Source organism: Nyctereutes procyonoides, unplaced genomic scaffold (assembly GCF_905146905.1).
Source record: "Nyctereutes procyonoides isolate TBG_1078 unplaced genomic scaffold, NYPRO_anot_genome, whole genome shotgun sequence".
Taxonomy (NCBI): Eukaryota; Metazoa; Chordata; class Mammalia; order Carnivora; family Canidae; genus Nyctereutes; species Nyctereutes procyonoides.
In genome coordinates this window covers 15,398,912-15,540,896 of record NW_026575155.1, presented here as the reverse complement: position 1 = coordinate 15,540,896, position 141,985 = coordinate 15,398,912, and the positions used below count along the sequence as shown (strand labels likewise).

The 141,985-nt window shown below is 54.2% G+C and overlaps 1 protein-coding gene across 7 annotated transcripts; it reads right to left on the bottom strand.

Moving 5' to 3' along the window:
* Positions 1-39,553: 39,553 nt before the first annotated feature.
* Positions 39,554-126,909, bottom strand: PDE9A (phosphodiesterase 9A). 7 transcript variants are annotated; one of them, XM_055313762.1, is made up of 19 exons: positions 126,777-126,909; positions 104,212-104,282; positions 103,141-103,218; positions 98,685-98,728; positions 70,539-70,593; positions 69,374-69,444; positions 62,827-62,911; positions 57,295-57,376; positions 56,148-56,222; positions 52,646-52,732; positions 51,784-51,888; positions 51,424-51,506; positions 50,062-50,218; positions 47,134-47,247; positions 44,014-44,118; positions 43,248-43,376; positions 42,184-42,279; positions 40,743-40,854; positions 39,554-40,142 (listed from the first exon to the last, which is right to left on the bottom strand). In XM_055313762.1, the coding sequence occupies exons 1-18, from the start codon at positions 126,843-126,845 to the stop codon at positions 40,759-40,761; spliced, it is 1,602 nt and encodes a 533-aa protein (XP_055169737.1). In that variant the 5' UTR covers positions 126,846-126,909; the 3' UTR covers positions 39,554-40,142; positions 40,743-40,758. The 7 variants fall into 7 exon arrangements, with proteins under 7 accessions (XP_055169737.1, XP_055169735.1, XP_055169738.1 ...); XM_055313760.1 differs by having other exon boundaries at positions 39,554-40,075; XM_055313763.1 differs by having other exon boundaries at positions 39,554-40,070.
* Between the last annotated feature and the right edge of the window lie 15,076 nt (positions 126,910-141,985).

The window sequence follows — 141,985 nt, the reverse complement described above, 5'->3', positions numbered from 1 at the left end:
CAGGGGGAACAGCAGGCAGAGGGAGAGGGAGAAGCAGACTCCCCGCCGAACAGCGAGCCTGACGTGGGGCTCGATCCCAGGACCCTGAGATCATGACCGGAGCAAAGGCAGATGCTTCGCTGATTGAGCCACCCAGATGCCCCTGCTTCCCATTTTTTGATCATTATCTATAAAGCTGCTGTGACTATTTGTGTATGGGAGTGTGTGTGTGTAAATGTGTTTTCATGTCACTGGGATGAAGCCCCAAAGTACACCTGAGGCGTTGTATAAAGCACATGTGTAGCTTTGTCAGAAAGTGCCCCACTGTTTCCCCGAGTGGCTGCACCATTTTATGTCCTTACCGCCAATGTGTGGCTGACCCAGTTTCTCTGCATCTTCACCAGCATTTGGTGTGTCCCTGTTTTTAATTTTAGCCGTCTGACAGGTGTGTAGTGTTACCTCCTTGTGGTTCTAATTTTTGTTTCCCTCTTGGCGCTGGTGTCGACCATCTGTGGACAAGCTCGGGTGCCCTGTGTGTGGCCAACTCAGTGAGATGTCTGTTCGCATCTCATGTCATTTTCTTTCTTTTTTTAATTTAAGTTCAATTGAGTGAACATGGAGCTTGTTATTGATTGATCAGCTGCATCTAGCACACAGTGCTCATTCTGGCGACTGTCCTGCTTCATGCCCTCAGCTGTCATATTCTGATGAACTGTGTTTTATTTCTCTGCTGTGAGAGTCCTTTAGTCAAGTTCCTTGCTTGGTGCATGGTTTGCAGACCTCTCTGCTGTGTGATGTGTCTTTTCGTCCTCTTCACGTAGGGTCTTCAGTGGAGCAAACATGTTTAACTTTGCCGGGATCTGGTTTCTCTTTTTTTCCTCTGAATGGGATGATGTTTGTGGTGTCAAGTCTAAGAACTCTGCTGAGACTTGGATTCTAGAAGTTTTCTTCTATGAGTTTTCTAAAAGTTTCATAATTTTACGTTTTATGTTTAAGTCCCTGACCCACTATGAGTTCCTTTTTATGGACATCCATCTGCCCAGTGCCATGTATTGGGAGGGTTATTGACTGCTTTTATGCCCTTCACCGTGACAGATACTTTTACTGGATATGGTTCAGGGGGATAGTTTATTATTTATTTATTTGAGATTTTTAATTTATTCATTCATGACAGATACAGAGAGAGGCAGAGTCATAGATAGAGGGAGAAGCAGGCTTCCTGCAGGGAACCCGATTTGGGACTCAATCTCAGGACCCCAGCATCATGACCTGAGCTGAAGGCAGACGCTCAACCACTGAGCACCCAGGTGCCCCAAGGGAATTAGTTTTAAAAAAAACTTCCAAAAAAAAAATGCTTTCATTGCATTAGCAGCATTCCTGCCTCCTGTCTCCTGGCCTGCGGTGTGTTTCCGTCTGTGCTAGTTGCTGCGGCATTGCCTCTCAGGGCCCATGTGTCCTCCTATGCCTGGCTTTGTGACCCTGCTGCTGGACTCTGTACATTCCTTTGTCGAGTCTTGGCACGATGGCGAGCTTGGTCAGTAGAGAGAGCTGGGAGCTCACTGCAGGAGGATGGGCTGCTGCTCTGGGGTTAAGTGCTTTATTCCAGGCTCCGGCTCTGTGTGACACTCCATGACATCAGGCACTGGGCGGCTTCCCGGTGGGTCTGCGTGGCAGGTATCCTGACACCTGCAGCTGCTGGTTAGCCCATCTCGCTGGTGTCCCAGCGGGCATCTTCCCAGCCAGTGTTGGGGTACCCTGGCAGGAGGCTTTCTGCTTGCCCACCCTGGCCTCCGATGCATCGTAGCTGCGCCTTCAAACCAGGTTCAAATCTCAGCCCTGCTGGGATGCTACTCCCAGACCTCACATTCCTCTCTCCTCTGCAGTCCGCTTACACTTCCCTGGATAGCCCTGTGACTATTCAAGAAGTCTTTATATTAGATTTTCCTTTCTTCAGATTATTTGTGTGGTTTCTACCTCTTGACTGAAAATATTCTTCATTTTCCAACATAAATGAAAATGCATCTTTTTTTTTTTTTTTTCCTGGCTGCTTTTAAGATTTTTCTCTTCACTGGTTTTCTGTCATTTGATCATGATTAGCTTTGGGGGGTGCATGTGTTTATCCCGTTTACAGCTTGTTGACTTTCTTAGGCCTGTGGATTTGCAGTTTTTACTGAATTTGGAAATTCTAGGTATTGTTCATCAAATAGCATGCCATCTGCAGTTTCAGGTTCTTGTATTTCAGACTGTTTTGTGTGGACACCCCAGTTGGCAAGCCTCAGCTCCTCTGCTTCAGGCTGTTTTCTGTTTATGCCTCATCTCAGGTATATTCTCTTTCTACACCTTCAGGTTTCCTGATCTTTTCTGCTGTGGCATCTCGGCTGCTGTTAGTCCAAGGCCAAGTATTTTCCCTATCAGATAATATAATTTTTACAGGCGCACAGCTGGCTCAGCCAGTAGAGCATGTGACTCTTGATCTCGCGGTTGTAAGTTTGAGCCCACGTTGGGTGTAGAAATTACTTAAAAATAAAATCCTTAAAAAAAAGAAAAAAGGGGCACCTGGGTGGCTCAGTGGTTGAGCATCTGCCTTCAGCTCAGGACGTGATCCTGGGGTCCTGGGATCGAGTCCCGCATCAGGCTCCCTGCAGGTAGCCTACTTCTCCCTCTGCCTGTGTCTCTGCCTCTCTTTTTGTGTCTCTTATGAATAAATAAATAAAGTCCTTAAAAAAATACTATAATGTTCATCTTTGTAAGTTTGCTTTTTATTTAATTTTTGTTTTTGCTTTTTATTTTATTTTTTTTTAAATACTATGAATTTTGCACTCAATTCTTTTTAATTCAAAGTAAGCTAAGCTTTTTTTTTTTTTTTAATTTTTATTTATTTATGATAGTCACATAGAGAGAGAGAGGCAGAGACATAGGCAGAGGGAGAAGCAGGCTCCATGCACCGGGAGCCCGACGTGGGATTCGATCCGGGGTCTCCAGGATCACGCCCTGGGCCAAAGGCAGGCGCCAAACTGCTGCGCCACCCAGGGATCCCTGTTTTTGCTTTTTAAAAAATGTTTTTCCACTTCTCTTATACTCATTAAAAAAATATCCTTGATTGTTTGGAGCTTGTTTAGAATAACTGTTTCCCCTTTCTGCTATTTCCAGCATGTTCATCACTTGGGGGTCTGCTTCTGTTGACTATTTATCTTCTGCTTATTGGACACATGCTTCAGTGACTGAGAACATCCAGAAAGTTTCTGGTTGACTGAGTGCTGAGATTTTGTTATGTTCCTTTAGAGAATGGTTCACTTGTTCTGGCAGCGGGCGAGCTGTGATGAAGCCAGGGGTTTGAGCTCATTAGGGTGGGTCTGGACTAGTCCCTGCTGGACACCCTGTGAGTTCATGGAGTCTACGCGCTGTGATTCCTTGGTCTGGGGATTGTTCATCAAGACTCGCTTTCTGTGGCCTCGTGGGGTGCAGCCACGTGCGAGGACCCCTTTCTCAGAACTTCCCCTGGACTCTGGCCCAGATTCGATATGCCTTGTCTGAGTTCCAGTCTCCACCTTGACTTGGGAAGTCATCGTTCTTCAGTGTTGTAGTCAGGGTGTTACTTCTAGGTGCAGGTGCAAGTCAAGGATGTGGCCTGTTTTAGGGACCACTGACCTATGCTCTTCCACGTGGTTGTGACAGGAGGGTGATTCAGAGCCACCATGTTCCCTGTGCTCAGAGGCAGAAGTCTGCATTGCAGTGTTAATTTACACATATCTTGTGGTACATGAGAAAGAGCATCTGTCTTTGAACTGTCTGTGAATGATGTTGCTGGGTTGTTCTTTGGTGTATTTTGGGGAGAGTGGGGGACTGATTTGAAAGTGATCTTTCTAGCCTGTTATATAAATTGCAAAATTATACCAATTTTCCTTTTGGCTTTTTATTTTATTTCTTAAAATATTTTACTTATTTACTCACAAGAGACACAGAAGCAGAGGCAGAGGGAGAAGCAGGCTCCTGTGGGGAGCCTGATGGGGACTTGATTCCTGGATCCTGGGATCAAGCCCTGCGCTGAAGGCAAATGCTTACCCACTGAGTCACCCAGGTACCCCTCCTTTTGGCTTTTTAAATGTTTTTTAGTACAGACTATTTTTTGGTAGCCAAATTTATCTTTTTATTTATGACTTCTGGGTGTCATGCTGTATTCAGAAAGGTTTTCTCCACTCTGTGTAGCTTTGAAGGAGTCTGTTCAGGAAGGGGGGGACAGAAGTGTGGGGTTGAGGGCAGAACCAGCACCCGTGCCACAGGTGCCCCACGGGAGGCAGACGTGGGCAGAAACAGATTCTATGTCAGAGGCTGTTCAGTTTTTTTTTTTTCCCCCCAAGCCTGGCTTTTTACTGTGAAATGAAAGCAGAGTGGCACTTTCTAGGATTCTCAGTGGGGTTTGCCAGTTTTTGAAGCAGAAAATTGCAAGCCCTACATTTGGTGTTCTGCTTTGCTGGTTCCAATTTCGTGACAAAGAAATGAAAAAAACTAGAATAATAAAGCTGTTTTCATGGCTCCTCTGTTTTTTGTTTTTGTTTTTTTTTTGCTGGCATGCTGGGAGAGGGAAGATGTCTGGAGGGGAAAGAGCCTGCTCAGGGTCCTGGCGTGTCTGTAGGGACCGGGACCTGCGTCCATGTGTCCTGCCGGGTGGCTCACGTGGGGCGGCATGCGCAGGGACAGTGACGACAGAGAAAACGCTCTCGTGAGCCTGCACTTCCAGGGCCAGAGGAGATGGTATACAGACCATCAGCTGGAGAAGCCAACAGACTGAAACCTGCCTCACAAGCAGCTCGGCACAGAGCCTCTGCTCCTTGTGTGAAATACTCTAATGAAAGAAAAGGAAGTGGTTTTTAGGTCCAGTGCGAATTGCTACCTTATCCTTTCAGCATATGGGGCTTGTTTTGCAAAGCAAACAAGGAAGCACTATCCTTCACTTAAGATCCTGTGATTATTTGCCTCCATTCCCCAGTTTTTTTAATCTGACCCCAAGAGCAGAAATAGCACCATATACACGTGCTGGACCCGTGCCCAGTTAAACTTGCCAGATCGAGTCTGGCTTATAACACAGCGTGCCCTTGGTCCCTGTAACGCAGCGTGCTCATGGTCCGTATGGCGCAGCGAGCCCAGTCTTCTGTAACGCAGCACTGTCCTCACAGTCCTGAGGGCTGCACGCCCAGGGTCCCTGTATTTTGGCAGTTGATTCCTGGTGTGAAGTTGCTTTGAACCTAACAGTGAAATATCCAGAGGTCCGTAAAGCTGATACCACAGATGTAAGCAGGTGCTTGTTGTAAAGCAGGTCACTGCACGCAATGTGAATAGCATGATTTTAAAAATAAGTATACAGACTAATAGAGGTATTAAGAAACTATCCCTGAAAAACCACAGGCCCTGGGGATCCCTGGGTGGCTCAGCGGTTCAGTGCCTGCCTTTGGCCCAGGGCGTGATCCTGGAGTCCCGGGATCGAGTTCCACGTCGGGCACCTGGCATGGAGCCTGCTTCTCCTTCTGCCTGAGTCTCTGCCTCTCATGAGTAAATAAAATCTTTAAAAAAAACCAAAACAAAACAAGAAAAACACCATAGGCCCAGATAATTGCAAGGTAATTTTACCAAACTTCAAGGACCAGATAGTCCTAGTGTGTCAGAGTATTTCAGGATTGAAAAGGAAGGAACACTTCCTAATTCTTTTTTTTTTTTTTTTGTAAAGATTTTATTTATTCATTCATGGTAGACAGGGAGAGAGAGAATGGCAGAGACACAGGCAGAGGGAGAAGCAGGCTCCATGCCGGGAGCCTGATGTGGGACTCGATCCCGGGACTCCAGAATTGCACCCTGAACCAAAGGCAGGCACCAAACGCTGAGCCACCCAGGGATCCCCTACTTCCTAATTCTTTTTGGGAAGCAAGTATACTTGGATACTTAAACCAGGTAAAGACAGCATGAAGGAAAAAAATAATGTACTGGTATCAGTGATGAGTAGCAATGCAAACATAGTAAATCTCAGCAGTCGGCATCTAGCACCACTTAAAAATAATACCCCATGGCTGAGAAGGATTTATCCTCAAAATGTAAGGTTTGTTCAAAATTAGGAGATCTATTCCTATAATATATTAACACATCTGAGGAAAAAATTCACACGCTTATCTCCATAGATACCAGTCTTTTACAAAACTCAATATTCTTGATGAAAAATACTCAAGAAAATGGGAATTGAGGGATATTTTACAGATCGTGGTGAAGACACATGTAATCTGGCATTTTAGCCGTGTTCAAGTGTGCAGGTGAGTGGCAGTAAGCACATTCACATATGTTGTCAACCTTCTGAAGGATACATCTTTGGCCTGGTAACATTATATACCTTCATCCCAAAGCCTACATCTTACTGTGTGAAGAGACCGGAGGCATTTCCGCTAAGATCAGGACCAAGGCGAGAGTGCCTGCCCCTCTCCAGCATGGCGCTCGGGGTGTTCGTGCAGCTGCACGAGAGGAATCCATCGATCGGAGGCATCACAACTGGTGAAGAAGTCCCACCATCTCTACTTGCAGATGACATGGTGTATCTGGAAATCCCCAGAGTCAGTGATCTAACCAAAATGCGGTGAAGTCGCTGGATACAAAACTAACAGAAAATAGTCTCCATATACCATATACACAATAAACAGAAGACATAATAAAAATTCCATTTAAAATAGCAACAAAGAAGGGTTTGCTTAGAAATGAGATTAAGAAATGTGCAGACTCCTGTAATGAACACTTTTTTTTTTTTTTTAAACGATTTTATTTTGAGAGAAAGAGCACAGGAGAAGGGAGAAGCAGGCTCCGTGCTGAGCAGGGAGCCCGATGTGGACTCAATCCCAGGACCCTGTGATCACGACCTGAGCTGAAGGCAGATGCCCAACTGACTGAGCCACCAGGGGGCCCCTATAATGAAAATTTTAAGTCTTTGAAGACCCTAAAGAAGACTTGAACAAATGAAAAGGCCTCTCTGCTCTTGGGTTGGACAACTAAACTTTGCCCTACTTTATTAAATTTAAAGTAATCCCCATAAAAATATTAGCTATTTTATGGAGTTGGCAAGTAGAGTTCATGTGGAAAATCACACATACAGAAACAGCCAGGGAAGCAAGAGAACCGAGGGGGACCGACTGTCCTAGCCTTCGCATGCGAGTGGGTCTCTAACTGCACCTGTGGTGCAGGCATGTGTGTGGACAGACCAGTGGAGTGGCTTCGAAGAACATGCAGAGTGGTCTCCGTGTATGTGGACGTTGAGCGTATGACAAGGTGGTGTCTCCAATCACTGGGTAAGGAGGAAATTTTTTTTTTTTTAATTGTGCAGGGACAGGTGGATTGTTATTTGGAAAAATCAAAGATTCAGTCTTACTCGATACACAAGAATGAAATCCAAATGATTAGGAAGTAAATAAATGAAACCATACAGTAGATTTCTTGTAACTGATGTAGGGAAAGTCTGACAAGGACTCAGAATCCAGAGGCAATAAGGAAAGGGTCTGATAGGTTTGGCTACATACAAATAAAAATGTTTTACATGGCAGTACAGACTGGAAACAAAGTACAAAGTTGGAAAAATAGGGCAGCCCCGGTGGCTCAGTGGTTTAACACCACCTTCAGCCCAGGGCGTGATCCTGGAGACCCGGGATCGAGTCCCACATCGGGCTCCCTGCACGGAGCCTGCTTCTCCTGCCTGTGTCTCTGCCTCTCCCTCTCTCTGTGTCTCGTGAATAAATAACATCTTTAAAAAAAAAAGTGGGAAAACTATTTGGGACACATGCCATAAAGAGTTGCCTCTGTCCCTTTGTGGTATCTGTGACCTAGAAAGTGGTTAAAAGAAATGAGAGATAGGACCCAAAACCAGGTGAAGTGGGAGGACGACACGAAATAATCACGAAAAAGATCCAGTAAAGACTTTCAAACACGGAGAAGAATCTGGACAGGCTCCTACCTAGAGAAAGGCCAGGTGAAGGGGCAGTGGAGCACTTTCTCACCGGATGCCCGGGGCGTGCGTACAGGGAGGCCCTCCCCGTGTCGCTGATGGGGACGCACATCGACGCGTCCCCACTGTTTTAATTTTTTATTAAAAATTTTTTTCTAGGGATCCCTGGGTGGCGCAGCAGTTTGGCGCCTGCCTTTGGCCCAGGGCGCGATCCATTAGCCCTGGGATCGAACCGTCCCACGTCTGGGCTCTCCCGGTGGCATGGAAGCCTGCTTCTCCCCTCTGCCTGTGTCTCTGCCTCTCTCTCTCTCCCTCTGGCACTGGAGACCGGGATCGAATCCCACGTCGGGCTCCGGTGCATGGAGCCTGCTTCTCCCTCTGCCTGTGTCTCTGCTCTCTCTCTCTCCCTCTGGGACTATCATAAATAAATAAAAATTAAAAAAAAAAAAGAAACTTTTCTTTAAAAAAAAAAAAAATTTTTTTTTCTAAAGATTTTTAAAGTAATCTGTACACGTGGGGCTCAAACTCATGACCCCAAGATCAAGACTTGCCCAGTTCCACCAACTGAGCTGGCCACACCCCAAGGGCAAATGCTATTTATATTTATTTAAATCAATTAATTAATTTGCAGATGCTCTTTTAAATGTGGGACACGCTTGGCCTATTTGTGGGAAGGAATAGGCAGAGGGAGCAGTTGATGAGGTAGGGAGGAGGATTGAGGGGAGGAGTCCAGGCAGGGTGAGAGGCTGCCCTTCCTGCCTCCATGGGATCGGCTGCATTTTGGGGTGGGGGTTACGTGATGCGCAGCAGGGTGGAGAGCTCTAAACTGCTGGCAGCTGAGGACAGAGAGCGCTTCTGTCCCCCCAGCAGCTTTCCTGGGGTCCTCCTGATGCCTCCCCCACCTCACACTTGGGCCCCGGTGTGAGAGGGACCCCGGGCCTTGGGGCAAGTCGACAGGTTTAGCGAACAAAAAGACGGCAGCCCGCCTCGGGGGTCCCACACGTTGGGTCGTCTTCCTTGGAACTTGCTTGACAAGGGCTGCTCTCTGTCGTCTTCTTTCAAGGCCCACCGGCCCTCTGTCCCCCCACCTCCCGGGATCAACCAGGCTGTCTGGCTCTCCGCTGCAGGGACGTGTGTGTGCACGCACGTGCACATGTGTGCGAGTGTGTGTGCCTCGCTGCTGCCCGCCCTTCTGTGTCCTGATGCTGCCCCACCTCCCCTGGAAAGCACCCAGAGGTGATGGGGCGGCGGCAGCTGGCCTTTGCCCCAGGTGCCCCTGTGCCCCCCGGGGTGCTCCCGTGGCTGTCTCCAGGACAGTTGCCTTCCTGGGAGTGGCCGCGCCCTTGCTGCCTGCACCGACGACCTTTGTCCTTTCTGGCCTCTGCTCAAGGTGGTGATGTCACACTCACCCTGTGGGGAAGGAGACAGACCTCCTTGTTCCACACCCACCCTCTGCTGTCCCCGCTCCTGTCCCCCAACCGGCAGTGTGGAAGGCCGGGCCTGGAGAGGCCTGGGATTGCAGTGATCGCCCGAGGAGTCCAGGAGCGGACGTGGCTGGAGGACACCATCATCCGGAGAATTCTCAGCAGTAAATCCAACCCAGCCAGGAGACGAATGATCATTCACACCTGCCTTTGTGGTCACCGTCCACTGGGCGTGTGAGAGCCCCTGGAAGCCAGTATTCAGGGTGGCGTGGTGGATGGCGCAGCATCGGAGTCCTGGTGGGCCAGCGGGCGACGGGGCGTAGGGAGCTCAGAGGCGGGAAGACCCAGCATGTCCCGGGGAGCCACTGCACTGGGGGTGACAGCTCCCCTTGTAGCGGGAGACGGGAGATTAGCAGGGACCGCACATCTGCAGGTAACGGGCAGGGAGAGAGGCTGCTCTCGAGGGACAGTGACCCTCTCTGCCCTGTGTTCCAGGTCTTTCCTACTATGAGCCACAATGTAATATCTTTTTATTTTTTATTTTTTTAAAGATTTACTTATTTATGATAGACATAGAGAAGAGAGAGAAGAGAGAGAGAGAGGGGCAGAGACACAGGAGGAGGGAGAAGCAGGCTCCATGCCGGGAGCCCGACGCAGAACTCGATCCCAGGACTCCGGGATCGCGCCCTGGGCCAAAGGCAGGCACCAAACCGCTGAGCCACCCAGGGATCCCTGTAATATTTTTTAAACCAAATTCTAGGGCAGCCCAGGTGGCTCAGCGGTTTAGCGCCGCCTTTGGCCCAGGCCGTGATCCTGGAGTCCCGGGATCGAGTCCCGCGTCGGGCTCCCTGCATGGAGCCTGCTTCTCCCTCTGCCTGTGTCTCTGCCTCTCTCTCTCTCTCTGGGTCTCTCATGAATAAATACATAAAATCTTAAAAGAACAAATTCTATATACAGTCAGGATCCCCTGCAAAAAAAGAGAGGAAATACACATATACCTACATATGTGTATGTATTTAAGAATTCATATGTACATGCCTGAGGCCCTGCACACCCCCATCGGCAACTCTTGTGGGTATTTCCATCACCACGGGTTAGTGTGCTGCTTCTAGAACTTCATGTAAGCGGAATCAGGCAATATGGGGTCTTGGTCTGGCTTCTTTGGCTCTGCATGGTGTTTTAAGCCTCATTTGTTATTGTGTGTGTTAGCACCTTGTTCATTTTAATTGTGTGTCTCCCTCCGGATGAATGCGCCACCATTTGATTTTTCACGGACTTGGTGGTTAGTTTTCGGTTTTTGGCCATTGTGAATAAAACTGCTGCGAGCACTTCTGCACAAGCCTTTTTGCGGACATATGTGTGTGTTTGGGTTGGGTGTCTTGGGATAGGATTGCTGGGTCCTTGGTGCCTCTGTAACTATTAAGAACAGTCAGTTTTCCAAAAACGGTTATATCATTTTACGCCCCTGCAGGTGGTGCGTGATGGTTTCATCCACTCCACACCCTTGCCAATGTGGTATTGCTCTGTTTCTGCTTTTTTGTTTGTTTGTTTGTTTCTGCTTTTTTAAACCATCATTTTAAAGCATGGTTTGATTAGAGATGTATGTTCATAGTGGGAGAATGAGAAAATACAGACCTGTTGGAAGATACTAGTCTGTTTAGTCTCCTCTAACAGAATCCCACAGACCGGCTAGTTCATCAACAACACACATGTATTTCCCACACTGCTGGAGGCCAGGAGTCCAAGACCAAGATGCTGGCAGATTTGGTGTCGGGGAGGCCCCTTCCTGCTTCACAGCTGGCGGCTTCTTGCTGGGTCCTCAGGTCGGGGAAGGGAGAGGGCACTCTTGGGGTCTCTTTCATAAGGGCACCGGTCCCAGCATGGGGCTTCCATCTCATGACCTAATCACCTCCAAAGGCCCCGCCTCCTCATGCCATCACCTTGGGGGTTAGGTTTCAATATATGAATTTTGGGGGTGGGGTTGCAAACGTTCAGTGTATAACAGAAGGCTCGGACAAGATAGTTGACTGTGATCGTGGGAAGTCATGTAGTTTGCTCTCCTGCAGTCTCATCTGCACAGCGGGGGTAATAAGAATGCTCACTCCCGGGGGTTGAAGAGGAATCCACATGTATTCATCTGTGTCTTGCTTGGAGCACATGTGTGGCACATGATAAGCCCTTACTAAATGTTAGCTCGTTAGATACAGAGTGAGAAATACGTATGTTGTATATATTGCCGTATTTAGAATTGTAAGCTGTAGGACACTGTATTAAATCATTGAAGAAATAATTATTGAGCTCTGACTATGTGTCAGCCTCTGGGGATACAAAGCTGACCAGGAATATAAACTTTTAAGAATTACTATTTTAAAAGATTTTATTTATTTATTCATGAGACAGAGAGGCAGAGACACAGGCAGAGGGAGAAGCAGGCTCTCTGCGGGGAGCCCGATGCAGGACTCGATCCCAGGACCCCGGGGTCACGCCCTGAGTCAAAGGCAGATGCTCAACCACTGAGCCCCCCAGGCATCCCTAAGAATTACTATTGTTGCAGTTCTTCTATGCCAGCTCTTAATCTACATATATTGAGGGAAGGGAAGTTTAGATGCAGTAGACAATCCAGAGGTGCCGGAATACGCAACAAGTGGACCCCATTTGGACAGACTGTTCATCCTTGCTCTGCTGTTTCCTCTGACCTTTTATAGACCACGCAGGCTGGGGAGCTCTGGGTGGAGGGACGCCCAGGTAACTGCAGGTAGGCTGCAAAGGAGTGGGGGAGGCTGGTGATGAGAGCTCAGGAGGTCATCTTATTTTATGTAGACCGTGCAGCAGAATGGATGGGATCGCTCGCCCAAGGCCGGGTTGCTCTGTGTCTGTTCTAAAGCTTACCACGCCTGTGCCATTCGTATCCAGATCAGCCACCTGAGCCCTTGGTACTTTCCACATCCCATGCACCATCTGGCTGTCCACCTCTAATTGCAGAGGCAGCCGGCATCCAAGGACACCCCCTCCTGGACCCACCGAGGCCGTGGGCAGCGAGGCTCGCCCTCCACACCTCGGTGGGCGTTCATCAGGATATGCCGAGCTAGGATTCAGGCACGGCGTGCAGGCAAAATGCTCTTGGCTTCTGGTTCAGAACAGCTTGTGCCGATCAAACCCTGCTCACCAACATTTTCTATTTTTATTTTCTAACCTGAACATGTTAGTTTACCAGCCTGTTGGGGAGACTGTCAGCCAGCGTGCACAGATTGTAAGTGCACAGCACATGCCTTTGTGTGTGGACACCACAGCTGGGTTTCTTCCTGTCCTGACTGCTTGCGCCTGCTGCTCTCCAGTCAGGGGACAGAGCAGCAGCAGCCTGTGGAAGCCCCTTCCTCTGGAGCCTTCTTGTGCTCCCTGGTAGCCATACTCTGATTGCTATCACTGCATATCGGTTTTGCCTGTGTTTGATTTTTTTTTTTTTAGTTCAGAGATTTTATTTATTTATTTAGAGTGAGCGTAAGTGGAAGGGAGGAGCAGAGGGAAAGGGCAGAGAGAGAATCACAAGCAGACGCCCCACTGGGCACAGAGCCTGTTGCAGGGCTCAGTCTCACTACCCTGAGATCATGACCTGAGCTGAAATCAAGAGTCAGACACTTAACTGACTGAGCCACCCAGGCGCCCCTGGTTTTGCCTGTGTTTGAACTTGATATTGGTAGAATCACTATGTTCCTTTCTGTGTCTGGTTTTTCTGTTTAACATCGATGTGTGAGAGTCACCCTCATTGTCGGGAGTAGGCCTTGCCTTACAGTTTCCCTCGTTCCCTTGTGCTGCCCTGACTGACCTCCTGTGCATCACGATTGCCAGTGCATGTCTCCGAGTGAGGGGCCCCACAGAGGAGTTGGGGGAGGCCAGGCTGTTGCTGCTCAGGAGTGCATACAGCCGCAGGTGCCAGAGCCAGGGGCTGAACTGGTTTGACCACCTCCAAAATCCAGCCTTGCCTATGTGATGAGTCATGGTCCCCTTGAAATAAGACACTCTTTTCTTTGTCTTTATACACCTGAGCCTCATGCAGCTCTCCCCAACACATAAGAGGCACTCAGAATTACATGGGAGGATCCTGGGAAGATGGTGGAGCAGGAAGCACCAGGAATCAGTCTCCCCATCTGGACAACTATTGCCCTGGCACAATCTGATGTGACCATTTTGGAACTCTGGAGTCACTGAAGACTTGCACCTTCTAGGAGAGGGCTTGGATTGTAAACTGTGGTTAATTTTGATGACTTTCAGCTCTTAGCCCTTTTTTTTCCCTTCATTTTTCACTTTGTTTTGCCCCTTTCAGAAGCCAGAAATTAAGGACTCGGACTTTTTTTTTTTAGTATTTTATTTATTCATTCATGAGAGACGAGAGAGAGCGAGAGAGAGGCAGAGACGGCAGAGACACAGGCAGAGGGAGAAGCAGGCTCCATGCAGGGAGCCCGACGTGGGACTCAATCCCGGGTCTCCAGGATCACGCCCTAGGGCAGAGGCAGAGGCTCAACTGCTGAGCCACCCGGGCGTCCAGGATTCTGACATTCAAAAATAACTGCACATGTGGGGGAAATTAGAAAGTGACTGTGTATGTCAAGGTAAGGGTCAGAAAAGAACTGAGGTTTTAAGTTTATACCTCAGGTTGATCCTTGGCACAGAGACAGCCTACATCAATCAGAAAAATAAAACCGATAGACAATAATGAAACCCTAACAAAATCAATAGAGCAAACCTTGGGGAAGGGGGGATAATCTGATTTTCACAGTTAACCGTGTGATTAGATTCAGACATCCAGTTTTCAACAAAAAAATCACAAACAATAAAGTGTGGTCTATTCAAAGGGAAGAAATAAATCAATAGAAACTCTCCCTGAAGAAAAACTCTCCCTGAAGAAACTTGATGGCAGACTTATTAGAGGAAGACTTTAAACCAAGGGTCTTAAACATGCTTAAAAAATTGAAAGGAGATGGAGAGAGAGTCAAGAAAATGAATTGCGAACAAAACAGAAATACCAACAAAGAGAACTAGAAACAAAAAGAAATTCTGGGACTTCACATTAAAAACTGAAGTGAAAAATGCACCAAGTGGAATCGGAGGCAGATTTGGGGCAGAAGAAAGAATCAGCACACTTATAGATAAGACCATTGAAATGATCCAGTCTGAGGAACAGAAAGAAAGAAGATTGAAGAAAAGTGAACGGAGCCTGTGGGACGTGGGCCACGGAAGGTATCAAATACAGTTTTGTGACATCTGGGCAGTGACAGAGCCATTTTTGTATGTGACTGGAAGTTAACCTGTTATGCATTCAGATTAGAGGGCTATAACTTTAGGATGAGGAGTGTGATCTCCATGGTAACCACAAAGAAAATAGCTATAGAATACACCAAAAGAAAATGAGTGAGGAATTTAAACATGTCATGATAAAAAAAAAGTCAAACACAAGAGAAGAAAGTATTGCAGGAAATGAGCAAAAAGCTGTAAGGCATATGGAAAATAGTAGCAGAAAGACAGAAGTCCCTCCTTATCAGTAAATGCTTTAAATGTAAATGGATTAAACTCTCCAAAAGACAGAGATTGGCAGAACAGATAAAAACACTTGACCGAGGGGCGCCTGGGTGGCTTAGTCAGTGAAGCGTTGGCTCTCCACTCTGCTCAGATCACGATCTTGGGGTCCTGGGGTCGAGCCTCGAGCCTCATGTTGGGCTCCCTGCTCAGCGGGGAGTCTGCTTCTCCCTCTCCCTTGCTCCCCCCCATTCTCTTGCTCTCTCTCAAATAAATAAATAAATAAATATAAATAAATAAAATCTTTAAAACAAAGAAAAAACACATGACCCAACAACATGCTGTCCATAAGAGACTTACCTCCACAGACACACAGAGACACAGAGACTTACCTCCAAGATATTTTTTTGATTCTATAGTATTCAAAAGAGAGTAGGAGTGGCTGCTAATTATCAGACAAAATAAACTTAAAAGGCTATAAGACATGAGAAGGATGTTATATATTAATGAAAAGTTCAGTACAGCAAAAAGATGTAAGCAATTGTAAACATTTACCCACCAAACGATAAAGAATCAAAATACATAAAGCAAAAACAGAGAACTGAAGGAGGTAGGAGACTCAGTACGTGCTTGCAGTGATGGATACGACCCCGGGCAGAAGGACTCATGAGACACAATAAAGTGACTATTCCAGCCAACGTGTGCAGGACGCTCCACCCTGCAGCCACGCACATGAGCTTCTCCAGTGGACCTGGACCTTCTCCAAGATGAACCACCTGTCAGGACACAAGTCTCAGTAGATGTAAAAAGATAGATGTGATGCCAGGGCTGTTCTCTGCAGTGGGATGAAGATAGAAGTTCCTAACACAAGAGCTGGAAGACTCACAGAACAACACTCCCAATCAACCAGTGGATCAAAGAAGAAATGACAAGGGAAATTAGAAAATAATTAGGGACAGATGAAAATGAAAACATACCAAAGCTCACAGGATGCAGCAAGAGTGGCGCTAAAGGGAGAGTTTATATCTATCAATGCCTACGTTAAAAACCAAAGATCTCAACTCAACAATCTAAGTTTCTGGAAGAAGAACAAGTGAGATGCAAAGCTAGCAGAGAGAAGAAAGTAATAAAGATTAGAGCAGTGGTAAGTGAAATAGGGAATAGAAAAACAGTAGACAAAAGATCAAGAAAATGGATAAACTCGTAGCTGAGCAGACTAAGGAAAAAAAAAGACTCAAATTGTCAAAATCAGAAATGGAAGTGGGGGCTTTATTTTATTTTTATAATAAATTTATTTTTTATTGGTGTTCAATTTACCAACATACAGAATAACACCCAGTGCTCATCCCGTCAAGTGCCCCCCTCAGTGCCCGTCACCCATTCACCCCCACCCCCCGCCCTCCTCCCCTTGCACCACCCCTAGTTCATTTCCCAGAGTTAGGAGTCTCTATGTTCTGTCTCCCTTTCTGATATTTCTCACACATTTCTTCTCCCTTCCCTTATATTCCCTTTCACGGAAGTGGGGGCTTTATTGAGTCTATGGAAATAAGAGGGATTATAAGAGAGTGCCGTGAACAGTTTGTACAGCAACACACTGGGTCACTTAGAAGGGATGGACAACTTTCTAGAGACACAAAACCTCCTAAGACAAAATCACGAAGAAATAGAAAATCTGTACAGACCTGTTACTCATAAGGATATTAAAGCAGTAATAATAATAAAAAATCTTCCAACACAGAAAAACCTGGACCTGAAGTCTTTACTGGTGAGTTCTGTAAGAATTTAGAGAAGAACCAGTGTTAATCCTGCTGAGACTTCTTCAAAAAATTGAAGAGAGAACACGTCTTAACGCAATTCTGTGAGGCCAGTATTCCCGATACCAGCGTCAGACACTATAAGAAAAAAACTACAGACCAATATCCCTTGTGAACAAAGATGCAAAAATCTTCAACAAAACACTGGCAAACCAAATTCAGCAGCAGAGTAAAAGGATGAATACACCATGACCAAGTGTGATTTATTCCTGGGATGCAAGATGCTCTAACATGAAAATTGATCAATGTCATAAACCATTGAATGAAGGGAAAAAAAACCCACATGATTAACTAAGTGTGGAAAAAGCATGTGACAAAATTCAACACTCTTTTGTAATAAAACACTTGACAAACTAGGTATAGAAGGGCCCTCCCTCAACGCAGTAAAGGCCATCTGTGAAAAACCCACACTGAACATTATAGACTTAAAGCTTTCCCTCTAAGACCAAGAACAGGTAAGAAGACTCGTTTTTGCCACTTTTATTCAACTAGTACTGGAAGTTCTAGCTGGAGCAGTTAGGCAAGAGAAATAAGCATTGGAATAAGAATTGGAAAAGAAGTAAAATTATTGCAGTTCACAGATATATGGTCTTATATGTAGAAAACCCTTAAGTTTCCATTTTAAAAAAGCCCCAAGGGATCCCTGGGTGGCTCAGCGGTTTGGTGCCTGCCTTTGGCCCAGGGCGCGGTCCTGGAGTCCCAGGATTGAGTCCCGTCATTGGGCTCCCTGTGATGGAGCCTGCTTCTCCCTCTGCCTGTGTCTCTGCCTCTCTCTCTCTCTCTCTCTCTGTGTGACTATCATAAATAAATAAAAATTAAAAAAATAAAAATAAAAAAGCCCCCCAGAAACAACTGTTGGGACTAAAAAAATGAATTCAGCAAAGGAGCAAGATGTAAAGTCAACACACAAAAATCAGTTGCATTTCTATATACTAGCAATGAGCAATCTGGAAAGGAAATCACAGGGGCACCTGGGTGGCTCAGCCGGTGAAGCATCTGCCTTTGGCTCAGGTCATGATCCTGGAATCCCGGGATCGAGCCCTGGGTCAGGTGGTGCTTCCTGTTCAGTGGGGAGTCCACTTCTCCCTCTCCCTTTACTCCTATCCCTGCTTGTGCTCTCTCTTCCTCACTCTCGTTCACTCTCTCTCTCAAATAAATAAATAAAATCTTAAAGAAGAAATCACAGAAGCAATTCCATTTACATTAGCTTAAAAAGCAAAAAAACAAAACAAACAAAACAACTTAGTAGTTAACCCAGAAAGAGAGACACTTGTACAATGAAGCATTTTTGAAAAGAACATTTTCACGATTTGACCATTTTATTTTATTTTTTTTTTATTTGACCATTTTTTTAGATATTTATTTATTTATGATAGCCACATAGAGAGAGAGAGAGGCAGAGACACAGGCAGAAGGAGAAGCAGGCTCCATGCACCGAGAGCCCGATGTGGGACTCGATCCTGCGTCTCCAGGACCGCACCCTGGGCCAAAGGCAGGCGCCAAACCGCTGCGCCACCCAGGGATCCTGTGATTTGACCATTTTTGAAAAAAATTAAAGAAGACACAAATGGGGATCCCTGGGTGCCTCAGTGGTTTAGTGCCTGCCTTCCGCCCAGGGTGTGATCCTGGAGACCCGGGATCGAGTCCCACGTCCGGCCCTGCATGGAGCCTGCTTCTCTCTCTGCCTGTGTCTCTGCCTCTCTCTCTCTGTGTCTCTCACAAATAAATAAAATCTTAAAAAAAAAAAGATACAAATGGGAATACTTTCCATGCTCATGGGTTGGAACATAAACATCGTTAACATGTCAGTACTACCCAGAGCCATCTACAGATTCAGTGCCATAAGTATCAAAATCCCAAGGACATTTTTTACAGAAGTGGAAAAACTGTAAAGTTCAAATGGAATCTCAGGGGACCCTTTATAGCCAAAAGGCTCTTGAGAAAGAACAGAGCCAGAGGACTCACACTCCCCGATTTCAAAACTTACTATAAAGCTACAGTAATCAAAACACTGTGGTATTGGCATAAAGACAGACACACAGACCAATGGAATAGAATGAAGAGCCCAGAAATTACCTTGGCCAGAAATGACCTTTGCATTTATGGTCAGATGATTTCTGATGAGGGTGTCGAGACCATCTGATGGGGGTAAAGGACAGTCTTTTTATCAAATGGTGCTGGAAAACTGGACATCCACACGCAACAGAATGAAGTTGGACCCCTGTCTCACACTGTGTCCAAAAATTCATTCAAAATGAATCAAAGACCAGGATGTTAGACTTAAAACAATAATGCTCTTAGAAGAGAACATTAGGAGTAAGATTTCACGACCTTGGACTTGGCAGTGGTTTCTTGGATATGCCGCCAAAGGCATAGACAACAAAAGGAAAAACAGGCAGATTGCAGCTCACGAACATTTTTGAAAATTGCATGTCAAAAGACACCATCAAAAGAGTAAAAAGGCAACTGCTAGGATGGGAGAAAATATTTGCAAATCATATATCTGATAAGGGATTAATACAAAACAACCCAATTAAAAATTGGACAAAGGACTTGAATAGCTATTTCTCCAAAGAAGACATACATGTGGCCATAAGCATGTGAAAAAATGCTCCCTATCACTCATCATTAGGGGAATGCAAATCAAACCCACAAAAAGCTATCATCTCCCGCCCCTTAGGAAGGCTGCAGGGGGGGCGATCAGCCTGGCTCTCTACTGATTCACTTCTTTTGACATGTCCCATTGCGCCGAGTGCTCTCGTAGTTTCTAAACAAGGAGATTTCAGGTTCATCTGGTACCTTCCCTGCCCAAGCCCTAGCTAGGGTCAGCATCTCTCCAGGGAGGCTGGTTCTATAGGTTGGGGATGGGCATTTGGAAACCAGGGCCTGGGTGCTGGTTGCACTTGTGGCTGTTGCGGCCTGAGCCCCTCCCAGGGGACAGCAGGAGCCCACGCGCCTGAGCACATGGCTTCCACGTGGATGCATTTCTATGTCCACCTGCAGGCACTGGAGACCAGGAGCACCCACGGAGCCCTCCAGTGCAACGCCAGAGTTCATTCTGTTTTCTCCTTTTCCACATTCGCAATTCCCCTTTCCAACGGCAAGAACCGGATCAGTCCCCTGGCCCCGACCAATCCCATGGATGGCACCACTGCTAGTGTGGAGGCCCTGCCCATTCGCTCTGGCTGTGATGCCCGGTGGCCACCACCCTGGCTGCTCCTTCTCCCCACTAGTGAGCCCTCCCCACCCTGTGGGGCCTGGAACTCTGCACCGGGCCGCGCTGGGGCCAGAACCTGTGGCTGCCCCCTCGTCTTCTGAGCTTCGCCAGGCAGTGGACACAGTGGGCTCACCGGCACAGACCCCTGCTCTCCCTGGGCCCAGCCCTGCATCCCGCGAGGGGTCTGCTGCCTTTGCACCCCTGCCACCTGTCCTCCGAGATCCACGGTCTTGCAGCAGCACCCCTGAGCTAAGCCACAGCCCTGCCCAGCTACCGGCTTCCGGATGCGCTGTTACAGGAAGGGAAGGAAATAAGGCCAGGGTCTGTTAATTCCTTCTTGTGGTTTGGTTTTACATATTTTTTTGAAAGTGTTATTTAGCGGTTCATAGGCTCAAACTTTGTCTCCCGGTTCCTAGGGAACTGTTCCTTTTGTTACCGACCAAGGGACATTCATATTATCCCTGGCCATGCTCTTGGCCTCAAAGGCAGCTTGACTTGGTGTCAAGATTGCAGCATCACCCTCTCGTGTGCTTGCCCCACCCCCTTCCCGACTCCTTTTTGCTTCTTTACATTTTAGGAATATTTATACTTCCTGTAAATAGCAGGTGGCTGGATTTTTTTCTTCTCTAAGAAATCTGTCTTGTGGGGGCGTCTGGGTGACTCTGTCGGTGAAGCGTCTGCCTTCGGCTTGGGTGGTGATCTCCAGGTCCTGGGATGGAGTCGTGCTCAGCGGGGCGTCCGTGTCTCCCTCTGCCCCCACCCCCAGCTCATGTGCTCTCCATCTTTAATAAAATAAATAAATAAAATCTTAAAAAAAAATTTTAAAAATCAGTCTTTGATTTATTTATTTATTTTTTAATAAATTTATTTTTTATTGGTGTTCAATTTACCAACATACAGAATAACACCCAGTGCTCATCCCGTCAAGTGCCCCCCTCAGTGCCCGTCACCCATTCACCCCCACCCCCTACCTTTCTCCCCTGTTTTATTTATTCATATATTAGGAACCATATTCAGCCGAATATGGTTCTATGAGCTGTAATTACTGATACATCAGCCCCAAGTTGACCCATCCTGTGTTTTCAGTTTACCGCACCCCGTGCCTCCGGGGCCTCCTCCCACCCCCTTCTCTCCGGTGGACGGTACTCCCCCACCCCCGTGCTCTGCTCATACATTCGGCTTCTCTTCTCAGGGCCATAATCTGATCAAACGAAGGACATTTGTCATAGACAGTCACGGGATAACGACCTCGTCCTGGCAGTGAGTGATCATTAGTCACCCCGGGCCTGGGCTTGCACTTGATAAGGAGGGACAACAGCCACCCGGAAGCTCTGGGAAGACGGGACGGCACGTGTGGCCAGGCTCAGCCTCAACAAGCCTCTCCCACCAGGCACGCGCCCTCCATCACATGGTCTGTCCCCTACCACCTTCTGTCTTCATCTTGTCCGCTGCAGCTCACCTCCAGATGTGAAATTTAAGTTCATTGATACTTAGGTTCATCTTACATTTCTCCTCTTGCCTGATCTCTGCCTGAAGCTCCTCTTTGCCGCTTGCCCACTTCTTCCATTTACCGGTTGAGAGACAAAAATAAAACCTCAAAGGCACGCAGAGAAAAAAGCTAAATGTTCTCTGTGGCAGCTATGGGCTAACAGCTGACATCTCAATAGCAGCGAAGACAGCTGGAACGTAGTGGAATAATCAGGCTGCACACTGAGGACTGGTAAACGTGGCTAAGTTATTGTTCATAAGTGAAATACAGACATTTTTGAACAAGCAATGGCAAAGGGGGCTTACCCAAGACAGGAGATGTAAAGCCAGAGCGAGAAAGCTGTGATGCCAAGGGGAAGGTTTACAGAGCGGGAAATGTGGGTGAATAGGAGCGTGTTGGCTGTAAAGTGAAAATAAAGGTGAGGGAGACTCATGTGAGTTGTTAGAACAGCAAGGGTAGACCCTGCAACCCAGGCCACAGTGAGGCAAACAGCAAGGGCAGTCGGGGGAAGGACCCAAGCGGTGTGCATGCTGTAGGACGGCAGAGCTGGAACCTTCAGATGGGCTCGATCTAGGCAGACAGTTAAAAATGCGAGTGGCCCCACTGGGAAACTGAAAGGAGCATAAGTGTATGACTCTCAAACAGTAGAGCAATGGAAGAGACAAATTTTAATCCAGAAAATGAGGAAAGAACAGAAATCCCCCTGCCAGCAGGTGGTGGGAAGGGGTTTGAGGGTCCATGGGTGCTGGACCAGTGGATGTTCTGTGCTCATCTTGGGACTAGTGATGGGGGTCCTTGGGCTCCGGGCCAGCTGATGCTCTGTTCTCTTGCAGACTTAAGACTAGTGACAGGGATCTATGGGCACTGGGGCCAGTGGATGCTCTGTTTTCCTGCAGACTTAGAACTAGTGACGGGGGTCCATGGGCAGCAGGTCCAGTGGATTCTCTGTCCTCCTCCAGACTTAACATTAGTGACATGGGTCCGTGGGCACCAGGTTCAGTGGATTCTCTGTTCTCCTGCAGACTTAGGACTACTGACAGAAGTCCGTGGCTGCCAGGCCCAGTAGATGCTCTTTCCTCCAGACTTGAGACTAGTGATGGGGGTCCCTGGGCACCAGATCCAGCAGATGCTCTTGTCTCCTCCAGACTTGGGACTGGTGATGGGGATCCCTGGGCACCAGATCCAGCAGATGCTCTTGTCTCCTCCAGACTTGGGACTGGTGATGGGGATCCCTGGGTGTGAGATCCAGCAGATGCTTTTCTCTCCTCCAGACTTGGGACTAGTGATGGGGATCCCTGGGCACCAGATCCAGCAGATGCTCTTCTCTCCTCCAGACTTGGGACTTGTGGTGGGGGTCCCTGGGCACCAGATCCAGCAGATGCTCTTCTCTCCTCCAGACTTGGGACTAGTGATGGGGATCTTTGGGCACAGGGCCCAGTGGATGCTCTGATCTCCTTCAGTCTTGGGACTAGTGATGGGGATCTTTGGGCACAGGGCCAAGCAGATGCTCTGATCTCCTCCAGTCTTGGGACTAGTGATGCTAGTGATGGGGATCTTTGGGCACAGGGCCCAGTAGATGCTCTGATCTCCTCCAGACTTGGGACTGGTGATGGGAGTCCTTGGGTGCCCCATCCAGCAGATGCTCTTCTCTCTTCCAGACTTGGGACTGGTGATGGGGATCCCTGGGCACAAGATTCAGTAGATGCTCTTCTATCCTCCAGGCTTGGGATTGGTGATAGGGGTCCCTGGGTGCCCCATCCAGCAGATGCTCTTCTATCCTCCAGACTTGGGACTGGTGATGGGGATCCCTGGGCGCCAGATTCAGTAGATGCTCTTCTCTCCTCCAGGCTTGGGACTGGTGATGGGAGTTCCTGGCCGCCAGATCCAACAGATGCTCTTCTCTCCTCTAGACTTGGGACTGGTGATGGAGATCCCCGGGCACCAGATTCAGCAGATGCTCTTCTCTCCTCCAGGCTTGGGACTGGTGATAGAGATCCCTGGGCGCCAGATTCAGCAGATGGTCTTCTCTCCTCCAGGCTTAGGACTGGTGATGGGGGTCCCTGGGCACCAGATCCAGCAGATGCTCTTCTCTCCTCCAGACTTGGGACTGGTGATGGGGATCCCTGGGCGCCAGATCCAGCAGATGCTCTTCTCTCCTCCAGACTTGGGACTGGTGATGGGGATCCCTGGGCGCCAGATCCAGCAGATGCTCTTCTCTCCTCCAGACTTGGGACTGGTGATGGGGATCCCTGGGCACCAGATCCAGCAGATGCTCTTCTCTCCTCCAGACTTGGGCCTGGTGATGGGGATCCCTGGGTGCGAGATCCAGCAGATGCTCTTCTCTCCTCCAGACTTGGGACTGGAGATGGGGATCCCTGGGCACCAGATCCAGCAGATGCTCTTCTCTCCTCCAGACTTGGGACTGGTGATGGGGATCCCTGGGCACCAGATCCAGCAGATGCTCTTCTCTCCTCCAGACTTGGGACTGGTGATGGGGATCCCTGGGTGCCGGATCCAGCAGATGCTCTTCTATCCTCCAGGCTTGGGACTGGTGATGGGGGTCCTGGGGCATCAGGTCCAGTGGATATTCTGTATTCCTCCAGATTTAGGATTAGTGTTGGGGGTCCATGAGTATCAGGTCTAGTAGATGCTCTGTTCTCCTCCACACTTAGGACTAGTGACAGGGGTCTGTTTCCACAGGGCCCAGCGGACGCTCTGTTCTCCTGCAGACTTAGGATAAGTGATGAGGGTCCATGGGCAGCAGGTGCAGCAAATACTCTCTTCTCCTCTAGATTTAGGACTAGTGATGGGGATCCATCGGTGCTGGGGCTAGTGGTTGCTCTATTCTCATCCAGTCTTAGGACTAGTGACAAGTGTCTATGAGCACCAGGTGCAGTGGATGCTCTATTCTCTTGTTGACTTAGGACTAATGGTAGGGGTCCATGTTCACCAGGTCCATTGGATGCTCTGTTCTCATCCAGTCTTGGGACTAGAGATGCAGGTCCCTGGTCATCAGGCCCAGTGGATGCTCCGATCTTCAGACTTGGGACTAGTGATGGGGTTCCTGGGGCACCAGGTGTAGTGGATATTCTGTGCTCATCCAGACTTAGGACTAGTGATGGGGGTCCATCAGTGCTGGGGCTAGTGGTTGCTCTGTACTCATCTAGACTTAGGACTAGTGATGGGGGTCCATGGGTTTCAGGTCCAGTGGATGCTGTGTTTTCCTCCACACTTAGGACTAATGACAGGGGTCTGTTTCCACAGGGCCCAGTGGAGAGTCTGTTTTCCTGCAGACTTAGGACAAGTGAGGAGGGTTCATGGGCACCAGGTCCAGTGGATACTCTGTTCCTCTGTAGACTCAGGACTAGTGATGGGGGTCCATGGGCACCAGGCCCAGTGGTTGCTCTGTTGTCATCCAGGCTTGGGACTAGTGATGGGGGTTCATGGGCACCAGATCCAATGGATACTATGTTCTTCTCCAGTCTTAGCACTAGTGATGGGGGTCTGTGGGCACCGGGTCCAGCAGATGCTCTGTTCACCTCCTGTCTTGGTCCTAGTGATGGGGGTCTGTCGGGGTGGAGCCAGTGGATGCTCTGTTCTCCACCAGTGTCTGGCCACATGGAGGACACTGACGCCGTAGCTCGAAATGTGGCAGGAGTGGCGTTTATCCTCTCTGCTTCCTGCAATGACATAAGGTGTGTCAGGAGCATATGTGTTTTCTTCTCAGCTAAATTGAGTCGTGAAGGCAGAGACTGTGATATATTAAAAAAAGTGTATTTATATAAATCATTCTTCAAAGAATGCCCTTGAGTGACATTTAGTGTATTCACTGTTTTGCAAGCACAGTAAGTGTGTGGTGAGTGTAAAAGGACACAATGGGTTTTGAAACTTAGTTGGAAAAAAGAATGTAAATGGTCATTAACAATTTTTATATGGATGTTATGTTTTCTTATCGAGATACCATTTACATAATGTAAAACTCACCATCTTAAAGTGTATAAATTCGGCAATTTTTAGTATATTCATTTTGTTGTATAGCCCTTACTGCTAATTCCAGAATATTTCCATCACCCCAAAAGGAAACCCACACCCACTAAACAATCACCCCCATCCCCTCTCCCAGCCCTAGGCTCCCACCAGTCTGCTTTCTGTGTGAAGATAAGTTTCTGTCTGACTCACTGTTCTTCACTTCTGGCACCAAATATGTGGGGTTTCCACACCGAACAGATCTCCATTCCTCTGACACCATGGGGCATCCTACAGTTCAGTTGAATCCGGCACTAAGCCAGGCTCAGTCCCACCAACTACCCTCCCCAGATGCTGGGGGCAAGGAGTCGGTTCCGGGTTCCCACACTTTGTCTGACTTGGCTACAAACTGGGGGTTCCCTCAGCTCCCTCCTTGTGTTTGGTCATTTGCTAGAATGGCTCTCAGGACTCAGTTTATTTTAAGTGATGCTGATAAGCAGCCAGATGAAGAGGTACCAGGGCCAGGCCCAGAAGCCCCGAGCACAGGAGCTTCTGTCCTATGGTGTTGCGGTATGCCACCCTCCTGGCAGGTGGGTGTGTTTACCAACCTGGAAGCTCTCTGAACTTCAACTAGGATTTTATTTATTTTATTTTATTTTTTTCCAACTAGGATTTTAATGGAAGTCTCAGTACATAAGCACTATTGATTAAATCATTGGGTGTCGGTAATTAATTCTCTAAGTCCTCAAGGACGGCTGGATATGAATCTTACTCCTCTTTCAAGCCTGGCAGCTGAAGCCCAGAAGGTTATTAGCAAAGGATAGGTCCTAAATTTGTATCCAGCTATTTGGCTTCAGAGGCAAAGCCCAGAGTCCCTGCTGGCCCGGGGCAGTGCCCTGTGGCTGCGCCTGGGAGCCTATCTTCACCCCCCTCACCTCCCACTCAGAGCCCGCAGTGTCCCAAGGAGGTCACTTCAAGGACATGTGAAGAAATGCACTTCCAGGCCCTTCCCGAGGCGGTGGGATGATTGGATCTGTGTCTTCTGAGAAGCCCTCTCTCTGTCAGCAGCAGTCAGACGTGATCAGAGAACTAATGCCCATTAAATTGTCAATGATGCATCAACTCACCAACTCTTTTTAGCCATGAAAAAGTTTCTAATCCGATAATTTCTTATTCTTCCTTTCAATTACTCTTGCTTCTAACTGTGCAATCAAAGCAGGATCAGATAATGCTCTTTTTCCCTCCTGAGGGTTTTTAATTTCCATCTCCTGGAAGGGATTAGAGGTGCTTTCAGTTTTTTCTTCATGGATTGAGATTTGCCACTGGAAGCCTCTTCCTTCCTCTCATTTTGTATTTGAATAACGGGCACTTCCTTAAATGGGTTTCTGATGGAGGAATGAGAAAAAAAAAAAAGAATTTTCCGTGGGGAGACTTAGTGGCAGGCAGACCCTGCATGTGATCCTTAGGTCGGGGGGGAGTTGCACTTCGTTTCTGGGGGGCAGGATACACAGATGCAGCTGCAGGAAAGTGCAGAGCAAATCATCCAGAGCAGAACTAGAAAGCACCTTCTCATCCAGTGTTGACAGCAGAGAAAATTGAGAGCCCCAGGGGAGGAAAGGCGAGTGGAGTGAGAATGTGCATGTGTGTGCACACGTGCCTGTGTGCCCGCACATGTGCGTGAGTGTGCACGTGTGCATGCATACGTGCGTGTTTGCAGGGTCTGGACCCTTTGCTGGGAAGGAAATGCACACAACGGTCACTCTTAGTTCCTGAGAACTTTGCCCCAGAGGGCTGTTGGGGAGGCTTCAAAGCCTCTGCGCTTGCTCCTTCCTGCCGCGTGTCTTCTCCAGCAGCACTCCTCCTGCTGTCCCAGCTCCCGGTGGGCCCTGTCCTGACAGCACATTCAGTCTCCAGTGTGCAGAGGACCTGTTCCCATGCATTTCTGGAGAACACGGGCTCTCTCGTGATCTCGCTTGGGTTTCATTTCTTCTTTTCCAGAGCACATAAACTCCACACATCAGAGGCATGAATATTCTGCAGCAGAGGTAGGGCTTCAGCCCTGGGGATCTCCTCTGAGTTTGGTGGAGAACCCATGAGCCCCTCACGGAAGCCCGCAGGAGTCCCTGATCGACATCTCCACCCCATCAAGGTGGGCTTCGGCTGCAGTCACTCTTTGTACTTGGGCAGTCGCTTAAAGCCAGTTCTCCGAAGAGCCAATTTGCCAAGTGACCAACTCCCGGAATTTATTGTCTCTTTGAACTAATTCGCTTTGGCTGAGCAGTTTTCAATTTGTGTTCCTATCAGTATATTCCCATTGCTCTCTTGTCTCTGCCTCAGTGCTGTGCAGATGGACAGAGAGGGGGCTCAGAAGGCACTGGGGGGCACATTTTATGCATATAACTTTGACTACAGAGAGTTCTAATCAGCCAGTTCTTTATTAAAGTAATTATCATAAACAACTTTATATTGAAAAACGGATTCAAGCCTGTATTCTTATGGATTTATTCCTTCACTTTTTCCACATGAAGAATCTTTCCATCTGAGAAGAGGTTGCTGGTTGCCTGGCCAATGTCTATACTCCCTTTTGCCTTTAACAGAAGCCCCTTCTTTTGTGGGGGCATCACTGTGCCCAGTAAACAAATCACATCTCCCTGCCTAAAAAGGCAGGGGGGTCTAGAGAGATGTAAGCAAATGTGTCTGGATGTGATCCTCATTTTAAAAGTCCTGTAAAAGTTCTCACCTGGGAGGCATGCTCTTTGCCTGTCTGCTTGACTTCCTCTCTACCTGGAATGTGCTTGCAATGATGGATTCTGCAGTGAGACCATGAGGTGACTCCGGTGATGAATGCTCAGAAACCAAATATGCAAATGGACAGTGGCCAGACCATGTGTAAAAGCAGAACTCTAACCCTACAGGCTCCAGCCCAGGAAGCCAGCCCATTATCTGCAGTAACCAGCCCAGGAAGCCAGCCAGCATGTTACAAGGCAGATGTGTAGGAATTCAGACTACTATCTCCAATAACCAGTTCAGGAAGCCAAACGATAACCCCTGTCACAATTGGCCCCAAATGTCTATGACTTGATTAATAACTGACCGCTTCTCTAATTTTTTTCCCCTGCCCTAACCTTGGACCAACCAGAGGAAACCACACATGCATTGCTAATGAATCATGTAGGATGATCCACTTCTAGTTACCTGCCCACAGCTTCCTCAGGCCACAGCCTCCACTCAGGGCATGCCCGGAGCCTTCCTGCTCTCTGCAAGGCGGCTTCCCCACTCCTCTGCCTGCCTGGGAGTTTCCACCAAAGGCAGATGACCCCCTGCGGTAGCAAGCTCTGAATACATAGCCTTTGCTTTTCTCATTTGGGTTTCATTTATTTCCATGCTGCCAGGTGTTGAGGATGGTGAAGCAGAACCATGAAAGGACATGGAACTCTGATCAAAGGGCAGGTGGTCTACTCGCCCAGGACTGTGTGGTTGAGAGCAAAATGTCCTCCCGATCCGGAACACTTCTCCACAGAGGCAGAGGAGAGAGAAAGCACTTTTATTACTGAACAAGCATTTAGCTAGAATGTGGCGTGCATCATAGGCAATCAGCTAAAGAGACTGCAGACAGAAAGGGCTCTTACTCTTGTATGAAGCTATGTAGATATGGCCCATTATCGTCGTGCGTCCAAGACGGAACTACCGCATTTCTCATAACTTTATGAGCAGAGGTTTGTTTGCATTTGGAGTCAGGTGCCAGCTGAAATTATACCTTCTCCTCCCGGGGTCAGGGAGATGGGGCATTGCCTTCCCTGATGGTCATACTTCAGAGGCACTCTCCTGGGCCCATGAGGAGTGAGGCCTGCAAGAGGCTTGTTTCGCTTTCAGTCTACAATGCCTGTCTCCCGCCTTCTCAACACAAAAGAAAATAAGCCTTTATCATGTGTAAGCCACTCTCATCTTGATTTTTTTTTTAATAATTAGTAGCTAAACACAATATCCAATGAAAACACAGTTTAGTGTTTTTTCCCCCAAGTCTGGACAATTCTTTTATCTTGACTATTGATCGCCACTCTCTTTGTTGTTGTTATTTTAAGATTTTATGTATTTATCCATGAGACACACACAGAGAGAGACAGGGGGAGAAGCAGGCTCCCTGCAGGGAGCCCGATGCGGGACTCTATCCCAGGACCCCAGGATCATGGCCTGAGCCGAAGGCAGATGCTCAACCACTGAGCCACCCAGGTGCCCTGCCACCCTCTTTGTTCTGTCCTCCGAAGCTCTCATTCTATCTTCCTCATCTAAAGTTTTCTCTCAATGCTGCTCAGCCTTTATCTCCCTGTACCGCACATCTGGCGTCCGGTTCTTTAATTCTCTCTTCCTCCTCTATATAATGTTAAGTGTTGTATTTTAATTAATGATAATAGGTGTAGCTCACATTTTTGTTTTCTTTTTTAGAAGTTCTGCTTCTTAAAAAAATGATTCCCTGTTTATGCGTCAAATGCTATCCCTCATCCATATGCTTAAAGGAAGCCTCTTCAAATACAAAGACGTACATACATACTTAAAGGTGTAAAGGATACATTGTGTAGACACAAATGAAAACTGTAGCTGGAGTGGCAGTAGTGATTGATCAAATATCAAAGCCAATTTCAGCGGGAGGACTGTCGCCAGGGATAGAGATGAAGGGGTCAAGTGATCGGAGATACCAGAATCCTAAATGCGTATGTCCTAACATCAGAACTTCAAAATACATGAAGAAAGTCCTGAAAGAACTGAGTTTTGAAGCAAACACACCCACAGTCACGGCTGTAGACTTCTGCGCCACCTTCTCAGTAATCAATAGAACAAGAGAACGGAAGGCCCTGGGCCTGGGGAGTGGCGTGCCTGCCTCATCTGCGGGCCTTCATGTGGGGTTGAGCCGTCTCTGCTCAGGAGCTGGCTGCCCGGCCTGTTTGGGTTTGTTGTTGCCATGGTCACCTCCGTGCAGATGTGAAGCCCCTCTGACTGCAGGCTGAAGTGGCCTCGCGGAGCGGGGTGCCATGCTGGAGGAGTGGGTCTTTCTCAGGCTTCCTTGGGCCTGCTCGGCTTCAGCTGTCCCTATAGGACGGCCCCACGGAGGGGGTCCCTCTTCAGGTCCTCACGCCTCCTGAGACCCCTGGGTCTGCTTCTGCACCAGGGGTGAGACTATCTGATGCCTTTCCCTCAGCCAGAGGCTTTGCTTATGAGTCTAGGAAGCACATGGATCCCGAGGAACCACTGGTCACTCCATGCACACCTGTGTCACCCAGAGGGCTCTCCGTATGGGACTCCATCTGTTCCCAACTGTCATACTGATCAGCCTTTAAAAACTTAAGATTTACCTGAACCTCTCTCTGTCCATCTGTGTGGTGGTCACATCTTTCTTCTGTGTCCCATCAAAGATGAAACAGTTTGTGCCCTTTCTCTCTCTCTCTCCCCTCTCTCTCTCTCTCCTTGAAGGGTCTCATTCCTTTTTGGAATTCAGTTTACTTTGTTCCTTTGTGACTCATCATCTGACTTTCACCGTTGCTAGCGTGGGAGGGATGTTCTGTGCAGCTTTTGGCATTCTGGGTGGAAATGCAAGTCTCTTAGGTATTTTATTGCAGCCCAAAGCTAACTGTTTCACTCTGTGAGTTCATCTTTTGGTGAGAATTTCCACTGTAGGAGTCCAGGGTAATAGCAGTATCTCCTGAGATATGTATCCTATCATGAGGCCACAGCAGGAAACAGATGGTACAGAAAACTGGGTCACCTAGGAAAGTGACAATGAGGGGAAGGCAGGGCCAGAGAACGCAGTGTCCTAGGGCTCACAGGAACAGGTGCTGTGGCATCTGGAAGGGTAAGGTCTGCAAGGGTGAGGGAGGAAACTTTCTGGGGTCCAGAGAGGGTGGCCACATGGAGAGGACTGGCAGCAGCTGTGTCCATCAGTGAAAGGTCTCAGCCAGTTTGTGGCTAGACATAAAACAAAGGAGGATATAGGAGAACTTAACACTGTTAACCAACCAAGAGGACCTAATCAGCATTCACAGGCTGCTTCCCCCAACCACAGCACAGAACACACTCTTTCTCTCTCTCTCTCTCTTTTTAAAGATTTTATTTATTTATTCATGAGAGACACACACACAGAGAGAGAGAGGGGCAGAGATACAAGCAGAGGGAGAATCAGGCTCCACACAGGGAGCCCGACGTGGGACTCGATCCTGGGTCTCCAGGATCTCCCTGGGCTGAAGTCAGCGCTAAACCACTGAGCCACCTGGGCTGCCCATAACACAAGCTTCTCAAATGTTCATGGAACATACCCCAAGGTAGATGACATCATGAGCCTTAAAACACACTTCAACAGGTTAGAATTGAAATCATGCAGAGTACATTCTTGGGCCACAGCACGGTCGAACCAGGTATCAGTAACGGGAAGCCAACAGGAAAATCTCCAAACAGTTGGAACTAATGAGCACACTGCCAAAGAACCCATGGATCAAAGAAGTCTCAATGGAAATTAAAAAAAAATACATTGGATTGAATGAAAGTGAAAATACAACACATCAAAGCAGGGGTGAGAGAGAAAGTTTTAGCACTAAATCCTTACAATAGAAAAGAGGGTAAAATCTCAAATCAGCAGTCTGGGCTCCGCCCTTAACAAAAAGAAGAGGAAAATAAACCCAGAACAAGCAGAAGAGAGGAGACAATAAAGATAAGAGATGAAATCAATGAAACTGAAGACAGAAATAATAGAGAAGGTCAACAAAACAAAGCTGGTTCTTTGAAAAGATCACTGAACCTCTAGCAGGATTGACAAAGACACAAGGAGAGAAGAGACAGATAACAAAACCAGGAGCAGAAGTGGGGACATCACCACAGACCCCACAGACGTCCGACGGATAATAAGGGGACACTTTAAACAAACCCTCCACACAAAAGTTTTATGTCTTGTATGAAACGGACCACTTCTTTGAAAAGCACAAACTAGCAACCTCACCTATTATGAAATATATACTTTGAATAGCTCTGTAACTATTAAGGAAATTGAATCAGTCATTAAAATCTACCCCCCTGCCCTGCACCCAAATTCCAGATCTAGATGTTCCCATTGAAGACTTCTTTCAGGCTTTTAAAGAAGGACGAGGACCAGTTCTACACAATCTCCAGCAGAAAAAAGACAAGAAGGAAGCCCTTCCCAATTCATTTTATGAAGTTAGTGTCACCCTGACAACAAAAACCAGACAGCACAAAACAGGAAAACTAGACCAGTACTCCTTAGGAATATAGATGCAAAAGCTCTGAACAAAGTTTAGCAACTGTAATTCAGGAATTATGTATAAAAAGAATTACTGCGACCAAGCGGAGTTTATTTCAGGGATGCAAGGCTGGTTTAATATTCAAAAACTAATCAATATAATCCACTACTTTAACAGACTGAAGAAGAAAAAAACCATAAGATCAAATTAATTGACGCAGAAGAAGCATTTGATGAAATACAGCGGCCATTCTTGAGAAGAGCTCTCAGAGAAACAGGAATGAGCGGAACTCTCTCAAGCCGATAAAGAGCATCTACAGAAGTTACAGTCATGCTTTGCCCCCTAAGATCCAGAGAAAGGCAAGGTTGTCCTTTCTCACCACTGTTGTTCAGCGTGGTTTTGGGTATTCTCGAAGGGCAATCAGGGAAGAAAAGGAAGGAGAGACCCACACTTCTCTCCTGTGCCGCAGGCCGCAACAGCGGTTACTGTGTCAGCATCTCCTGGGGTAGAGCAAAGGACCGAACAGCAGGGTGCCTCCTGCGGAGCTGGCCGGGCCGGGGGTGGGGCCCAAGGTCAGGGAGTAGCTGTAGCCACCAAATCTAAGATCACTGAGCGCTTCATCTCTGACAGGTCCTCTGGCCAGATGACCATGGGCACCCATGTGCATGTTCACGGTGTGATACCATGAGTGCTTCTACAGAGCCCAGCATCTTCCACCTCACTGCCCGCACCCAAGCCCCAGGAGGCCGACCTGGGCGAAAGTGGGGCTGTGCCCAACCCTCACCGGGCCAAGTCAGAGGCCTTCTTCCACGAGGCAAGTGGGTGTGAGCCCTGTCCTGTGATCTCAGCCTGTGGGGCCTCCACCCAGAACTTGACCTTGGGCCCTGCTAGCATGCCCTTGGGCCTCCTGCACCCAGGGGCCCTATTGTCACCTCCGCAGCCACCTTACCTCAGAGGACTCTGGCCATGCCAACTCCGCAGTCCCTTGCCCTACCCCCGATGAACAATGTGGCGCCCCTAGCGCCGGTGTGATGCTGTCCCTGACTTCCCAAGGTTGGGTTCAGAGCTGGCGGGAGAGCTGATAACAGAGACCACGAGGTACGTCTGGGCAGCCCTCCAAGGACCACATGGAAGCTTTCAGGAGCTTCAGAGCTGAGCCCCTTCAATGGGAGTTGGAGGATCGCAGCATCAGAATGGCAAAGTGACTCTCTGGCTGCTCCTCCTGGGGTTTGCTGTGTGGGCCTTCACTCCTGAAATCGCGTGGGTAGAAGAGGGAGTTTAAAACAGGGCAGCCAGAGGGCCTGGGCAGTCAGAGGGCCTGGGGCAGCCAGAGGGCCTGGGGCAAGGTTGCCAGTTGTGTGTTTAGATGGTGGGTGTCCTCACTCTGGTAGATGGCAGGATGCACATCCTTCTGTCATGAAGTGGAGTCTGTCCCTGTCCCCCTTAAATCTGGGCTTGACCAGGTGACCTGCTGTGGCCAATGGGACATAATGTAAGAGCTGAGTGCATGCCAAGGCATGGAAAGTGCTTGAGCACTGGGGCTTACCCTCTCTGGCTGCTGGGACCATTCACCACCATGAGTGTGGACCATGTTAGCTAGTCTGCTGCATGGTGATGGTGACAGACACCTGGCTGAAATTCCAGCTGACATCAAACACTCCAGATGTGTGGCCAAGGCCATTTAGGCCAACCAGCTCCAGCTGAGCTGGGCCAGACCAGAAATCCTGCCCTGCTAACCTGCAAACCCATGGGAAAGAGTAAGCAACGTTGTTCCAAGTCGCTAAGTTGTAGGGTGGTTTGTTACGCAGCAGGAGCTGAGACACTCCGCATTCAGAGGCAGATGCTGGAAGGAGGCAGCCACTGTGGGATTGAGTTTGCCCGAGCACATGGTCCCAGCTTGTCTTCCAGGACCTGAACCTTCCTGTCACCCTTCCCTTATGTCATCTGTCCCCTGTGAATCCCTCTGTGCCCTGGGGCCTGGTCCTCCCAGACACCCTGCTGGTCTAAGTCTGCTGTCCTCCCGCCTCATGGAAACATGCCCCCGAGACTGAGCCCCGACCCTGCCCTGGGCAACATGTGCATGGCAGCAGTGGCCTCGGAGCAGTGACACTTTGACCCCTGGGGAGAGAGGCAGGCTCCTGGGGGGCTGCTGTTGATAGAGCTGAGAGCCAGTCATTATGCCAAGTGCTCGGCACACATGTGTATGACTATACGACGGGAGAGGCAGGGATTGACACACAGTGACTGGGAGGGAGTAGGAGGTTGGCCTGTGTCCCCCCCCCCACCCATGAAAAGGTCATGACCACTTGCACCTGTGAATGTGAACTTGTTTGGAAACCGGGTCTTTGCAGATATAATGGAATTAGGATGAGGCAGCCTGCAGGCAGGCTGGACCCGGATCCAGTGACTGGTGTCCCCCCAGAGGACATTTGGATGCACAGACACACAGCGAGGGGCCATGTGACAGCAGAGGCAATGTGACCACAAGCCAAGGACCGTGGGTAGCCGCCAGAATCAGGAAGAGGAGAGGAAGGACCCAGAGTGCAGCCCTGCCCACACCTTGGTTCTGGATCTTTTGCCTCCCGAACCGTGAAAGAATTCCCGTTAGGCCACCAAGCTTGTGGTGCTTTGTGGTGGCCGCCAGAGGACACTCACGTGGAAGGCGGGTGGTGGGCAGAGAAATCCAGAAGGGCTCAAGCTCGCTCTGGCCAGACTCTTGGCAGAACAGGTGGCCTCTGGATGACCCTCCGTGGAGGTAGCAGATGCTGGGCCAGGAGGGCAGGCGCTGCCTTGGCGGGATGTGGGCGGCTGGGCTGCGCGGGGGGGTACGCGGGCTTGGCAGGCCTTGCCCAGGTTCCCTTCGGGAGGGATGGGCCGGCCCGAGAGGACGGGCGATGTGTAAACAGAAGGAGCATTTCTGTGCGGTTCCTTCCCGACCGAGAACTGCGGTGGGCACACATCTGCCGGGCGGCAGGCGAGCAGGCGCTCCCCCGAGGCGGCCGCCCACACCCAGCGGGCACACGCGGTACTGGGCGGCGTCTCTGGGATCCAGCACGGCGCTGAGCACACGCAGGCCGGTCAGCCAGCCGCGGTTGTTTAGTATTTCCTTCTGTTTCATTCCAGTTGGCACGCCCAGTGCATTTTGAGTTTTCCGTAAAATAACTTTTTAAGGAAAACAGCAGAAATCAGTCCAGAGTTCTCACTGCCATGAATAATTGCTGGGTGCCGCCGGACGCTTCCGTGCCCCGTGTCGCTGCTCCGCCCGTCTCCTTCACGCCTATCCCCCTTTTCCCTTAACGAAGCCCAAATGCTCCTTGTTTTCGCCCAGTTTGCCATCAGGTCTGCAAACGGAGCGGGGCACGAAAGCTCGCCGTCTACCCTCAGCTGGGAGCGAGGCCAGGTGAGTAATAGGTGAGTAATAGGCGCACAGATGCTTACCGACGTGCACGCACACAGCCCCCTACTGCGGATACGCACGCCTGCAAGAGCGTCCCTGTCTTCATCACGGGCACACACGCACACACGCGTTTTACGGTACGATTTTTACCCTCTTGCATGATTCTTTAGATTAGTGATCACAGACCGACTCACTCATTCAGTTGGCAAATGTCTGAGTTCTGAATACGTAGATCACCAGCAGTGTCCCTAAGGCGTGTGGGGTCCTGGGAGATCGTTTTGTGTAGATGTGTCTTTTTTTTTTTTTTAAGATTTTGTTTATTTATTCATGAGAGACACAGAGAGAGGCAGAGCCACAGGCAGAGGGAGAAGCAGGCTCCATGCAGGGAGCCCGACGAGGGACTCGATCCAGGACCCCGGGGTCACGCCCTGAGCTGAAGGCAGACGCCCAACCACTGAGCCACCCGGGGTTGCCAGGGTGTGTGTCTTTGTAAACAGTTCAGATCACTCCAAACCAGCCTTTGGGCTGTTGGGGCTTCCCTGGGAGCCAGGCCTCCTCCCGTGGCATCGAGCCGGGAAGGCCTGGGCACAGCAGGGCCCAGGCACCACGGGTCAAGCCCATTCAGTGGTGACCACAGGTGGACCTCCCCTCCTCTTGTCCTCACACCTGACCCCCAAGTCCAGCTGGACTTACGGCCTCAGTGGCCCCTCAGACCCCACCTCCCTCTCCTCCTGGATGACCCGGGGTGTTGCCCTCACTGGCCTCTGGCCTCTCCGTGTGGTCATTCTGCACAGCCTCACTCTAGCCCAGGCCCCACCTCGTCCCCATCTTGCTGCTCCACCTGGTGGCCCCGTCTGCACACCCTGAGTCCACAAGCCCACCGCTCGTCCTGGCTGCGGGGCCTCCGTCACCCTGCGCCCCGACACGGATGCAGCCTCGCCAGGTCTCCGCCTGGCTCACTGCGTTCATCACCCCACAGGACCCCAGGCTGGTAGTGAGGCCGGGAAAACTCGCCGAGGACACAGGGGATGCTGTGGGAATTCACTGTGAGTCCCTAGCACCCTCACCCAGCTCCTCTTGGCCACCGAGGGAGAAGAGCTCCCCCCCAAATCCAGAGCGACCATTTTATCCTCCCCTTCCAGAGACTACAGTTCAATTCTTTTGACTTAAACGTTAAACACTCTCCTGTGGCGGTGTCGGAGGAGCAGTAGGCCGGAGCAAGGCCCCCCGTGCCGCACCTGCCCGGCCGCGTCCCTCTTCTGCCCTTCCCGGGGTGGGGGCCGCAGCTGCCCTTGAGGTGACAACACAGCAGGGCATTTCCTGCGGCGGGGGGACGCGGCGGGGCTGCTCTGTGGCCCCGGCCCAGCGGAGCAACTGGAAGCCAGTGGCTGTTGGGATGAAGTATTGTGTGTGTTTACTGTTCACTCAGCCGTCATGCAGAGTGGATTTTCCCATGTGACTTGGTTGAAGGTCACAGCCAGCGGAGGCTGTCGCGTTGGCTTTGGACAGTACGAGTGGAGGAAGCCGCAGACGGTGCCCGTGGTCTGAGCCAGGACGGTGTGGGGCGCTGGGCCTGGGGTCACCTCCCGGGTGGGAGTCTGGACGTCTCTCCTTTGTGTCTCCCGACCCTGGAGGTCAGGACGGAGCCACAGAGGCTGTGCTGGCCTGCTGCCCGGCGAGGGGAGGAGTGGGGACCAGGCGCTGCGTTCCCAGGGTGGCCCTGCTCCCATGGCCAGTGGGCACACGGCATTTAGGACCGAGATGTTCGGGGTCTATAAAGCATGCTCTCGTCCCCCTCATGTGAACAGCCGGTGACGGAGGCGTGGCCGGTGCGCAGGAAGCAGCGGCCAGCTCCATCGTGTTCGGGGACGTGCAGTGCATCGTGTGTGTCCCTGGACGGGCAGGCGGCCCTGAGCGTCCTACCCTTCACGCTGACTTAGCACTGACGGTTGCACGGTGGCCACGTTTCCCCCCAGCTTCCAGTGCTGATGCGGTCACTGCCCTGTGCCCGCCTGGGTGGCCTCTCCTGGGGCAGGGGTGATCCAGGCTCTGGGGGGGGGGGCCCTGTCCACGGCTGCAGGGGCTGGTCTGTAAGGGAGGAGACGTGCCCAGGTGGAAGGGGACTCAGGCCAGGGCCTCGTCGCCCCCTTGGGCTCAGCTAACAGGGTGCAAGTTACCCCAATACATAAACATTCTGGGGGCAGAAGGTTGGAGGAGGCATTTTTTGGGATCTGATGCTCTTGCGCCCGTTGGTAAGGTTTCCGCTGATGGAAACCAGGCTGCCACACGACGGCGGGGACTGTCACAGAGGTTCTCTCCTCACAGCCCCCCCGGATGTTGGTTTCCTTGTTCCAGGACTTGATGTAACCTCATCCCAGTAATGTGAAGGGTGTTAGAGTGTGTATACGTGCGTGTGTGTACACGGGAGTACCCGTCATTGTGGTATATGTGCACAGAGGTGTGGTTGTGTGGATATGTGTGTGTGGGTGCAGCAGCAGTGAATTCAGTAAGCCCGGTGTGAAGTCTGACAGGGCGGAGTGTGATGAGGTGGCATTCGGACCAAGTTAGCAGGTGGGAGGTGCTGGTCAGAGCTCTGCCGCTGGCGGAGCAGGTCACAGAACTTTCCTGCCAGGTGTGTGGGCCGGTGTGCGGGCTGGCGTGCGGGCGAGTGTGCGGGCCGGCGTGCGGGCCGGTGTGCAGGCGAGTGTGCGGGCCGGCGTGTGGGCTGGTGTGCGGACTGGTGTGTGGACTGAAGCACATCGCCCTCCAGACCCCGACTGAGTTCGGGGTTACTGTAGCTGAAGCTGCCACCGTACTGGCTTTAGCCGGATTGAAATGAAAAACAAGACCACGGAGGGATGTAGGACCCAAGGCCCACGTTCATACTGAAATGGATTCAAAAAGTGATGGAAAATGTCACAGCACGAAATGAATTATTCAAGGATGGAAAGTATTCAAGGATGGAAATTCTGGAATTCGCCGAGACGGACTGAATGCTGGAAGGACACTAATCAGCACCAGATGAAGGGCCCGCGGAGCGCAGATTATGCGGCGGCCTTTGTAAGCAGGCTTCCTCAGAGCGGAGCCTCTTTCGTCCCGAGAGGGGGCAGAGGAAGTGTGCGCGGCCCCGGGGAGCATGGAGGGGTCTGGATGCACGCGGGGCGCCGGGGGGCTGGGGTGTGTGCTGCCTGGATCTGGGGTCTGGACGCATGCGGGGCACCGGGAGGCTGGGGTGTGTGCTGCCATTCAGAGCTTGATGTCTGCCAGCCGGGGTTGACTCTCCCTTTATGGGCACAGGGCCTTGTCCCTAAAACAAGGGCAGGAAGAAAGGCCAGCTGTCCTCCCCTGGGACAGACGCCCTCCAACGTGCCGAGCACAGTCTGCCTGCTGTCTGAGGTGCCCAATGCCCACCTCCCTGCAAACGGGGGCCAGCCTGGTGCTGCGTTGACACCTGCGTCTGAGCGAGCCGCCTCTGGCCCCACACCTCCCGGCACACCGCCACCACCTCCCCTCGCTGCTCACAAACAGGACACGGTCACGTCCTTGTGCTCCGGGCACCGCCTGAGATTTAATTCTGAATTTACACGGGATGGAGCATCACATCACACCGGGCAACCGTTCTCGATACATCTGCGAGCAAAGCACAGTTCCTCGTCTCCCCGCGAGAGCTCCAGGGGACTCTGGGGACCCTCAGGAGCAGCCCCAGGATACACATCACTACCAAAGAAGAAGTACAGTACCCGTTTCTGTATAAGAATATATTATTTAAAAGACAGTTTAAAAATAAAAATTCTGTACAGCATCATGAATTCCCTTTTTTTTTTTTTGTATCAGTGAACAAAACAGTTCTTAGAAAACGCAGTTTTGTGGAGTCAGGCATGGAGTCAACCTCCCTGTGTGGATGGCTCCCCCGAGGCTCGGCCCGCCTGGTCCAGGACCGCGGCCTGTGACTGTCCTGCCGGCTTCGGGCTCCATCTGCTTGGAAAAGGAAAGAGACCACTGGTTTGCTTCTGTCGGGATTGAAAACGTGCAGGCGCGTTCAGGACATCACAGGATGACACGCAGACTGTGCTGGAAAACCACACACACCGTGGATCACATTGGAGCCAAATACAACAATTTAGATCCCTCTTCCGAGCTGTCAAAAAAATACGCCATAACTGAAAAACGGAAGGCTGGTGTTTACAAGCTCTTGGGGTTCCCAGCGTTCCGCTCACTTAACGGGACAAAAGCAGTCATGTTAACGGTAGTAGTCCCACTAGTTGAGCGATTGGGGCTCTGAGGCCCAGAGAGGTTGAGACCCTCGTGCGGGTCACTCAGCGCGTCCTCAGCTATCTCGTTGCTCCCCCTGCACAAAAGCAGGCCCAGCTTCCCAACCCTGCGCCTGGCGTGCTTCGTAAGAGAATCTCCCCGGTGGTGCTTTGGCTCAAAGGGGCTGGTTCGCCTTTGACACGGACCACATGACCCGCTCGTGTCAGGTGCACGGGAAATGCTCACGGCAGCGTAACCGATTCGGCATTTCCCAGAAGTAGGTTTTTACAACCTACGTGTCCTTGTAGGCCGCCCTCGAGCTCACTATCCATCTTGTGCCGTCAACCAAAGCGCGTCCCCCTTCCCTCCGAGCCTGTGTGTGACTCACTTAAAACCTGGCCGTCATTTGGATTCTCCGCCCTCCCCTCCTCCGATCCTCCCCGCCGCCCCCACAGACCTCCCCCGTCGCCCTGGCTTTCTGAATTACCATACGAGTCGAGACGTCAATTCAGAATGGCATTATCTTCGCTTTTGGTCGCATCTCCGCTTCCCTCTCTCGACGTGTCGGTTTCCCCAGAGGACGTCAGGCTCTCAGTCTTCTGTAACGGGGACAGGGTATACAGAAGGCGACAATCAGGTTCCCGGAGCCCGTGAGTGCCTGCTAGAGCACCGCTGTTGGCTGACAGCTGCCCACGCGCCCTGTGCCGAACCACGTGGCTGGGCGTGAGCCCCCTTCCCTGCTCTGGGAGGCCCCCTCGGCCGCTGTGGAGCTGGGACAACCAGCTCACCCTGGCTGCAGAGGCCAGTGGGCCGGCCGGGTGAGCACGGAGCCCACGGCCCTTTCTCTTTGGCGGGTCTGGCCTTTCTGGGGGGGAGGAAAGCATCCTGGGGGAGCCCCCACGGGGCAGCCGCACCTGGGGCCTTTCTAGTGGTGGCTCTCGGGTGGCCCAGGAGCGCCAGGGCGCTTTAGCAATCCTGCCGGGGGCCCCGCAGGACACCTGCTCGGACATTGCTCCCTGTACCATTTGCTTGTAGGCTTTGGGGTCTCAGGACCTCTCTGTGCCCCGGGAGAGGGATCCCACCGACCAGCAGGCGGTTCCTGAGCACTGACGACGAGCCTGTGTTGCACACAGAGCAGTTTGGGGGAACGTAGGAACACGGGGCACCTGGGAAATCACTCGGCGCTCAGTGGGGCGTGGGGTTCCCACTGGCAAGGTGGGGGTGGGGGGCCCATCACCGGGGAGCCCTGACTGCAGTGAGCGGTGGAGAACGGACGGCCCGGGGCGGGTGTGTGGCTCCCGACAAGGACCAGGTGTGGGCGGCAGGGACGCTGCTCTAGCTCCACCAGGGCCCCTGCCAGAGGGCAGCGGCGGGCCGAGAGAGGCTCACCCGGGGCCGCTGGCCGCCAGGCGGGGGTGGCCTGTGTGAGTCTGGGAGGCAAGGATCCCCGAAGCGACATGAGCACACACAGAGGCCCTGGCGAGGCCAGAGCGGCTCACGGGCTTTGCACAAAGCCTCTACGCCGCTCTGAGCGTGAGCTGGGCCTTCCCTGGAACCCTACCAGACCCAACTGCCACCTGGAGCCAGGCCCGGTCTCCAGGAGCCCGAGGGGGCCGAGCTGCCGTGCGCGAGGGCTCAGGGGTGCGGCTGGGCCTGGAGCTGACCCGGGAGGAGGACAGGGACCCCCGTGGGGCCAGGGCGCTGCTCTGAGGGGGTCTGAGCTGCAGAGAGACCCTGGCACACTCGACCGCAGCACGACTACGGGGGACAGCGTCACCCTCCCCGGGGCAGTTTTGTTTCTTGGGATTTCGGGGGGATGCAAGTGAGCTCTCGTCCAGAGGGCCCTGCTGCAGGGGTGCCCGCTGCCGTGCCCGGAGCGCGGAGCCTCACGGCGAGGAAGAGCGCGTTTCCCACGCGGCACGCCTTACCTCCTTCATGGCATCATCGATTTGCTTCAGCTCCTCGTAACGATCCCTGGATTCCCAAAGGGGCTGCAGCATGATCTCCTCCACCACGGGGAAGAGCTGGGGAGACAGCGGGCTCACTCACACGGTCCATCGCTCTGGGAGCAGCAGACCCAGGCGTCCGCGGAGCACGCGGCAAGTGTTCTCGGAGCCCCTGGGCTGCCACCCGCGGCGGGTTCCACGGACACCCCGGTCTGAGGCTGGCTGGTCAGCGGCTCCTGGACACCCTCATGCCCGCCACCCGCCCACCCGCCTCCGGGTCCTCTCACTGCACACGCACCTGTCCCGCACCTGCCTGTCCCCAAATGTCCATCGTCCAAACGCCAGCCTCGCTTCTAGTCTCCTGACAGCCCCTGTGGCCGGAGGAACCAGACGGTTCCCCATCTGCCTCCGCTCACGCCATCCTGCCACCCCTGCCCCCGGAATCCTGCGCACGCAGCCCTCGCCCGGTGACACCCTCCGTGCCTCCCCTGTCACATCCCGGGCCCGCTGCGCCCCTGCCCCCGCTGGCTGTGATAAAGGCCCGGAAGTCCGTGGCAGGAATGTACAGGAAGGCAAGTCCCCAGAGAAGCCGCGGTGAGTGGGGTTTACGGAACGACGTGCTGAGGGGGTTCCGGAAGGCTGGCGGGTGGCACGGGGCCGAGGCCAGCTGAACGGGCGCACTCCAAGGCGGGGGCGTGAAGAGAGGTGAGGACCAGGGGCTGTGGGCCATCCTGTAGGACAGGAGTGCCGGGGAGGGCGGGGGACTGGGTGCAACGAGGGGGGCACGGGAGCCATAGAAGGTTCAGGAGACAGGCAGAGTCAGCCTGGGGTGGTCGTGCGCCGGGTAGAGAGGGGCAGGTGAGGAGGTGCTTCTGGAGGGCCTGGGTGGCTCCTGGGCGCCCAGAGGCGAGAGGGCGAGTGCTCCGGGCCTGCTGGCGGGGGCACCTTACAGGGCCTGGCAGGCGGCCACCGCACGCTGGCGTGCGTGTGCACACGGGTGTGCTTCTCAATGCCGTGTCTTCTGGCTCGTGGTGACGGCCACTCACCTTGGTCACCGTTTCGAACATCGGGATCAGGACAAACTTGATGAACCCAATTTGGGCCGTGGCTTTGGTCACTTTGTCCCGGTCCATGAAGGGGGCCACGGGGAGGCCCTCCGACTTCTCGCGGTCGCTCTGCAGGGATGCAGGGGGCCACAACGTCAGAAATACCCGTGGGGACCCCTGAAGGTCTGAGGGCAAAAGGCGTGTTCATGTGCCAACCAGGCCGCTCGGACATAGGGACATGTCACGTGGCCACTGGAGCGTGCAGTGGGTGTGCGCGGCCGAGCCGTGAGGCCGGGGCGCAGGGGCAGGCGGCCTGCCCGGGGTCCCCCACGCTGCTGTCGTGAGTCCCTTGCTGGCTGGCCCAGCATTTTTGCACACAGGCCGGCCGGTGTCCGTCTAGGGCCCCCCCACCAGGGGCTGGACGTGCCAGCCGACCCGCTTGTTCTCCCCCACCCCCGGGGACCCCTCCTGCCTCTGTCGCTTCTCTTTCAGGCCCTTTGCCTGACGCGTCCGCCCCCCCCAGCTGCTCAACTAATGGTCGAGGCAGCAGTTTTCAACGTTGGCTTTCCCAGGCTGTCACTGGCTCTCCTACGGCACGTCGTACCCACTCACCGTGGATGTGCACCTGCTGCGAGGGCTTTCCGGAGGCTGGAGGCCAGTGACCCAGGCCACTAGCACCCTGGGCACACCCATCACTTTTCCAACACGGAGCCTGTAAAGGGGCTGAGGCGAGCAGCAGGGGCTGGTGGCTTTGGGACACTCTTACCTGCATGAAATACTCTTCTAACAGGCAGTCCACCCAGGGCTCCGCGACTTCCATCGGACGGACCTCATTGGAGATGTCACAGCATTTTATCAAAATCATCTTCAGCTGGAAGAGAGATTTGGGATCAGGCCTGGGGCACAGGGCGCGTCCCGCTGCCGCGTCTGGGTGTGCGCTTGCCGTCCCGGGGGACGGAGGGCGGTGCCGCTGGCAGTCTGCATCTGACCCCCAGCTCCACCCCGAGCACGGGGCCACCACCGCACCCCCGAGGGGCCCGAGTATGTTTGGGGGGGGTTCAGTATACGAGAGTCCGTTTGACACAGATGAGTTTCGTAAAACTTAAATTATAAAGTTTAAAAGTATCCTGTGGAGGACACACAGCCAAATACAGAAAGAAGTCACGGTTAGCACGTGGAGGTTAAAAGGGTGATGGGAGAGGGACGCCTGGGTGGCTCAGCGGTTTAGAGCCTGCCTTCGGCCCAGGCTTGTGGTCCTGGGGTCCCGGGATCGAGTCCCACATTGGGCTCCCTGCGTGGAGCCTGCTTCTCCCTCTGCCTGTGTCTCTGCCTCTCTCTGTGTCTCTCATGAACAAATACATAAAATCTTTAAAAAAAAAAAAAGGGGTGATGGGAGAATGGGAGAGACCCAATCCCACCAGCCCCTCCAGCCTGGAGTCAGGCGAACCACACAGAGGTGGAAGGCGGCGTGGGCTCCTGCCCTGTGCCCGGGGCCCACGTCTCGCCTGTGAACCAGGGCTCTCTGCCCCCGGGGCCCGGGCACCTTCTGCTCAAGCCACCACCTGCAGACGCCTCGCCTCCTTCTGCTCTGGCCCCTCCGTCCAGCCTTCCTGGCCACCTCAGCACCAGGCGGCGGCCCCAGGAGACTAGCCTCCGAGCCTGCTGGGCTGTGGGCCCGAAGTGGCCGCTTCAGGATGAGACGGGTCAGGCTGACCCCCCAGCCGGAGTGTTCCCACCTGGGCTGAAGGTGCGTGCTTTCGGGACCAGCTGGAAGGTCGGCCCCGTGTGGCCTGGCCTCCCTCCAGCACACCACTGTCCCTGGGAGTCACCGGCGTCCCGGGCCAATGTGTGGGCCACTGCTCAGGGTCTGGAGGTGACCCCACGGGAGTCCATCCGGGCACCGCAATGCGGGCCGTGGGCCCTGAAGGGACCTGGACTGTTTGCACCGGGTCTTGCAGGACGGGGGTGGGTGGTGTGACTTGGCACATCTGCCTTCAGCCCAGCGTCTGGCACAGCCCCAGCTGGACCTCGGGGTGCCTCGGCTGCCCTGTCCCTGTCCCTGGTCACCACCCTTCCTTATCAGTGCCCGGGAGGCCATCCAGGCCTCCTTTGTCTGCTCTGGGACTTGGCTCCAGAACACAGGTCATCAGTGGGTCTGCCCGGCAGGCCTCTGGGGGAGGCTGTTCCGACACAGCCTGGGGCACAGCCTGGGTAGGGCCGTGCTGCAGGGAGTTGCGCCAGGATCTCAGGCCCTGGCCACGCGGGGCACAGCATCCAGGTCTCCTGCTGGGAGCCTCGGCGGAGGCCCTAGAATCCATCTTGACCCAGAACCTTCACGTGCGTGGGCTTTCCCCTCTACCTCCTCCAGCCCGTGTCCACAGAGACGTGGGAGCCTCTGGCCGAGGCACGATCCTCTGGTCTGTGCTGCAGGCCACTGACCCTCGCCCTGTGTTGGGGGTGGACGGAACCCTGGGGACCCGGCGCCTCTTTCTCCCACTTGCTTGGACAGTTGGAAGGAGGGGGTAATGGTGTGATGGTCACTCTGTGTGGCTCATCTTCCTGATCGCTCGAGTCCGGGCAGCCCAGGCCTCCTGCCCCCAAGGGCCTCTCCTTATGTGTCGGAGGGAACACGGGTGCTCCGAGGGGGCACAGTCCACTTGTCCGTCCTCCTCGTCCTGCCGTGGGGGGCAGCGGTGTGTCCCACACCCCGCTGGCTTTTCAGGAGCCAGGCCCGTCCCTCCAACATGACCGCATCTCCCCGTGTCCTGGCCCATGAAGGGAGGGCTCGGGAGGCCTGGCTCACGGGGATGTTTTCTCCTGCTGATCACTTAGGGAAAACGCCAGGTCCTTCCCTGCATAGCGTGTTAGCTATCGGGGACAGGATGGTCCCAAGGTCAACCAGATCTCAGAGGGCTGTCCTTGTTAATCAGCTTCTAGGGAGGGAAGGTGACCAGCAGTTTTAAAAGGAGAGAGAGGGGGGACGCCTGGGTGGCTCAGCGATTGTCTGCCTTTGGCCCAGGGTGTGATCTTAAGTCCTGGGATCGAGTCCCACGTCGGGTTCCCTGCAGGGAGCCTGCTTCTCCCTCTGCCTGTGTCTCTGCCTCTCTCTCTCTCTATGTGTCTCTCACTAATAAATAAATAAAATCTTAAAAAGAGAGAGAGAGAGAGAGAGGGAGGGGCCCCTGGGTGGCTCAACGATTGAGCATCTGCCTTTGGCTCAGGGTGTGATCCCAGGGTCCTGGGATCGAGTCTCACATTGGGCACTGCCTGTGTCTCTGCCTCTCTCTCTCTGTGCCTCTCATAAATTAAAGAGAGAGAGAGAGAGAGAGAGAGAAATGCCAGAAAGCGGGCCTAACACCCAGACCAGGCTCAGCGTCACCCCTTTCCCCACAGACCCGGGAGGACATTCCCTTGTGCCTTCCTCTTTAAAGGGCAGGCCCGGTGTAGCCCGGGTGGGGCGGGCTCTCCGCGCTGGTCGGGTTCTGTGTCCCCCCTGCTCCTAGAGGGGCGAGCCCGGGAGCGGCCCTGCGGCCCCCCGACGTGCCCGCCCAGGGCTGGTGTTCAGAGTGTTTTCTGGGGCAGTGCCTCCCCGGGAGGGCCAGCTTTGTTCTCAGGAAACCAGAGCAAGATGGGCTGCCTCACCCACTCCCCACCTCCAGGTCAGAGCGAGGAGTGAGAGGGGCCGCCTCCAACGGGGGGATGGGAGATGCACCCGCTGGGGGCTCTCCAGGTAGGTGCTGTGACTGCACCCGCCTGAACCAGGCCTCGCTCCCAGGCCAGGCTGAGGGTTTGGGCCGATCCAGCGGCTTCCAGTCTGGGCTGGGGGTGGGGCTGGGGGTGGGGGCCCAAGCACCAGCCCCCAAATGATGAGGAACAAGCTACTTACAAGGGTCACGTGCTCCTCATTGCTGTAGTCAAAATTCTCCATTGTTTCTTTGAAAGAATCCATAATTTCTGCGTGTCTTGCCATGTCGGTGGCTAAGATCAATGTGATCATCCCCTGAAAGGTGAAAGCAAAGCGTTGACCCCGGGCACAGCCCCCGCATTACGCAGCGAGCGCCGGCCGTGTGCCCAGCACCCCCACCGTGCACGGCGTACTCCGCTCGCTCCTGGCGCCAGCTCTGCGTGTGTCTGAGGATCCCTGGCCTCATCTTCAGGACCAAGGAGGAGGCCGGGAGCCTCCCAGGCCGCCGCTGGCGAGTGGAGGCTGGACATTCGAGCCCACGCATGCGCTGGGAGCGAGCCTCGAATGCCGAGTCCAGGAGGAGGCCGCCCTGCCAGGCCCGCCAGGCCCACTCGCGTGCTGACGACAGGCGCAGCACCGCGCTTCCTGGTGACGGCTGGCTTCGGCCACGGACAGATGCTGCCCCCTGAATCCAGCAATCCACGGACATGGCTGATCTTTCACATCATGTTGTTGGAGGTCAATCACCGATTTTCCAGGAGACTGTCCCCTGAGGCCCCCCCCCCCCCCGTTATCTCATCTGTATGTGACTCTGTGCGTATAATGCTTGGGAGCAACCAAAGTCAGGTTGCACTGGACAGCACTGCCCTACTAACACATTTGTAAATGAGAAGGCTGTGATTTAAAAAAAAAAAAAATTCTTTTTTTTTTTTTCAAGTAGACTCAGCGTGGAGCCCAGTGTGGGGCTTGGACTCAGGACCCCGAACTCACGACTCTGGGATCATGGCCTGAGCTGAGATCAAGAGTCGGACGCTCAACTGATGGAGCCTCCCAGGCGCTCTGAGGATGCAGGGGTTTTTAAAATACACATTATTACCTCGTTCACCGAACATTGGGTCAGGAGAAGCAACATAATCCGAAACCGTGAGCATCCGTCCGTCCACCCCGAACGCATTTATGAGAACACAGCTCTGCTGCAGAGAGTGTGGTCCTTTCCAAGAAAACAGCACGACAGCCTCGGGCACAGGACTGAAGTCAGTCGACTCACAGCATGTCCCACGTCCCACGTGTTTCGGGGGAGGGGAGCATCACTGGCATTTCGAATTATGTGGTTTCTCCGGAAAGGTTTAATTGTGTTATTGGTGAAGGATCCTCCCGTGTGAGAAGTGATCCTCAGTGACAAAATATCATTAAAAAGTGGGGCAGCAAGGACGCCTGGGGGACCCCGTCGGTGAAGCGTCCGCCTTGGGCTCAGGCCACGGTCTCGGGGTCCTGGGATCGAGTCTTGCGTCAGGCTCCGTGCTTGGTGCAGAGTCTGCTTCTCCCTCTCCCTCTGCTCCTCCCCCTGCTCATGGTTCCTCTCTATCTCTAAAATAAATAAATAAAATCTTAAAAAAAAAATTGGGACAACTGGTTTTATGCTCAGAAAGTCTCATTTTAGCCTCAGCAAGTGTTCGAGGCAGGACAAGCCTCGTGTGTCCCCGTGGCGGGTGGGGATGGGTCACGCATCAAGGGGACCCTGCTGCTCTGCTCCTCCAGGTGGACCCCCCCCTCCCACAGGAGCCTCTCCGAGGGCGGCCGCCGGGGGCTCTTCGTGACTTGCGCCCTGTCCCATCTCCTCCCGACAGCACGGGGCGCCCCGGCTGGGCGGCTCCGCAGCGTGGAAGAGCGGCGGGAAAGCCCACGGACGGGAGGACGCGGTTGTGCTGGGAATCATGACTCGGTGGCGACCGGCCTTCAGCCTGCCCTGGGCTCTGAGCTTCCTGGAAGCACGGCAGGTGATGGGTGACACGGTTTATGAGGCTGTTGTCCTCTGATAAAGTGAAGCTTATCAGACCTCCAGGACGGAAGCCCCGGAATCCCGCGTGCCTACCAGGTGCGCCCCGAGGCAGGCAGCGAGGACACGGGGTTGTCGTCCGTGGCGCGGCGGAGTGTGGCTCCCCCGCACGCACGCACACAGGTCCCCAGGCTGCCGGACAAGTGCCACACGCGGGGTGACGGGGAAGCCCAGAAAGGCACCCTCTCACGGTCAGGACGCCTCTAGGGGCCTGGAGGGAAGTGTGGGCAGGGCCGCGCTCCCTCCCAAGGCTCTGGGGACACGTCCTTCCCGGCTGCTCGGGCTCCCGGCCACCCCAGGCGCTCCTGGACTCCTGTCCCTGTTGCTCCCGCCTTTGCCTCCGCTTTACGCGGCTTTCTCCTCTGTGTATCTGTCTCCCCTTCTGTGTCTTCTAAGGACACTTGTCGTTGGGATTAGGGCCCACCTGGACAATCCAAGCTGATGTTACTCAGAGACCCCAAGTACCGGCGGGTGAAGTCACACCCACAGCTTCTGGGGTCAGGAGGAAGGAAACACACAATTTCTTTGGCAGAGGGGGCTACCATTCAACCCAGCGACTCCTCCGAGAGGTCACCCTAGTCTCTCCCCTCCCCTGAAAACCCCGGAGGGTGGCACCCAGAGCTCAGCCGTCCTGCCTGGAAGCGGCCCTGCTGCTGGTGAGTTGGCGGTGTGTGTCTCAGGGCACGGGGGCTCTGTCCCCACCTCCCCAGCGGCCCTTACGTGAGGTGGGCGGTGGGGCCGGGGAACAGCGGGGTCTGCTACGGTGGATGCGGCAGGTGCGTCTGCCCAGGGCCTGCATACGCTCACCGCGCGCCTCTGGTGAACGACCCACCCCCAGAACCCGCGCTGGAGGAGGGACGGGTCTCAAGGGATCCGGTGAGATGCTGGATGAGAAGTGCAGGCCCGTGGGGTCCCCTGGACCCGTGCCGAGGGCACGCCTCCCCTTGGGGCACCACTGGCCTTGGTGACGGAGGGGTGACCAGGGGCCTCAGCCCCTGGAGAGCGGGGCTCCACCCCGCGGCGTGCTCATCACCCCCCCTCTGCGCCGTCGGAGGGCCCTTGCCCCTGCACACCTGTCTGATCTGCTTGAACCCATCCGGCTGCACGTTGGCGAAGATGTTGCACTCGGGCTGGGCGAGAATCTGGAAGGCCACGGCGCAGTGGTGGTTCTCCAGGGGCGAGATGTCGTTGTACCGGACGGCCAGCTCCGTGCGCGCGTTGATCTGGTACCTGGCATCAATGGAGAGAGCACACGGAGCCTCGGGTGCCCGCCGGGGAGGCCAGCCTGGCGCCCCTGCAGTCTCCTGACTCTCTGCTGTCCCTTTAACTAGACGCCCTCGAGGCTCTTTAATCCCACTGGCTAGACACCACCAGTACACCTCAGCTTCTCCCGGGGACGGCGCCCCGAAGGTGACCAGGCCTCCCGTTGTGTCCCTTTGCAAACATCAGCATGTGCACAAGGCAGGCACGTGGGAGGAGCACCAGGTGTGTCTCCCGTGAGAGCTGCGGCTGCCACCCCTCGGTGTGAAACGGGGGGAGGGAGGCCCGTGGCACCCGCCTCCTGGGACGAGCGTGGGCGGCCACACCATGGGATCCACTCCCGTCCGGATGGAGGCCCGCCACCAAACACGACGGTGAGCTCTCAGCCACGTCGGACGTTGCCGCACAAAGACATCTGCTAGAACAGACGCATCACTGGGGACGCAAACCAGGTCTGCACGGCCTGGACCTGGTTATGCGGGGTGGATCTGGGCCTTGCCCCTGCAGATGTGGGAGAGGGTCGCTGTTCCGGGGAAGCCTGGCCTGTCCCCCAGCGGGCTGTGCACCCCTCCCTCCCTGCCCGTCTGCGCTCCTTCTCTCCCTGGGTCCCGGCCCCCCGCCTTGCTCCCGTCGGGCACAGGCTGGGAGTGGGATCCAGAGGACGGGGCATCTTGTGCGGCATCGCTCCTGCTTCAGGCCGAGGGGAGGTTCTGGCCACCACCGGGCTCTGCTCTGTCTGTGCAGATTGCAGATGCGGGTCTGGAGCCAGGGCCCCAAAGATAACCCAGAAGGCTCTGCCCCGGGAGGCCCAAGGCCCAGAGTGGGAGCTGTGTCCCACGGGGGCGAGCTGGGGGCTGGCGAGGCCCTGGCTGACAGCCCCAACTCGGAACTGGTCTCCGTGTTAGGCTGAAGAGGTTCCCGAACCAGCGAGCCCTTGGAAGGGGAAGCGAGGGGCGCCCGGGGGGCTCAGAGGTTGAGCACCTGCCCCTGGCCCGGGGCATGACCCTGGAGTCCTGGGATCGAGTCCCACGTCGGGCTCCCTGCCTGGAGCCTGCTTCTCCCTCTGCCTGTGTCTCTGCCTCTCTCTCTCTCTCTGTGTGTCTCTAGTGAATAAATAAATAAAATCTTAAAAAAAAAAAGGAAGGGGAAACAAGAGAGACAAATCAAGTACGTACGTGTTGTTGTAGCCTGGATGGTCCAAGTCATGGCAGATGGCCGCCGTCATTAGAATCAGGATGTCCATTTGGGAAAATTTCTCCTGGATGAGACAGAGGGTGAGAGGGGGTGAGGATGGGGTGAGGAGGGGTCGGAGCGCGGCGGGAGAGAAGTGATGCTCCCCAGCAGCAGGCCCGGGGGGGTACGGGGGGTGGGGGGGACCTGCCCACTCTCTGGGCCGGGGTCAGCAGAGTGGGTGCCCCCCGCAGGGCGGGGTGGGCTGTCTTCCCAGCAGGGTGGGGGAGCCTGTACTGGGGGCTGCTTCTCTGGGTGAGGCACTGCCCACCCCCCCACCCCGGCGGAGCCCCCCAGAGACGCACCTGGAGCCTGCAGAGCCAGATCATGCTGTACATCATCTGGGTCACGCAGAAGCAGTGCCGGAAGTTGTGAAAAGGGTTGTTTCTGTAGTTGTCGTGGACGCAGAGCTGCGAGGGGCAGAGGGTCCCAGCTGCCACGTCCGCCGCCCGCCCTCCCCGCCAGGCGGCCCGGGTCCTCCTCCCTCCCCACCGTGCCAGCCGGCCGCCAGCGCTGCGGGTGCTGTGCATGACCCTCCGCTGAGCCAGAGGCCAACTGCGGGCCTGTGCTTGCTGGAGGGGCGGGCCAGGTGGCCCAGGCGGCCCGAGGATGTCCCACTGGCCACCCTGCGCCCCGAGGGCAGGTGGGGGACAGGCCTCCACCTGGGCTCATGGACTGAGGTGGGTGGGGGGCCGTCGGAGCGGCTCCCGGTCATCACCACACCTTTCCATACTTTAATATTTAACATCTAGGCTTTTACTCCTTGGTTCTGAGCATTATTTTACTTAAAATAATTTGTCGCTAGACACACCCCCACACACACATACCCCTACACGTGCCCCCCCCCACACTCACACCCACACAAACTCATGCACATGCCTGCACACGTGCACACAAATCCACACACACCCATAAGCGTGCACACACCCGCACACACACTCCCAGACTGCAACCCTGGCCCCGACCCGGTTCTTCCTATTTTCTCGCACAGGCGCTTCGGGGCACCGAGTGTTTCCGTGGGAGACGGACAGAGACAGGCCTCATGTCCTCCCAGAACGCTCGAGGGAACGTCACCTCTGGCTGCACGAAGGCCCGGGCCACCAGGAAGGGCCCAGCTGGTCCGTTCCCCAGGAACGCTGCAGAGGGACGTGAGGGGCCTGCACTTACCAGCCATCTCCTGAGCGTGATGGGGTTGATGGAGAAATCTCTGACCAGGCCCAGGTCGTGGTACATGTGCTCCAAGCAGCTCAGCATCTGCGGGCAGAGGAGCAGAGGGTGGTCGGTGGCAGGGGCATCCCGGGAGATGCCTGGAGAGCCAGCCGGCAGCTTCACCAGGCCGCTCCCTGGGGGTTGAGCCTGGCCCCCCTCCCCGGGGGCCTTGGGACCCCTAGAAGGGATGGGGTGCTTGAAAGAGCAGTTGGGGTCAGAAGTCAAGAGAGTTCCATGGAGAAGGGACAGCGATTGGTGAGAGGCAGTGCCCCCAAACGACCACGTCAGACTCGGCGAACACGGACACACGGAAGCCAGGCTGGGGTGCTGGGACACGGCACCACGGGACGCGCCCGAGAGCAGGTGCTGTTGCCGACACAGGTGAACGCCCTGTGCTAGCTGAGACCCGATGGCCCGTGTCCCCAGCACGCGTCGTCGTTCACCCCGTGGGGCCCGCTGGGACCAGACACCCACTGTAATGCGTTCATCGTTCATCGTGGGCTCTGGAAGGTAAGCCGCGTGCTGGGTGAGTTCCCGTCACCGAGCTGTCTTCGACGGAAATATTGCTCCAGTTAAAATAGATTTTGTTTTCAGTCCCAAAGAGGATTGATTGTCACAGGCGCGGTCTATTTAAATACAGCTCGGAGCCGCGGAGCTGACTGAGCCAGGAAAGAGAGAGTGAGGGATCGTTCAACGGTGAGAGTCTGACACGCGGGCTCTGCTTTCTGGGAAGTGGGTCCTGGATGCAGCGCCCAGGGTGATGGGAGACCCGCGAGGCAGGGACTGTTAGGCACAGGCTGGTGGCATGGGGTGGGACACCAGACGGCGCTCCCCGGCACCTGGGCGCCACCCCATCCATCTGCCAGCTACCTGGGGGCTGCGCGGCCCGCTCCCGGGCTGCCTTGGTCACCGTGTGACCTTCCCTTCGACAAATGGGTGTCATGGACTGAACCGTGGCCCCCAACCCGGTATGTCGAAGCTCTCGCCCCCGACATGACTGTGAGGACAGAGCGCCTTTAGAGCACCATAGAGGTTAAGTGAGGTCGCTGGGGTGGCCGTGATCCACTAGGACCAGTGTCCCCATGAGAAGAGGAGACCTGAACACAGACATGCACACAGGGACGACCACCTGAGGACACAGGAGACGGCGGTGTCCACGCGCCGGGAGCAAGGCCTGGGGAGCCCCCGGCCCTGCCCACACCTGATCTGGGACGTCCGGGTGTGAGTGAACGGGAGCTGAAGCGGGTGGAGCTGACCGCTACAGGGCCCGCCACCAGATCCATCTCCCTAGTTTCACGGTAGCGGGAGAGCTGGGAACACGGGGACGTGGGTTCTGCGCATCCAACCCCGTAACTAGAGCGTCCGCAAGCGTCAGAAGGAACGGCTCGGAGCAGAGGCCCGTGTCATCGCCAAAAACTCAGTAGGAGAACGGAAAGTAGCCCGACGCAGCCATGCGCGGGCGCCTGGGATGTCCCGGGTGGAAGGTCCTGGAAGCTCACCACACGCTCGTCTTCCCCAAGGGGACGGCATGGACGCGGACTGGATAACGGGCGGGCGCCAGGCTCTGGAGCTGAGGGAGTGGTCGGAGTCCCAGGCGCTGGCGTGGGGCTGGGGTGCGGGCGCCCAGAGGCTTGCAGCCCCGACGCCCCTTGCCCCCCGACCCGCGCACAGCTCTGGGGATCCCAGTGAGCCGGGAGGCTGCTGGTGAATTCAGGAGTCCTAGTTGGGGGTGATGGGCAGGCGAGACGATCTGGTGCCGCTTATGGCAGGTGTGTGGCAGGTGCGCGGCGGGAGGGCGGTGTCTGTGCCTCTGTTCCTGCACTGGCAGCCCCGGATTCTGGGGGGTGCGGCTGGGGGGCTGCGTGGGGCGCTGTGGGCGCTCATGGGAGAGCAGGGGCTCCGTGGCCCACAGCCTCATGCTCTGGGGCGTGGGGGGGGGTCCGTGCTGGCCCTGCCGCCTCCACACGTCGGCCAGAGGGGACAAGGGCCGGGAAGGTGTTTCCTCGTCCACGCTGTGACCTGGAGGACGCTGGCTGGGCCGGGGGGTGCCGGGTGCAGTGAGACCCCCCTCGCAGGACGAGACGAGAGCCCCCTGCCGGGGCCTGACATTCCAGGCGGCCAGGCACAGTTTTGCGGGGCCTTCACGGCCCACAGTCAAGATCCGTGCGTCTCCAGATTTGTGGGAGGTGAGGGCTCCCGTCTTTGGGCATCTCTGGTTTCTGGCCGGCTGCAGGCGGAATGTTTCTGGAAACCCTGGAACCGCCGAGCAGAATGCGCTGCCCTGAGACGCCCTGGAGAAGCCACCAGAGGCCGAGCCCACGGCGGGGAGCTGCTGGCTCTTTCGCCCCGGCCCTGACACAGCGGGCAGCCGGCCCTCTCCTCGGGGCTGCGGGAACCCCCCGACCTGTCCCTGGCGCCCTCCCCGGCCACCAGGAGCCCAGGCCCGGCGGGATTGCTGGCAGCGGGTGTCCATCTCCACGAAGGTGCTTTGCTGTCGGGGCTCCGGCTTTGCTCCTATTCCCGCCGCGCTGAAGCCAGAACGATTTCCAGGAGGGCGGCTCTCCGAGAGGCGTCTGTCCACCTTCCAGAAGCAGGAGCCTGCGTGCTGAGCCGGGCCACTGCGTCCACTCGCCGGTGGACAGGCCTTGCCCAGCCTGGGCCCCCCGTTCACACCCTGGTCCTAATAGTTGTCTTCAAGGACCTAACCAGTGTTTCTCCTGGCCACATGGCCTCCCACCCCCCGGGTCACGACCGCTGCACACTGGCCTCCTGCCGGGTCGAACCCACACTCCCGTCCTGCATGCTCCTGGGGCGCTGGAGGATTTGGGGCACACGTGTCGTCTGGCCTGGTGTTTGCTATGGGACCGCCCCTGGGATGGTCACACAGGGCACACAGGGGGGCGGAGGTGGGGCTGGGGCTTCTCCTGTGCTGGGGCAGAAGCAGGAGAGTCGGGGACTTCAGAGACCCCAGGCGCCGGCGTGCCAGCCAGTGGCTGCAACCTGCGGGGAGCTTCCTGGGGCCAGGTGCCCTTGCTGCACGTCTGTGCTACTGGAAAGCTGGAGAAGTCGTGGATTTGGTGGCTCTCAGGGCCGTGATGAGGGACTTTTGCTTTCTTGGGGTTCAGGAAGGGAGAGGTACAACTGGTATTACTAGATTACACTGAACAAACCCAAAGATGTCCATTTTAGTGTTTTCTCAGCCAAAGGGGAAACTGGAAGGACGGTCTTGCGGTGGGGGTCCTGCACCCCCAGTCCCCTGGCTGCGGACAGCACCCCCCGGACTCTCTCCTTTCACCGGCCCCAGAGGGTGTGCGGAAGGGCGTGGGGGGTCGGCCTCCCTGCCCTTGACCGCCTGCGCCTCTGCCCCGACTCTCCCTTCCCCGGCCCTGTCTCCAGTCCAGAGCAGGGGCAAGGCCCTGGCAGGTCCCCATGACGCTGGCACCGGGGGCCCCTCACTCACCTCGTTGGGCTCCCAGAGCCAGACGTCAAAGGTGGGCTTCCGGAGGGCGTCTATGGTCTCTGGAGAGAGCAGGTACTGAAAGCACAGAGGCCGGTCAGGGGCGCAGGGGCAAGGCTGCCGCACGTCCTTGGGCCCCCGTGTCAAGGACACCTGCGCTCACACTCCAGGGCCACCACGCCACACGGGTTCTGCGCCGGGCTGACCTCGGGCGCTGACAGCCTGCAGTGGCCGGTGGGGGCCCCGGGGCTCGTGGAACCTGACTCGCTCCCGCCGAAAGCGCTGTGCTCCGCGGGGCTCCACCGGCCTGCGAGCCACCTCCCACCCCGACGGCGGGGAGCACTAGTGTCAGCGAAGTCAAGGGAGGAGAAGTAACCTGGCCTGAAGGCCCACACCGGCCCAGAGCTCTCGGCGCTTCTGTCTTGGGCCCAGGCTAACGTGGCGCAGCTTGCTGGGGTGTGGACGGGGGGACGGTCAAAGTGGGGGTGTGGACGGGGGGACGGTCAAAGTGGGGGTGTGGGGACGTCAAGTCGGGGTGGAGGGGAACGGTCAAAGTTGGGGTGTGGATGGGGGGATGGTCAAAGTTGGGGTGTGGATGGGGAGACAAAGTCGGGGTGTGGATGGGGAACGGTCAAAGTTGGGGTGTGGATGGGGGACGGTCAAAGCAGGTGTGTGGATGGGGGGACGGTCAAAGTCGGGGTGTGGATGGGGGTGTGTGTGGATGAGGGGGATGGTCAAAGTGTCACAGGACATGGGCTGTGTTCCCACATGTAAGACCCGCACGGTGCTCCGGGATGAGAGGTCATCTTCCCCGGGGTCTTTTGGTTTGTTTGGTTTTATATTTACTTATTATTATTATTATTATTATTATTATTATTTTAGAGAGAGCGAGAGAGCAGGACGAGGAGCGGAGGGAGAGAGTCTCAAGCAGATTCCGAGCTGAGCGCAGGGCCCCACGCGGGGCTCAATCCCTGAGATCCAGACCTGAGCTGAGATCGAGAGTCGGACGCTCACCCAGGCTCCCCTGTTTGGTTTCCTATAAGCAACTGCAGTGGACGACGGACACCTTTCATTCTGGACGTCGGCTGGGCTGGGGGCACACGCCCTGCTCTCCCCGCCCCCACCCCCGCCGGCCAGAACTCGCTCGTACCTTGGGATACGTGGGGACATCACGCCGAGGCGTCAACCTCCTGTTGTTATCCACAAAACTGTACTTGCAGGGACAGCTGGTCCTGAAGGGGAACAGTCAAGATTAGTTCTGGTGCGGCCGTGTCGGACGTGGTGCCCGCGGGGGCCCCTCCTCCGAGCAGCACCCCAGACGCCCAAACCAAGCGCCCCACGGCCACCTCTCTTATTTGTTACGGGAGAATAAGTCGTCAAGCCGGTGACCTCTCATTGCTCACCCCCAGGGACCCTGCCTGCGCCTGTGATGGTGACGGTGGGGCTCTCATTCCTAAAAACCTTTCCAGGACGCAAGTAAAACACTGCTAAAAAAAAAAAAATTCAAACAAGAAGGAAGTGGGCAAAGTTAAAGAAGAAGAAAGCAAGCCCCCACGTTACCTACTTCTTTCAATCTCACACCCTGGAAATACCTTCTGTTAAGTGTGGGGTATCCTTCCAGAACGTTCCTAGGCGCGGACACCCAGGGACAGTGTCTTGTGCTTTTTTTTTTTTTTTTTTTTTGGATAAAAATGGAATTGTACCAAACTTACTCTTTTGCTACTCACCCCCCCGCCCCAACCTAGCATACGGCGAACGCTCCCGCCTGCAGCTTCAGTACAAGGCACGTCCCTCGGCGGTGCTCCCGGGGTGGCTGATCCAGGCTCCCACCGCCGACTCCTAGGACCTTTCCAGTTTCCCCCGGTACCTACCTTTGAGGGATGAACGTTGCTACCTGACTCCTGACTCTGTTTTCCTTCCCTTGTTAGTCTCAAGTAATTGCCCCATAAGGACAGAACCAACGGCGCCAGGGGTGCTTTGGAGGGAACGCGCCTTCCAGCATCCGGGGGTGCGGGGGGTGCTGACCTGGCGGCATGCGGGGAGCTGATGCACATGGGACCCTACCTCCCCGGAAGTGGACGAGCTCCCTGTCCTCACACGTTACCAACTTTGCGGGTCAAGTCCCATCTCCCGGGAGCCAAGGAGAAATCCATATCCTCTAAGCCTGTGGCGTCTACACATTTCAAGAATATGTTTATTTCAAGAAAAGAATTAGATGCGAGCAAATCGGTCCATTTGCTGCAGCGTCATCTGCTGTTATCAGAACACGTCGAACCAGAAGCCGCCTAAGTGTTGCAGGACGGGACATACTCTAAACCATTGTGGTATCAACGGGACGGCCGATCGTTGTAAGATGATGATGAGTGTCACGCGGAGTAAGGAGGCTTCAGGGGAAAGGGGGGAAAGATGCGCTGCACGCCGCACGGACCGAGAAAAATCTACCAAGGTTCGAGGAGAAAAGAAGGCATCGGGTGGGTTGAGGTGAGCGTGGACCGTGGGCTCCCGGGAAAGCACAGCAGCTGGATGTTGGTCCAGATTTTGATTCGTTTGTTGCTCACAGTGTTGCAAGCGAAGAAAGGCCGCAGCACAGAGCTTCTTTCCAGAAGGAGGGCTCCACACCCAGCAGCACTCCGGGCAGCTTGGTGTCCAGATCTCAGGTCAGGGGCGCCCCGGCATCCGGCCCGTCTGGAGGTTTTCCCCGGGCAGGGGCTAGGCCGCTGGCAAACTCGGAGTAATACCAAGTCTGTTTCCTTCCTGAGAAAAGGAGCCTCCCGCTTAGCCTTCGGGGTCCCGCTCTCCCTCCCCTCAACGCGGTGCCGCAGGGCTCCGTGGGCGGGGTGGGGGATTTTTAACGCGGGTCCAGCAAAACGGCGACCAACGCGCGCCGCAGACGGGGACCAGCCGGGTGACCCCGACTGCCGCCCTGTAAAGGAGGAGTCGCGCCCCGCACGTTCGCGAGCAGTGACGTGCGCTTGAGGGAGGAGACCCCACGGTCGCCCTCGCCCCCTCCCTGCGCTCAGCCCCTCCCCTGCAGACACCCACACCCACCCTGCCGCGTGGAGAGCCGTGCGCATTGCCCAGGGATGTGGGCACAAAGCTAGACGGTTCGCCTGCTGGAATCCCAGGGTCCGGGGCGTCCGCCGGGTGCCCTGCGACCCTCACCAGCACCCCCAACCCCTCACCTGGGCCGGGCGGCCCTGACAGCTCCCTCTGTGCCCCGTTGCCACGGGAACGGCATCTTCCAGCGACAGAGCAGCTGGCACGGCTCCTTTTCTTTTCATTCTATTTGGGGCTTATGTTTGCTTTCATTTCCTGGGCTCCCAGCCCCCCCTTCCCTGTGGCTCATCCGGTGGACAAGGCCATTTGGGATGAACGTGGAGACCACAGACCCCGAGCCCTCCCCGCCGGGGACGGTGGCCAGCTCCCAGTGCGCCCAGCGAGGCCCGGCCCCGGGGGGAGTAGGAGGGCGGGCGGAGAACCCCCAGGCGTGTGTCTCAGAGGAGCGCAGCCTGTTCGGGGGGCGCTGGGAGGCTGCCTGTGACCCCCCCTCGGCTGCTGCTCCCACCACCGGGAGGCCCCGCGGGTTGGTCTCGCGTGGGGGCCCACGTGGGGCAGGACTTCAGGCTCGTCGGCCTTCCGGGTGGGTACGGGGCTGCCACCCTGGTTCCGTGCGTCCTCCCGGAGAGGCTCAGCACCACCCAGCGGCTCGATGGGGCTGCCAGGGGTGCCCGTGTGTCCCCGTGGGCCAGGGACGCCGAAACGACTCTGGTGGACCCCTCCAGACAACACGTCTGTGTTGGGGCGCGCACGCGGTGTATCCTTGGCCGTCGGAGTTCACTTCTGCGTAAAGCGAAGCAAAGGGCTGTTTGTGGGGGTCACGGAAGGGCTGCCGGGCTCCTGCACCAGGCTCCAGGGTGGCCGGCGTGGCTGTGGGTTAGACTTGAGCCCAGGCCGCCAGGTTTCTTTCTCCCAAATGTATCAGCAACGTTCGAGATTTTTACCCCACTCTGGTTTTGACTGAAGAAGAGTCACATTTACCCGTCTCTCACCTACGTGGGATGCTGTGAAAACCGTCTGCTGAGAATATCGCCTCTGCAAGCAGTTAGGGCACCGGGAAGTCTTCGCTTTGGATCATGGCATTGTGAGCTCTAAAAATGTACTTTCTGGGCAGCAAGGAAGGGCCCCCCAGTCCTCGGCGGAGCCCGGGCGCCTCGGCTCAGCCCACGCGGCCAGGTGGGCGCCCGCGGGTCACGCGTCGCCGCTCGGCTCGCCGGGTGGGCCTCTCCCCGTGAGCTCTAAAATTGGGTGCGTCCTCCACGTGGGCTGTTCGACTTATGCCCCCCAAAGGTGAGAAGGGGAGTCCTAGCCCCTGGGACCTTTGGAAACAGGGTCATCACGGGCGTCGTTACTTCAGATGTGGCCCTCCTGCGGGGGCGTGGGCCCGCATCCAAGAGGACTGGTGTCCTTTTAAAGGCGGACGTTGGGCATCTTCAACGGGGTGAGGCTTCACGGGGAGCGGGCCGCGTGAAGCCGGGGGCTGTAGTCGTGCAGGGGCCGGCCGGGAGCCCCAGGGCCTGCCGACAACCTCCAGAAGCTTCGGAGCGAGGCTGGGATGATAGATCCTCCCTGGAGCCATTGGGGGGAGCGTGGCCTTGTGGACAGCGTGGCCTCTGACCTCTGGCCGTCAGAACCGAGACGGAACACGGTGGTGGTGGTTCAGGCGCCCGGAACCTGGTGCTGTTGGGGCGGCGGCGGGAAACCGGTACGACCTGGACCAAGTGAATTCTCTCCGTCTGTGGCCCGAGCGGGGGCAGCAGGGACGGCACACGCCCCCTTCCACGGGGGAGCCGCAGGGAGCCTGGGACGCCGCCGGGTGGGGACCGGCCAGGGCAGGGCCTGCGACTCACCCCCGCCCCCCGCTGCTCTGGGCGGGCGGCAGGACTTGGCCATCTGAGGAGGGACCAAAGGCCGCTTTCTAAAAATGCCTCCCGCAGGTGCTCCGTGGGCTCTGTGGGCGCAGCACGTTTCTGACAGAGGTGATGCCCACAGAGGCGGGAGGGGACTTTGGGGGCACCATCCCGCCCCAGAGACACCCCTTCGGCCCATTGTGCAGATGGGGGAACTGAGGCCTGTGCACGGAGCCTTTTGTCTCAGGCTGAAGACAAGCTCCAGTTGGAGCCCCTGCCCCGAAGCTGCCCGAGGAGGCCGGTCACGCTGGCGGGGCTGGAGGCCCATCCTCCACCCAGGGGTCCGCCCACCCCGGGCCCTGGGGGAGAGGGCGGCTCCCGGGCACAGGGCCACCAGGCCCTCAGAGCAGCGGCCATGGGCGGCCCCCGGCCACGGGCTCGGGCTAAGCGCCGGGCCTGGCTCACTGGCTCCTCGTACTCGGGCATGGGGACTGGCCACAGGAGGGAGGCACCCGGGGGTGCCTCTGTGACCACAGCCTGACCTCCTTGCCAGCCGCCTGCCCCAGCCAACCCCAGGGCTCTTCCCTGGTCCCGCGAGCGACTCTGCCTCCAGCCCCTAAAGAGCCTCTCACTCAGGGGATGTCCGGGGTGAACTACTCACTCCCAGTTTTCTGCGACAGACCCCTTCACCCCGATGTCCTCAAGTCAAATGGGATGAGACATCCCCAGATCCACGTCAGGTGCCAAGTGGGTGTGACATAAACGTGGCGCGGTCCCTGTAAGGCCCTACTAATCAGGCTGCCCTCCGAGCCCAGCAGGGGCAGCTCCACAGCTCCCCCCCTCACCTCCTGCAGGTGCAGCCAGCCTCCCCCCCCACCCCGAGCTGCTTGCCCTCAACGCTTTAAGTCAGGGGATGATCTCGCTGGCAGGTGAGCTTTCAGAGACCACCTGCAGGGCGTGCGCAGGGCTCTTCCTAGGTTCCTGGTCCCCAGCACACCCCACTGAGGCCCGGCTGGGTCCTCAGTGGTGCCTGGTGGTGCCCCGTCCTGGGAGGGAGGAGGCCACATTGTCCCGTGGGTCCTCCTGGGTGGGTAGCGGTGGGTTGGGGGTGGGGTGGGAATCCGGCCAGCAGCAGGTGTCAGCCCCTCCCCCTGCAAGCGCTCGATGCACATGCTCCTCCCTCATCCTCTCCGCCGTCAACCCGAATGCGTGCTGTGACCACCGTTCCGGTGGAGGGGCCTGCTCGTACAAGCACTTGCTTTTGGGGGGGAGGGGGACACATAACGAAGCCCCCCGTGTTTTTCCCTGATTTCGGCTCCCCTGAGGAGCACCCCTCGTTCTGCACAGTAAGTGATCTCGGCATCGAGATGGCCAGAGGCCTGTGGCATCTCTCCCGTGACCTGCTGCTCCGTGCTGTGGGGACGTCCACGCAGGAGCTCGGCCTCCGGACACCACAAGCCAAAGCCCTTTCCCTCTTATGGGGCCCCTTCTTTACGCATCGATGCCAACTTCTCTCAAGCTGGATAAGTTGATCCTAACACTTCGATCTGCAAGAGGATTGTTCCCCCGTGACATGAAGCCATCCTCCTCGCCTCTACCTACCGGACACTCCCTCTTATGCTAGGAAGGCCGTGTCGTTGACAAGCACATCCCATCCTGGGGCCAGGCTGCCTCCGTGCCGTGCTCCCCCCAGCCAGGGCTGGGTCCCAAAACAGAGCCCAGAGCCCCCTCCCGGGGCCCATGTCTGGGGGAGCTCTTCCCAGGCCCAGCCTTACCTGCTGCTCCTGGCCGCCAGCTCCTCTCGCATCTTCTTGATGTCACTCTTGCATTTCTCAATCTCCACCACTTTCAGGCCTTCCACTGGGACAAAGAGAAACAAGGGGGTTACCATGGAAACATGCAGAAGCCCTCTCCAGGCTGGTCACCAGGGGTGGCCCTGCGAGAAAACCTGGCTCTGGCTCCGGCCACGGTGCCCGCTGCGGAGGGCTGCTCGCGGCTCAGGGACGAGGGCCGCGGCATGTCCTGGGCCCGGACGCAGCACCGCACCCCTCCGTGCGGTTTCTGCAGGGCCGAGCCCCTGCTTCCCTCCCCACACTGCTGAGGCTTCCTGTACCCACTTCCCGCTCTCTCTCTCCAGGCCCCTAAGCACCGGCGGAGGACAGAGGACAAAGAAATCTCTTATCCCAGGAAGAAAAGGAGGAAGTGTGGCCGCCGTGTGTTAAAACACGAGAAGCTCAGTGGGCAAAACCCCAGCCTTTCTGGCAACGACGAACTCACGTTAATATAAACCCTTCAAAATGTTAAGGTCCCGCTGGAGCACCTAACCAGGAGAAGCTGTGGACTTCGGGGAGACGCAAACTGGCCAGGTCAACGGGGAGCAGAGCCCGGGCTTGCTCACCTTCCTGCAGCCCCAGACGCTACTGTTGACCAAAAAACGCACCGGAGCTCATGCCTCCCAGCGAGTGTTCACCTTCAAGGCGTTCACTCTGGCAGGTGCACACGGAGCCTGAGAAATAGGGCCACGAAGCAAGTGGCTTTGGAAAAGCTTTTAGGTTAGAGTCGGGTTTTTTTGTTGTTGTTGATGCTCCAGAACCACACCTCAATTTTTATGCAAAGAGATGCTACCCACGATGCTCCTCTATTCCTCTTTCCCTCAAGTATGGCCTGAATACCTAAAAATACAACGTGAACACTTGCTTTCTCAAGGAAAAACAGTCCCCTCCCACGGCAAGTGTCGGGAGAGAGGAACACCCGGCAGGTGCCTGCCTGAACCCTGAGCCCCCAGGGCAGGTCTGTAAGCATCTCCAGGGTCAGGGCCCAGGCAGGGACGGGGCTCCGTGAAGAGACTGCTTCTTTCTGCCCAAAGTGATGGGAATCTGGAGGGTCTGATAGCTCTGATGTGGTCCTGGCGACTCGCTTCTGGGCCCCCGCGGGGGATGTTGTGCAGGGGCCCCTCCACCAGGACACGGGACTGGAGTGTGGGGCCGTCGGTGCAAGGGGCTGGGACCAGCCAGGTGCAGCAGCGCAGGGAATCTGATGTCGGGGACGCCTGCTCCCTCTCCAAGAGCCCACAGCCTCCTTTGGGGGCGACGCGCTCTCCGCGCTTCCTTGCCTCGCAGACCCCATTAGGAGGCGGCTGGAAGCCACGGGTCCTCCTCCGAGAAGAGCGCAGCGGCTCGCACCCCGTCTGATTTGCGTCTGGACCTCCCGGGGCGCCGAGCCCGGGCCACACCGCAGGCGGCTGTCGGCCGCGGGGACGCTGTCCTCTGTCCTCAGCGCAGGGCAGGGGCCGCGTCCCTGGGAAGGAGCTCAGCCTTGTTGACACGCGAACGGCAGAAACGTCCGGAAAGTGGGCGGCCCTGGAGGAGTCCGGATACGTGGGATAGACTTTGATCCCCAAAGCCAAGAGACACGCAGCGTAGAGTCCAAACAGGGTGGCCGCGTCCTGGCGGCCAAAGTCCACGGTTGCCTTTACTGCGTTTTAAACATCGTTTCTCCCGAATGCATCTGATCGTTGTAGACAATGGAGGAGACACAGAACTCCTCAAAGAAGAATGTTTTAAAATTTATCTGTGGTCCCAGCGGCCCAGAGAACAACCCATTTATTCCGTACATACCGGTGTGGATCTTTCCAGGTGTTTCTCTCCCACCGCCCCGCCCTCCGTGCACGCCAAACAGCCGTCTGTCCATCCGGGGTTTTAAAAAGACAAAATGGGGATCCTGCTGCTTGCCGGGTTTCCTCAGTGGCTTTTTTACCGTTATCAGGACCTTAAGGACACGCCCCGGGTTAGCAGCCGGCTGCTGGCTCACGGCTTGCGGTGGGGGCGTCATGTTCGATTATTCGATATTGGTTCACGTAGGTCAGATTTCCAGGCCGGCTACTGGGGTTGACGTTCAAAGTAAGCCTTTTGGGCGACACAGTACAATATCGCTAGCTCGAATCCCAGGGATTCAGGGTCTATGACGACTACGCTTCTGAAGAGCCTGGTTGCCAAGGAAATTGATAGCGAGTAACAAGACGCAAAGTTGCGCATTAATCAGTGGAGAGAAAAAGCAGGTCACAGGATTAGAGGCGGGCCCGAGGCGGGGGAGCCCGGGGGCAGGAGGCAGAGCACCGCACACCCGTGGCCGCCGCTCCCGTCCTGTCCAGGCCGCCTCCGGAAGGTTCCACGGCTCGCCTTTGGCCTGCGCCAGCCCCGCTCTGCCCCCCGTCCCCCAGGAGGGAGAGGGTCCGGCCCAGGAGCGGGGGCCCACCCCGGGGAAGTCCTGCATAGACCCCGGCAACGGCCCCGAGTGAGGCTGAGTGTCAGGTCCCTACCGTCCACCCGCAAGCTTTAAACAGGTGGGCGCAGAGCAGAACCCCGAACTAGAGCGCTGGAGGGCTGCTGGAGACCACCCACGAGGAGCACCCCCCGCGAGTCTGGGGGGTCCCCTCCAGGACTTCAGGAGTCGTGGGGGCGTGGGAGGGCTCTGCAAGTCACCCCGAAGGAGAACCTCTGGGGATGATTCTCGAGGAGGGGCGCCAGCTCTGGGGAAGGGGCCTCAGGGGGCAGAGGCCACAGCGCAGCCAGGGAGGCCGCTCTGCCCTCGTCCTGCCCACCGGCTCGCAGGGCTCTCCCGAGAGGCCGCCTCAGCCGCCAAGACCCCCCTTTAGCGGCGGAGCTAAGGGAGTTGGTCCAAGTCCCTCATGGCTAGTGCACAACCTCAACACTTCCTCCAAGGGCTTCGGCAAAGCATGTGCATAAACCACACGTCCCGAGCGGCACAGAGGAAAGCTTGGGTTTCGGCCTCGAGTCTCCCGGATTGTTTGTGTGTCCTGGCATTGAACCCTGCCCCGCCGGCCGGCTGTCCCGGCCTTTCGGTTCTGGTCCAGGCCTGGGCGCGGGAGCAGGGCGCCTGGCGCCACGGCCACGTCCCACAAACAAGGGAGGGAGTCCCTCCCCCCAACCTGGGGTTTCATCTCCAGCTGGGAGGCGGCTGAGGACCTGGGTGTCCCGTGCCCATGACATCATTTCTAACCTAAGCAGGACCTCAGACTCCCTTTAATGAAGGAAAACGGCTTACGTAAGAAGGAAGGAAAGCTGCTAAAGTGAATTAAGAGAAATTCAGATGCTTATATCTGATTCAGAAGAATTAGGTTTGAGAAGGTTAGAAAAACAAAACAAAACAAACAATTCCACTCAAAACAAGTCAAGCCAGCGTAATGTGGGGTACAGACGGCCAGGTTAGCCGCACCTCCTGGAACTCAAGGACACGTGTACCAGCTAAAGCAAGGGTGCGCGCGTACGTGCATGTGTCACTGTGCTTACACCCGCATGCCTGGGAGGTGTGCACGTATGTGTGTGCCTGCCTCTACATCTTCATGTATGTGTTTACACATGTGCAAGCAGCTGCATGCCCATGTCTCTGCATGTTCACACACGCGCTTACGTGTGCGAGCCTGCGAGTGTAATGTGTGCGCATGCATGTGAGTGTGTGTGTGAGAGTCCAGGCCTCTGGACTTCGCTTCCCCATCCGAGGTCCCTGCTGTGTCCTGGACACTCACACGTTCGGGGTTAAGGAACTGCTGTGTTGGGGCGGTTTTTTGGTGCTCGCGCCGCTGGGGCTCGGCTCAGGTGAGGCAGCCTGCCCCTCTGTGCTGGGGTGCAGGGGCCTTGGAGACTGGGGAGGGGTGGCTGGAAGCCTGGTGGATGGCCGAGAGCCTGTCGGAATCATGCGCAAGTCCTGGTGGGTGTGCTCCCGCGAGGACGGGGCAGCCAGGAGGTGGGGATGCCGGCTGTGGGACGCCCCACCGATCCAATTCCTGCTGTGCCTGGGTGTCCGATGCCAGAGGCCAGCACAGTTAGTAACAAGCTGATCCCAGCGGAGGCGGCCGAACCTGCGCCCTGGGGGAGGGGCCTAATGCACTCTCCAGGTGACCCGCGTGTGTTCGCGTGACCTGTGATGTGCACGTGGGCGTGCAGGGAGATGCCGTCCCTCCGAGGAGCGAGCGAGCTTGGGAGGATTCGGGGCGGGCCCTGGCAGGGGAGAAGGTCATGGGCGCCTGGCCCCGCAGTCCTCAGTGCACACAGCGCCCGAAGGCAAAATCAAAACCCCCCTGCGCTGAGCAGCGTCTCGGTGGCCGGATGCTGGGAGCCTCGCCAGCTGAGGTCCCACAACATTCGGGAGGAGTTTCGAAAATTCATTAATGGCCTCTTGGACTCTCCTGTTTGCAAGTGGCCGCAGGAGCCGGGGCTGGCTTCTGGGGGAGAAGCGGGGTGGGGAGAAGCCGGCGCGCTGGGCCGGCGGCCACCTGCCGCCCCCGGGTGCGTCTGGGCGCCTCTGCGCTTCTGTAATGGAGATGGGGAATCAGCAGCAAATGCCCTTTGTGTCCTTTCGCCGAACCCCTTCCCACGGCGTCTGGACAATCCCCAACTTTATGGGGTTTGGTGGGAAGCTGAGCTTGCTTCCACTGCAAACATGCTCTATGGTGGGTTGACTTGTGTCCCCCAAAAGGATATGCTCACATCCCGACCCCCAGAACCCGTGAGTGTGACCTTACTTAGAGCAAGGTTCCTCTGGATACAACAGATTATGGCTCTCCGGATGAGACGGTCCTTCCAGGAGACAGGCAGAGGGGTCTGGAGACATGGAGACGCGAGGAGGGGCCGTGTGAGGATGGGGTGGTCCGGGGGATGTGGCCACAAGCCAAGGATGCTGAGCCACCGGCAGCTGGAAGATGCAGGAGCAGATGCTCCCTCATAGCCTCCAGAGGACCTGCCCCCCATCCCCCTGCGCCCCGACCTCCTGGTCTGGGACTTCTGGCCTCTAGTGCTGCGAGACAATCCTCTTCTGTTACTTTATACCCCTCCAGTTTGTGGTACTCCGTCACGACCGCCACGGGCAACTACCACCCTCCCCTGCAGCCAGGGTGTGGGTACATGGTCCTGCTCCATCCAGACTTTGGGTCTGTGGCCAGTTTAAGAGGAGCAGCCAATGTCCACAGCATGGGGGCTGGGGGGCCCGAGCACAGAGCTCTGGGTGCTGGGGAGACAGCGGGCACCTGGGGCTCAGGTACGGTATCTTCAAGGTGTCGGCTTTCCATGGGATTTGGGACCTTGCTCCTGCTGCATAGCCAGTGAGCAAGCCCTGCTCCCGAGACTTCCCAGCCCCCTGGGGGCTCCCCAAAATCCCTTAGGAAGAAGCTCCTTGTCTGCTGAATGCAGCCACAGCCACCACATGTGGGCCTCCTACCATGCCCTCCCAGGCGCCCAGGGTCCTGCACAGCTGGAGCGGTGCCACCCGGACCTCAAGTGCTGGTCCCAGTCTTTACTTTTCCAATTTGCTGGATGAGCTTGAGCAGGTCACTTAATCTCTTTCTGGCTTCTTCATCATCACTGGGGAAAATAAATCGGTTTTGAAGACGGAATATCAAATGGGTTTTCTAAATGTCAGCCTACTGAGAAGTAGGACTATGTAAGTCATGCTTCCAGTTATTAAGGTGAATGGGGGTTTTTGCATGATCCTGAATATTCTTCTTGAAAAAAAAAATCCAGGCAATTCGTACAAGATATGGGAGGCGACATTCAGTACGTCCTGTGAATACGAATCAGCCAGGAGGCATCTGGGGATGCCATGGCTCTGCCGGCCTCGGGTTTGGATTTCGTCTCGTCATCCCTGAGCTTAATAAATTCGCTGCCCTTTGCCTCGGCATTGACAAAGATGTGTGAGTCGGATGGGGAATCACGAGGCGTGAGAATTCGAGCGTTGCTCCTTATTTTACGGACGAGGACACAGAGGGTGAGACACTAAGGCTGTCCCCCTCCCAGTTTTAGCTGTTTGGCCCCTGAGACCTGAACTGACTCTCCCGGCCTTGCTGGAAGTTTTTCCAGTTGCCTTGGTGGAGACTGGGAACGAGCCGATGATTCGGCAGGCGTGTTCCGAAACCAATCGTGAAGACACCGAGTGCCTGCGATTGCCTCGTTTATGGGAAAAGAAACACGAAGATGTTCAGCACAAGTTCCTCTCCCAAGGGGGCTGGTCTGGGGGTGGGGGCTCCTGCACCCAAGGCTTCCACGTGCTCCTACCGAGCAGGTGCGGTGGCCCGAGCCGCGGCGGTCTCCTGACCTGTCACCTGTCACCAAGCGACTCTCACAGTAAAACATGCTCGCTGTTGGCGCCTCCGTCAGCATCCAAGGTCATTTCCAAGCATTTCACAAAGAGAAGACATTCACGCTTCCCTCCAGCCTCCCCTCGCTCCCCTCGCCACCCACCACCAGGCGAAGCGGTTCATTTAAACAGGAGTTAAAAGACAAGCGAGAAGGAAATGGAAAACTCACTCACATTCGACTCGCTTCTCTAGCACGGCCAGGTGATTTGCGACTTCGGCTTTCAGTTCGTTGATTTTAAATGCTCTAGGCATGGGAAAAAAAGTCGTCGTGACTCTTAAAATTCTCAAGGTGCAGTGGGCTTGGCAAACCTCTATGACACCCCTGCCCTGGGCGAGGCCTCCCGGTGGGCTCACCCTCCGCACCCCACCCTCCGTGGGCTCACCCCTGTGGGGGGCACAGACGCCAGGTGTTGCTTTTAAGGAGCTCACGGCCTCCAATGATCTCCAGGGTCTATTTTCCATAGAAGGCACAGCAGCACCATGCTGGCGGGTGTGTTTACCTCCCCACCCCTGGGCGCTGAGCACCTGCTCTCGGTGGCCGCCCTGGGGCCTCCGCTCACCACAGGGACGGCCCAGTCCTGGCACCCTGCCCTGTTGGGCACAGACCCTGCAGGGGCCCCAGTGTGCCCTCTCCGGGCTCTAGTCCCTTCACTGCGGCCACTCCTGAGCTTTAAGGGTGGGTCACCCATCTGCCCCGGGGCAGTGAGATGCCACAGTACAATTCATTACTTTGGAACTGGCAGGATAACTCGTAACAGCAAGAAACCCCACGTCTACACATGATCTCCACGGCAATACTTCTTCTAAAGCCCATTGAAGGGATCCCTGGGTGGCGCAGCGGTTTGGCGCCTGCCTTTGGCCCAGGGCGCGATCCTGGAGACCCGGGATCGAATCCCACGTCAGCCTCCTGGTGCGTGGAGCCTGCTTCTCTCTCTGCCTGTGTCTCTATCTCTTGTTCTCTCTCTCTTTCTCTCTCTCTCTCTCTCTCTCTCTGTGACTATCATAAATAAATAAAAATTAAAGCCCATTGAAAAAATGGTGTCAATTCTCATAGATTGAATCTGAGTCCCAGAAGAGCGAGTGGAGAAAAAAATCTGGGTGATACAAGCTCCCCCGCTAAAAAGTGCCCACTCGCCGTGTAGAAGGTGAGTGCTTCCCGGACCCCGTCAGAACTGGCTTAGTTACTGAAGCCATGAAAAGACTCCACCTGGAAGGCCGCTCCTCCAGGTGAGTGATGTGCCAAGCCTGCCAGTCAACACGGCCTCCCAGCAAGGGCCCACCATGGCCGCGCACAGAGATGCACCCCTCCTGGGACTATGTGTCTAGAAGATTCTGTACCTTGAGAACTGCTCTGCCACCTGGGTCAGCAGGCTCTGGATTAATTCTTCTTTCTCTATAAGCCAAAAAAAGAAAGACAGATGCAGTAGGGGAAAAGTCTGCGGATCACCGTGGCCCGAATTGGAATGTTGTGGGCAGGTGGCACCCACGGGGCAGCAAGGAGCGGCCCGGGTTACCTGGAGGGACGCTCTGGCCCACCATCAGCACGCCAAGGCCTCGCCAGGGCCCGGAGCTTCCTGTCCGCCTTCAGAGGCTCTTTCCTTCCTGGCCTGCTCCCACCAACCCGTCTCTCAGTGGTCTCTCTGCAGAGTGACCCGACTCTGGTCCTCCCGTAGTCTGCACCAGCCATAAAAAGCAGGCAGGACTGGGTCTCTAAATACGGGAAGTTTTCACTTAGTGCCCTGCTCTATTTTATGGGGGTAATTACTAGGACAAGGCGAGTTCAAGGCATATTTCACATGTAAAACACAATGTTCTCATGGCAGGTCCCGGAGAGAGGAAGCAGGCTGGGGTGAGCCCGTTTGTCTCTTTGTGGCCTGGCACGTCAACCTGGGCTGGGTGGTGGCTTCACAAGGTTCAGGTCCCAGGCTGAATATAACCTGCCAGTTTTCCTGTTTTCTGACTGGGCCTGGTGCCAGAGGCCTCATAGGAAGGTACAGACGCTCACGGCACTGTTCTTTACAGCACTCCCTGCTCCTGGGAAGGGAGAGAGCTTGCTCTGGCTCCAGGTGGCTGTTAGTTCACACCCCAAAACCTGGAGAACCTACACAGGACTTACTCCTGAGTCACGTAATCTCTGCTGGCTGTGTGCCTAGCCCTCTGTGAAAACTCAAACAAACGAAAACCAAACCAAACCAAACCAAACCTGCCCAAACAAACAAGAAATCTCAGTTATCCAGTTTGGCGATAGGGCTCAAGGGCAAAAAAAAAAAAAAAAAAAATGTTCCCACATTCTGATCTAGTGCCTCAATTTCTAGGAAGGAACGTGTGCATGCACATAGAAGATGTTGGTCAGGGTGTTATTTAACCTGGTGAAAGCTGCAACAGCCTAAGTGACCTTAAATAAATGATTGTGTATTTGGCCTGTGGAAATATATTCTGCAATCAGAAATAATATTTTGGAAAATATTCATGTTTTTTGTTAAAGTAAAAAAAAAAGACAGAGATTGTAAAACCGTAATAACAGCGTGATCTTATTTATGAAGACATTGGGAAGATGCACTCCAGAATAATGACAGTAATTATTTTTTGGTTGTAAGATCATATACACATTTTTTAGTTTCTCTACATCTAACACATTTTCATAATGAACATATGTTAATTTCATGAAGCATATTTAAAAACCAATCCTTCTAAATAAGCTTCTTGAGACTCTCATCCTTTCACTTGCCAAATGGACCAGTGATGACTCAATGTTCTCTCTGGCTTTAGCATCTGAGGACTGGGTGAGAAGAAGGAAAATGATGGCTTGTATCTCCTGAAAGTATAAGAGTAAATCTATCACAGAGCCCGTTGTGGAGCTGCTGGCTGATCCAATCCAAGGCCCTGTCCTTCAAGGGGACCTGCACCCATACCAGAGAAGAGAAACAGTGACTCCACTGACAAGAGCCACCAGTGAGAAAGTTTCACGGTCCTCCTTGGTGAACTCAGCAGGATTTTAGATCACTCATTCTGAATCTTAGGAGAAATAATGTATCACATAACCTTTGAGAGCTAATGATCTTAAAGACTTGACATACGTTGAGAAGTCCATCAAACAATCAACAGACCACTCCCCCTAACAACAGCAGAACACATACTCTTTTCAGATGCCTAGGAAGCATAGACCAAGACAGAGATATCCTGGATCACACAGAAAACCTCAACAAATTTAAAAGAAAACCATGCAGAGTATGGTCTGGGACCATAAGAGAATCCAATTGGAAATCAGTAACAGATCATAGGAGAATCTTGGAAATTAAACAATACACCTCTGAGTAATTCATGGGTCAAAGAGGAAGTTTCAAAATAAATAAAAATGGACATTGAACTGAATGAAAATGAAAATAAAATACACCCAAACTTAGTTGTGAGACATAGCTAATGCAGTGCTGAGAGAGACATTTATAGCAGTAAATGCCTACATTAGAAGGGAGGAGAAACTCAACTCCATAATCTAAGAGCCTAGAAAAAGAAGAGCAAAGTAAATCCACAACAAGAGCAAAAGAAGGGGAGGAAGTAATAAAACCAGAAATAAGTGAGAAAGAAAACAGTAAAATAATGCAGAAAATCAATGAAGCCAAGAGCTGGTTATTTAAAAATATTTATAAATTGATAAATCTCTAGCAAGATTGGCAAAAATACCACAGGGAGAAGACACAGATTTGCAATATTTGGAATGAAGGGGGGATAGGACTACAAACACTGAAGGATAGATAATAAGGGTCACTGCACACAACTTTACACACATAAATTTGAAATCTTGGGGAAAAATAGAGCAATTTCTGGAAAAGCATGAACTACCACATTCACCCAATAAGAAATAGGTAATTTTTAAAAAATATTTTATTTATTTATTTATTTGTTAGAGACATAGAGAGAGAGAGGCAGAGACACAGGCAGAGGGAGAAGCAGGCTCCCTGTGGGGAGCCCGTTGTGGGACTCGATCCCTGGACCCCAGGATCATGACCTGAGCCAAAGGCAGATGCTCAATCACTAAGCCACCCAGGAGTCCCTGATATAGGTAATTTGAACAGCCTAAAACTATTAGGGAAATCGAATTTGTCATTTTAAAGCTCCCCCCAAAGAAATTTCCAGGTACAGATGGTTTCACTGTACCATTTGGAGAATTCCACCAAACATTTAAAGAAGAATTAACACATTTCTAAACAATTCCTTCCAGAAAATAGAAGAGGAGGGAACACTTTCCAATTCATTTTATGAAGCCAGTATTAACTTGATACCAAATCCAGACAAAGATGATAACAAAAAGGACAGATCTTTATTCCTCATGAATGCAGATGCAAAAATCCTTAACACAATATTAGAATTCAGCAAAATATAAAAATGATTATACATCAAGATTAAGTGGGGTTAATTTGAAGGATTCAAGGCTGGCTCGATATTTGAAAATCAATGAATGCAATCTACTATATTAACAGCTAAAGAAAAAAAACACAATCATATCAATTCATTAAAACATTTGAAAAAATATTTAACATCTGTTCATTTGGTAAACTCTCAGAAAAGCAAGAATAGAGGAGAACTTCTTCAAGTAGATAAAGAACATCTACCAAAAACCTGCAGCTCACATTATACTTCATAGTGAAAGACTAAATGCATCTTGCCTAAACTGTGATGAGGCAGGGATGTCTGCTCTCACTATTCTCATTAAACATTGTGCTAGAAGTTCTAGCCAGTGCAACAAGGCAAGAAAAAGCAAGCAAGCAAGCAAAAAAAAAAAAAAAAAAAAAAAAAAGAAAGCAGATTATAAAGGAAGAAATAAAATGGTCCCTGTGTGTCAATGACATTATTGTCTACACAAAAAATTCCAAGGCACTTACAAAAAACTCTCCTAGAACTAATAAACAAGTTCAGCAGGCCACAGGATACAGGGCACATATACAAAATTGATTGTATTTACATATACTAGCAATGACCAAATACTGAAATTAAAATTACAATACCACTGTACAAACACTAAAAAAAAAAAAAAACACCTCAAAACTAAGATATAAATATAACAGAACATAACAGAACTACAAAACACTGATGGGAGAAAAAAAAAAGATAGAAATAAAAAGACATACCATGTTCATGGTTTGGGAGACTTCACATAGTAAAGATGTCAATTCTCCCCAAAGTGATATATGGTTTTAACATAATTCCTAGTAAAACTCCAGCAGGATTCTCATGGAAACAGATACAATTATTCTAACATTTATATGGAAATGCAAAGGAATTAGAATAGTTAAAACAATTTTTAAAAAGAAGATAAAGGGGGTTGAATCAGTCTATCTGATTTTAAGACCTTTTATAGGCAGGCCTTGGAGATACCACAGATTTGAGTTCAGACCACTTTAATGAATTCGAATATCACAAAAAACTGAGTCAAAATGAATTGTTTGGTCTCCCAGTGTATATAAAAGTTATGTTTATACTACACTGCAGGGCATTAAGTGTACAGTAACATAATGTCTAAAAAATGTACATACTCTAATTTAAAAAGATACTTTATTGCTAAGAAATGCTAACTATCATTTGAGCTCTCAATGAGTCCTGATCTTTTTGCTGGTGGAGAGTCCTGCCTCCATACTGATAGCTATGGACAAATCAGGCTGTGGATGTTGAAGGCTGCGGTGGTTGGCAATTTCTTAAAATAAAATCCACAGTGAAGTCAGCAACATCCACAGGCTCCTCCTTTCATGAAGGATTTCTCTGTAGCATACAATGCACTTTGGCACCATTTTGCCCACAAGTAGAACTTCTTTCAAAACTGGAGTCAATCCTCTCAAACCCTGCCTCTGCTTTCTCAATGCAGTTTACGTCATATTCTAAATCCTTTGTTGCCATTGCAACGATCTTCACAGCATCTTTACGGAGAGTAGATGTCATCTCAAGAAACCACTTTCTTTGCTCATTCATAAGAAGCAACTCCTCATCTGTTAAAATGTTATGAGATTGCAGCCATTCAAATATAATAGTAATGAAAAAGTTTGGGCTATTCCAAGAATTACCAAAGTGTGACACAGAGGCGGGCAGTAAGCAAAGGCTGTTGGGAGAATAGTGCCAACAGATTTGCTTGGTGCAGGTTTAGCACAAACCTTCAATTGGTGAAAAAAAACCCCAATATTTGCAAAGCCCAATACACCATGGTAGGCTTGTACACAGCTACAGTGTTGAGGCCTGTGTGATGTGACTGGAGGGGTAGACATGGATCTCAAGGAACAGAACAGAGAACCGGAATGGTATCCATACATATATGCCCAGCTGATTTCGGCCAGCACGTTAAGGTAACGCAACGCACGAGTCTTTTCAGTGAATATGGGCCAAATACTCCTGGCAGGACAATGAAACTTGACCTAAACCTCACAACTCATATGAAACTTAATGCCAAATGGACCATGGATGTAAAATACAAAACTATAAGGCTTTTAGGAGAAAAAAATAGGAGAAAATCTCCAGGTTCTTGGGCTAAGCAGAGTTCCTAGGCTTGACATCATGAATACAAGTCATAAGAGGGAAAATGGATAAACCGAATTCCATGGGAAGTAAAGCTCTTGCTCTGAGAAAGGCCAGCGAGAGGATAAGAGGATGAGCTACGGTCTTTGCAAGCAGATCCTTGCAAACTGCATCTGACGACTTGAATATAGGGCATGAAAAGAGCTGTCAAAACTCAACAGTAAGCTCCATGAAATACCTTCTGCAGATTAAAAGAAAACAAACACCAAAAAAAGTCCCTCAGTGGTAAAAAACAAAACAGCCCAATTTGAAAATGGGCAAGAGACACTAACAGACATTTTTTTGAAGAAAACACGCAGAGGGAGAGCAAGTGGGTGAAAAGATGCTGAGCATCGCGGGCCATCAGGAGACGCAAATTAAAACCACAGTGGGGATCCCTGGGTGGCGCAGCGGTTTGGCGCCTGCCTTTGGCCCAGGGCGCGATCCTGGAGACCCGGGATCGAATTCCACATCGGGCTCCCGGTGCATGGAGCCTGCTTCTCCCTCTGCCTGTGTCTCTGCCTCTCTCTCTTTCTCTGTGACTGTCATAAATAAAATAAAAATTAAAAAAAAAATTTATAAAAAAAATAAAACCACAGTGAATGATCACGGCAGACTTGTCAGAAAGGCTAAAATTAAACGACAACTCCCCCCCCAAAACAATGACAACCCCAAAGGCTGGTAATGATGTGGAGAAACTGGACTGACTACTCACACGTTGCTGGTGGGAACGTGCATGGCTTAGCAAGTGCACCCCAGAGCAGAGAGATGAAAATTTAGGGTCACACGAAAACCTGCACAGGACGCTCAGAGCACCTTTATTTGCGACAGCCCCAAACTGGAACAACTCAGAAGCCCTTGGATGGGCGACGGGCTAGATGGGCTGTGGTCCGTCCACCACAGGGAACGCTACTCACTTCCAGAAAGAACCGAGCTAGTTAGCAGGCCACATGGCAGCCTGGAAGGATTTCCAGGACACACGGTGAGTAAAAGAAGCCAGTCCCCAAAGTTCCCTACTGAGACACATTCATAGAAGGCTCTTGAAACGGCCAAGTGACAGAAACAGAGAACAGAGTGATTGTCAGGGGTCACGGAGGAAGTATCTCCGTGGGGATGGAGCGCTCTGCACCAGGGCCATATTCACGTCTGCTGCCCGGCTGGGGACATCTTACCACGTGTGGAAAGATGCTATACCATGGGGGCGGAGGGGGAAGGGGCACGCAGACTCTCGATGTAGTTTTCTTTACAACCGTGTGCTCTTCTACGATTATCTTAAAATGAAAAGCTTAATAAACCTTTTTATACACAGGATGGATTCAAAAAGTTAAGGAGCAATTTCCCATTGGACTCCTGAGGTGGGTTCCTTTGCGCATCTCAGCATTTTAATGCCCACATTTAATTTCCAGCGGGTGCACCCCTACTGCTTTTCCTCCTTCACCCTGTACTTCCTCTGCCCCCCCGCTCAGTCCACGGGTGGCCGTTCGTGCTCTGGTCCACAGGACAGCTACGCCTCAGCCCAACTCCAGCCAGCACGTCCCAGGTTCTCAGAAAGGGCCCGGTTCCCAGAAAGGGCCCGGGCGGGAGGCTGGGCTCCCCGTGAGATCAGCCCCTGGGCGCTGTCACCTGGGTCACTGTGCTGTCCCCGATGCCCTACCCGGAGCAACGCCGCAGCCCCTGAGTGCTTTCGATACAGCACAATCTGCATTCTTTTGCAAGGGGACCGAGGCAAAAACGCCTGTGTGCACAAAGGCCAACCACACCCACACATCCATAAACAGAGCCCTGATCAGGAAATGGGTGCCTCCCCCTCCCCAGCCCGGCTCCCTGGAATTCCTGCGGCCGCCACCGCTTCCTCCCAGCGGATTTCAGAACTTGAGATGAATTGTGATTCCGTGTGCACGAGTGCAGCCCCTGTTGGCCATTGCTGCGGCTGGCCTGGACGGCCACACGTCCTCCAGGACACCCTTCCCTCCTTGCGGGGCCTGTCCCGGTGAGTCTCGGCCCACGGGGGGCACAGGCTGGACTCTGGGGGGTGTGTCCTGCTTGCACCCCACCGAGCGTGTGCTCTGCATTCTGCTCCTGCCTCTGGAACCCTCAGAGGGCCCTGAAGCCCTGGATGTGGGGCAACGAGCAGTGTCCAATTGCAATGTTAGTCATTTCCCAGCCTTCCAGGCACACCCTACCAGAAAGATATGACATTAGTAGGAAACCCATCTCTTCCCCCTCAATGCAGCGTGGCATATTTTGCATTTTAAAAACTAATGCAAAAAATAAATAAATAAAAAGTAATGCACATTCCTGCATCTTGCTTTGAGAATTTCCTCATCACTTTGAGACCAGCCAGTGGTGACAAGGCATACCAGCGGCTCGGCGCTGGAAACGCCGGGTCCTTGGGGTCGGGAGATGGGGAGGGTTGGAAGCAGGCCCGGCGGGCACGGGGAGTCGGGAAGGACCACCAATGCCCCACGTGATAGAGGCGGGGGACAGCCAGCCACGGGCAACCCACACGCTCTGCAGAGACACCTGTTCCAGCGGAGCAGCTGCCGGACCGTCTGGGAGGGTCCCCACCTGGGCACGGTGGGGGGGCTTCACGGGTGCAGCTCTGAGATCCCCGGGACTCCGTCCTCAGCACCCAGGGCTACAATACCGGCGAAAGATCGGGGTGTCCACACGACCAGGCCTGAGGACGGAGGCGTCAGCAGGCCCGTCATCCGCCTCTCACCCCTGCCCTGGCCTGCACGCCGGCGTCGGGGGTGCCAGTCCGCTGGCTTCTCAGGTGAGGGGCACCTGTGCATATGCCGCTACTGGCAGACACTCACAGGACAGAGGTTCCTTTAGTTCCAGGGCCATCCCGGAGTTTGGCGGAGGCTGGTCCAGCTGGTAGGACGCCACTGCACTGGCTGTGGGCTGCAGAGCTGCACGCGCGAGGCCCCGGCCCTGGCCCCTGGCACAGAGCCACGGGGAGTTCAGGGCTCAGGGGCAGGATGGGGGAATGGGGCGCCCTCCCCGCAGTGCTCCCCCAGCTGCTCTCGCAAGTGACGGGGGGAGCCGCGCACTCACCGCTGCTGGGGGCTCCTCGGCCGCCGCAGACGCTTCAAGGAACCTGCCTCCGCCTCTCCCGGCCCTTCCAGGAATTGTTTACTTGTTTCAGACAAATCCCGAGTCTCCCCCACACCGAGTGGCATGGAAATCTGGTTTAACTGATCAATAGGACAGCCTAACGTATAATTTCTACTCTAAACAGCAGTTGACATGATGCACTAACTCGATTGGCCAGCCAGCTGGCGGGCATATCTCTTCATCGGGTGCTGAGCAGGAGGATCACAGTGACGGCCACACTTACGTCTCTCCACTCACCTGAGCTGGGCTGGGCGTGCACCCTTCTCCCCCGGAGCCAGTGAACGCAAGCCGGGCCCTAGTAACACGCTGGGCCCCGAACCTGCACTCGGAGGGCAGGGGGTATGGGGACTCAGGCCGGGCACTTGACCCCCCCGGGAACGCGGGAGCCACGACTGGTCCGCCTCTCGGGTTGGGGGGGGCAGGGTTGCGCAACCCCACTGTGGAGCTCCGGCTGTTACCTGAGGCGGGGAGCCAGCGGGGTTTCCCCTTACCAGTCTCACCCGGAAGCCTGGGGTGAGATGCTGAGCATCCTTCCAGAGACGTTTATGTGACAGACATTCTCCCAAAGCATTTACAGAACAAACACAGCTATGGCTCCAGAGAGGGGCATCTTATGCTGCATTTGGGAAAATAATCCACATTATCGAGAGCCCAAGGGACACCCCCGAGACCCTGAAGACTGGGCGGGGTGGGGGGTGGCGCATTTATTTGTTACCACTCTTGTCCAGGGCTCTGCCTAGGGGGATGGGCAGGGGGCCTCCTGTCTATCCTCCTTCTCGGGGTGTCACCACCCTTCTCCAGGGAAGCAGGAGGGGTGAACTCACCTCTGTCCCACTTTTGCTCTCCTGGCCCCTCTAGCCTGACAGAGGACATTCTGGCCCAGGGCACAGTCATCGGCAATTCAGTGTTTATGGATGTCATAAAACAGACGTGCAGAACGAGGATGTTTCCCTGATAACCCAGGAGCACAATAAAGTTATATGATTAACAGTGACTTCACCTTGTTGTTTAAAGGCACAGGTGCCCTTTCCGGGGCCTGGCTTACCGGGAAATCACTCACATTTATCAGCGGCCAAAGGGATGCTTCCCTATGGCTGGTGGTGACCTCGGCGAACGCTTTCGCCTCCTGTTAACCTTCGGATGAAACAGAGAAAGCAAGGTGGACCAAGGTTATCAGGGCCCTGATAACCACATCTGAAATTCTGGTGTGTGTGTCTTGCGACTGTCTCGGCCAGGTGACGAGCAGGATCATTATGGACTCGTGGCACTTCAGAGGCAGGAATAGGGTGGAGGTTTACCTCTTCCGGTTTTGGAGAGGGTGATTTCATATTCTGCAGAGTTTAATTTGATCCTGGGTGTCTGGGTACGATTTCTCCCTCGGCCCTTCTCCTTAGGCTCGCTTTGCAAGACAAATGCCCATAAGGGGAGTTGCCTCTGGGACAGCTAGCAATGCACATTTCCTTTATTGTTTTATAGATCGCAGCAACCATAGCCATCTTTATTGAGCGCTTACTATGTTCTAGGCACTGTTCTAAGTGGTTTGTACATATTGGTCATTTAACCCTCCTAGTAACCTGATGTGGCTGTGTGATATAAGAGAGGTTTAGTCATGAGAAGGCCAAACTCATCCTGCCCTCTACCCCAGTCATGTTCCCATTCAGGGCTGCAAAAATCAGGCACTGTGGCACTTACCCACGGGGGAAGAATGTTCTGCACATGCTCCTCCTCTCTCAGAAACAACCCCCCTACGGTTGATGAGGTGTGGTGTACTTTTGAGGGGAAAGGGTGCAGGTATGATATTCTAGTGAGAATGCCCTGGACACATTTGAATTTGACCATGAGCAGTGGATTGTACCTGTTGGTGGGACTCTGTCCACTATATGCGTATGTCAGGATGATGCCATAAGACTAGTTTCTGGAAGAATTCTGTGAGAAACTCTGATCTAATCAATGAATGGGTTATGGTACAAGGGACAGGACTTTTGCAAAAATCTATTAAAGACTGAGTCTTTGGGCAGCCCCAGGGGCCCAGCGGTTTAGCGACACCTTCAGCCTAGGGTGTGATCCTGGGGTCCCGGGATCAAGTCCCACATTAGGCTCCCTGCATGGAGCCTGCTTTTCCCTCTACCGGTGTCTCTGCTTCTCTCTCTCTCTCTCTCTCTGTGTCTCTCATGAATAAATAAATAAAAAGAAAATGAAGATTGAGTCTTTTGCAAATTAAAGGTTTTACTCCATCTACAGACTTTTTAGCATGTTGCACACACCTGTAGAGGCTATGGTAAGAGGAATAAAAATTGGCTAACTGATCATTTGTAATAACCAAAGATGAGAAGCTACATAGATATCCACTGATGGGGGATTAATTGGATAAGCTATGGTACATAGTTCTCTAGCTGTGCTGCTAGAGAAGAAAGGAAGAAGATTTCTATGTTCTCGTGTGGCATGAGCTTACAATGGGAGCTGGCTAGAACTTAGGCAGAAAGCTACAGGGTCACTGGGTTTCGAGGGTTCAGAGGGCAGGGTCCAGGGTTGTCAGAGAGGGTAGAAATGAAAGGGGGAATTCCCAAAGGAGGAAGTTCTATAAGAACTTTCCTATTCCTCCCCTAATCCTTCCCTGAATTGCACATGCATGTGCTCCTGGGAGGATGAGAAAGCTTAGCACAGATTTCAGTGTTGCCCACCACATGCAAGACAAAGCTTGGAGTCTGAGTCCAGTTAACTTAGAGGGCTCTTGACAAATACCTCAGGCTTCCTGTTGAAGCGCCAGAGGGGCCACATTTAGAGATGTATCTTTTTTTTTTCTAGAGATGTATCGTAACAAAGCATAAAACCAGGCCTTCACGGTTCAAAGTGATCACTTAGTAATTTAATTGCCAGCTAGAACAAGAATGACAAAAAATCAACACTCTTCAGAGGAAGATAACAAAATCCAGGATCTCTGCAATGTAATATTCATAAGTCTACACTAAAAAAGTGAGATGCAAAGAATCAGGAAAATGTGACATACAGCAAGAAAAAAGTCACCCAACAGAAACCCTAGATGACTCAGATGGTGAAATTAGCAGACCAAACCTTAATGAAGCAATTATAGTTATGTCTAAGGACCTAAAGGAAAGGATGTCAGTAAATAGTAAGCAGATGGAGGATCACAAGATGGGAATCTATGAGTAAGAATAAAACAAAAATGGTAGAATTTAAAACTGTACTTCAAAACATTCATGGATGGGCTTATAGCAGTTTTGAGTAAGCAGAAGAGTCAGGAAAAATTGAGGACATATCAACAGAAATTATGCAGTCTGTAGACCAGAAAGAAAAGAGATTAAAAAATAACAGAGCCAACCACTTGAGGGACAATAGCAAACTACTAACATACATGTAATTGGATCTCAGAAGGAAAGCTGGGATAGAATGATGCATAAAATACATTTAAAGAAATAAAGCTGAAAAATTCACAAATTTGGTGAAAACCAGAGTTTATAGATCACAGAAACTCAATAAATACCAGGTAGGACAAACAAAAAGAACACCAGAGCCAGGTACATCATAATCAAACTGCTGCAACCCAAAGATAAAGGACAAGCACCTTGAAAGCAGCCAGAGGAGGGGGGGGAGGGGGGAGGGAAAGCACAATTTTTACAGGGAATAATGATAGAGTGAAAGCTGATTTCTCATCAGAAATGATGAAGGCAGAAAAAAAATGATTCAACATCTTTAAGCTTCTTTCAAATTACAAAAACAAACCAAACCACAAATGCAGAATTCTATACCATGAGAAACCATCTTTCAACATGAAGGCAAAATAAAAAAAACATGTTCGGGTAAGCAAAAGCTGGGGGAATTAGTCATTAGCGGTTCTGCATAGCAAGAAATGTTAAAAGAAAAAAGAAATTCATCAGGCTGAAGGGCTATAACACCAGTTAGAAATTGGAATCTACAGGAGTAAGTAAAAGCACCAGGGATGACACATATGTAATTAACTATAAAAAATTATCTTTAGGGGCAACTGGCTGGCTCAGTTGGAGGAATACGTGACTCTTGATCTCAGGGTTATGAGTTTGAACCCTATGTTGAGTGTAGAGATTACTTAAATAAAAACTTAAAAAAAAGAGATTTTATTTATTTATTTGAGAAAGAGAGAGATAGAGTACTAGAGAGAGAGAGCACAAGCAGGAGGAGTGGCAGACAGAGGGAGAGGGAGAAGTAGGCTCCTTGCTGAGCAGGAGCCCAAAGTGGGGCTTGATACCAGGACCCTGGGATCATGACCTGAGCTGAAGGCAGACACTTAACTGACTGAGCCATTCAGGTGGCTAAATAAAGACTTCTAAAACATGATCTTTAAATTTCTTTTCTTAATTTCTTGAAAAGACAACCGGCTCTTTAAAACAAAAATGATAATATTGTATTACATAGATTGTCTTAGTCTGTTTGGTCTGCTTGAACAGAATGCTACAGACTGGTTTTAATTTATTTCTCATAGCTCTGGAAACTGGAATTCCAAGATCAAGGTGCTAGCAGATTTGGTGTTTGGTGAGGGCCTGCTTCTTGGTTCATGGATGGCTGTCTCCTTGTTTTGTCCTCAGGTGGTAGAAGGGGCAAGGGAGTTCTCTGGGGTCCCTTATATAAGGACACTAATCCCCTTCGTGAGGGTTCTGCATTCATGACCTAATCACATCCCAAAGGCCCCACCTTCTCTGGGACACCTGGGTGGCTCAGTGATTGAGCATCTGCCTTTGGCTCAGGTCATGATCCTGGGGGGATCCCCCACAGGGAGCCTGCTTCTCCCTTTGCCTGTGTCTCTGCCTCTCTCTCCATGTCTCTCATGAATAAATAAATAAAATCTTAAAAAAAAAAAGCTGCACCTCCTAACACCATCACATTGGGATGAATTTCAACATATGAATTTTGGAGGAATGTCTATAGCATAGATGTAAAATATATGGCAAACACTGCAGGAGAGGAATTAAACTGCTACAGAGTTCTTACTTTTTATGTGAAATAGTATGACATTAATTTTAAATAGACTAAAAAGTTAAGGATGATTTAAAAATAGGCAAAAGATCTGAAAAGACACTTCAAGAAATGAGGATATACAGATGGCAAATAAATATATGAAAAGATACCCAACATCATATGTTAGGGAATTGCAAACTAAAATAACAATGAGATATACCACCATACACCTATTAGAATGGTGAAAATCCAAGACAACACCAAATGCTAGGTAAGGATGTGGAGCAACAGGAGCTCCCATTCACTGCTGGCAGGAAGGAAGGATGATGCAGGTACTTTGGAAGACCGTTTGATGGTCACGAAGGTAAAGGTACTCTTACCAAATGATCCAGCAGTTGCGCTCCTGGGAGTCTACACAAAGGCATTGCAAACTTACTTCCACACAATAACTTCACACAGATATTTATGGCCACTCTGTTCATAATCACCAAAACTTTGAGGCAACCATGATGATGAATGGATAAACTCCAGAGCATCCATACGATGAAATATTATTCAGCACTAAAAAGAAATGAGCTATCAAGCCATTAAAAGACATAGAGGTACCTTATCTGCATACCACTAAGTGAAAGAAACCAACCTGGAAAGGTTGCATAGTGTATGTGCCAACTATGGACATTCTAGAAAAGGCGGAGCTGTGGATATAGCAAGAAGATCAGTGGTTGCCAAGAGTTTGGGGGGAGGGATGGATGAACAAGTGGAGCACAGAGGATTGTTAAGGCAGAGAAATGTCATGACCGTAACAGGGGTACATGTCATTATGCCTTCGTCAAAACCACACTACGTATGACACCAAGAGTGAACCCTAAAGTACACTATGGACTTTGGCTGGTAATGACATGTAATTGTTGGCTCTTTTAAAGCTCTAATGCAGGGGTGTCAGTGGTGGGAAAGGCTGAGTGTGTGGGTGGAGAAGGACTACATGGGAACTCTCCATACCTTTTATTCCATTTTGCTATGAATCTAAAACTTCTCTAAAAAATAAAGTCTAGGGGCACCTAGGTGGCTTGGTTGGTTAAGCATCTGCCTTCCACTTAGGTCATGATCTTGTGGTGGCATTGAGGTCTGTGTCAGTCTCCCTGCTTGGCAGGGAAGTCTACTTCTCCCTCTTCCTCTGTCAGTCCCCCTGCTTGTGAGCTCTTTCTCTCTCTCAAATAAATAAATAAAACCTTTAAAAAACATAAAAAAAGAGTCTACAATTTAAAAAGCTAAGGTTGCATAGTGTAATACATAGAACAATCAACTGAAAATAATACTAAAAAGCATAGTATTGGCTAACGAGCCAATGGAATAAAATGGAATGCAAAAATTAATCCAATTAAGCCAAGAAAAGGCAGAAGAAGAGGAACCGGAGATGAAGTCCAAGATCAATAAAAGGCAAATAGCAACATGGTAAACCTAACCTCAACCATATCAATAAATACATTACATATAAATGGACAGAGGAAGAAATAATGGCAAAATCACAAACAATCTTTCAGAAAATAGAGAGAAGGAAACAAACCTGGCAACATGTTCCATAAGGCCACCAACACCTCACCATACAAACATAACAAAGAAGTTACGAGAAATAGGTTATGAACTAATATCCCACTGAACACTGACACAAAAATTCTTAAAAATTCCTAATATTATTAGCAAATAAAATTCAGCCGTATATAAAAGAGAATACATCCTACATCAGGGTAGAGGGCCTATGCCCCCTTTTAAAAACTCATTCCTAAGTATTTTTCTAGGAATACAAGTGGGGTTATTCTGGAAAAGCAGAGTGGTTTTAACATCTGGAAATCAGTCAACATAACTCACTATCTGAGCAGACAAAAGGAGAAAAATCATATGATCATCTCTAAATGAAGAGTGTGTGGCAGCATCCAACACCTGTTTATGATAAAAGCCACTAGACACCCAGGAATAAAAGGAGATTGCATCAACCCATCTCAACAGATGCAGAAAAACACCTGATGCAATTCAACAGAGAATTGTGTCAAAGAACATTTGACAAAAAAATGTTTAGCAAACTAGGAGAAGACTCCCTCAACCCAATAAGGGGCACGTACAACACACCTGTGGCTCATGTCACGCTTAGCAGTGAGAGAATGCATCTCCCTGAGCCTGGGATAAGCTCTCACTTTTACTTAGCAGTATTGGAGTTTCAACCAGGGCAACAGACAAGTGAAAGAGATAAAAACCAAAAAGACTGGAATGCTAGAAGCAAAAGTCTCTTTATTATCAGAAGATATGACTGCCTCTATAGGAAATCCTAGGAATCTAGAAAATAAGTACCCGAAATAATAAATGAATTAATAAGCAATGTCAGAAGAGACTATGTCAATATACATAAATCTGCTGTATTTTTATAAACTAGCAGCAGACAAATGGAAAATTAAATTCAGATCCCCTTGACAATAACACCAGAAAACGGAAAACGCCAAGGAATAAATTTAACAAAAGATATGCAGGACCTTTATCTTGAACGCTATAAAACTTTGTTGAGAGAAGTGAAGGAAGATCTGAGTAAGTGAAGGGATGTGTCGCGTTCATGGGCTGGGACACTCAATGTAGTTAAGATGTTAACGTTCCCAGATCAATCTCTAATAGGATGCATTCCCAATTGAAGTCATAGATGGCTTTTTAAAAAGAAATTGATGTGCTGATTCTTAATTCTGAAATTTATAGGGAAAAGAAAAGATCTGTGTAACTGCAAAAAAAAAAAAGCACAAATATGGAAAACTTCCTGATTTCAAGTTCTAGCAATTAAGCCAGTGTATTATTGGTGTCAAGACAGACACACAGATCAGAGAAACAGAACAGAAACACTACAAAGAGGCCCACGCTTAGAAAGACAAGTAATTTTCTTTTTTCTTTTTTTTTTTTATTTATGATAGTGAGAGAGAGAGAGAGAGAGAGAGAGAGAGGCAGAAACACAGGCAGAGGGAGAAGCAGGCTCCATGCACCGGGAGCCCGACGTGGGACTTGATCCCGGGTCTCCAGGATCGCGCCCTGGGCCAAAGGCAGGTGCTAAACCGCTGCGCCACCCAGGGATCCCAACAAGTAATTTTCAAGAAAGGCGTCTAAGTGATTCAATGGAACAAGGGAAGTCTTTTTAACACATTGTGTTATAACAATCGAATAAGAAAAAAGATGTATCAAAAAGAAAAAAGACGGCCAACTCCTACCTCACACCACAGACAAAAATCAATTTAAATTGGATAATTGCATCCTAGACTAAAACATAACAGCTATAACTCCAAATCTTCTAAAAATGTATGTTATCTTTCTACCTGGGGGGCAGAAAAAGGATTCTTAGAGAAGACACAGAAAATACAATTCATAAAAGAGTAACTTGTTAATTTAGACTTTATCAAGTTAGAAACTTTTGTACATTAAATGCCCTCATTAAGAAAATAAAAAATGGGGTTGCCTGGGTGGCTCAGTGATTGAGTGTCTGCCTTTGGCTCAGGGTGTGACCCCGGGGTCCCAGGATCGAGTCCCACATCAGGCTCCCCAACAGGGATACTACTTCCCCCTCTGCCTGTGTCTCTGCCTCTCTCTCTGTGTCTCTCATGAATAAATAAATAAATCTTTAAAAAAGAAAAAACGAAAATGAAAAAGATAAGCCACGAAATAGGAGAAAACACTTGTTATACATATATCTGGCAGATGAATTATATCCAGAATATATGGAATTTCCTACAAACTAGTGATTTAAAAAAAAAAACACGCCCACTTACAAAATGAGCGAAACACATAGAACAGACGCTTCACAAAATAAGACATTCAAATAGTCAACAAGCACATAAAATCATGCTCAACAATCATTATGTGATCTAAGAAATAGAAATTAAGGCGATAAGGAAATACAGTTTTACACCTTATGGAGTTCTAAAAATTTAAAACACTGAGAAGGTCCCACTGGGTTGTTTGTGGAGCACCCGGTCACTCCCACACGGCTGGTGGGACTGTAAAACCGCACAACCACTTGGGAAAACAGCGGGCAGATTCTTAGAGAATTAAGCTTACATTTATCATGTGAACCAGTGACATCACCCCAGGGTCATGACCCAAGATAACCGACGGATACTGTCACGGGAAGATCTGTGCGCTGTTCACAGTGCCTTACGCTGAGACCACCCACGGAGGCCTGACAGGAGCAGCGGTGAACCAGCACCGAGTACTAGTGCGATGGAACTCTACTCTGCACGCGGAAGTGAATAAGCTACACGCGTGCATCTTAAAGTCACGATGCTGATGGAATCCAGACCCTGCACTTGCGGGAGGTTCCAAGACAGGCAAGTCGGAGCAGTGGCTTCATAGGGTATGTGGGGACGCACGGGGAAGAAAGGCCGGGGGGATGTTTCAGGGTGACACAACCGCTCTCCACCTTGATGGGGAGGTGGTTACACACACGGGAGCTTTAATCAAAATGTGCGCAGGTCCCAGGAGGCTGGAGGGGTCGTGGGCACGTGTGGCTCTGCCCAGCCCTCCAGGTGCCCAGAGGTAGATGGTGGCTTCAGCTGAGGTCCCCCCAGCCATGTTTGGGCACTACCATTTCCGTGTCACCAAAGTCAGTGGTCAGGACGAAGATTCCCAAGGCCTCGAACGACTGTGCACCACCCGGGTGTCCGCCAGCACAGCAAGGTGCTGCCGCAGCTGTCATTGGCGGGACCACCCCGGAGGGAGAGGGATGCGCGATCCCCCAGAGACAAGACAGCGGGAAGGGATAAGCCCCTCGAGGCAACCCAGCACCAGGGTCCATTTTCATGGCCCCGCCACCTCCCTTCTGTTTCAAAAATCACGCGAGTCAGGACAACTGAGGCTGATCATGAAGCTCTTCCCCAGGAAGCTGTACTGAGACTAGAAAACACTATTAAGGAGCATTATTATCTCTTGTAAGCGAAACATTCGTGCTCACATTGCAAGCGCGCCCCTGACCGGCGAGTGACTGCAGGCAGCACCCCGCGTGGTCAGCTCAGGGCCGTCCCTGTCCTGTTAAAGCCAGCAGTGCCACAGAGCCATGACTTCAGCCACTCAGCCACGCTCTGGGTCGTTACCCATGACGGCTATGGTTTACTGAGCTCGTACCACTTGGCAGGCTCTGGCCTAAGCATTTTGCACGAATTGCATCATTTGTCTCGGTGAGGACCCCACCGGATGGGTGTGTTTTCTGCTTCCTGTTCTGTAGGGAAGTTGAAGGGCAGTGTGGTGGGAAGCTGTCCCGAGCTGCGTCGCCAGCTGACAAGTGACTGGACGCAGCTGTCAGGCTGGCGCTTGAAAGCAGACCCATGGACAGGGAGCTGCATGCAGCCGTGACCCTGGAGACTCTGGGGCACGTGCTGTGGGCCTGAAGCGAGGGAGGGAAGAGATGGACCCATGGAGCGCAGGTCAGTGCACAGGGGCGGGCAGCCCATCACGGGGCGGGGGCTCCCCTGAGCAACGGTGCTGGGTGCTGGCGACCTCAGACACCTGCCCAGCACCGGCAAGGATGCCGTGCATTTGTCCCTTGGCGCTCCTTCTCTCTCTCTCTCTCTCTCTCTCTGGGACTATTCCCAGGGTGGTGAGCCCTCAACACCTCGGGTGACTTTGCACTCGAGAGGTCTGCAGGCTGTGGGGTGGGAGGGCCTGGGACTCGGGTCAGAGGAGACTGTCTGGTTGGTGGCACCTGCAACCTCTGGTCTGCGCTGCCGAGCACGTGCCAGACTTTGAAAACATTTTAATATTTTATTTGACCCAATATATCTCCAAACACTTCGCTTCAACACGTATCACATGAAAATGTGCAGACCCTCGGTCACCACTGCATCCCTCGTAGAGGCCAGAGAGGAAGCCACCCAAATGTCATCAGCCGATGTGTGCTTAGACAAAATGTGGCTTGTCCTCTTGATGGGACACGGTTCGGTCACAAACAGGAATGAAGCACTGAACACGCTGCCTCACAGAGGAGCCCTGTAAACGCTGTGCTCCGTGAATGAGGCCAGACACACAAGGCCACATACTCCATCACGGGAGACATCCAGAACAGGCATCTCCATAGCGACAGTGGTTGCCAAGGACCAGGGCAGGAAGGCAAGGGGAGTAAATGCCAATAGGTGTGGGATTTTTTTTTCGGGGGGGGGGTTTGTGTGATGGAAATGCTCTGCATTTAGACAGTGGTGGTGGTGGTTGCATAACAAAGTGAATATATTGAAAGCCACGGAACTGTCACGTTAAGATGGTGCATTTTATGTTTGTGAGTTATGTCACTAAGAAAACACGAAATCAATCTGAAAATGATTAACGAGGTATTTTGCATCCTTTTATACGTGCAGAGTCTTTGCAGTCTGGTGCGTATTCCACACGCACCACACGTGGTGACCCTTCGATACGCTGGGTCCCCTCCTGGTGCGACGGCTCAGAAGGAGCCTCGTCGGCCGCCCGGCTCTGTAGCATTGAGACTTGGCGAGTCCCGGTCATTAACTGTGACTCCTGTTTTGTAAGCTCCGGAGACCCAGTTTGGGGGGCTCAGTTTCTCTAAGACACCCAAGCAGACAAGCGCGCGTGGCCCCTCCAGGCGGGCCCTTCTGGCCTGGCCTCCCCGTGTCTCGAGATGGAAACACCAGCACTAAAGCTGCGAGCCTCCCCGTGGGGAACGAGGCAGGTGTGTGCCCCATGGACGGGGCTGCTTGAGGCCTGCTGCCATCCTGGGGCGCACCCGTCACTCCCGTCCAGCCACCCGTCTCTGCTCCACGGTGGCTCCTGGTGTGTTTATGATTCACTTTCATTTTCTGTCCTCGGGAACGAGGACAAAGATGCTGTTGGCGGCAGGAAGTCCTCGAGTCACCCATGATCTCTGCCCAGGGTGACGGAAGCCAGAGCCAGGCTGGGCCGCAGCCTCCACGGGGCCTCCCACCGGCCTGCCGGACGAGCGGCCAGCAGAGGCGTCCGGGCAGCGTGCCGTGTCGTGGTCCCAGGGACCGGCAGGAACGGAGGGAAATCGGCAGCACCTGTGCCCCTACAGCAGGGCCTGTGTCCGTCCTAAAGCTGAATTCGCTCCGTTGGAGAAGGGTGACGCGGGGCCTAGCCGCAGAGGGGGCTGGTGCCCGCTGGCCCTGGGCGCTTCTGCACGACCCCCCGAAGTACGGCGAGGTGAGGCGGCACAAGTGATCCTTGACACCAAAGTGCCCCAGACGGAGCTTCACACCACCTGCTGGGCTCGGGGAGGCTCAGCCCAGGTGGGGGCCCGCCTTCGGCTCCAAGGACCCCCTTCCCCTCCAGCTCTGGTCATGGTGGCTAACCAAGGGTGAGGCTGTTCCTCCTGTGTTCTCCTCCATGGGCTCCTGCGGGCAGAGGGCATGCGGGCGGGCACACGATAACTGGGTGTTCAAGACTCTGCACCACTGTTCTCAGAAGATGCGTGAAATCCATCCTGTGGTCTTCGCAGTTGCTGTTAATTTCCTTTCATCCGTAAAAGAGGAAACCAGGCTATCCACGTGGTTGTCTCCCTCGCTGAGGCAAAGAGTATTTTTCTTTCTTTCTTTTTTAAAGATTTTAAAAATTTATTTATTCCTGAGAGACCCAGAGAGAGAGGCAAAGACACAGGCAGAGGGAGAAGCAGGCTCCCTGCGGGGAGCCCGAGGTGGGACTCGATCCTGGGACCCCTGGGTCACGCCCTGAGCCGAAGGCAGGCGCTAAAGCCATGAGCCGCCCAGGTGTCCCAGCAAAGGGTATTTTCTAACTTGGTAAACACAGAACCTCCCCATTCACGGGGACATTAGGATTCCTGTTTCGAGGCTCTTGTCTGCCGCGGCTCTTCCTTCCTTTGAAGCATGTCCCCATAGCTGTCACAGGTGTGGGGCCCAGGCCAGGACATCTTGACCATTATTTTCTACGAAAAGTCATGTTTTCCACACTACTCTTCACTTTCCTGTTTCCAAATAGTTAAGTCACGGGACAGTCAGACCCTGGGCATCTCTGCCTTGAAGGCCTCTGCCAGGACGAGTCTGGAGCATTTATTGAAACGTGGGGTCAGCGGGAAGGACGGGGGCCCCATGAAAGGCCAGGGCCAGGGACCTCGGCAGCTGCGTGCAAGTCTGGACCCCAGGCACCTGCTTCCTTTGCTGAGCTGCTTTTTCCTGCCGTGGCGCGTGTGGCCTGTTGACTCATGGGCCGCGGGGGTGCCTCTTTCCACCACACTCATGGCTGCAGGGCCCGGGCTGGTTACCGACCTGGGGAAAGGCTCCGAGGCTCCCGGGCTAGGCTGGGTGGGGCTGGGCGCTGATGCACAGGCGAGGAAGGGGCATTTCCCCGCAGAGAGCCGGGAGTTCACATGTGGAGAAAAAGTTCCAGGTGGAAAGACGGAGCTCCATTTTCTTACTTTTCTCAGGAAGGCTCAGGCCATGGGGGTCTGTCCTTGAAGGAAAAACCTGGAATGCCAGGGGTCCGTGTGCATCAGAGCCAGGGAGAGGCAGGGCTGGGCTGACTGGAGTGGGGCTGCCCCAGGTGGCAGTGTTCAGGTGCGGGGGGATGCACACTTGGGAGGAGATCCACTTCTTACATTGCAGGGAATGTGAGTCTCTGGAGCAGGAGGCCGAGTGCTGCAGGCAGCCAGGTGTGCTCCCCGTGGCTCTAGCTTTTGCTACATTCTTTCCCTTGAGCAGCACAAACCCACTTCCGCTGGTCCAAGCTGGGCCCCGAAGTCACACAAAAATCCCTCCCGTTCTTCCCCCAGGGACGGTCTGGTACACAGCTGTGCCCAGTTGCCTCGTCCCCCAGTCTCCCTTCCTGGAGCTCCGTCCTGCCCGGTCTGTCCCACACTCAGCCTGCTTTTGCTTCTCTCCTCCTCAAAGTCTTCGTTATTCTGGCCCTTCTGTTCCAGAGGCTGATAAGAGGCCTTCTGATGGAATCCTGTGCCCGAGCGCTGGGTTGCAGGGCTCCCTCCTTCCCCTGGGAGCTCACCAAGCCCTGACTGCAAACACTCCTGTCATCTATCACCGCCACCAGTTCCAGGGCACGTCTGCAGCTCAGAGGGAGCCTCGGCCTCCTCCAGATACATCTACTCAGCATTGGTGCCCACGGCCATACGCACTGATACGTCCCAAAGCAAGCTCCCATGTCCTTCCAGAAGCTGAGATACCCTCGGCTTGTTCCCTTGTGGGAGGTGCTGTTCCACCCTCTCAGTGACCCTGGAGGCTTCTGCTCTGACTCCCCTTTCTTTCATAAGCCACATCCGCTCAGTGAGGAAATAAGCTGGGCTCTTCCCTCAGAATATGCCAGAATCTGACCACTCCTTACCACCCCCACAGCCCCTACACTCCCCTTTGCCTCCTGAATTAGAGCAGCAGCTCCTTGGTGGGCCTTCAAGGTCCCACGTGATGAACCCCTGAGAGCTCCCAACCTCATCTCCAGTCAAGGGGGACTCCAGAGGCATCACATCACGCCTTAGCAACAGGACTGAACTATCCCTGGAGTTTGTGTCCTCTACAATGGTCATAGCAAAGCCTAAAAACAGGTCTCAAAGATGTTGAGCTGATTTGTAAGTTAACTGCCTGCCAGCACAGAGCCCACACTCTTTAACGGGAGAAAATAAAATCCAGATGATCAACAGTATAGTAAAAAATGCACACATGGATCTTTACAAAGAAATGTAGAAGAAATACAATTATTCAAAGCAAATAATGACTAACAGTGGATTATGGGACTTAAAACATATGCAGCATAGAAGTACAAAGTATGACATAGAACACAGGATGGGGGAAATGCACGTGCACTGCTCTCAGACCCACATCATCAAGAGGTAGCATAATATAATTTGTGATATGTCAATGATACAGAGTGTGAAACCCAGAGCAGCCCAGAAGAAATATAACAGATAAGGACAGCTTTGAGACTGAGAGTGGAGAAATAATGCTCAGTATCCAAAAGACATAGGAAAGGAGAGAAAAAAAATAAAAAAGAAAGAATGAAATAAACAAAATGAGTAGTAGATTTAACCCAACTGTATCTATGATGATGTTTATTGTAAATGGCTTAACAGCACTAGTTGAAAGGCTGAAATTGCCAAAATTGATAAATGTTGCCAATGACAAACCTGCCTCAAATATAGAGACACAGATACATTAAAAGTTAAAGGATGGGAAGAGTATAACATGTGAGCACTAAGCCTAAGAAAGTCTGGGTAGCTGTATTAATGGGAGAGAGATAAGGAAGACATTCAAACAAAGAATGGAACCAAGGATAAAGGCCACATTTTCTTAAGGCTAAAGGGATTGATTCATCAGAAGGTACAACAATCTAAATAAGTATGCACCCAATAACAAGAATTGAAAATGCGCAAAGCATAACCTGACTAACTGAGAAGCAAGGAACACGTCACAAGGGACTTGGGGATTTCAACATGCATCATCTAGTAATTGATAGAACAAGTAAACAGAAAAATAAAGATCTAGGAAACTCATACTACACTATCAACTAACTTGACCTAATTGATATGGGTGGAATAGTCCACCCAATAACAGCAGAATACACATTCTTTCCAAGTGTATCTGGAACAGTCACTAAGATATACTATGCCTCTCAATAAATTAAAAAAGACAGAGGTCATACAAGGTCCATTTCAAAGCACAGTGGAACTAACTTAGAAATCCCCATAACTGAAAGATAGCTGGAAAATATGCAACCATTTGAAAATTAAACAGTACACTTCTAAATAACAAGTGGGTCCAAGCAGGAACCACAAGGTAAATCAGAAAATATTTTGAGCTGGATGAAAATGAAAACACGACACATCAAAACCTTCCAGATGCAACTCAATTATACTTAGAGGTATATCTTTAGCTTTAAATTGTTATATAAAAAAGAGAAAGATCTAAAATTAATGATTGAATTTTCCACCTTCGGAAGCCGGAAAAAGAGGAGCAAACTAGAGGTGAGGTGGGTAGAAGGAAGGAAATAAAAAGGATAAGAGGAGAAATTATCGAAATAGAAACCAGACACGCAATGGAGAAAACCAATGAAGCTCAAAGCTGGCTCTTAGAAAAAAGAAATCAATAAAAAATATAAATCAGGCTGATTAGCTTAGAAAGGGAGAAGATATACATTACTAGTATCTCGAATGAAAGAGTGGGGTCTCACTCCAATCCCAGAGACATAAATAAAAGGGATGGCAAGGACTTTCCAAACTCCATCATGCAAGCAAATTCTCAGATGAATCTTCATTGGAATGGGCACCTTCCCAAGGTCAATCGCAAGTACACAGAAAACCTTGACATGCTTATCTCTTAAAGACACTGAACTCATAGTTTAAAAACTTCCCATAAAGAAACTCCAAACACAGAGCATTCACTGGTGAATTCTATGAAACATTTAAGGTAGAAATAGTGCCACCTGTATACAAACTCTTCCAGAAAGCAGGAGGGTGGAGTACTTCCCCACTCATCCCATGAGGCCAGCAGTGCCCAAAATGCACTAGGAATTCAAAGTTAAAGTTTTAAAAACAACTAGTAAATCCACCATTAGTAGAACAGAAGAGTAAAAAACATGATCATCTCAACAGAGGCAGGATATATATTTGACAAAGTCCAACACGAATTTATAATTAAAACTTTCAACCAATTAGCAATTAAGAAAAGAAGACCTTCAACCTGATAAAGGGTATCTATAAAAAAAAACCCTACAGGTAACATCATAACTGATGGTGCAAAACTTCACATTCTCTCTAAGATGAGAACAGAGCAAAAATCTGGATTCTCACACTCTCACAAAAATCTTGCACTTCTCTTGTATTAAATACCCTAGGTAGTGCGACAAGTCAAGAAAAAGAAATAAAAGAACCCAAAGACATCCAGACCTGAAAGGAAGTAGCAAGTCTCTATTTGTAGATGTAGAAAAGCACAGGAAATCCACAAAAAGGCACTAGATCTACTAAATGAATTTAGCTAAGTCAGTGCACAAAACCGATTATATTTTTATAATTGGAAATTGACCTAAAAATCCATTGACAATAGCATCACAAATATTAAATACTTAATGATAAATTTATCAACATCTATCCAACAAGTCTACCCTGACAACTACGATATATTGAAAGATCATTAAGAGAAACCCAAATAAATCGAGAGATACCACATTCACGAATCAGAAGACTCAACATTATAGTCAACATTATAGATAGTAATTCTTTTCAAGTTGTTCTATGTACTTAGTATAAGTTCAGTGTCTCAGCAGACTTTTTTTTTTTTTTTTGGTAGCAACTGACAGACTGATTCTAAAATTTATCTGAAAATAAAAGGGACCTGGGACAAGTAAAACATTTTTGAAAAAAAAGAAATCAGAGGACTTGTACTTCCCGGCTTCATGACTTACTGTAAATGCAGTAATCAAGACAGCGTGGCAGTGATTGAAGGACAGGCATGTACGTTGATGCAACAGGATGGCGAGTTGCAAACTTGGTCAACTGATTTTTGACAGGGATGTCATGATAATTTACTGGGGGAAACGTTTTTAGCAAACGTTCTAGAGCAAGTGGATAACCATACAGAGAGAATGAACGTCAGCCCTTTTCTCTCCCTCTTGAAGATGGGCTAGACTGAGCTATTCCTTCCAAAGAACAGAGTAAGGAAGGGGAAAAACAGTAATTTCCCAGTGGAGAAGCCAGTGAATCAAGAGGATATCATGGACCCCCCCCCATTCTTTCCCCAAATCCATACCCCTGGGCTGACCCTGAGGAAAACATCAGACAAACCCAGCCTGGGGGACATTCTATAGATGCTCCGAGGCCCCCATGGTTGGTTGTCACAAGCACGGAGAGCGTGAGCACCTGTGAGACCAGGGCCGACAGAGGAGGAGCCCCCGTGATGAATGGACCATGGACTGCACCACGGCTCGGATGCTGGAGCAGAAAAATGACATCAGGAGAAAAACAGGTGAAATCGGAATAAAATATGGGGTTTAGTTAATAACGCTGTAAAAAAAAATCACATTTATTACCAAGTCAAGGGCTCAATTATCTTCTATGTTAAAAAAGGAATTTTATCCTAGAAAAAGTTAGAACTCCTACTTTATTCTAACATCTCCCATCAAGAGGATTGAGTTAAGGGTTTTTGAAGAGCTACAAAAGCATTAAAGAAGATTTAAAGCAATCAGTATCTATGTGTAAACGCTGTCACTTCCAAGAGGAGGAAAGGCCCAGACACACCAGTGTCTCATCACACACCGCCCAGCACCTGACAGGTGGCTTCAGAATTCTGTTCTGTAGCCTTCAATCTTACCAAAAAAATCAAAAATTAAATGAACTGCAGAGTTTAAAAAGGGAAATCAGCCTCAACTTCTGTCTCAGGCCATACACGAAAGTCATCCTGAGACACGGATCACAGACCTCAACATAGAAGCTCAAAAAATAAAATAAAATAAAATTTGAGAAGAAAGCCCAGCAGAAGACCCCACAGATAGGGGATGAACTAAGGTTTCTCAGATAGGGCATCCAAAGTACAAACCATAAAAGAACAAAATTGGTAATCCGGGCCTCATCAGAATTTAATACTTCTACTCCCTGAAAGGCATAACAAGAAAATGAAACAGCGAGTCGCGGGCGGGGAGAAATTGTTCACAAGACATATCTGACTAACGGGGTGCGTCTGACGGATCAGGAGGGCTCACTACCCCACGGTTACGGGAAGCAAGTCTCGACTACTGCAGCAGATTCGGAAGAAGATTTATGACCGGTTAGTAAATACTTTCCCCGTCATGGGCCACTAGGGAAGCATGAACTCAAACTAATGCAGTATCGTCGCACACCCAGGAGAATGGTTAGCATGGAAAGCGCCGACAATTCCAAGTGCAGGCGGGAAAGCTCGCGCACTGTGGGTGGGACTGCAAAAACGGTGCTGCCCCTTTGGAAAAACGGATTGATGGTTTCTCAAACAAAACAAAACAAAACAAAACAGTGAAACCAATATAATCCGGTTTGGTCCATGAGAAATGAGAACACATGTCCCCACAAAACCATGCACTTGAATGCTCCTAGCAGCTGTGTTCGTAAAAGCCCCCAGACTGGAAATGACCTGGGTGTCCTTCAACAGGTGGACGGGGTAGTCACGCTGAGGTCCCACCACACCATGGAGTGAACGGTTCCAGCAATAAGAAGGAGTGAGCCACGGGGACACCCAACCCACGGACAAGCCTCAAATGCGTGAGGCTGAGTCCGAAAGGAGCGTGCACACCGTGTGGTTTCTTTTATACAAAGCTCTAGAAAAGACAAATCTACGGTGTCAGGAAGCAGGTCATTGGCTGATAAGACAGTAGGGGTCGAGGGCGGACGTTAACCGGCAAGGGGCACAGGAGGACTTTTTCAGGGCGTATAAATGTTCTGGGCCTTGATTTTGGTTAACGGCAACAAGGGGGCATACGTTTTTTTCAAAGCTCATCAGAATATACACTAAAATGGGAGTATATTTTATGAAGCATGAATTGTACATAAATAAGAGGGAGAGAATTTCCAAAAGGAAATGGGATTTTACCAAAACAACACCAGTGACTGCATGAAGCATCCAGGGAGGCTGGGGGACTGCAGACGGCCCACCTTTGCGGCTCATGGTCTGGGTGAGCGGTGCAGACACCGTGTCCGGGAAGATAAGGACAATGTCACCCAGTGTCTAAGTCGGTAGGGACAGCAAGGGGGGATGCCCCTCGAGGGATCGTCAAGGGTAGAATGTCAGACGGGGCCATGGATTCCGTAATAGCACAGGGTTTTAAGTTCAAATGCTTACCTAATATATATTCAATCACAGGGGCAGCCTGGAGCCTTCTTTTTTTCTTTTAATTTTAAAAATGATAGCAGGGCCTTACCAGACAGTTGCTTGACGGCCACGGGTCTCACTTTGTAGGGAGTGCTGCAAGAGAGAAGAGGGTCCCACCGTGAGATGCCGTCAAAGGTGTTCTTGGTGCGTCTGCTGCGAGAGATAAGCCGCTCGGGATAAATTAGAATTCAGTGGATTAGGGTTCTTTTTTTTTTTTTCCCCCTGAAATTAGTTTCTTTGGCTGTTCGGAGCTTCCTCATTCAGAAGCATTCCAAATACTTTAAATGGATCATTTAAAGGATGAACTTCCTTTATCATGTTTCATAGTGGGTGAATTGGACAAATTTTGTACTGTGGCCCCTCAGGTGTGGAATGGCAAAGAGCGCCAGAGCTGCCCACGTCTGACCCAACACCCGACTGATGGAGCGAGGCTCCTGCCCCGGCCTGGTTCGAGCTCACGGCAACCGCATCTCCTGAGCGCACGAGAGAAGAGGGGGCCGCTCAGCTGAGGACGCACTGGCATCTTGGTGATGCCATCACAGGAATCCTGAGGCCTGGAGGGGATGGGGAGGGAATGTCTGGCCCCCCTCCCTGCCCCCAGCACACCAGGGACCAGAGGGGGTGGAGAGACAGAGAGGCCCACGGAAAGTGGGCAAAGAACAGAATACACAATTGTTGGTGACAGGTTCAAAGAAAGGTGCCTCAAGAGAAATCCCTTTTTTTTCCCCCCAAGCAGTTCAGCCAAATTTCGAAGGCTGCTCACAGGGAGACGGCGATGCTACGGCATCGGTCTTGGGGAAAGTCATCTTGGCAGGACTACTTAATGTGAAGATGCATAATCCGGGGTGCCTGGTGAGGGGGGACTCCGTCGGTGAAGCGTCTGCCTTCGACTCAGGGTCCTGGGACCCAGCCCCACATCAGGCTCCCTGCTCAGCGGGGAGCCTGCTTCTCCTTCTGCCTCCTACTCGTGTTTTCTCTCTCACCATCTCTCTCTCTCAAATAAATAATAAAATCTTAAAAAAAAGTAGTTGAAAAAAATGAAGACGCATAGTCCTTTGACTCAGCACATGAATTTACGAACCAAGGTATCGGATGAAACGCTGGCACACGGAGATGCCCTCACGCTGTCATGTGTCCTCGTCATCCATTTGTTCGTTCATTCAATAAATTGGTCACTGAGCGGAACTAGCTTCAGGTGATCAAACAAGACAAAAGTGCTCCTGTACTCACGGAACTGACATTCCACGTTCAAATACAATGAAAGGGCGGGTACAGGTGCACTGGTTGAGCAGCTGAGCTCTAGAATTTCCCTGGCCCCCTCAACTGGGTGCTGAGGATCAATCAGCTGTGCCACGGATGGTCACTCGGTTGTCAAAGACGAGATCGACGTGCAAGTATTGGCCTGAGGCGATGCCCACGACCCCCCCGGTAGGCTGACAGCACAAGTTACAGTCTAAGTGACACCGAGAGAACGAGCACAGAAAGTCCAGAGAGGCTGGTACGTACCAGACTGTTCACAGGGATCCATGGGATACCTGTGCTGTAACAGGCTTGGGCACGAGGAAAACTCTAACAGCTGCAAACGCTAGGAAAGTGTAGAGTAAGAAACACACAGCCCGGTGATCCTGGGTGAAGGCCTGGTGATCCTGGGTGAAGGCCTGGTGATCCTGGGTGATGGCTTGGTGATCCCGGGTGATGGCTTGGTGATTCTGGGTGAAGGCCTGGTGATCCTGGGTGATGGTCTGGTGATCCTGGGTGATGGTCTGGTGATCCTGGGTGAAGTCTTGGTGATCTGGGTGATGGCTTGGTGATCTGGGTGATGGCCTGGTGATCCTGGGTGATGGCTTGGTGATCCAGGTGATGGCTTGGTGATCTGGGTGATGGCCTGGTGATCCTGGGTGATGGCTTGGTGATCCTGGGTGATGGCTTGGTGATCCCGGGTCATGGCCTGTTGATCCTGGGTGATGCCTTGGTGATCCGGGTGATGGCTTGGTGATCCTGGGTGATGGTCTGGTGATCCTGGGTGATGGTCTGGTGATCCTGGGTGAAGTCTTGGTGATCCATCCGGGTGATGGCTTGGTGATCTGGGTGAAGGCCTGGTGATCTTGAGTGATGGCCTGGTGATCCTGGGTGATGGCTTGGTGATTCTGGGTGATGGCCTGGTGATCCTGGGTGATGGCTTGGTGATTCTGGGTGATGACCTGGTGATCCTGGGTGATGGGTGCACAAGTCCCCCCAGGGATTTCCCCCCTGGCATAGTGTCCAGCAGTGAGTCCACACCTGTGAGGACCCTGCTGCCCCTCAGGAAAAAGGCCCTGCTTCCAAAGATCTTCTGGAAGTTGGTTATTTGGAAGTAGGGGTTGCTCCCCCTGGAGACTTCGTCACACTGGCAGATGCAGCGACACCTTATTTCGAATCTGTGTGGGTTTGAAGTGTGGCCCTACGTGGAGAGCTGGGGATGCACGGTGGCATCACCGGCTTGGGCTGGAGCAGAGGGTCTGTGGGGGTTGAGGGAAGGCAGTCAGCGAGCAGCAGTTCTCACAGCCCCAAGCGCAGTGCTGAGCGCCGAGCAGTGAAGTCCTCCCAGCACGTCAGCCTCATCGACTTGCTGAGCTCCCCTGACGCTTTCTCACGCTGTTGAAGCATCTGTTTGTCTCCTTGAAGCATCTGTTTGTCTCCTTAGAGGAGGGTCTTGATGCAGTGTTGGTGGAAATGGAAGGGATAGGACTGTCACAGGGTGGACACCGTGGGATCCGGAATGTTCCCCTGCCCAGAAAGAGGGGGATCAGCAGCTCAGGGTTCCAGCTGGCATTCCCTGAACACGGGTGGGCCGTGTCTCTGCATATCTGTCGGTCACGAGGGCTCAGGGTTGGGCAGCAATCACAGTGATCTTTCCTACCAGCTCCGAAAGAGCAGAAGCCATCTGGCAGGTGGCTTGACGAGAGCCCCTCTGACGGAAAAGGATAGAAATTCAGATGGTGCGTGGCAGTGGGGAGCGCTCGGACTGGTGTGGGGACTTGGAGACGTGTGTTAAGGTGGATTGGGGCCAGATGTTCTGGGGGGGGGGGGAGTCTGGACAACATCTCGTGGCCACTGGGCCCCTGAAGAACGCTGTGCCGGGGAGCCCCGGGCTGAAGCTGTGCTGGCACCCAGAGTCAAACCAGGAGGGTGCCGAGAAGCCCAGATAAGAAGATACGGTCTGAACTAGACGCTGGCTGGGACCATCTGAGAAGGCGTGAAGGGGAGAAGTGTTTTGGGACACCTGGGTGGCTCAGGGGTTGAGTGTCTGCCTTCAGCTCAGGTCGTGATCCCCGGGATCGAGTCCCACATCGGGCCCCCTGCATGGAGCCTGCTTCTCCCTCTGCCTGTGTCTCTGCCTCTCTTTCTGGGTCTCTCATGAATAAATAAACAAAATCTTTTTTAAAAAAAAGGGGGTGCGGGAGAAGTGTTTTGAAGGGAGAATCAGGAGGTCATGACACTTGGTTTGAAATGGGCCCAGAAGTACAGGCCTCAGAGATGGGCCCCTGGGACCCCGCCTCTGATCAGCACCCAGGGTCTCAGGCATGAGCCCTTGGAATTTGGAGCAGGGACCCCGGAGAGCCTCTCCTGTGAGCGTGTGGCGGGGGATACCAGCACCACCCCCTTCCCGTGGGCTGGCTTCCGAATCTGCAGCCAGGGAGACGAGCAGGGGACGAGGCCCCGCTGAGGCCACGAACGTCTCCTCCAGAAGTGGAGGCTGGAGAGACAGGCTGACCGCATGCACGGGCGGCGACTTGGCTACTGTTTGCTGGGAAGAAACAAGATTTATCCGGCACCTCCCAGGAAGGAAATACCCCACGTTTGGTGGACATGACCCTCTGGTGAGCACCAGGCCGGGGGCAAGAGCATTTCCTTATAGTTTCTAAACCTCCCATCAGTGGCCCTTGCCCGGGCTGCACACTGGAATCATCACCTGGTGAGCCCTAAACTCTCCCAGAAACTCCTTGAACTGGTGGTTTTAATCCGAGGTGGCGCTGGAAGTCGCTGGGTTGGAGGGACTGATTGTACTGGAACAGACAACCTCAGGCAGTAGGATTGGAGAGGACAGAGCAGATGAGGCCTTGCTGGGGGCCGCCAAGACCTGACCTGGGGAGGGGGCCCTGGCCCAGTGCTCAGCACACCACCCCCGGGCTGTGGTCAGGGAGCCTCCCGGCGAGGGCAGCAGGGCAGTCAGCGTGCGGCCCTGGGGCCTTGCTCCACTGCTCCTCACTGGCCTCCTGGGCCTCAGTTTCCCCTCCGTCCCTCCCCAGGGACTCTTGTTGAGAGCGAGCCCTCAGAAGGGCCCCCGAGCACGCCTGCACTTGTGATTCTCTTGGGAAGTGACCGGTCACAAAGGTACAAGCCTCCCTCACGGCCTCTCCCACCCTCACCCCACCTTTGGTTTAAATTCAGATTTCCCTACAGCAGTAAACCAAGAGGAGCCCGTCCCACGTGTGCAGAAAGGTGTCGGCGAGGCCCCGGCTTACCGTTCGGAATTGGCGGGCATGGTGGGGTCGATGGACACCATGGCGTCATCCGCGGTCAGCAGGGAGATGGTCGTGTTCCTGGAAGACACACGGCGTCAGCGTCCCTGTGCCCGAGGGGACCACAGCACGGGTACTGGGCCTGCCCGCCCCAGGACCCGGCACCGCATGCGCACGCACACAGGTGGCCGTGCATCGTGCCAAGGGCTTTGTCCATTTTTAAGTAATTTAAAATGGGAATCGGAGGAAGTCAAGCTGCGGAGTTGGGATGGACGGAGGGGGGCTGATGTCGGCCAACGGCCAACGGTGAGCTGGGCTTGCCCTGGGCTTGCTGCCCGTGGGAGCCTGGGAAGCGGGGGACGTCTCCTAGGAAGCACTTTCGAGCAGGGAAACTGAGTCTCCCCCCGGCCTCTCGTCCCCAGAGCCTCCGCTGAGCAGGGCAGCCTTGGCCACATCACTGAAGCCTGTCTGGTCTCCGGCAGAGTGCACTGGGGGTGACCCCCAAATCCCGCACTCGAACAGGCTACTGATTTGGGGAAATAACTCTTACGGAACCGTGACGATTCTATGAGGGGGTTACGGGCCTTTTCAACTACTTTCTGAACGTCCGTCTTCCCAGACGTTGCTCTGCGGCACCCCCCCCCCCCCGACCCCTGAGATAGAAAATCTCACCTGCTGGATCGTTTGGGCCTGGGGTGGCCAAAGTCAAAACACAACCACCCTCCTTTGGCCTTTTCTTCAAAAGCAAAAAAAAAATAAATACAAGGTGGGGGGGAAATGCTTTTAAGATGGTAGTTTCTGCCTAATTCCACCCCTGGGATTCCCGCACACACAGAGCGGTACCTGTCGGCAGGTAGGGGGACGGCTGGGGCACAAACCTGCAGGCTCTCGTTCACTGATGGGAAAGGGCTCCCACGTGCGAGGGGAGCCCGCCGCGCCCTGGCACACCCGTCATCCCTCCGACCCGGGGCTCCTCCTGCCTTCCCTGGCACCTTCCCCTCCAGGGGAACCGGCCCTGGAGGCTCGGCGGTGGCGGCGGGGGCAGGGACGGGGGCGCCCTGCTGGCCCACTCACCGAGGCAGGCCGGTGGCGATGCAGAACAGGTCCATGATGTCACTGGAGTTGCAGTACTTGCTGAAGACCACCTGCAAGACACGAGCGACAGGGCGGTGACGGGAGGGCGAGAGGGGGTATGTGGTTTCCATGGGGACATCAGGGTCCGCGAGCTTTCTCTCCAGCCCAACCTGTAGGTTTATCATAAAAAGGAGACGACGTAGCTGTGGGCACAGGAATGCCCATGTCCATCTTTTTTTTTTTTTTAATTTTATGTCCATCTTTTCATTTAGTCCATCCGTGGAGACTCCAGGAAACACACCTGCCCGTGACGGTGCTGCCGCAGAGCCACCATCGGAGGCGTCTGACGCACAGATCGACACCCTTGGCTTCATGAGCCCCCATCATGGAGAGTCTCTAATGACTCTTGGGGGCCGTTATGTGAAAAAACAAAAAAAAATCTTTTTATTTATTTATTTTAAAGATATATCTTTATTTACTTTAGAGAGAGAGCGAGAGAGCAAGTGTGCAAGTGGGGCGAGGGACAGAGGGAGAGAGAGAGAGAATCCCAAGCAGACTCCCCGTGAGCGCAGAGCCCCACGACCCCGAGATCATGACCTGAGCCGGAATCCAGAGTTGGACTGATTGAGCCGCCCGGGCCCCTCCCCCCACCCAAATCTCTTCAAAGATCATTGGTTTAAGAGGAGAGATTGCCGTTTTGGGCTTCGGGGGGCTGAGGCTGTAGGACCAAATCCAGGACGCATCACAATGGGAAAGCCCGAAGCGGCCGGTGGTATCCACAGTAAAGCAACCTTGGAGGGGGGCAGGTGCACCGCGCCTGGGGATCCAGCGCTGGGGACCAAGAGAAATGTGACTACGTCAGCGTCTTCCATCCAGGGGTCCCGACCGTGCATCTCTGCTCGGGATCCCTCCCTGGGAGGGGCCTCACGTACAGCGAGAGGTCTGATCTCCCCTCTGACGGGGCCTGGGCAGTCCACACCAAGGCCCCCCATTTCCACCCTGGGAGACGGCTGCCTTTCACGTTTCCCTGGCTGACTGCCCCCCCTCGTCCCTGCGTGGGCGAGCAGCAGGCCTGGGGAGGGTGGGCGCCCAGAGCCCCCGCTTTCCCACCTAACCATGTGCCTGGCGGCACCATGTGTACTGCGGACGGCGCTTCCCCAGGGGCCTGGCGCAGGCCTGAGCGCGTAGTTGGTGCCTCAGCTTCTCTGGCTGCGCCGGGGGAGGGGAGGGGAGGGGCAGGCGGGCTGGGTCTGGGGTCCTGGCCGTTCACCCCCCCCGCATGGCTCTGCTTCGGACTTTCTCCTCGTGAGCCTCTGGGAAGCTCATTTCCACGTGGTGCAGGTTGACTGGGCTCCTTGCCGACCCCAGGGAAGGGCGGCGGTGGGCGGAGGCGGAGGGTTTGCAGGGGGGAGTGGAGTCTCCCGGAGCCCTGCTGAGAGGACGCTCCTCGGAGTGTGGGTCTGGGTGCAAGAAGGCCGACTTCTGGACCCGGCTCGGGGATGCCGAGAGCCTGGGCTGGGGCCTGGGAACCTGCATCTGGTGTTTCCCAGGCTCCCCGGTTAGCAGCCGGCACTGAGAGGTGTGGGGTCCCCCCGGCAGAGCGGGGTGGCTGTGGCGAGCACCGAGCTCCTCCCTGCCTGGCCGCAGAAGGTCCCTCTCGGTCCTGCTCCCAGGTGGGCCCCCTCGCACCAGGAGAGGGGGCGCCCCGGCTTAAAGAGGTCGCTGCTCCTGAGGGGCTCGCGTGCCCAGCAGCTCCCCACGGCTACTGGGGGTCCTGTGCCAGCTTGCGGTGGCCGTGGGGGGCGGTCACCTCTGAGGTTACTTCTCTCCAGCGTCTTCGGGCACTGCTGCTTCCCCGCGGCTCTGGGAGGCCTGATGGCAGGAGGCCCGCTCCAGGGCGTGGGCTCTCAGCTGTAGCAGTCGGGGTGACGGTGTGGGACCCGGCGCCTGGGGGCCCCTGACGCTCTGCCTCTCGCCTCCACGACCCCAGGCAAGCTTCTTTCTGTTTCAAGCTGCTCTTCTGTGGACCAGGCAGGAACGGGGACAGAGGGCTCTGTTCGCCCCGGACACCTGCCCGAAGCCTCGGCCACCAGCTACGGGCCAGCCCGCGACTCCGCTGGGAAGGGCCACCTTGGAGCCCCAGGGGGAAAGACACCCGCTGCCCCCTGGACGAATAACCAAGTGGCAATTGAGGTTCGGGTCGAGTTGTGCAAGCTGAGGAAGACGAAAATGCCGGGAGGGGACTAGGGACCGGGCAGGGGGTGGGGGGCTCCGTGCAGGCGTCCCGGGCACCTCCTCCGCGAGGTCAGCCACCACCTTCACCACCACGGGGACCATCTCACGAAGCCGGCGGCCCGGGGTGGCACCGGTTATCTTCGGAAATCACAGAGCTCGTCTGCCGCAGCTCTCAAAATCATGAGGAAACTAGCTGTGTCAGACGTGTCGCGCGTTTGGGGCCGGCTGTTGGGAAACAAGCCCTCACGTTCATTGTCTCGCTGTTACTGTGCTCGCCGCCTGCGAGCTCCTCACTCAATTGCCTTAGCAACAATTTTCACAGAGCTGCTTGGAACTCGGAGTGACGAATCTCAAGCAAAATTGTCCTCGTTATAATTCTTCCGTAGCGTGGCCCCCACCGAGTGATTTTATGTGGCTCCCGCTGAAGAAGCGGAGCCAGGTCTGTAGACACCACACCGCTGGGGACGGAAGGGAAGAAGGGAAGAGGGTGCTGTCCCGTGCATCAAGCTGCCCTTCCCGCAGGGCGACCGGCGAGCTCTGCTCCGCCACGCGGGGACCCCGCCCCGTGCTCCTTCCTCTGGTCCATCAGAACCGGACGCTTCCAGGACGTTCCCTGCCGGCCCCCTCCTTGCTCTGTCCGCCCCGGCTCCTGATCTCAGCCCCCCTCCCCCGACGTCTCCCACCTCGGCGTGAACGCTTCACCATACGTGCGTTTGCTCTTGTCATGGATGATGACGCTATTAGTTACGAATGTCACGCTGACGTCGGAAATCTCCGCCCAACCAAAACCAGGGTACGACTTCTGCAAACAGCCATTCGGACCTCTTGGAAGACGGGAGGAGGAAAGCAAACGGACAGTAGTGGAAAAGTGATGGGCGGCCCAAATCTGGAAGCAACCGATGTCCTTCAACGGGGGAGTGTCAGACACGCGGGGGTCTGTGCACGTCCCAGAACACCACTCAGCAAGGGAAAGGGAAAGGAATGATCGATCCGCACGACAACCGGATGGCTCTCAAGGGATCGACGCCGAGTGGATAAACGCTGACCGACCCCAAAACGTTCCATACCGGGCGAGGCCATTTATAATGACATTCCCGAAATGACAAAACTGGAGAAATGGAGATTAGCGCTAGCTGGGGGTCAGGGACGGGGTGAGTGAGGGCAGGAGGGTGGGGGAAGCAGGTGGGAGGGTTCTAGATGGGGAAGGACTGTTCCATCCTGTGACCGTGGTGGGGGCTGCGGGGACCCGTACGTGTGATGATATCCACACTCAGACACGCACAGTCCAGCGGGTGAGATTTGAGTAAGCTGGTGGCTCGTCTCGCTGTCAAGATACCGTAATTTTGCAAGACGTTACCATAGGGGACACGGAGCAAAGGGTACGTTGTTCTGTCTCCGTTATTTCTTACAACCCCACGGGAATCTATAATTATCTCCAAGCGTTTACGTGATATAGCTCTGGGTGGCGGGGTGGGGGAGGCGAGGGGGTGCCCGGCCCAGAATGCTCATCCACACGGCCCCGGTGCAAGGCCTCTGAGCCAGAATGCCTTTTCCAGGGATCGCTCTTCAGGAAATACTAACAGCAAACATAATAATAAGACCATTTACGAAGTGCCGGGCTCCATTCGGGCACTTTCCACCAGTGAGCTCGTGTTTGCAGCGAGCCAAACCCCTGGACCACGCTGCCGCTCCATAAGCAAAGATGCTCGGCCACGGGGGGACGGGTCCCCTTGCATGACTGTTTGCCCAGAAATAAAATTAAGCTAAACATCCCATCGACGATAGAACGGTTACATTTTAGGATGTCTCCATGATGGAACATTATCCTGGCACTAAAATTCTGTTTTTTGAAGACTCCCTAATGCTACATGGGAAAGTACTGCTGATGTGACGCTGAGTGAAGTGATCAGGATAAAATAAATTATGTAAAACACACACACACACACACACACACACACACACGCACACACGAGAAACCAGGAGAGGTCCCGAAACGTCTGCGGGCGTGATGATGGATTCTTTTCTTTTCTTTTTATACGTTCCGCATTTCTCAAATATTCGATGATGAATATGCAGGACTTTTATAAGCAAGAAGAGAGTGATCCAGATCTAGAAGCCGAGGTTCATAATTGATAACAGAACTTGCTTCCGAACCTCCCCTCCCGGTAGCACGCTGCACGGCATGTCCATGGAATTCTTATGAGGGAGAAAACAGTCTTCGCCGTTTTTTATTTGGAAAGAATATTCTTTGGCATGAAGCCAAGCAGATGAGGAAATTAACCAGAGGACAAAACCCAGGATTTAAATAGCTCCCAGCAAGGGGAGGGGGTACAGGGTGGTGAGGGGGTGGCCTCAGGAGAGCATAGAAGTGGGGGGTCGCAGAGACAGCCAGGGGGTGGCAGACGAGGAATCCAGAGCAGAGAACGAGGCCAGGTGCCTCCGGGGATGGAGCAAGGAGGGGGTCCGTGCCTCTGAGCTGGCCACGGGTACACGGGCCCAGCAAATGAAAGAAACTCAGGGCCTGGAGTGACCCCATGCAGCTCCCCATTCCCGGGGGCTGGGGGGACTGGCCGGGAGGTGCTCCTGCCCTCGGCAGGTGTTCTGAGTGCCTGAGACCAAGCCAGGCCTCGCTCCCCATGGGCCAGGCTTTCCAGGTAAAGAGTTTCTCAGCTCCAGAGCTTATCTGAGCACCCCTCAGACCCTGCTGATGTGGGGTTTCTGGGGACCAGGAAGGGTGTGGGGGCCCGGGCCTGTTTGTCAGGAGGCTGGGCAGGGGCCCCGGGGGGTCGGGGCCAGCAGGCCGGCTGAGCGCTGCTCAGGTGGGGGAGCCACAGCTGACTCCCAAAGGGGGGCATCCTGGTTGACCAGAGCTGCGCTGGGACCTGGGGGTGCAGCTCCAGGCTCAGATTTCCTTTCTGTGAGTAGATCGGCTTAAATTCCTTTAGACATAATTACAGAGCAAACCCTTGGCTCTAATGACCTAAATATCAATGATTTGAGGGGGGACACGTTATCTTTGGGGTCAGGCCCACTCGGTTGGTACCAGAGAGGCTGCCCAGGACTACTGTCTTAAGACCCAGTCCTGGCCCCCGATTTGTAGGGCCCCACAGCCCAGGCATGCAGGCTTGTCCACGCAGGCCGCGCTCCTCAGGCAGCGTTTTTGGGGGCCAAAAATGCAGTGAACCTACCTGAGGCTCAGGCTGGGAGCCCGCAGGAGCCACCCCGAGCTCCCAGGTTCCAACAGTGGTGTCCACGCAAGGACCCTATTCTGTTCCCATTAATTCTGCAGTGGGCACTATGGATTTGAACCTGTAGAACAACCGGGTACTGACACACGTCGCTGAACTCTTCATATAACCTTCACATGTTAGGGCTGCGTGTGAGATCTAGGTGAGGCGGGGAGGCGTTTGGCTGCTAACATTGTGCAAATCGCAGCACTGCCTCTTCGGCCATGAGGGCAGAGGAGGGCTGGCAACGAGGACCGTCAGCTGAGTGAGCTGCTGCTCTGAGCTGGCTCTGTCTGAACCAGCAGGTCCCAGTCTGTCCGGAGCCTGTGCCATTCCAGCTGTCTCACATCCCCTGGATCACCCCTGGCCGGCCGCTGGCGTTGTGCACTGCTCTAGGCGCATGCAGGATGGGAGGAATCAGAGATGTGAGTTCAGTTCCAGCCTCTCCCCTTACCAGCTCAACTAAGAGCCCATTTCTTAGCTGCTCTGAGGCTCTGACTCTCCTGCAGGATGAGGGCAATTCTCCTTTGCCTACGGAATGTTAGGAGGGGTCATCAGGACACACAGAGGGCCTGCTACACACTAAGTGCTAAGTCCTGTGGCTCCTGTGATTACAGGAGGGGCCCCCTGAAGCCCCTTCCTGGGCTGGGGATGCGGAGGCTTCTCTCGACCCCCTCTAAGGCCGTTTTCACTAACCAGAGTGGTGCATCAAGGGCACCAGCTTTGACGTCCACGTGTGGGCATTCCCATTTCAGTAGAGCGTGGGCCAGAAGGACGAGTTATCTTGGGAATCTGTCACAACGCACACTCTATTGCTCCGCTAGCCCCGTATCAATTGTCAATCACATTCAACTCTATCCAAGCTGCGACACAAACTGGGGCCACATCAACTCAAGTATGTGTTGATTCGTTAATAGAATCACCAGGTAGGAGTTCAAAACAAACAAAACTTTGATAGACTCAATGATCAACTGGACCTCGCTCTTGTTTAGTGTTCATTTTCTCTTCCAGTGAACATGGAAGGCGGTCTCTGGAAGATGAGGTCCCCATGGGCAGAACCTTCTCATCCCACTGGGCACTGGATGTGTCCATCAGGGGAGCACCAGTGCCCAACCATCCTCCTGTCCAGAGGAGCTGAGGCTGAAATTTGCATCTGATGGTTTATATTACACCACTACTGATGCCAGGGCCACCACCACTGCCTCCACCATGATCTCCTCCACTACAGCATCACCACACCACTGTCACCTCTGTCATCACCTCTACCACCACACCCACCATGGCCTCTACCATCACCAGCATCAACACATCACCACCATCTCCACCACCACCTCCACCACAACCTCCTCCACCACCAGCATCACCTCTGCCATCATCAACACCAATACACTGTCACCACCTCCACCACAACCTCCACCATGACCTCCTCCACCACCACCATCACCTCTACCATCATCAACACCAATACACCACCACCACCTCCACCACCATCTCCACCATCACCAACATCACCACAGCACCACCACTTCTGCCATCACCACCACCTAATAGGATTGGGCCTATGCCTGGGCCAGAACCTAAGCCAAGTGCCTTATAAGCCCTGTGAGCCCGGTTCCTCATAAGAACCGCATAAGCTTGGTGTCATCATCACCCTGTCATGGATGAGGACTCTAAGCCACAGAGAGAAGAAGCTGGCCTGGCCAGTGTGGTCCCACATATGCAAACTCAGACCCTCGCCCCCCGGTCTAAGCCCAGAGACGGGCTGGCAGGAGAGCCCTGGTGGAGGTCTGCAAGGGCAGCAGGGGTGGTCTCTAGGCCTCTCTGCTGCTGTCACTGGCCCGTAATGGCATGTGCATTCTCTGTTTGCCTTGTTTTCCAATCGCTGGTATTTCCGATGGCATGCTTGGAACAAATATTGACTTAGGCTCCCCTCCCAGAGGAAAATAAGCCAATTCAAATTCCTTATCTTTCGTCTATCAAGCCGTGATTCATTTTCTCTGGCTTTTATAATCTACCAGGGTTTTACATACACTTCTATAAACTCTTATAAGGCTTTGTCTGCCCTCGAAGCAAACCAGAGCATTTCAGTCTGGATCTCACGCCCCAGCCCCAGGAGTTAGAACTCCACCTGACCAGCCCAGAGAACAGTCAAATTACAACCCATCTGTGGAATTGCAACTTTTCTATCTCAGGGGAAGTTAAAAGGGAAATTTCCATTGGCTTATTAGTGCCCAAGAATCACAAGTGTTTAATATAGAAGACAGGCTAAAAAGAGACCAAGACCAACATCCCACATTTTATGTTTTTAAATACTCAAGAAATAAATGCGTGACACTGAGGAAAAGATTGTAGGCTATCTACCTCTCCGTCTACGCGCAACTGCAATCCATCTGCAATTCACCTCTAATTATAAATTTCAGAGACACACAAACTTGAGCACATTAATCACCCTGTTTTGCTCCTTGTTTTAGGAACACTTAAGGAAAACGTCACAGTCAGAATGGATTACAGTTAATCGCCAGGCAGGCAATCGCTAAAATAAACTCTGCATTAGGCCTCATTTCCCTTTCCGAGTCAGGAGGTATTTTTCTGGTCACTGCGTTTGCAAAGAATATGAAATAATAGCCCAAAGTACCCTTTATTACCATGGGCCAGACTCAGTGCATACATTCTTCTAAAGAAGAGAGGTTCCAGGGGCGCCTCTGTGGCTCAGGCTGTTAAGCTCCTGACTCATGACTCTGGCTCAGGTCATGATGTCAGGGTTGTAACACCGAGCCCCACGTTGGGCTCCACACTGGGCATGGAGCCTGCTTGAGGAGTCTCTCTCTCTTTCTCTCTCTCTCTCACTCTGCCCCTCCCCACAGCAGGTGCATGCAATCTCTCTCTCTCGCTCTCTCTCTCTCTCTCAAATAGATAAATAAACAGAATCTTCAAGAAGAGAAGTCCCATATGTTGGAAATGCTCGAGCGTCAGCAACAGCAGAGCCACACCTCCCACCTGCCCACCCAGAAGCGGGTCTGCATCCCAGCTCCCCCCACCCTTCTACATGTACACCCACACCTCTCTATCCCTAGATCATCTCTCTATCTCTGTATGTCTGTATCGGGGTCTTCAGGGCATGCTTTGAGGATCAGAAATAGTATGTATGCTTCACCAAATAAATGGAAGGAATGGAAAGGGTAGAAAGAGACTTGGGTAGAAAGAGACTTGGGTAGACGTGGGTAGAAAGAGACTTAAGAAGACAACAAACACACACGGTGCCTGGGCCTGCTTTGGATCCTGACTTGAAAACGCACGCACATGTGTGTGTGTGTGTGTGTGTGTGTGTGTGTGTGTGTGTGTGTGATATGTTCCCCTTTCCTTTCTTGGCCATCATTTGGTGAAGGACGCACATGATCTTTGAACGTCAAAGCATGCCGTGAAGGTGGGTATCATTCTTCCCATTCTGCAGATGTTAAGGCTCAGAGGGTTTCCAAAGTCACACAGCGAGTGAGCAGCGATGAGCAGGGAGCGTACGCGTGAGCATCCAGCAGGGAGGTGATTGATGGTCAGCGAGGGAGCAGGGAGGAACTGACGGTGGGGGGTGACCGCCGTGAGATGTGGAGGCCACCGTGCGGAGCTCGGATGCAGCACACGTACAAAGCCTCCTGGAATTGTAGGAGAGTTAGTTTGGGGGCAAACACAAGGCCGGGGGGAGACCCTTGCAGAGCCCATCCCTCCTCAAGCTGGGGGTAATGTCAGCCCCACCTGCTTGGAGGCACCGTGAGCCCCCACGGGGCGGTGTCTGCACTGAGCCCGAGCGGCTGGAGTGACCATCACACCCCACTTCCCCTGAAGTCTGAACTGTGGGTCACGGAACCCAAAGCCAGCCTTCCTGGCCCCACCCCCAGCTCTGGTACTCGCGCACCCTGGGGCCGCGGGCAATTCTGTATTGCACACTCCCTGCATCTGCAACATGCGGCAGACGCCGGGCGGCTCTATAGAGTCCTTACAAAGGTGTGTGCTATGTTGTGGGCGCTGTACAGGTGTCTGCTAGGCAGGTGCCGTCCCCATTTTAGATGTGGAATCTGGGCGTCAGGATCATGCAGCTGGCCCTACAGCAGTGCCAGATGCAAACCCTGGTCTGCCCGGCCTAGGCTGCTGGGTAAGCAACCAGGGCGATGGCGGAGGAGGGAGTGGGGGGCAGGGGGTTCAGCTAGTGACCTGTGGCATGCCATGGCCTCCCAAGACCCGTCTCTTTATCAAGCATCCTCTCTCTGCTCCGGCACGCGGGAGGCCCTCAGGAAACGTCTATGAGGGGAAAGGCCTTGGGGGGCACCGTTGCTCAGCACGGCATGTTTTAACTCCAATGAGATGAAGCAAAACTTGGTGTGGGAGTCGAGAGACATGGAAGCTTTGGTTTGTGTGCAGCCAGCCGGCAGGCAGGGGACGCGGTGACGTCAACACGCACCGGGCCACCGGAGGCCAGCAGCAAGGTGCACCGGGGCTGCAGGTGAAGGGACCGCGCGATGGGCTCTCTGCACCCCTCGCCGCCTCCAGACCCATGACACCGCGAGGGGACAGCCACTACGGGAGGAGCCTTGGGGACAGGGAGTGAGGCCCAGAGGCCAGAAACCCGCAGATCTGCATGCCTCAGGCCCTGTAGCCCCCTTCCCCACCTTACGTGGCAAAGTGTCTGCAGACAGGACCAGATGAAGGATCCCGGGAGGAGATTAGCCCAGATTATGGAGGGGGGCGGGGGCTTAAATGAAGTCAAAAACTGACAAGGCGGCAGAGGGGGAGGTGACACACAAGACGACGGACGGTGTGAAGACGGGGTAAGAGTCCCGAAGACGCTGGGGCCGGGGATGTGCTGACAGCCCCCGGAGGTGGGGGAAGCAAGGACTGGCTTCCCGCTGGAGGCCGCAGGGCAGCGAGGGCCCCACAGGGCCCTGATTTCGGGGCCGGGGATGCGGAGCCCGGACTCTGGCCTCCAGAACCGCGAGACCATAAATCTGTGCTGTCTCCGTTGTGCCGATGAGTGGGAGGGGGCTGCAGCAGCCCCAGGAGCTGGTGCCCCCGGGCCCCGGCCTCTGCTCTCAGGCTGCACTCGGGACAGGAGCCCCTGCAGCTGTGGGATGCGTGGAGCGTGCCTATGACGAGTGGGAGCAAACCCCCGGAGAGCCCGGGGGTGGGGTGTGGGTTCCAGGGGGAGACCCGTCCCCTTGCCGCCCAGAAGAGCTGCTGTGGGCTCGGGCTGGAGCAGGGGCGGGCAGGAGAGGAACGGTCTGGCAAGGCGGGGCAGCTCCTGCCCGGGCTGGCGATGTCCGTGAGCAGGACACAGCTGGCAGGCCGTCTGAACACCCCTCCAGCTCGGGCTCCCGGGGCGTCTCAGGGCCCGTGTCCCTGCGCCTGCGTCCGCCAGGGGCCGAGACCCCCTCTGCACCGAACCCGTCTGTCACGGCCCATCCGTTCATGGCTTCTGTCACTCTTCTGGGTCGCTCTCTTGCTTTTCTACTTCTGGCATCTGAGGTCAGTCTCCCCGGTTATAAATAATGGATCACAGGGGACTGGAGGTGCAAAAAGCAGAGAGCCGAAAGGCTAAGAGCTGTGCGGAGATGGCGCGCCCTCCCAAGGCCTGCTTTCAGCCAGGACGTTTTGGAAGGTGTCTCTCTGCTTTCAGTTTGCTTTACTTCCTGAGTTCCCGTTCGAATAGGAGGCGGCTCTTGGGGCCCGACCCTTGCATTCCCCACACCCCCCTGCACTGGGCCCCCCCACCCGCTTGCCCGTCTAATCTGCACCCCTCCTTCCAGGGTCTCTGTCCAGCCCTGCTGTCTCAGGGTGCCAAGTGTGGGGCAGTGCGACCCACCCCAGGGTCCGGGCTCCTTCATGCTCTGGGGTGCTGGGGAGCATCACCCACGGGACACCCCCAGCATGCAGCCCTCAGCTGCGTTGGGCGGGGCTAAGGGGGTGGCAGTGGTGGCAGGGCAGGATGAAAAGACACGGGGAGACCTAGCCTGGGAGGCAGGAAAACCCTCCCCACCTGGGACCCAGAGCTCGGGCACCTGGGAGGGTGAGCATCCCGGCTCCCACCCTCTTTCCCAGCAGGGAGGACATAGGGGCGCCAGGAGTGTGCGGCGGAGGGGCTGCTGGCGCGGGAGCTGGTCCTGCCTGGGTGTCCTTGGGGTGGGTGACAGGTGGCTGCAGAGCCTTGGCCGCTGTTAGGAGCAGGGCACAAACCCTGAGAACTCCAGGCGGCCCAGGCCTTGCGGCCCTTTCAGGGGAACCTGTGAAGGCTTTGGGAGGAGGGCTGACACATCTTCCTGCTCCAGCCTCCTTCCCGGGAGGTACACGGGGGACCGCGAGCTCACCCAAGTATTCTCCAGTAATCATTCACCACCCCCGACCTTCCCGAGACCCACGCTGGGCTCTGCACTTGCTTGAAACCCGGAATCCAGAGCAGAGACAGCCCAGGACGAGAGGCAGAAGCGGGTCAAGTTCTCACGTCCTTCCGTCCACCCCCGCTTGGCTGGCCTGGGAAGCAAAGCCCAGTCCCTCCAGTTAGAGACCCCACGGGAACCACGGGGACCCTCCTCCCGTTACAAGGCCACGTTGTTTCAAGTGCATGAGGCAGGCGCATGGAAGGAGGCGTCTGCTTTTATTCAAAGTTCTTTTTCGTGACGCTCCTCAAATAAAACATAACTTCACATCACCTTTGAAATAATTGTAAACCCCCCAGAAGGACGTCGGGGCGGTGAGGGCGGTGAGGGCGGGGACACCTCATCCTGTGACAGTCGACAGTCGCGTGAGCTGGGGATGGGCGCGAGCTGAGGCCAGGGGCATGGAAATCCGAGATGTGGGGCAAAGTGGGCAGCTCAGCGGCCTCGGGGCGTGGAAGAGAAGTCTTTCCTGCCTGCCTCTGGGCCTCCTCGGTCCCCTTTTCTTTATATGGCCTTGAAATTTCATTAGAAAAACTGCACACGGCTTTGAGGCCCGAAGGGAAGCGTGTCTGAGCGTGTGTGCGAAGGGGTCTCAGGCCTCCCCCCCGCCCTTCCTCGTCCTTCAGAGGCTGCTGGCCTCCACCTGCCGGCTGAAGCCTCGGGCCTCCTGCGGGGCTGCCACACGTCGCTCCAAGGTCAGGGTTTCTGCTCAGTGCTGCTGGACTTCTGGGGGTGGCGTGTCACCGTGATGTGACCTCAGTTGGGGCCTGTGTCTCCCCAGCCATGTGAGCCAAAGACCTGCGTGCGGGCTCCCTCTTCCGTTTGATTCCTGGAGCTCGCAGTGGCTCTTTCTTCCGGAAGCCAAGCCTCGGCCCTTAGGAGGGGCAGGTGGGGGGTGGAGGCACCTCGAGGGGCCCCGTTGGTGGCCGGACCCCATCGGCTCCGGGGTCGCCTCTCAGGCTGTCTGCTCTCTCTCTCTGGAGGACGTGCAGAGGGCTCACCGCAGGGGCTGAGGCCGAATCAGAAATCCAGACCCGTGAGGCGGGGTGGGGGGCGCCGGGAGGGGCCGAGTGTCCCAGCAGGCCTGGCATCCAGCCTGTGGCCTCAGCTGCTCCTGCACTAATACCCGGGGGGACCCAGGGTCCCCTATCCCTGGAGACCCGTCACTTCTCAGTGCCTCCCCTGCAAGGGCCGCCCGTCCCGCCGGCCTCCAGACACTACCTGCACCTGCGTCCACACAGCTCCCCGGGCCTGGCACCCTTTTCCTTCACCTGTTCTGCACGGTGCCACCAGCACAGCTTCCAGAAACATCTGTGGGGGGAAATCCATCGCTCCTACACTTCCCCTATGCACTCCTTTGCTACGGGGAGCTCCTCTCTGGACCCCGGGCTCCTTGGAATACCTGGGGCCGGCTTTGCCAGTGGGGCACGGATGCCATCTCCCACCTCTGCTACTTGGGGCACAGCCTTCCAAACAACACATGCAAAATGAGTTCAGATGCGTGCTGGGACCACAGCCATGCATCCGGGCGGCTCCAGGAGGTTTGGGGGGCGGGAGGAATCTTCAGCCCTAGGGACTCCAAATGGCCAGGCCTCATTGGCCATCCCTGGGGTCACATTTTCCAGCCCTTCTGGGGTCTGTTCCGAACCCCGGATGCTCTGTGATCCGTGGCGCCAACCAAGACAAGATCGGGGGGCTTGGGGGGCTTCACTGAGAGATTTCAGGGTGTGCACGACCCTCGAACCACTGCTCACATTTCAGCTTTGCCCCGCGTGAAGTTTACAGAGCTCCACTCTGAGCAGAATCACTTTGGGGGCCGCTCCCCACGCGCTCTGGGGATGGCCCGGTGACAGCCTGGCTCGCCCGCCTCGCCCTGCAGCTTCCATCCACCGCCATCTCTCCCATCTGCTCTGGCAGATGCAAATTCAACATTATTAAAGATCTCTAGATGATAATGTCACCGCACTGCCTCTTTTTCTGTTGTTTGTAAGGCTATAAAAGTTAAAAAAACAAAACAAAACCAAAAACCAAAACCACAACAATTCTCTGAAGGCAGAAGCTGTGAGGATAAAGAGCCTGAATCACTGGGCTCCTTTAACTGTTCTGTTTACAAAATAAATCAATCCGGTGTGCAGCTGACCCCCAGAATGACCGGACGCCATCTGGACGCCCTCCCGGCCACCCTACGCCGCTCTTTGGTGGGGCTGATTGCAGGACAGGGTGGCAGCTTTTCCTTATGGCCGTGTTCTGGGCTAAACCGAGAGACGTCGTGCCAAATCCTGCCAACTCCTGCCATTCCACGGTGGGCTCTGACTTTGTTTCCCCAAAGCACCTGCGCCTCGTCTCCCCCAGGGCTGAGCAGCTGCCCCAGGCTGCACACGGTGCGGGGTTGGGGGCCGAGGGCCTGTGGGGGAGGCGAGGCCAGCAGCCCAGTGGTGGCAAAGCTGGTGGAGCACCCCCGGGGCCGCCACGGCCAGTGCCCAGCCACACACTCTGCCAGCACAGCTCCTTTCAGCAGCAGAATTACTTACTGTTAAGTGCTGTGGGCATCACAACCACCCCCTCCAGCAAAATAAATGCAGCTGAAGCCTGGAACCCTAATGCAACCGGAGAGCTGGCGTGCACTCGGGGCTGGTTGTCCTAGTTCATCTGGGCCCGCCTGCCTGAGTGCTCACCCTGCCCGCCCGGCCCCCTCACTGCAGGCCCCGCAGCTCCACCTCCGACATGGTGGGAGGGCAAACCAAAGGCATCTGTGGTCAGGAATCATGGTACCACCGAGCTGGAAGGACCTTGGGGCTGGACGGGCCCCCATGTCACCGAGCGCGCCTGGACACGGGCCCCATGCGCGCAGAGACGGGGGCCATCTGCCAACCCCGGAGCCCGAAGCCGGGGGTCTCGGTTAGACTCTCCCAACTAGACACGGAGATCTGACTGCCTTCCATCCACAACGCGAATAAATAGAACAAATAGATATAAAGGACAAGGCCTTTTCTGTGGCGCTCGGCCGCGCTTTAGCGCCTGACACACATTTACGCCTTTCATCAGAGCGACCGCATGCGGCAGATGCTCCCTTCACCCCACTTCACAGGTGGAGTCACCGAGGCATGGAAGTCACTCGCGTGCCCAGGGCTCCTGGTAGGAGCCAGGTTCAAGGCAGACGCACTCGCCCCAGAACCCGCGCTCTCGACCCCGACACACGCGGCCAGTAGACGGATGGGGGGTCACTGCATCTGGGAGGCACCCACCTTCCCCGAGCAGTTTCCTTCCCGCCTCTTACATGTCACCCCTCACGGACCACGCCACACGCAACACCGATGAACACGACCGGGGTGGGGGTGGGGCTTTCGGGAAAATGGCATTTTCCAGAAAACGCAATAATACGCCCATTGCAATAGACCTAGGCTTTGCACACTGAGGAAATGAGACCGTTGACAGTCACCAGGCGGGTTCACTGGGGGTGGAACCGATAAGCGGGACGCGGACGGGACACGTAGTCTTAGGAAGGGAAGAGAGCCGACCTGTGCCACGACGTGGACGGGCCTGGAGGACGCCGCGCTCAGGGAAACGAGCCAGGCACGGAGGGATGGTCCCGGGGGACCCGGAGCAGTGGGATCCAGGGGGAGAAGGTGGGCACCAGCGGCTCGGGGGGAGGGGGGAAGCCGGGGAGTTAGTGGGGGACGGAGCTCCAGTCCGGGAAGACGGAAAAGTTCACGACGGGTGGCGGGCACAGCCGCACAAGGACGTGAGTGTGCACCACGCCACAGAGCTGTGCACCCGGCAACGGTTAGGATGGTAGATTTTAGATCCTTAGTCTGGTATCACTTAAAAAAAGAAAATAAGTCCTGCGGGGCATGTAAAGCAAACGCGCTCGCTGAGACGTCCCGGCTCTCGCTTAACCTTCTAGACCGGGCTTTGGGGGGGGTGCCGTGAGCTTCCCTTCTGGCAAATGGTCCCACCAGGGGATCAGCTCGGGGACCCGGGGAGCGAGGTGGCGCTGTGCTGGAGGTGAGGGGGGACGGGTGGACAGGGGTGGGTGCAGTCAAGGCAAATAAACCACGTTGTCAACTACAGAGATTTTTTTGAGGTTGCAAATGTCCGGGGCCATCTCCAAAGAGCTGAGCATCATTTGTGCAGTGGGCCCCCCAGGTGACCACACAGCGAATGTGCCAGGGACAGGGCGCTTGGGGGGTAGCGCATGAGCCTCTTTTATTCCTGCAGGTGCATTTTTACGCATGCATTCTTAGAAGATTTTTTTTTGAAGATTTTATTTATTTATTCATGAGAGACACACAGAGAGAGGCAGAGACACAGGCAGAGGGAGAAGCAGGCTCCCTGCACAGAGCCTGTTGCGGGATTCGATTCCGGGACTCCAGGATCACGCCCTGGGCCGAAGGCAGGCGCCCAACCGCCGAGCCATCCGGGCGTCCCAGAAGATTTTTTTCTAATAAGGATTCAGAACGCTGGAAATGCACACGCTCAACTCAAAATGGGGAGGAAACAGCCCCATGAGCTGAGCGAGAGGCTGTGGTTCCATCTCGAGCCGTTCGAAGCAGGGCCACGAGCTTGCAAACTGCACCGGGCTTGGAGCCGGGTCCCCAGGCTGGGGCTCGTGCTTCCGGGGAGGATGGCAGGTAATGCTGGGCCGGCACGTGCCAGCCCGGTGGTCACCTCTCACCTCAGCGTCCTAGTGGCCGACGGGGAAGTTCAGATGCAGGGGGCCTCCTTCCCTGGGGTGGGGCCAGCTGGTGGGCTGCTGCTGTCTTGTCGAGGAGGATACCTGGGGGTCCCGTGCGTCTGCCGGGTACCCTCTTAATCCTTCCAGTCAAAGACCTCGGTCAGCTCCCAGTAAGCGAGGTCTGCTCGGTCATCAGCAGCCCAGGGGCAGGTGACTGGGTGTGGATGGCTCAGCCTGTGCCCTCCGCCGTGGGGAGGGCGGCGGGGGCATGCCCACCACCCAGCCTGCAGAGCCAGGACAGGGGCTCCCGTGACCAAGGCTACCTGTGCACCCAGTCCCGCCGTCTGACCGTGGGGCCGTGTCCTGGGCTCCCCGTGGCTGGCTCTGCCATCAGCTGCTCGGCCCAGTCCCTGTTTCATCTTTCATCTGCACGTCAGTTCACGTGGGCTGTCTGTCTGACGGGGACACCATGCCCTTCGTCTGCTCTTGCTTCTCCTCCCTGACGGCCGGAGCTGTGCTCTGCACGTTTCTGAGGCCAGGCGGCCCTGAGCCCAAGCTGCCGGCCCTCCCGGCTGTGTTTCCAGCAAGTTGGAGATGAAGGTGTCCTGGACAGGGGGACGCGGGGGGCCCGGGGCCTTGGCTCAGGCTCACAGTGGGCTCGTGGGGATACGAACCAGTGACAGGAGCGTCCTGGGGGAGGCGGGAGCCTGGGTCTTCATGCAGGACGTGCTCACTGAGCCTCCCCACGTGGCCGGCTCACCCTAGGCCCTTCGCTTACTGCTTAGCGCCATCTGTGGCCACCCAACGGGGCCACCACTGCTGTGCCCACTTTTCCAAGGAGAAGGTGACTGCCCTCGGTCCTCCCATCCCCCTGGCTGGATAGAATTCAGAGAGGCTGCGTTTCTAAGAGTTTCCTTTTGCACAATGCCCGTGGGGGCACCGCGGCCCGGCAGGCCCATCTACTCGTTGAGGAAGAGGCTCGACACACACGGTGTTCTTGTTCAGTCTTGCCTCCCAGCTGTGACGCAGCTGGAGACAGAGGGGTCATCGCCAGCTGGGGGGCGGGCCTGGAGGCAAAACGCGGCCCCCATCGCTGCCAGACCATCTCCAGTTCTATGCTGCAAACCAAGACGGTGTGGGACGACTCCCATCTCCCAGCTTGGAGTCTCCAAACATCCCCGCGTTGCAATTCGCTTCTGTCACCATTTCAGTGTCTGCAGAAATATCCTGAGCCATAAACACTCAACGGAAGGTACACAGACGGTGCTTGAGCTGCCAAGGGTGGCCGAGGGGAGTCCCCGTCACCCGGCGGGGGTGCGGGGCGAACTAAGAGCAGTGCCCATGCCTGGAGGACTCGTCGCCCGTCTGCCCGGCTGGTGCACACAGCCCTGCGTGAACCGAGAGCGGGCCCCTCGGCGGCCGGGGCTCTCGGCCGGGGCTCCGCTGGCCGAGCGAGGGCAGAGCAGGTGCTCACATCTTAAAGTGAAAGGAAGTGTTTGCTGGGCTTTGCCAGGTGGCAGGACAGACGTGCTTTCCAGGAGGGGGAAAGGTGCCCAGGAGCCCGGGGCCCAGAGGGCCCTGCCGTGCTGACCACACGGGACAAGGCGGGGGCGGCTCAGCTGCACCCTTCAAAGAAGAGAAGACGGGACTGCTCTGAAGGAGCGAGGCCAGCCTGCGTTTGCACCAAGGCCAGAAACAAGAGTGGAGGAGCCTGAAGCCCCTTGGGGGGCACAGGGAGGGGGGTGACTGGCCGGGCTGCGGAGGCCTCAACTCCAAGGGCAGGGAGGAGGGCCTGGCCATGAGGAAAACCGGGTCAGGGCCCTGCAGGTGCCGGGGGAGGAACCGCGCACCGCCTGGGATCCCGGAACCCCCGCACAGCGGGCCCTGGGCTGTGTGGACGCTGGTTCCCTGGGAGGTGGCGGGACAGCCGAGCGCACTGGGCCCGGGGAGGGGACAGCAGTCCGCCGCGGGGCCCACCCGCAAACGGTGAGCCAGGAACCGTCTTCTGTAGATATTTTAACAACCTTCCAAGGCTGCTCTTCCCTTTGGGTTTTTTCTCATTTGTTTCCTTGTTTCAGAGCAGAAACCACTTACCAAAGTCAAGTGGCTGTTTTTTTTTTTCCGACATGGGTCCCCGCTGCAGTGAGGCCGGGACGAGGACACAAGGGCTCCGAGTGGCCGAGGGTGGTCCGGGCTGAGTGCCATGACCAGGGCACTGTCCCTGAGGGAGCCACCAGGCCAGGGCAATGCACCAGCGGAGGTGTCCCTTCCAGAGGCGGTAGGAGCTCCGGAATGGCCATTCGGGCCCAGAGGAGGGTTCTCAGCAGCCGCAGCCCAAAGCCAGGCCCCAGGGTCGCACAGACGCCTCACTCCTCTTCATGCATAAGATCACGGAACTCACGCTTGGACCTGCTACCAGGCGGCCCCCCCTTCCCCAACGCCAAGAGCATCATCCTGGCACCCCCAGGACATCCCAGCTGAGCACACCCTCTCTCTGGATGTACCGTGGGCAAGAAAGGAACAGGTACTGTGGCCAGGGGCAGCAGACGAAAGAAAAAAGCAAACCCTTTGAGCAAAGCAGAGAAACAGCAGCTTCTAGAGAAGAGTCCTCTGGAGATGGGGTCCCCAGCTATGCAGGTCTGGGGACCCCGGCTCCCAGCTCTCGCCTCCAACAGAAGCAGAGGAGGAGGGATGTAGGGGACAGGTGCATGGAGTGACGCTGTTCCCTCGGCCATCCAGCTGTTCCTAACCTGGGTCCCCCTAAGGCTTCCCAGTCTGCAAACCACCCCCACCTGCAGGGCCCCCCCCAAGCCAGTCTTCACCAAGGGAGGGAGCCTGTTCATCAGGCCCCCCCACTGCTGGCACCACAGCCCTGCCTCACCGGCGGGGCCTGCTGTGTCCTCCCGTCCGTCCCTGGGCACCCTGCGACAGCTGTGGTTTACTCTCCGTGAGGCCATGGCCTGGTGGAACCGAGTTGCGGGCGTCACGTTCACACAGGACCCAGGCCTCGGCTCAGGGTGGCTGATTGATAGCTCGTCTGCAGAGCGGGCTAAGGGACTGGCCTCGTCAGGCCGATTCCACGACGGGTATCCCCACCTGACGCAGAGGTTGAGGACCTCACCCGGCCGCGGGGAGGGAGGCGACGCCCTGGGAGCAGCTTGCACAGCTCCCTGCCACCCTTGCCAGCCACCCCTGCCCTCCGAGCCCCCTCCGCACAGCCGCTGAGGAAGGGCCGCAGATGGAAGATCGGTCCCCCCAAGGCCACCTGGGACCCCCAGATTCCCACTGCTGGTCTCATGCTGTATCACCCCGGGCTGGTGGGGGAGCTGTGCGTCTAGAATTCTCTACATGTCAGAAAGCTCTGAACCAGCTGTCTGAGCGAGGGCTGCAGGGTTTCTTCAAGCGCCCGAGACGCCTGCAGTGTCATCACCCCAGGTGCGTCCTCAGACAAGGCAGGCGGCCTCCCCTCGGACAACTGGGGACCGGTCCCCCTCAGCTTTGCCGGGGCAGGTTGCACCGGCTGGAGTCACTGCTGTGACGGCTCTCCCCCCACGTTTGTGCCCTTTTGGCGGGGAGTGTGGGGTGCCCAAGAGCTGGGTGACTGGAGCAGTAGAGGGCAGAAATGAGGCGGGGCCACAGGACTGGGGGGTGCACAGCAGTGCAGACCCAGCGAGCAACCCCCCCAGCACGCCCTCCCTGAGGACTCACCGGTGGGGGTAGGGGTCTGTGTCCATGACCTTTTCGGGGGGGCGGGGGGAAGATCTCTGAAGGATAAAAGGGAGACAGAGCACCCCGCAATCCAGTGCTTGGGGCCTTAAGGAAAGAGCGTTTGCTGCAAACACTCTCAGCGGAGACGTCTGAGGTCCCCATGATGCCGCTGGGTGTGAGGTGAGGGGCCCAGTGTCATTTTGCAGCACAAGCATGAAAACCCCAAATGCTTCGGGTCTCAGCTCTCAGCCAGGCCCAGAAGCCCAGCGATGACCCTTCAACGGCGTCAACAGCAAAGGCAGAGGGCGCAGAGCAAGGTCAAGAGCCAGTAAGGGACGTTGGGGACACGGGAGAGGTGCAAGGGTCACAGCCCACCTGGGCCGCCCCCTCCCCTGTTGGATCAGCGAAGGCCACTTGTGGACAGAGGGACTTGTGCGCGGGGCCGCCTGTTCCCACAGGGCCCCAGCCTCTCCGCTCGCACCGTCGGGGGAGCTTCTCACGACCGTCCATCAAGCGGACACGGGAGCGGGTGGTTCACAGCTGCCCAGGGACTTGCTCCGGGCCACGGGGCGTGGTGGGGCGAGCCCTGAGCAGCAGGTGCGGCTCCTCCCAGGGCACGGCCTCCCTCCTGAATGCAGGTGCGCCCACGCGGCTGTTCTTCCCGCAGGTCACCCCAACCTCAGGTGTGTCAACTTCCGAAAACCAGCCAGCCCGCGATGCCGGCAGAGCTCGCCAGACCACGCTCACCTCCCACCCTCCGGCACCTCGCTTCCACTTTTTAGCCACTTCCAATCGAGCTTCTCGGGGAGGCCTTTGGGAAGTTCTGGGGAGCAAGCTGCCACTTCTGACCTGGTGGCAACATCTCATCTCCCCTCTTACAAAAGATAAAAAGGGCCAGTCTTTGAGAATTCTCATCTGGTGGGGTAGGGGCGTGTGTGCGGTTCGTGCGCGGGCGTGCGTATCCGTGTATGCCTGTGTGCATGTTGTGCGTGGACACGCATGTGCACATGTGTATGTGCCCGCGTGGGCATGCTTGTGCGTGCGTGTGTACACTGAAGCAGAGAAGTATTCAGCCGAGGGGCCTGTCTTCCTTTGAGGGGGCTGTTAAATCCCGGTTCAGTCACAGGGGCCTAGTCCTGGAAGCCGGGGGGCCGGGGTGCGGTCCTGCCCCCGCCACTGCCCGACTGCCCAGCACCAACGAAGTGAGAGTGTTGACAACCTGGCCTTGCGGAGGCTTCCTGTTCCCGGCTCTCTGATTCTATTAAAGCGGGTGGTGGTGGGGGAAGGGGAGTTCCACTTCCCTGGGATGGAGATGGGGATGGCGAGGGTGCGGGTGGCTTGCCGGCCAGTCCGTCAGCTGGCAGAGGCACTCCGGAGACCTCCGGAGAGACCCCCCCTCGTTCTGCCCACGCCTACTGGCTGACTGGCTGGGGGGCCCTGTCCGGGGGGGGGTTGTGGGTGGGGGGTGGTCCTTGAGAAGAGCAAGAGCAAGGTGAGAGGTGGCAGCTGCAGGGCTTCCCTGAAACGTCCAGCTGAAGTTTGGGAGTGATTCCTCACTTGGCTTCCCCCCACCCCCGGGGTTGGGGGGGCTTCAGGAGGAGCTAAAGATCCCCCCTCCAAGCCAGCTCTCTTATTGTTCCTCTCTGCCAATCAGAAGCAGGGGCCCAGGGCTCTGGACTCAGGCCAGGGGCTTAGAAAGGGAGGCTCCGGGAACAAAGGGGGTCTGCTCTGGACAGTGGAGCCGGTTAGGGCCGCTGGACACTGGGAGGGCTTCGGGTCTCTGGGGAAGGGCAGAGGGACCACAGGGTTGGTCTAGCCTGGCACCCGGCCTCTCCCTGGGCCCAGGGGCAGGGCCAGCCTCAAGGAGCCCCTCTGCTGTCAGAGCTGTCCATCTGCGGGTCCCGATGGGGGGCAGGAGCGGCCCCTGCTCCCCGCAAGCCCCGCCCCCCCGCACCTGCTCCCCACCACTGCCTGGGGTGGGGTTGGGGGGTCGCGGGTCCTGGGTCACCCTCCCGCCCCAGTCGCCACCCCTGCACCCGGACCGTGTCCCGCAGGGCAGCCCAGGGGCTCGGCCGTTCTGGGGTCCTTGGGAGGGACGGGGCGCGCTTCCTGCACCAGCCCCTGAACCTACAAACTCAGCGCGATGAGACCCAGAGGGGGGTGCACAGCAGCCCCACAGCGCCCGCCCCCAGCCCAAGTTGTCGGAGGCTGCAGCCCGGACCCCGCGACCCTGGGACCCCGGCGCTGCCCCAGGGAGGGGGTCCCCGCGGGGGAGGGGTGAGCACGGGGGAGGGGGGCTACCTTCTGAATGCGCCCATCAATGTCCAAGTAGATGGCCTTGGGCCGGTAGCTGGAGGAGCCGGATCCCATCTTGCGCCCAGCGGCGGCACTGGGACTTTTGACTGTACTTTCTCGACGCCAGCCGCCGCGGGGAGGGCGGGAGTGGGAGGGAGGAGGGGGCGGCGGCGGGAGGATGGCGGGGACCAGCCAACCAGGGCGCCGCCACCGCCACCGGTGCGGGTCGGCCGCCGCCTCGGGCCGCGTCTAGGCTCTGCTCCGCCTCCGGCCCGGCCTCCCTCCTCCTCCCTCTGCCTGCCTCCCCCCTCCTCCTTCCCTCATTTCCCTCCCGCCCCCTCCTGCCCTCCTCCTCCTTCTCCTCCTCCTCCCCCTTCCTCCCCATCCCTCCTCCCCTTCCCCATCCCTCCTCCCCTTCCCTTCTCTCCTCCCCTTCCCTTCCCTCCTCCTCTTCCCTTCCCTCCTCCCCTTTCCCTTCCCTTCCCTCCTCCCCCTTCCCTCCCTTCCCATATTAAGGCACACCCCCTCTTCTTCCGTTTGACTCCGGCTGCCTTGGGGACAGGGCCAAGCGGGAAGACTCTCTCCAGGTGACCTCTGGACAGGTGCCCATAGTGAGTGACCCCTCTGGCTGCAGTGCTGGCCACCTCCCGTGTGCCAGAAATTCCCAGAGCGACCCCCTCTGGCTGCAGCCTGGTCACCTCCCAGGTTCCAGAAATTCCCAGAGCGACTCCCTCCGGCTGCAGGTTGGTCACCTCCCCTATTCCAGAAATTCCCAGAGCGACCCCCTCTGGCTGCGTCCTGGTCACCTCCCCTATTCCAGAAATTCCCAGAGCGACCCCCTCTGGCTGCAGGCTGGGCAGCTCCCCACATGGACAGTTGCCCTTAGCGATTCCTTCGCCCCAGGTGGCTAATCAAGCACATTAGGGACCTGGGCCCTGAGCCGGGCAGGTCATTACTGTCATCCTGCCACCGCTTAGTATCAGGCAACTCCCCGAGGCTCAGCCTCTCCCTGCGTGATTGCCACCCTCCTGTAATTCGCCTAGGAAATGGGAAAAGTTGCTTCTCATTCATGCGCATCCTTCTCCTAAGTTCTCTGAACATTCTTGGGAGTGACAGCCTCTTCCAGCTGCACCCAGAGCTGAAATGGCAATTTTATTTCTGTCCTTAATGGAGCCAGAGAGAGGATTACCCAGCCACCGGCTCTTGCTCGATTCAGCGCTGCTCTGCCCACTGCCCCCCCCCCCACCTCCCTAATTGCTACGGGGAGCGTGGGAAAGGCAGGAGGGATTTCAGGCAGTTAGTGACCTGGAGATCACACTGGGGGCTTCCTCGTGGCTCCCAAGTCTCTGAGAGCTCCCAGTGGGAACCAGTCGGGGGAGGGCTGGTGAGTGCTGAACGGCTCCAAGTGCCTGTTGCTTTTGGAAGCGGGTGTCAAAGCAGCCAGAGAATGCACTTATTGTTCCATCCTATGTGGATTCCAAGCCACTGCCTTCCATCTGTTGAATGTCTGGGTTTTGCTTATTGAGAGAGCGCCTGGTGCCCACGGGCTCCTGCCTCCCTCGGGGCCTGCTCCAACTGCGTGGACCCGGCCCCCGGTCATTGCCTTTCCCTTGTCTGGCCCCTCCGGCCTCCACCCGGAACACGAGCCCTCAGAGTCCTCCCGGCCGCCTGGAGCACTGGCCAGGAGGGAGCCCTGGGGGCGGCGGGGCTCGTGCCCTTTAAGGAAGCATTCTTCCCCAGCCTTTGGACAGTCTCACAGGTGTCACTTCGTGTCCCTTGCTGGCTGTCAAAGAATGATGATGGCTTTGACCTTGCCTCCAGCCCAGTGAAGGGACCGCATCGTAGCCCGGGCACCATGAGACTTGCTTTAGAAGTGGCTAGAAGGGAGAGATCGGGGCCGTGGGAGACCTTTGAGCTGGCGGTAGCCTCGCTTGGGTGGTTAGAGTTGGCCACCCGACTCATGTTCAGGATAACGTGTCCCCAGAAAATCGGAGCGAGCGCGATTATTATAGTTCAGTTTTGTCATTGAACGGTCGGATGTTATTTGGGCTAATCCAGTGATGGACCTGTGGGCCGGTGTGCTGCCTGGCGTGGAGACCTCACCGCCCAGCAGATGGCTCATTAGCCCGATACATTTATTCCCCATGTGTCCCGGTCACCTGACCCGACCCTCTCCAGTCATCTCCTTCTGGCGCCCTGGAAGGACGGGTGTCCGAATGCCGTGTGCGGCTCTGAGGAGCGTGCACATCTCCGTCCGGCATCCCGTGGGGCACCGGGGCCTCCTGGCTGCTTGGTTCTGTAGCCAGAATAATGATCTCTCTCGTCAGCGTGTGAGGAGCTAAGATGCTGCGGGTCCCGGTTCAGAGAGACTTAGCTGTCGCCCCCGGGGAGGAGTCCTTGCCTTTGCCTCATGCCCGCGTAGGGCAGCGGTTCCAGCGCGCATCAGCTCCGCTGTGCGTCCGCGCCTCCCCTGGTGCTGGCGTTCGGGAGGGAATACACTAAAATCTCAGGCTGGAGGAGCTGGCGTTTCACTGCGAGGCACACAAGGTGGGACAAATAAATGGAGCATGTCGCGTGTTGGATCGTCATGAGTGCAAAGGAGAAAAGTCACTCGGGGAAGGAGATTCCAAATGTGGCACGTGGGGGCTTGACGTATTAAAGAGTGAGCCAGGCGCAGTGCGCAGGAGTCGGGGAGCCGGAGCCCAGGAGAAAGAACCTTCTAGCAAAGGGTGAAGAACCTTCATGCATGGGCCGGGGGGGTGGGGGGGTGCCCGATGCAGCTGGCGGGGGGAGGGGAGGGGACAGGGGGGCTGCAAAGGGGAGCGAGTGGCAGGCCCCCGTGTGGACCATGCAAGTGACCCGATGCCACTCTTCTGGATGCCAGCCTCATGGCATGTGGAGGAGGAGGCATGTGGCCTACTCGCCTGCTGGTGTTTTGACAGGATCATCCCGCTGCTGGGTGGCAGGGCTGCAGCAGGGAGAGCTGCAAAGACACTGCTGCTGTCGCTTTTGCAAACAACACTGGCAGTCGTGGACCACAGTGGTGAGAAGTGGCTGGATTCCGCACCCAGTTGGGAGGTTGCTCACATCTTTCATTTCTGCTCATCGCTTGGGTTGACGTCATTTCGACGTGTTTGCTCTCCTTCCCTTTTATATCATGTGGTCCTGCCTGAACTCCTGCTCTCTCATCCTGGACGGCTCCTGGGGTAGGTAAGGTCCGAGGAGCCAGCGCTCCCCTGTATGTCCTGAATCAGCCCAGGTGTCTCCTGGGGTCCCCGACCTGCATTCCTGACCCCGGCTTGGCCACCAGGCGTGCAGCCGGTGTAAGTTCCAAGAATCAAGACAAAACCCGAGGAAACCACCTGCCTCTGCCTGGTGGGCTAGGGGCTGGGGGCAGGACGGGGAGCCTGGGTGGAGCGGGAGGCCCAACTTGGAGTTCACATAGTCCCAGGGGGAGTCACAGGGAAGGAAGCCTCCGATTGTCTGGGACGTTCCGAGTGCGAGCTCCTGCCGAAACCTCACAGGGAAGGGGAAATGGTGAGGGAGCGCCTGGAGATGCAAAGCCACCGGGCTCCTGAGGACCAGAACCGAGTCCAGACTCTGTCTCTGGCCCCGCGTGGGCTCTGCACTTTCTTCCGGTGCCGAATGCACAGGCGCGTTCTGTATGCAGAGCTTACTCGCTAACCGCCGCAAAGACCGCACCAAGGGAGAATTTCATAGTAAGGCATCAGAGCCAAAATGAAGAGCAGAGGGACCGAGCTGAGACACGGTGGGAGGGGCTGGCCCTGGTCCAGGGGTCCCACACCGGCTCTTCATCTCCGGCTTGAGGACGCGAAGCCACGTGAGGAGGAAGAGCAGGTCTCCCCTGTCTCTGCAGGGAGGATGCAGAGATTAGCAGGGAAGTTCAGGGAAAAGTCCAGAGGACGACGTGTGTCCGGGGTGGCTTGGCCAGGCGGAGCATCCTCCCTTGCGGCCAGCAGCGCCCAGCACCTGCTCCCAGCACCTGCTTCCCAGCACCTGCTCCCCCCGGGGCATCCCCCTGCCTGTTCTTTTCCTTGGGCCTACCTGGTGTTTCTATTAATTGCTCTGGGAAGGATCCAGTGGCTGCCTCTACCAATTCTTTTTCTGAACCAGGAGTGGGGTGGGGGGCACCAAATGAATGTATGGAACAAGCCAAGTGTATTGGTGCCAACTGCATATATGGCACTGAGCAGGCTTTATGAGGGGAGATTGGGGTGTGCCGGGCTCTGGGAGCCCCGTAGGACGGGATTAAAATGAACACGCTCATTGGATCTAAGACCCTTTACACTCTGACAGTTTTATCATCCGCCTCTTGGAGGGATCAGCCTGTTTCATACATACATAAGGAACTGAACACCCCGTAAACTGCTCTAACCCCCTGGGGAAGCCGCTCGGCAGGATGCTCCAGGATCTGCCCCGAGCTTCGGGGCGAAGGGAGGAAAAGCGTGCGCAGCAAGAGCCGTGGCGATGCCCGTGTTACCGGAGTTTGATATGTACCCACGTCAGCTTGTGTCTTTTCATGGTGTTGGTAATTATAAAATTATTACTGGTGGTAAATGTTTCAAATAATGCAGTGCGAGAGGCAGGGTCCCGAACAGATCAGGACGTGGAGCCCCACCGTCTTCCGAATCCTCGGCCCGCGGCTCTCTGACTCGCACATTTTCTTTTTTCTTCTCTTGTTCCCTGCGCAGTGGGCGTTGGGATCTTCCCAGCATTTTGTGGTTCTGAGTAGTGTAGGCAGGAACCTCACGCGCGTCCTTGGGGAGCCGTGCTGTTAGTCTGTAGAACTGATCCTGGGACGTCAGGCTTCAGGGTGGAGGTGTATGCACATCTAAATTTTTGATTTTGGGGACGCCTGGGTGGGGTCGGCGTTTGAGTGTCTGCCTTCGGCTCAGGTCGTGACCCCGGGGTCCCGGGATCGAGTCCTGCATGGGTCTCCCTGCATGGAGCCTGCTTCTCCCTCTGCCTGTGTCTCTGCCTCTCTCTGTGTGTCTCTCATGAATAAATAAATAAATAAACTTTTTAAAAAATCTTTAAATTTTTGACTTTGCTGAATTGCCCTCTGGATGGTTATAGCACGGTTCTGGCCGCCATCAGCAAGCGGAGAGGTCCTTTCTACCACACTTTGAACAAAATGAGATAGCCGTGATCCTGTTTGCATTTGCCAATCGAAGAAGAAGAGAAACATCTTTTTTTTTTCCTTTTTTTAACATTTATTTGAGAGAGAGAGAGAGAGAGAGAATGCACAAGCCAAAGGGGGGGGGGAGGCAGAGGGAGAGGGAGAAAGAATCCACATCAGAGTCCTCGCCGAGCATGGAGCCTGATGTCGGGCTTGATTCCATGACCCTGAGATCATGACCTGAGCCGAACCCAAGAGTCGGACACGTAACCACCTATGCCACCAGGCACCCCAGAAACATCTTATTTTAGCTTGCATTTCTGTGTTTTCAAGTGAGATGAGACAGCTCTCCTGCTTGTGGGCCGTTTGTGCTTCTCTGGCAAATTCATATTCTTTGCCCTTGTTTTATTAAAAAATATTTTTTATTATTGATTTTTACCAGCTCTTTCTGTACCACCTATAGCAGCTCACTGACCCTCATGTATTTTCCAAATATTTCCTCCAAGTGAGTGGCTTATCTTTCAACTTTATGCATAGTGTCCTTCTGATGTGCCTTTTATGTTTTCTCATCCTCAAGCCGCTGCTCCTCTTCCGGTAGGCACTCTGGGTCTCCTGTCAGCTAAGAAAGCAAGTATCATTTGTAACACAAATTTTTTTAAAGAAAGAAAGATATGACCTACATTTCCAGAGATGGGTACTGGCTAATTAACTGTGGCACATTTGCTGAAGGGAAACATCAAACAGGAAAATTATGGTGAGTGCACGGAGGCCAAGGGAAAGGTCACGGCACCTCCAGTGACACAGAATCTGCAGAGGTGTTTACACGCTGGCTGTGCGTTCCCACACGGGATCCGTCTGTGTGGCACGAGCTGCAGGCTGGAGCTGGACGCCAGCACGGACAGGCCCAGCCCCTCCTGGGATGCCCGGGTGGCTCAGCGGTTGGGCATCTGCCTTGGGCTCAGGGCATGCCCCCGGGGTCCCGGGATCGAGTCCCGCATCGGGGTCCCTGCAAGGAGCCTGCTTCTCCCTCTGCTTGTGTCTCTGCATCTCTCTGTGTCTCTCATGAATAAATACATAAAATCTTAAAAAAAAAAAAAAAAAGAACCAGCACCTGCCGCACATAGTTCACCCAGCAGGACTGGTCCGTGAAAACCAGCACAGGGTCGAACCCCATTGGAAAGGGGATATGAAATGGGTGGTAGGGTTCCAGGCATTTTCTTCTTCAAAAAAATTAAAAAAAAAATTCTGTGATGTCATTTTTTTTGCCATAAAATTGGGAAAAGGGGAAGCAAGCAGTAAGGTGGTGTACGTTGAGCGCGGGCAAATCTGTGCCCTCCCACTTTCTTGGAAGGGGCTGGATAGGGAAGGTCGCATCTGGTTTCCAAACGTGGTGCCGGGAGCCTTTGTTTTACCCTGTGGTGTGGAGTTATGCTGCTTCCCCTGGGCCCTCGGCGGGCCTCCCTCGTCCCCTCCTTGTGTACAGTGTTGGTCTCCGTGGGAAGTTGGCCGGATCCAGGCCCCCCCCACCTTTTTTTAAGATTTTATTTATTTATTCCTGAGAGACCCAGAGAGAGAAGCAGAGTCACAGGCAGAGGGAGAAGCAGGCTCCATGCAGGGAGCCCGATGCGGGACTCGATCCCAGGACCTCAGGATCACGCCCTGAGCTGAAGGCAGATGCTCAACCACTGAGCCACCCAGGAGCCCCTGGATCCAGGCCTTTCTTCCTGCCTCTCCGTCCATTTAGTGGCCTCCTACCAGGGATCCCGGCTGCTCTCATCTTTCCGGAGTGCACATCCCCAGGAGCTTCCTGGTACACAGCCTGGCGCTGTCACTTCCCTGGATGGCCAGTTTGGGGACCTTTCTTGCCCCCAAGGGTGGCATACCTGGCATCTTTCGCCTCCATTGTCCTTCCCCGTCCACACCTCCAAGGAGACACCAGATACTCGCTGTCACGTCCCTGACTTTGCACCCCATTTCACCGAGAAGAATGTCCCTTCCTCTCTCCTCCCCTTGATCACTTCAAAGATCCTTTCAGGTGTCACCCACATGGTGCCAACTTCCCTGAATCCCTTGACCTCTGGAGCAACCTCTCCCCCGGGTTCCCTGAGCTCCAGCGCACCTCTGGGATCCCACATGTGGCCCCGGACAATTTACGAGTTCTCCCCAAGCCTCAGGTTCCTCGCTGAGCAAGTGGGGGTGACCACGCCGGCCCAAAGCATCCTGGAGATGGATCGGGGGCACGGGCTGGTCCGTGAGAGGCAGGCACGTGGGCCGTGGGCTCGTGCACTGTAACTGCCGCCGTCTCCTCCACTAAATCGTGGCCTTGGAGGGCCGACCGAGTCGTGGGGGTCTTCCTGACACAGGCTGGCCCTCCACCTGGAGCTGGGCGGACCGTCACCATCCATGACTTATGTTCTGGCGGGGAGACAGACCACCAGCACCCTGGTGGGACTTATATTCTGCTGGGGAGATAGATAATACAAAAAATACCATACCATATAATGGATTGTATAGACGTAAAACGCCAGGGCAGAGATAAGAGCTGTAAATTAAAAAAAAAAAAAAAAGTAACAGAGAAAGAAGATAGAGAATTCCTCAGGCTACTATTGTAGATATTGTGGTCAAGGAAGTCATCATGGAAGAGGTGACACCTGAGCAGAGATGTGGTTGCAAGTGACACGGTGCAAGGAGGCCGAGCTGCCCAGTGCGGTGTCCAGGCCAGTGGGGTCCTGGGGACTGGCCAGCTGGGGCCAGAACCCAGCTCCTCCTCGCTGGGCAGCACTGGGTATATTGCTTACCTTTCTTCAGCCTCAGTTTACCACTCTTTACAAGGGACTCATGGGGCCCCTGCAAGATGAGCGGGTATAGGTGTGGAAAGCACTCAGCCATGCACAGCGTGGCCCTGCCCGCGCCTTTCTCGTCCCTTGAACCGCGGCTTGCTAGTGTAGGAGGAGAATTTGAACGGCAGTGGGGCAGCTCTGCGGGGCGAGCTTTCTGGTGTGACGGGCACGGGGTCACTGTTGCCATGGCAGTTGTGATTTCTGCCCCGGGAGCGGAGGCCTGAGGATTGCAGAAGGGCCCTCCTTAAGGGCCGGCTGAACACTACAGGAAATTTCTGCTCCCCCTTTAGGGCAGTAGGTCCCCAATGTCTTCCTTTTGGAGACGACCCCGAACAATGCCCAGCTGCTGGGAGAGGAGGGGCGCCCCCGCCACTTGCTTCCATCTTTATTTTATTTTATTATGTTTTACATTTTTAAAAATTTAAATTCAACCTGCCAACATAGAGTCTAATCCCCAGTGCTCATCCCATCATGTGCCCTCCTCGGTGTCCGTCACCCAGTCACCCCGTCCCCCTGCCCACCTCCCCTTCCCCAACCCTTTGTTTCCCAGAGTTAGGAGTCGCTCACAGTTTGTCTCCCTCTGATTTTCCCCACTCAGTTTCCTCCTTTCCCTTATAACCCCTTTCACTATTTCTCATATTCCCCGTATGAGTGACACCGTATGACGATTGTCCTCCGACGGACTTATGTCACGCAGCATCGTACCCTCCAGCTCCATCCACGTGAAGCAGGTGGTGGGTGTTCGTCTCTTCTGCTTCCGTCTTTAGCGCCAGTGACCTGGGCTGACCCGGCTTCCCATCTCCGCCGCGCCTTCCGCCTTCCAGGAAAGGAGCCTGTTGGGGGCCACAGCTGCCGGAGCCCCACTGGGACACCCGTGTGCACGCAGTCACCCTTTCCCAAGGCTACCTCCCCGGGCCCCGGCCGACCGCGCTTCCATGACACCTGACAGGAGCTGCTTGTCGCTGGGGTTACAGGGCACACCTGGGGTGTCGTGCCTGCTTACGCTTGGCCTTCCCTGGAGCACAGGGCTGGGTGGATGGGGTAACCCACCCCCAGACGCTGGCGCTGTCATCTGAGGGTCAGCCGGTCCTCGGCCGCCTGCTAAGCAAGGTGGAGGCGACGCTGTCCGGGCCCTGCAGACAGGAAGGCTTGGTGCTTCGGAAGAAAATCAGTTGGAGCTTTTCACCGGTGAGCTGCTCCGTAGAAATTTCGATTTCTTGATGATGCAAGACATGGCTCTCCAGGCTCCTCCCCGGTCTAAAGCACAGGACTTAACGGAGGGTAGAACGTCACATCGAGGCCGCAGAGCGCGGCTTTTCCAACCAGGGCGCATGGGGACACTGGCATGTGCAAGGGCCAGGCTCTCTGGGCTCAAGGGGACGTGAGCAAGGACCACAGATGCGCTGACTCATACGTAGAGTCTGGGGCTTGATGCAGTTAGACCCGAGGTCTCAGTCGGCGCGTCTGGCTGGCTCCCCCGCCCTCCCGACGGGCCCTTCCCCGTGACCCGGGCAGTGGCTGGCTGGCGGCCCAGAGCTCACGTCCCGCCCGCCGTGACCCGAGTGCAAGGTAACTCCCTCGGGACCGGGTGAGATGCCGGCCTCAGGGGCCACCCGGGGCCCAGCGTGAGTCACTGCTGCGGGGACTGGGTGCTCTGACCCAGGCGTCCGGGTCACCGCCGGGCGGTACGAGCCATGACTCACGAGCTTAATATGCTCATTACAGTTTAGAAAATAAAGTTTCTATGGCAGAAGTCTTTGAGGCTTCTGGAAGAATTGCGAAGGTAGTACACAGAGTCCTCGTCCACCCCGCGCCAGGTCCCCGGCACGAGCAGCCGGCCTTCCTTCGCGGGGCACGCGGGGCACGCGGGGCACGTCCCTGAGCCAGCATCGATCCAGCAGCCCTGACACAGGTCCAAGGCTGGGTCAGACGGTTTTGTTTTCACTGTGTTTTCCTAATATCCTTGATCTGTTCCGGGATCCCGCCCAGGAAGCCACATGAAATGCAGTCATCACGTCTCCCGAGGCTCCTCCTTGGCTGCGACAGCTCCTCAGAAATCTCTGGGTCCTGGTGACCTTGACGGCTTAGGGGGCTCCGGCCGGCTGCCTGGTAGCCACTGCCTGGCAGCTTGGCCCCTCGCTCGAGCTCCCAGGGTGGGGGGCGGGTTTGGGGAGGGGGTCTCGGGGGTGAGGAGCCAATCTGTGTCACGTCCAGGGCGCACACTGACAACATGCCCAGGCACCATCACCCTTGAGCTCGATCCTCTGGCTGGGGCGTGTCATCGGGTCTCCTTCCTCCCTGTGGGGTCACCCCATTCCCCCGCCCCCCCAGCATCCCCTTTGGGAGGAGGGAGGGTGAGGTGTGCTCCCCATCCACTTACATAGGTTATTCTGAATTCTTCTGCCTGGGGAATTTGTCCCTCCTCCCCCCGTGTGTCCTTTCATTCAGCTACTTCTGTTTATCCGGGGGGCGGGGTGGGGGGGCTCTGGGAGGCCTGCGGAGTTCCCTGGTTATAATCCAGCTGCTGGTGGGGCTTCTGCTCACCTTGATTCTGGTCACTGGAGCCTTTCAGTGGGCTCCGGGGCCCTCGGACGTCCTCTACGTCTGCTCCTCGGTCTGTCTGTCTTCCTCCCTCATTCCCTTCCATCCTTTTTTCTTTCTTTCTTTCTTTCTTTCTTTCTTTCTTTCTTTCTTTCTTTCTTTCTTTCTTTCTTTCTTCTTTCTTTCTCTTTCTTTCTTCCTTCCTTCCTTCCTTCCTTCCTTCCTTCCTTCTTTCCTTCTTTCTTTCTTTCTTTCTTCTTGGTGCCTTGGACTGGAGAACGGTGTCCAAGACCAATATCTGGAGCTGGGTGTGCTCATTGCTTCTGGGCTGCCTCAACTCACAAAACTGGAAAATATATGTGTATATTCTGATCCATGTGTACACACCCATTCACAACCTCTGTATTTGTATCAGATCGGATGGAATCATATTGGCATCTTCAACTCTAACCTGTTACCACACTAAATAATCTTTCTGGCCCCTCCTCTTGCCCATGCATGGCCCCCTCCACCCCTGTGGTGGGAAAGCTGGCTCCCATCACCCACTATCCATTGCTTAATTGTTCAAGGCCAGTATCCATGTGTCCCGATGTTTGGAGAGCCCGTCAGGGGTGGGTGGTATCTCAGGGCCTGGCCACAGGGATGCAGAGGTGAGGAGGGGTGCACAGCAGGGGCTGCCCTGCTCTAGGAGCATTGCCATAGAACATTCCAGGCTCCCTGCCCTGCAGTGTCCAGAGTTAGCCGTCTGCTGTGGAATTCACGGGCTGTGGAGATGCTTCTCTGCTCAGCGTCTGATGGAAGGCCTGGATGCCCCTCTCCTACCCTGGTGGGGGCAGACTGTGTAGCCTGTAGAAAGATGGGGATAGTAGGAAGGAAGTTCTCATGAGAACAAACCATGGAGGGCTTGCGAGAGGACGGATGAACAGGCTGAGAAGGGCCCCATCAGACCAGCCAGGGAAGGTCTTAGCCTCAGCAGGGTGTAAAAGGAATGAAGACTCTGCACATGCTGATCTTGAATTAAGCAGTGAGCCTCTTGACGGGAGGCCCAAGGTTGAAATAGCAACTTCAGAATAAACTGTTGAAAGGTGGCCATCGTCTTGTCCTTCGTCCAAAGTGACCTGCCCCCTCAAAGTCCCCAGACCCAGGGATCCTGGGCAGGGCCCCTGGAAGCCCACCTGGTGAAGCTGCTGCTTTTATAACAGTATGTGGGGCGGGGGCTGCTCCTGGGAGAGCGCTTCTGCAACAGGTGCTGGAGCCTTCCGTCGCTTTGTCTTCCCTGGACCCGCTGGGCTGTGAGCTTGGAGCAAGCTACCCTGCCGGCTGTGGTTGGCCCACTGTGTGCTGCTGCCGTGGCCGGGAGGAACTCTGTCCATGCTGTGTGGATCAGCAGAGCTTCAGTAGTTCGGTCAAAACTAGCCCGACTCTAACCATCAGGACATAGGGGAAGTCCTTATAGGCACTGACCCCTTGGTATTGGTTTTCTGTTGACACACGACCTATCACTTGCAGAGTGCCCAGCGTGAAGGGAACCATCGTCTGTGTTCCCCTACACGTCTCTGTTACGATGAAACACTGCATCACCTTGTCATCGGTCACATGCTCCTTTCCCCATCATGAGGATGAGACGTCACTTCTCAAGTGAGCTCACAGAACTCAGAGCTTGATAGTTCTGGGAAAGAGGCAAGGACCATTAGAGGCTGCTTTCCTCGTGCGTGTGTGTGCACACGTGTGCGTCTGCTGAAAGATCCTATTTGCGAGCCCATTTGGCACCCATGGGGACTGGATACGAATCTGTTTTCTGGTGCATGCTGATTAATCTCACCCCACCTACAAAACACGCACGTCCTCTGTGACTGACTCCATGAAAACCTCAGGATAGTGGCTTAAGAAAACATAAAATCCTTCAGTATTCTAGAAATAGCCATTTTTATCATTTTTCAAGCGAGATTGATTCTTTTTTTTTTTTAAAGATTTTATTTGTTTATTTGAGAGTGGGTCCTGGGATTGTGACCTGAGCCGAAGGGAGACACTTAACTGACTGAGCCACCCAGGTGCCCCCCGATTGATTCTTTTTAAGAGGTGCCATTATCAGGCACATGGATTTGATTGTAGTAATGTGCATGGTAAAAATAATGCGCTGCCCATGTTCCCAACAAATGCCGTTGTATTTGCCCTGTTTGACAGGTTGGCTTATAGACTGGCCATCTGCTCATTTTCCAGCTTTGAAAACTAAAATGGTGCATGGGATGCCATCTAACTAGAAAAGGCAAACATCTCTGGGGAGTTATGCAAGGCTTCTTTAGAAATGCTCCTTAACTGAATTATGGTGTTTGCAGAGTGTTATTAACATGTTACACAATAGTACATTATTACGGTATGAGTATTACAGAACAAGAAAACCATTTGCTTCAGCGGAAAGTTAGTCACTCTGTGGAATAAATATCTAGTAATTGACAATGTAAACCTTTCCACTGGCTGATTTGATGTTCTGTAGACAGAACTTTAATGAATCATTGTTAAAATCTACTTAGCTCCCTCACAGAGGCAAGGAAAAACCATCTCTAAATGTGCAAATGAAAAACAGAGAATAAAAAAAAAAGAAAAACAGAGAATATGCTCTAGAGCTCTCTGCCTTCTATTATTTGCTTCCCCCAAGGGTGGGGGAATAGGATAAACTGCCACAACCAATTAGGGCTTCCCTGCCCACACCCACAAGGTGCGTGTGAAAATGTTCCATCTTGGACTCTTGGTCAGTGAGAGAGAGCTACTTTACATTTCTGTGGAGATGGACTATGGTGACCTAAGAGATGAGGGCAATGTCATAAGCCACAGGCACCTGGTGAAGTGACAGGATAGGAGAATATACCGTAAGGGATAGAAGAATATATCTTAAACGGATGGATGGGTGGGTGGGTAAATGGATGGGTGGATAGATGGATGGGTGGGTGGGTGGATGGGTGGATGGGTGGATGGATGGATACTCAGATGGATGAATCATGGATCACAGATACTTGGATAGACGGATGGATCATGAATGCTTGAATAGGTGGTTGGATGAATGCTTGGTTGGGTGGGTGGATGGATGGATGATGGATAGATCATGGACACTTGCACTGGCAGATGAGAGCTTGGATGAATGCATGAGTGGATGGGTGGATACTTGGTTATATCTATGAATGGGTGCATGGATGGATGGATGGATGACGGATGCTTGCCTAGGGGGATGCATGGGTGCACAGATGTATAGATGGGTGAATTAACAAATAAAGATGCTTGGTTTGGTTTAGGCAAATGTCAGCACGTTCAATCACCAAAGTCCAGTAGGTAGGTGGACATTCAGTCATGGAGTATTTACTTTGTGACAAGCACAGTGCCAACATGAGGTTTACCTTTAGAGGGTGAGGACCGATGTGGTTGGTAGAAGGTCAGGAAGCCATCAGAGGAGATGGCAAGTGTCTAAGCCTGAGTGAAGATGGAGCCCATCTTGAGCAGGTAGGGTCCAGAGCTTTGCAGCAGGGAGAGTAACTATGGTAACAACAACTTGTAAGTCTGTAGTAAGGCGCTTGGGGCTATGCCCTCTCAGTCCACCCTCTGTCCCTTTTCTTCACCTGTCCTGGGGCTGACCCATATGGACACACCAATGGGCCCTCTTCTCTTCTGGCTTCTCATTGGGTTCAGTCAACAACGAGTCCTGGCAGGAGCTCAGAGCTAGAGGAAGAGCTCGGGGCCTTGATCTCTGTGACATTGCCCTCGTCAGGCTGTTGTCTCCTGTGACTGAAGGTCACTGCTCTGCCCACAGTGTTCTCCTATTTATGACTATCTTCTTCCAGGCTTCTTGTAAATGCTCGCCCCTTCCCTATAACCCTTTCGTGGTAACAGCTCCAGGTTACCACGTCATCTCTCGGGTGTCCCCTGTGCCCTGCCCACACCTTTATAAATGGTTCCTTTTCCAAATACCCCCCAAATTATCCTGATTCTGGAGTTGTTTTCTGTTGAGATCTTGACTGACAAGGTAGTTAGTATGAGGGGCGCAGAAAACAGATCCTCAAATCAAAACAGATCCTCAAAACCCATTCCCAGACCCTCCCAGGGGGGTCTGGGAATGGGTTGGTCATATATTCAAGGAGCCCAGGAACAATCTCCTTGCCAGGGGAGACAACACAGGTAAGCACAGGCACACGGAACCTTGATGATTCTGGTAATCACTGGTGTCCACATGACAGTGTGGAGGGGAGCACAGCAGGGAGGGCAAAGCACTGGACAGGAGCTCCTGCTGGGTGACTGTGATGAGTCACAAGAGTTTGGTCTCTTGGCATCATCTTACCTCCTTGGGGAGATGAAAAACTTAGACTACTGGGCACACATGAGGTAAGGGCTCTGGGGGGCAAAGAGATGGACCCTGACACATGGGATGAACACATGTATAGACCTGAGAATTTTGAACTTCCAAGTTTCCTGAGCCTCCTATCCCCCCAGAGATAGTCCTTCTCCTTTGTCTGAGGACACCAGTCCTGTTTGAGGCCCACAAAAGCCTTTCAATGACTAGACTGGGCCAGGTGCTCTCTGAGCTGATGTTAAGTCTCCTTGTTCCTCCCCTCACTCTGTCTCCCCAAACACCTCATTCTCACCAAGTGTAAATGAGAGTGGAGTCAGGTCTTCCTTTTCATGCCTCAATGTGTCTGGGAATCCTCAGG

Coding starts and splice junctions, on each gene's coding strand:
- PDE9A (XM_055313762.1), bottom strand. CDS start 126,845: ATGGGATCCGGCTCCTCCAGCTACCGGCCCAAGGCCATCTACTTGGAC. Junction 62,912..69,373: donor GCTAGAGAAGCGAGTCGAAT/GTGAGTGAGTTT, acceptor TCTTTGTCCCAG/TGGAAGGCCTGAAAGTGGTG. Junction 51,889..52,645: donor TCACGCTCAGGAGATGGCTG/GTAAGTGCAGGC, acceptor TGCCCCTCGCAG/CTCTGCGTCCACGACAACTA.